The 144,179-nt window shown below is 41.5% G+C and overlaps 3 protein-coding genes and 2 long non-coding RNA genes across 14 annotated transcripts; 3 read left to right on the top strand and 2 right to left on the bottom strand.

The window, feature by feature from the left end:
- The first annotated feature begins 2,019 nt into the window (after window positions 1-2,019).
- On the top strand, window positions 2,020-3,875 carry LOC139551115 (uncharacterized). The gene is made up of 2 exons (XR_011670204.1): window positions 2,020-2,279; window positions 3,314-3,875. It is a non-coding gene; the product is annotated as an uncharacterized lncRNA (long non-coding RNA).
- Window positions 3,876-44,556: 40,681 nt separating this feature from the next.
- Window positions 44,557-60,613, bottom strand: LOC139565480 (transcription factor AP-2 gamma-like). Of its 5 annotated transcripts, none has more exons than XM_071385883.1 (8): window positions 60,518-60,613; window positions 56,226-56,675; window positions 55,971-56,022; window positions 54,240-54,323; window positions 53,015-53,237; window positions 48,994-49,112; window positions 47,408-47,549; window positions 44,557-46,432 (listed from the first exon to the last, which is right to left on the bottom strand). In XM_071385883.1, the coding sequence occupies exons 1-8, from the start codon at window positions 60,545-60,547 to the stop codon at window positions 46,138-46,140; spliced, it is 1,395 nt and encodes a 464-aa protein (XP_071241984.1). In that variant the 5' UTR covers window positions 60,548-60,613; the 3' UTR covers window positions 44,557-46,137. The 5 variants fall into 5 exon arrangements, with proteins under 5 accessions (XP_071241984.1, XP_071241965.1, XP_071241976.1 ...); XM_071385864.1 differs by lacking the exon at window positions 60,518-60,613 and adding an exon at window positions 57,857-58,118; XM_071385875.1 differs by lacking the exon at window positions 60,518-60,613 and adding an exon at window positions 57,857-58,047 and having other exon boundaries at window positions 54,252-54,323.
- A 1,548-nt stretch (window positions 60,614-62,161) lies between these two features.
- LOC139565463 (replication termination factor 2-like) lies at window positions 62,162-103,081 on the bottom strand. Of its 2 annotated transcripts, none has more exons than XM_071385842.1 (9): window positions 102,874-103,081; window positions 101,373-101,467; window positions 100,980-101,073; window positions 100,748-100,887; window positions 96,724-96,802; window positions 72,874-72,987; window positions 71,866-71,920; window positions 63,664-63,741; window positions 62,162-63,142 (listed from the first exon to the last, which is right to left on the bottom strand). In XM_071385842.1, exons 1-9 carry the CDS (start codon window positions 102,940-102,942, stop codon window positions 62,952-62,954), a joined length of 915 nt encoding a protein of 304 aa, XP_071241943.1. In that variant the 5' UTR covers window positions 102,943-103,081; the 3' UTR covers window positions 62,162-62,951. The 2 variants fall into 2 exon arrangements, with proteins under 2 accessions (XP_071241943.1, XP_071241934.1); XM_071385833.1 differs by having other exon boundaries at window positions 62,162-63,145; window positions 102,874-103,064.
- On the top strand, window positions 83,845-119,891 carry LOC139565443 (beta-1,3-galactosyl-O-glycosyl-glycoprotein beta-1,6-N-acetylglucosaminyltransferase 7-like). 4 transcript variants are annotated; one of them, XM_071385821.1, is made up of 5 exons: window positions 83,845-84,577; window positions 85,953-86,983; window positions 88,426-88,521; window positions 118,981-119,052; window positions 119,233-119,891. In XM_071385821.1, exons 2-5 carry the CDS (start codon window positions 86,017-86,019, stop codon window positions 119,241-119,243), a joined length of 1,146 nt encoding a protein of 381 aa, XP_071241922.1. In that variant the 5' UTR covers window positions 83,845-84,577; window positions 85,953-86,016; the 3' UTR covers window positions 119,244-119,891. The 4 variants fall into 4 exon arrangements, with proteins under 4 accessions (XP_071241922.1, XP_071241897.1, XP_071241906.1 ...); XM_071385796.1 differs by lacking the exons at window positions 118,981-119,052; window positions 119,233-119,891 and adding an exon at window positions 92,027-93,854 and having other exon boundaries at window positions 83,851-84,577; XM_071385805.1 differs by lacking the exons at window positions 83,845-84,577; window positions 118,981-119,052; window positions 119,233-119,891 and adding exons at window positions 84,619-85,388; window positions 92,027-93,854.
- LOC139565474 (uncharacterized) lies at window positions 101,697-111,428 on the top strand. 2 transcript variants are annotated; one of them, XR_011672910.1, is made up of 4 exons: window positions 101,697-102,398; window positions 103,055-103,135; window positions 105,543-105,591; window positions 106,038-111,428. It is a non-coding gene; the product is annotated as an uncharacterized lncRNA (long non-coding RNA). The 2 variants fall into 2 exon arrangements; XR_011672909.1 differs by having other exon boundaries at window positions 105,543-105,855.
- Window positions 119,892-144,179: the final 24,288 nt, after the last annotated feature.

Below are 144,179 nucleotides of genomic sequence, written 5' to 3'. Positions count from 1 at the left end.
CTGTTGTTCTGGGATTGACTTGCACTTTTCGCACCAAAGTACGTTCATCTCTAGGAAACAGAACGTGTCTCATTCCTGAGCGGTATGGCGGCTGCGTTGTCCCATGGTGTTTATACTTGCGTACTATTGTTTGTACAGATGAACGTGGTACCTGGATTTGAACCAGAGGAAATTGCTCCCAAGGATGAACCAGACTTGTGGAAGTAAATCTTTTTTGCTGAGGTCTTGGCTGATTTCTTTTGATTTTTCCATGATATCATGCAAAGAGGCACTGAGTGTGAAGGTAGGCCTTGACATACATCCACAGGTACACCTCCAATTGACTCAAATGATGTCAATTAGCCTATCAGAAGCTTCTAAAGCCATGACATCATTTTCTGGAATTTTTCAAGCTGTTTAAAGGCACAGTCAAATTAGTGTATGTAAACTTCTGACCCACTGGAATTGTGATACAGTGAATTATAAATGAAATAATCTGTCTGTAAACAATTGTTGGAAAAATGACTTGTGTCATGCACAAAGTAGATGTCCTAACCGACTTGCCAAAACTATAGTTTTTTAACAAGAAATGTGTGGAGTGGTTGATGAACGAGTTTTAATGAGTCCAACCTAAGTGTATGTAAACTTCCGACTTCAACTGTATATACAAAAAAACATAATGGGGATTGGAAATGATGCAGACAATTACATTGATGAAAGCTACAACATATCTGTAATATTAAAGCTGATCTACCGCCCCTCAAAACAATTCTAAAATAATACAAATTTAAAAAACTAATGCTCTCTCAATATACACATTATTTTCTGACAAGCAAGCACTTTGATATGGTCATTTTCACACTTTCATAAATTCATAGAATGTTTGGGAATGACATTTGGCAAAATTCCATAGCAAGTGGGAAAGCCACCGTGCGTTTGGACAATTAATAAACACTATAGTAAATAAAGCCTAATAAAAACATCTGTCTTGTCCAGGACCGGAGTCTATGCAGACCGGTGTGCCATAGCCAATCAGAGCTAGAGTAGACTTATATGCAAATAAGCCATTTGCCACATAGGCCTGCCATCATTGACTTAGAACTGGACTGTGTGTTTACAGGCAGTAGCAACAGTGCAACTTTAGATCATTAGAACGATTTCGCCAATGCCACAAAATAGACTTTAATGTAATTCTGCTAATATGTTAATACCACAGGAGTCCTCTTACATATTGGAACTTCACAATCAAACAACCATGAAAAGGTAGTCTCTCTCTCCCTCAGTTGCCTATGCACATCAACAAAATCAACAAATATTGGTAGTCAGAGAGAGATGAGCTAAAATCTAATAATGGAAATTTTGATAAACCCTCTCAAACTTTTGCATAGATAAACAATGGGGAATAGTAGTCTGCTCGTCCTTCTGCAGCTTGCCTGCCAATGAATGCTCATCCCAACCCACGTTTTGACAGCTGAATGGGAACTTGCCTGCCTGCCCGCCCGTTTGATCGATACTAAATATATTTGATTGTCTCCAAACAAACTAAGAGATATGCTAACTGTGGATGACAGTCTTTTAAGTTCAGCATGTTCAGCACAGCTAGCTAGCAAAGCGATTCACATTTCTTGCTAGCTAACCAAATGACACCTGCATCTCTAGCTGTAGCCACAGAAAAATGATATGAGGGGAAAAACTCAGTCACTCAGCCACTCCTCCAATGACATGACATCCTCCCGGCAACTAGCTAGCTAGCTAACGTTAGACTCCATGCTTTTAGATTGATAAATAAATAGCTAGCTACATAAATAGATACACTAGCCCAGGCGTGTCAAACTCCTAATCAAAAAGGATTTAATATCTCCAAATAACTCAAACATATCTACAGGGTGTTGTAACATTTAAACTTAAAACATGTTTTTCATTTTTTTACACTGCATGGATCACCGGTGTGGTTGAATGCAACATTGCTGTATGGTGCACTCAAAATGTATTGAGTGCACCATACGGCCAACAGCTGGCAGTAAAGTGGCATGACAAACGAGACATCCATGTCCTCTCTACTGTCCATACAGCAACCATGTCGGCCACAGGGAAGGTGGACCACCTGACGGGAGAGAGAAAAATCAAACCAGACTGTGTGCTTGACTATAACCTTAAAATGGGGGCAGTGGATAAGGCGGACATGATAAACAGCTTTGTGGAATGCACTTGGAAAACGACCAAGTGGTATAAGAAGATATTTTTCCATCTGATCGACACTGCTGCCCTCAACGGCTACATAGTTCACCGCCAACTAACAGGTGAGATGATTACTGAACAAGGTATTTTTTGTAAATGGACATACAGTTCACATACTAATCACATACAGAAACTACTATAACGTAATAAGGCACTTACTTTGATAGAAATGCAGACATTTCCAAAGTTATTATTAGTAATGAAAACAACAATGACTGCGATGCGGGCAACAGACGGAAAATGTGAACACGTGTGTGCAGATCCTGTTCTGACGGGAGATGTGCAAATGTCTGCAGACTTGAACTGCACAAACAATTGGAAAGTGCTCATGGAATTTTGTCCGGGTCAGAAATGTCTAAAAAATGTATTGTCCGCTAAAGTAAAAATGACTAATTTTATGTGAATGAATGAGGAGGCGGAACACACCTCAATTCAAACTGTTCTTAGAAAATAAAAACTTGTTACAAAATAATTTGAAATTGACAAGTTGGAAACAGCCTATAAATAAAAACAGGCTGCGTGCCTTGGTTTGAGGGCAGCACGGATTTACATTTACATTTAAGTCATTTAGCTGACGCTCTTATCCAGAGCGACTTACAAATTGGACCATTCATCCTGGTCCCCCCGTGGGGAATGAACCCACAACCCTGGCGTTGCAAGCGCCATGCTCTACCAACTGAGCCACACGGGACCACGGATTAAATGTACTGTTGCGTAACAATCACATTCTGGAATGAAGAGAACATTCTAACATCGCGTGCATAAAAAAACTCACTCTGGGGATATTTGGAACTCATGTATGAAAAGGTTAATAAACAAATTAGGCACATTTGGGCAGTCTTGATACCAATTTTTTAACAGAAATACAATGGTTCATTGGATCAGTCTAAAACTTGGCACATACACTGTTGCCATCTAGTGGCCAAAATCTAAATTTCAGCTGGGCTGAAATAATACATTATGGCCTTTCTCTTGCATTTCAAAGATGACGGTACAAAAAAAATATAAAAGAACAGTTGTTTTTTTCTTTGTATTATATTTAACTATACCTTGTCACCTAAAACCCTCACGCATCATCAAACTACCTGCCCTCCAGGACACCTACATCACCCGATATCACAGGAAGGCCAAAAAGATCATCAAGGACAACAATCACCCGAGCCACTGCCTGTTCACCCCGCTACCATCCAGAAGGCGAGGTCAGTACAGGTGCATCAAAGCTGGGACCAAAAGACTGAAAAACAGCTTATATCTCAAGGCCGTCAGACTGTTAAATTATCACAGAGGCTGCTGCCTACATACAGACTTGAAATCATTGGCCACTTTAATAAATGGATCACTAGTCACTTTAATAATGCCACTTAAATAATGTTTACATATCTTGCATTACTCATCTCATGTATATGCTGTATTTTATACCATCTATTGCATCTTGCCTCGCTGTCATTGCTCATTCATATATTTGTATGTATATATTCTTATTCCTTTACTTAGATTTGTGTGTATTAGGTAGTTGTTGTGGAGCTGTTAGATATTGCTGCACTGTCAGAACTAGAAGCACAAGCACTTCGCTACACTCACAATAACATCTGCAAACCATGTGTATGTGACCAATAAAATTTGATTTGTATTTTAATACATATCAGAGACTCAAACCATCTGCCTCCTGTGTCTGCATCTGGGTCTCAACCTATGGCGGTGTACACATTGTTGTATTACATCATGGAGCAAGAAAAGTATATTTTAATAATGGAGCATTTTCTAAATTCAAACTGCAACTGGATACGGACATTTTATGTGATTCCTGTTTCCCCGAATCGAGGACGAAGACGGCATCGCTAAGGTTGGTCGAAAATTCTCTGTGCTACACCAAACAGTACCTATCTTGTAACTCCCAGTGATGGATACCAAGAATCTTTGATTAAATCACAATCTGGTGTAACAATCTGTAGGTAAGACAACTGGTTGTCATGATGAAACAGTAAGAAACTTCAGTACGTTCAGGGAATACTTGTAAAGCTTTGTGAGGAGTGTTGTCATGACCAAACTGCCATTCAGGTCCTTGTGAGTCATCTGCTTGAAATCCAGCAAGATGTCTAATCCCTCAAGAGGGATACAGCTCACAGGAGTTCTGCTACAAAGACATGCAGGCAAAGGAATTCTACATTTAGAATCCACTCTAGGAAGAAGCCCAGGCACAACATGGTATTGTTTGTAAGACAAAACTATATAATTGTACTCTACTGTACAGTTTGATCTGTGCCAGCATAATATCAACATTAGGGTAGACTAGTTGAACATGCATACATGTGCACAGGTGCAGAGATTACATTTACAACAATATCTAACCTAATAGAAATAAATATGGCATAACCCTCAACCTTTTCACAGTGACCAGAACTAACAATTGTACGTAGGTAGGTAGGCAGACAGGATCTACCTACAGCCATGTCTATCAGGCATGCTTAGGCAAATATTTTTTATAGTAAAACCAGCTTCAGTTTTAGAGATTTACAACAGTAAATTGGTGAATTATTGTTTCTCCTCACTGTTTGCAAGTAAACTTAGCAGGTTAGCTGAAGCCGGATATGGAATACTTGTTATTTACATCTGTTGGAATCATATCATGCATCATGCCTATAATTTTGTGAGATTGAAATGCATCCACAGTCATAATAATAACCAATTTCAACACTTGTCAATTATGATACATAGCAAGGTCGTAGAATTACACTGAAAACAAATATAAACGCAACTAATCAAATCTAATGTTATTTGTCACATGCGCTGAATACAACAGGTGTAGACCTTACCGTGAAATGCTTACTTAGAAGCACTTAACCAACAATGCAGTTCAAGAAATAGAGTTAAAATATTTACTAAAGAAACTAAAGTTAAAATGAATTTCTAAATTCAATCAAAAAGTAACACAATAAATGTACTATAATGAGGCTATACACAGGGGATACCGGTACCGAGTCAATGTGCGGGAGTACAGGCTAGTCGAAGTAATTTGTAAAGTGACTATTTATAGATAATAAACAGAGAGTAGCAGCAGTGTAAAAACAAATGGGAGGGGGGTGGGGGGGTGGTCAATGTAAATAGACCGGGTGGCCATTTTATTTGTTGTTCAGCAGTCTAATGACTTGGGGGTAGAAGCTGTTAAGGAGCCTTTTGGTCCGAGACTTGGCGCTCCAGTACCGCTTGCCTTGCAGTAGCAGAGGGAACAGTCTATGACTTGGGAGACTGGGCCTTCCTCTCACACCGCCTAGTATATAGGTCCTGGATGGTTGGAAGCTTGGCTCCAGTGATGTACTGGGTCGTACGCACTACCTACTGTAGCGCCTTGCGGTCAGATGCCGAGCAGTTGCCATACCGGGCTGTGATGCAACCGGTCAGTATGCTGTCGATGGTGCAGTTGTAGAACTTTTTGAGGATCTGGGGACCCATGCCAAATCTTTTAAGTCTCTTGAGGGGGGAAAGGTCTTGTCGTACCCTCTTAATGACTGTGTTGGTGTGCTTGTACCATGATAGTTTGTTGGTGATGTGGACACCGAAGAACTTGAAGTTCTCGACCCGCTCCACACAGTCCACGATCAGCTCCTTTGTCTTGCTCACATTGGTGGAGAGGTTGTTGTCCTGGCACTACAGTGCCAGGTCTCTGAACTCCTCCCTATAGGCTTTCTCATTATTGTCGGTGATCAGGCCTACCACTGTGAGTTGTGTTTGGCCACGCAGTAGTGGGTGAACAGAGATTACAGGAGGGGACTAAGCACGCACCCCTGAGGGGCCCCAGTGTTGAGGATCAGCGTGGCAGATGAGTTGTTGCCTACCCTTACCACCTGGGAGCAGCCCATCAGGAAGTCCAGGATCCAGTTGCAGAGTGTTTAGTCCCATGGTATTTAGCTTAGTGATGAGCTTTGTGGGCACTATGGTGTTGAACACTGAGCTGTAGTCAATGAATAGCATTCTCACATAGGTGTTCCTTTTGTCCAGGTGGGAAAGAGCAGTGTGGAGTGTGATTAAGATTGCGTCGTCTGTGGATCTGTTTGGGCAGTATGCAAATTAGAGTGGGTCTAGGGTTTCTGGGATGATGGTGTTTATGGTGTTTATGTGAGCCATGACTGACTTGCATGTGAGCCATGACAATGCAACAATTGTAAAGATATTACTGAATTACAGTTCATTAGGCCCTAATCTATGGATGAGATATAACTGGGAATACAGATATGCATCTGTTTATCACAGATACCTTAGTAGGGGCGTGGATCAGAAAACCAGTTAGTATCTGGTGTGACCACCATTTGCATCATGCAGCGTGACACATCTCTTTCGCATTCATTGTGGCCTGTGGAATGTTGTCCCATTCAATAGCTGTGCAACGTTGCTGGATATTGACGGGAAATGGAACACACTGTCGTACACATAGATCCAGAATATCCCAAACATGCTCAATCGGTGACATGTCTGGTGAGTAAGCAGCCCATGTAAGAACTGGGACATTTTCAGCTTTCAGGAATTGTGTACATATCCTTGCAAAATGGGGCCAAGCACTATCATTTTTTATTTACATTTTATGATGCAACTATGCAAGTCAGTTAAAAACAAATTCTTATTTACAATGACGGCCCGCCCCGGCCAATTGCCGGGCCAATTGTGCGCCGCCCTATGGGACTCCCAATCACGGCCGGATGTGATGAGGGACTGCAGTGACGCCTCTTGCGCTGAGATGCAGTGCCTTAGACCGCTGCGCCACTCGGGAGCCTAACCCTAACCCTAACATGAGGTGGAAGTCCTGGGTTACATTCTCTGGCAACAGCTCTGGTGGACAATCCTGCAGTCAGCATGCCAATTCCACGCTCCCTCAAAACTTGAGACATCTGTGGCATTATGTTGCGTGACAAAACTTTTCATTTTAGAGTGGCCTTTTATTGTCCCCAGCACAAGGTGCACCTGTGTAATGATCATGCTGGTTAATCAGCTTCTTGATATGCCACACCTGTCAGGTGAATGTATTATCTTGGCAAAGGAGAAATTCTCACTAACGGATGTAAACTAATTTGTGCAAAACATTTGAGAGGAATAAGCTTCATGTGCATATAAAACAATTCTGGGATCTTTTATTTCAGCTCATGAAACATGGGACCAATATTTTACATGTTGCGTTTATATTTTTGTTCAGTGTATTTACCGTTGCTGATGTTACAAACGCAAGGCGGGGTGCATGACAAGTTAGCAGGCGCCAGGCTAACTAACTAGCCAACTCCAGTCATGTGCTAACGTTTGCTAGTAAACATAGCTTTAGGTGGCTCGTTGTGGGTTGCTGTTTAGTAACCATATCTGCAACTAAAAAGAGAAGAGGTTTTACAATCGAGATAGAAAAGAACTCTGATTGTAAAACCTCTTCTATTTTTTTGTCATTAATATGGCTACCGGTAGTTGTTTAGCTAATTTAATACTTATGTAAATGTGATATTTCAGTTTTTTTTTATACATTTGCAAAAATGTGTAAATCTGTTTATCTTTGTCATTATGGGGTATTGTGTGTAGATTGATCAGGGAAAAAACATGTAACGTAAGAAAATGTGAAAAAAGTAAAGGGATCTGAACACTTTCCAAATGCACTGTATGTGTATATATTTGAATCTTTTTTACTTTCTTTACTTTTACACCCATGGGGAAGGGGTGGTATAGGGAGAGTTTTCTCTGTGGCTGGGAAGTGTGAAAGTGCCACGGTAAAATATGTCCCCAAATACAGATGGAAACTCAACTGTGATCCACTCCAACATGTCCTCTCTGTAACGGAGTGTCACACTGAATATAGTGATGAGGGAAAAATACATTTACACTGTAATAAGACAGTCGGGCAAGAAAGAATAGAAATGTATCGGTCCATCTCGAAAAGGAAAGACATTAATCTTGGGGATCTATATACAATGTCAGGCTTGTGTGTCTATTTCAGTGCTTCACAATCAAAACAATTCAAGCTGATTGTGGTCTTGTTTAGTGTGACAAGTGACCACCTAATATTCTAATTGCGGCGTACATGTATTATCTACCAGCCAAGATTAAACTCTAAAGCAGCATTGGCACAAGGAGCTGTCACAAGCCATGTAGACTGCCGTTTCAGGTCCAAGTGTGCACATCAACACATATACTGTAGTTCACGTGTCCATGTAGACCCATGTGAAAGAAATAGCATGTGGCATGCCATGAATGTACACACCACTGAATAGGTGGCCTGTGCATCTGACTGTGTGTGTTCCACGGAGTGTAAGAGAGAGAAAGTCAGTGCCTGCTCTGGTGTTGTGTGTGTCCCTCTTTCCTTCCGCGCCGACATCTAAGAGAAGGCGAAGAGTGTCAAAAGGGATTTGGCCGGGATGGGGCCGCACGGCACGCTGCCATTCACATTGAATCAGACACACGGCGAGCCACATTCAGCCTCCGGGAACACCCAGCACCCTCTCTACTAGTAGAACCCCCTGCCTCACCTCCACCACTCCCCATCTGCCCCCCTTTTTCTGCCTTAGAGCCCCATTGAACACAGGGTCTCCACACCCAGCCCCCAGTCACCCCCATTCCACAATCTGCCCACACACACACGTTGGTGCACACACACACGTCCTCTTCCATTTATCGCCCATTCGTCCCTGGCACCCACCACTCTCTTTCTCTCTCTTTGAGAATCCTCTCCAGTCATACTGACCCCCCCCCCTTCCCTCGACCCCTCTCTCTTTTTCTTCTCCTCCCCTCCTCTGTGTTTCAGAGAAAAGAGCTAAGGGCAAGATTAGTGGTTGGCTGCCTCTTTGCGTTACCAGCTAAAATAAATATTCCCAGAATGACTCCTATTGCCCGGAGGATGTTTATGAGTGTACATGCTGTTCCATACACACAAACACACACACACATACCCATATTCACACACACACACATACCCATATTCACACACACACATACACATACACACACAAATTCACACATGAGCATGCATGCACACACGCGCACACATACATACACATGCACGCACACATTTCCGCCACACACAGTGTGAGACAGTAGACAGAGCAGAGGGAGATCACCTACACTCATCTTGTCCCCGTAAACCCTTTACCTCATCATCACCTGTGATATCACTGAGCTCTGTCCTACAATGGCATGGCAGCTAGAAGAAAGGTGCCAACCACTGACGGATGGTAGAGAAGGATGGAAAATTATGAACGAATGGTCACTGTAAAGTTAATATTGGTTAACAAATATACAGTACCAGTCAAAAGTTTGGACGCACCTTTTGATTCAAGTTTATTTTTTATTTTTTTTGCTACATTGTAGAATAATAGTGAAGAGATCAACACTATGAAATAACGCATATGGAATCATGTAATAACCAAAAAAAGTGTTAAACAAATCAAAATAGCCACCCTTTGCCTTCATGACAGCGTTGCACACTCCTGGCTTTCTCTCAACCAGCTTCACCTGGAATGCTTTTCCAACAGTGTTGAAGGAGTTCCCACATATGCTGAGCACTTGTTGGCTGCTTTTCCTTCACTCTGCGGTCCAACTCATCCCAAACCATCTTAATTGGGTTGAGGTCGGGTGATTGTGGAGGCCAGGTGTCGTTGAAATTTCAGTACTGAGAGAGACTTTGTCATGTCTTAAAATAATCAGCTTTATTTCATATCGACTAATTATTGCAATAATGAAACCGTTGGGTTTGACTGTTGGACTGAGCTGCCTAACTGAAAATGAACAAACAGATATTATACAGTAGTTGAAGTCGGAAGTTTACATACACCTAAGCCAAATACATTTAAACTCAGTGTTTCACCATTCCTGACATTTAATCCAAGTAAACATTTCCTGTCTTAGGTCAGTTAGGATCACCACTTTATTTTAAGATTGTGACATGTCAGAATAATAGTAGAGAGAATTATTTATTTCAGCTTTAATTTCTTTCATCACATACCCAGTGGGTCAGAAGTTTACATACACTCACTTTGTATTTGGTAGCATTGCCTATACATTGCTTAACTTAGGTCAAACATTTCAGGGAACCTTCCACAAGCTTCCCACAATAAGTTGGGTGAATTTTGGCTCATTCGTCCTGACAGAGCTGGTGTAACTGAGTCAGGTTTGTAGGCCTCCTTGCTCGCACACGTTTTTTCAGTTCTGCCCACACATTTTCTATAGGTTTGAGGTCAGGGCTTTGTGATGGCCACTCCAATACCTTGACTTTGTTGTCCTTAAGCCAGCTTCAATATATCCACATAATTTTCCTGCCTCATGATGCCATCTATTTTGTGAAGTGCACCAGTCCCTCCTACAGCAAAGCACCCCCACAACATGATGCTGCCACCCCCGTGGTTGGGATGGTGTTCTTTGCCTTGCAAGCCTGCCCCTTTTTCCTACAAACATAATGATGGTCATTATGGCCAAACAGTTCTATTTTTGTTTCATCAGACCAGAGGACATTTCTCCAAAAAGTATGATATTTGTCCCCATGTCCAGTTGCAAACCGTAGTCTGGCTTTTTTATGGTGGCTTTGGACTAGTGGCATCTTCCTTGCTGAGCTGCCTTTCAGGTTATGTCGATATAGGACTCGTTTTACAATGGAATTAGATACTTTTGTACCTGTTTCCTCCAGCATCTTCACAAGGTCCTTTGCTGTTGTTCTGTGATTGATTCGCTTTTTTCGCACCAAAGTACGTTCATCTCTAGGAGACAGAACGCGTCTCCTTCCTGATCGTTATGACGGTTGCGTGGTCCCATGGTTTTTATACTTGCGTACTATTGTTTTGTACAGATGAACGTGGTACCTTCAGGCATTTGGAAATTGCTCCCAAGGATGAACCAGACTTGTGGAGGTCTCCACATTTTTTGCTGAGGTCTTGGATGATTTCTTTTGATTTTCCCATGATGTCAAGCAAAGTGGCACTGAGTTTGAAGGTAGGCCTTGAAATACATCCACAGGTACACCTCCAATTGACTCAAAGGATGTCGATTAGCCTATCAGAAGCTTCTAAAGCCATCACATCATTTTCTGGATTTTGTCCAAGCTGTTTAAAGGCACAGTCAACTTAGTGTATGTAAACTTCTGACCCACTGCAATTGTGATATAGTGAATTATAAGTGAAATAATCTGTCTGTAAACAATTGTTGGAAAAATTACTTGTGTCATGCACCAAGTAGATGTCCTAATTGACTTGCCAAACCTATAGTTTGTTAGAGTGGAAACCATTTCTTTACAGAAATTAAACAGAACAGAAATGTCCAACTATTTGTTAACTATTAATACCAAACAAATCAGGTAAATATGTCAAGAAATTTGTGGAGTGGTTGAAAAATGAGTTTTTATATCTCCAACCTGTGTATGTAAACTTCCGACTTAAACTGTATATAGGACCAAAAAATGCTTAGTCAGGCTGGTTCCAACGTTCCCATATGCCGCCTTTGTCCATCTCCTGGTTATCTGCATGGGATGTTGTTATCTTTCCAACCCGGCTTAGTTTCCCAGATGCCAGAGTGATGAGATAATGAGGCATTGTTCTAAACTCTTCCAGGCTATCTCTATCTCGGGTCACACACATCACATCTTCCCTATGGAATGCCAGCTTTAGGTTTTTATCACCACGTCATTGTCAGCTCAAGCTATCTCTAGCAAAACTCATTTCTTGACCATACGCCCAGACTAACTGCAGGAAGCTAGAGTGGAAACCATCCCTTTACAGAAACACAGAATTAAACAGAAATGTCCTACTATTTGTTAACTATTAATATCAAACAAATCAGGTAAATATGTCATTTTTCTATCACACAGGTCATCTGATGCAGCACTACATCACTCTCCTCCTTGGTCAAATAGCCCTTACACAGCCTGGAGGTGTGTTGGGTCATTGTCCCGTTGAAAAACAACAGTCCCTCTAAGCGCTAACCAGATGGGATGGCGTATTGCTGCAGAATGCTGTGCTAGCCATGCTGGTTGTGTGCTTTGAATTCTAAATGAATCACTGACAATGTCACCAGCAAAGCATCCCAACCCCATCACAACTCCTCCATGCTTCACGGTGGGAAATACACATGAGGAGATGATTAGTTTACCTACTCTGCGTCTCACAAAGACACAGTGGTTGGAACCAAAAATCTCAAATTTGTACTCATCAGACCAAAGGACAGATTTCCACCGGTCTAATGTCAATTACTCGTGTTTCTTGGCCCAAGCAACTCTCTTCTTATTATTGGTATCCTTCAGTAGTGGTTTCTTTTCAGCAATTCGACCATGAAGGCCTGATTCATGAAGTCTCTTCTGAACAGTTGATGTTGAGGTGTGTCTGTTACTCGAACTCTGTGAAGCATTTATTTGGGCTGCAATTTCTGACGCTGGTAACTTAAATTAACTTATCCTCTGCAGCGGAGGTAACTCTGGGCCTTCCTTTCCTCTGGCAGTCCTCATGAGAGTCAGTTTCATCATAGCGCTTGATGGTTTTTGCAACTGCACTTGAAGAAACTTTCAAAGTTCTTGAAATTATGTGTATTGACTGACCTTCATATCCTAAAGTAATGATGGACTGTCGATATCTCTTTGCTTATTTGAGCTGTTGCAATAATATGGACTTGGTATTTAACCAAATAGGATTATCTTCTGTATACCACCCCTACCCTGTCACAACACCACTGATTGGCTCAAATGCATTTTGAATTGTTTAACACTTTTTTGGTTACTACAGTACATGATTCCATATGTGTTCTTTCATAGTTTTAATTTCTTCACTATTATTCTACAATGTAGAAAATATTAAAAATAAAGAAAAACCCTGTAATGAGTAGGTGTATCCAAACTTTTGACTGGTATTGTATACAGTAATCCCTCGTTTATCGCGGGGGTTACGTTCCGAAAATGACCCGCGATAAGTGAAATCCGCGAAATAGAAAACTTTTTTTTTTTTTACAATTAGCAACTATTACATGTATACAAATACAGTGACTCACGTGTAGGCCGTTTCGTCGACATTATGGGTTTAGGAGATGTTCGAAATTACAAGATAATTTGGCCAACTTAATGTAAATTTGCCAAGCTGTTTTATGTACGTACACATAACTGCACGAGACGACAAAATGATAGCACAATTCGTAGCATGTTTTGATACAAGAAGCGGGAGTGAGTTTTTAGCGAATCAGAATGCAGAGCACAATGCACCAAAAAAAAAAAAAAAATGCATTATGAAAATCCGCGAAATAGCGAATCCGCGATAAGTGAACCGCGAAGTGGCGAGGGATCACTGTATATTAAAATAATAGCACAAAATAAAAAAGTTACTAAACTAACTAACAGCATCACAAAGATCGTAGGGAAATACAGTATAAGCATAAGTTACCCTCTCGTCTGATGATCGGTAACACAACCCTGTATAATGTCAAGCATATTGGGTAACACTTTATTTGTTTAGTCCATCTGTAGATGCTCTACAGACTATCAGTAACATTTCAACTAACTATCTACTAACCCTAGCTATAACCTTATCCTAAGCCTAAACTTAACCCTTAACCTAGTCCTAACCTAACCCTTATTCTAAATCTAACCCTAACCGTAACCTTAGCGAGTAGAAACCTTCGTAACCTTTTGTTTGTTGATAGTATGACCATCTGTAGAGCATTGTTTAGATAATAAAGCATTTTACCTTTCCATTGTGTTCACGATGGAGGCTTGGTTGATTTCCATGTTTTAAGTATACTTTTTATCAAGATGATTGACGAGACCATAACCTAATGAGACCATGTTGTTATAACTTCCCCAGGCAGCTGCTGCATATGTACAGAAAGAGGAAACCCCCGCTAGGGTTTCAACTGTGGCACAGACACTAAATATTCCACCTTTAACAACAAACACTACCACCTCATGCTTCTGTGACAGCTGTCGACTGGCCGACTTCCGAGCACACTTACCTAGGATTGGAAGTCAGAAGACATGAGCACCAAGTATGTGTTCCACGTCCATCCAGTTTGTTGGCTACGTCCTAAAGGTTGTGTCCCAAATGGCACCCTTTTCCTTACATATTCTAACTCTTTTAGGCAGAGCACTATGGGCCCTGGTCAAAAGTAGTGCACATAATAGGGAATTGGGTGCGATTTGGGATGTGGAGGACTGTGTTTCCAGTGCATTAGTTACCTATTGATTTGTGTTTCTTCTCTTTGCGTTGACGCGTTTACTGTATGTCCTCTTTAGAAGTGAAGTGTAGAGGTTATAGAAGGGAAGTACCTAGGCTGTAGCTCAGTGACCTGTGACCAGCAGATATGGCATTTTGTGAGGTCAGCATTCCTAACAGACCTGGGTTCAAATACTATTTGAAATCATGTCACATGCTTCCGCTGGGTTTGATTGAGTTTGCACGTTTCAATGGAACCAATAGAACAGTACCAAAAGTGCAAATCCTGTCCACCCGGCACTCCAGGCAGGCTCAAGGAAACGTGCAAAGTACTTGAAAGATTTGAAATAGTATTTGAACTGTTTTTGTGAGGTCAGCATTTCTACAGCGCTAATTATTTGGTCAACTAAGTAGTTCTGACATTGACTACACCTCTTAAAGTATGTAAAAGAAGAGTAGAGAGAAGCATGTGCAATTTTCACTTTATTATTTGTCTCCCTCGATGTTGTTGTAGTGCCTGTCTTCTCCGAAGAATTACTCACCGTACTTTAGTAGACTTGCTTGGTGTGGTGCAATTGTTTGAACATGTCAGAACAGGATGGTTGTTTACAGGCTGCACATTTTTCCTTCTCATTGGATCCCTGTTAACTGGCCTGCTATGGGAGGGAGGTGCAGCTGTGAGGTGACTTGTATGTATATGTATGTGTATATACACTGAGTATACCAAACATTAGGAACACCTTCCTAATATTGAGTTACAATCCCACCCACCCTCTACAAGACGTCGAAAGTGTTCCAATGCTTCCCACAGTTGTGTCAAGCTGGTTGTATGTCCTTTGGGTGGCGGACCATTCTTGATACACACGGGAAACTGTTGAGCATGAAAAACCCAACAGCGTTGCAGTTCTTGACACAAACCTACTACCCTACCCCGTTCAAAGGCACTTAAATATTTTTGGGGGCCCATTCACCCTCTGAATGGCACACATATGCAACCCATGTCTCAATTGTCTCAAGGCTATAACATCTTTCCTTAACCTCTCTCCTCCCCTTCATCTACACGGATTGAAGTGGATTTAACAAGTGACATCAATAAGGGATCATAGCTTTCACCTGGATTTACCGGTTCAGTTTATGTCATGGAAAGAGCAGGTGCCCTTAATGTTTTGTACACTCAGTGTATAGTGTGTACAGTATATGTGTATTTGCAGAGGGGTCCGAAATTATTGACACCCTTGATGAAGATGAGCAATAATGACTGCAGAAAATAAATAATTCAAATACTGAGCTCTACTGTATTTATGCAAAAGAAATGAGGGAATTATTTACAGTTTATTTCTATTGGGCACAACATAATCTGAAACACAACCACAACAAACTGCAAATGCATCCACCAAGTTTGGAGAGTTTAATTAAATTTCACCTTTATTTAACCAGGTAGGCCAGTTGAGAACAAGTTCTCCTTTACAACTGCGACCTGGCCAAGATTAAGCAAAGCAGTGCGACAAAAACAACAGCACAGTTTCACATAAACAAACGTACAGTCAATAACACAATCGAAAAATCTATGTACAGTGTGTGCAAATGTAGAAGAGGAGGAAGGTAAGGCAATAAATAGGCCATAGCGGCGAAATAATTACAATTTAGCATTAACACTAGAGTGATAGCCGTACAGATATAAGACTCCAGCTTCAGTGATTTTTGCAATTCAGTTTTACGAGGGTATGTTTGGCAGCATGAGTGAAGGAGGCTTTGTTGCGCAATAGGAAGCCGATTCTAGATTTCATTTTGGATTGGAGATGCTTAATCACAAGCTTCTGAGTCACAAGCTTGATGTAGTCATTGCATGGTAGGAATATGGGACCAAATACAACATTTATGACTACTTTAATTCTAAGAATTTTTAAGGGTATCAATTTTGTCCCGTGGCTTTTTGAGAAAATATATACTACTTGTTAAACAAAATGTCTTTCTCTGAGCAATTGTATTAGTATAATATAATTTCCACAAAATCTTTTGCATACAACATATCTCAGCATTTGAATTATTTATTTTATCAAGGGTGTCTAATGTAATTGTCCTCTTACTCAGTTGTGCACCGGAGCCTCCCACTCCTCTTTCTATTCTGGTTAGGGCCAGTTTGCGCTGTTCTGTGAAGGGAGTAGTACACAGTGTTGTATGAGACTTTCAGTTTCTTGGCAATTTCTCACATGGAATAGCCTTCATTTCTTTGTTTCTGGCCATTTTGAGCCTGTAATCGAACCCACAAATGCTGATGCTCCAGATACTCAACTAATCTAAAGAAGGACAGTTTTATTGCTTCTTTAATCAAAACAACAGTTTTCAGCTGTGCTAACATAATTGCAAAAGGGTTTTCTAATGATCAATTAGCCTTTTAAAATAATAAACTTGGATTAGCTAACACAACGTGCTGTTGGAACACAGGAGTGATTGCTGCTGATAATGGGCCTCTGTACGCCTTTTAGATATTCCATTTAAAATCAGCCGTTTCCAGCTACAATAGTCATTTACAACATTAACAATGTCTACACTGTATTTCTGATCAATTTGATGCTATTTTAAATGGACAAAAAAATGCTTTTCTTTCAAAAACAGGGACATTTCTAAGTGACCCCAAACTTTTGAACGGTAGTGTATATGTAAAGGTTTTAGCTCAGTGTGTTAAACAGTCTTGTGGTGCACCAGAAGCCCAGGTTAGAAACCCCATTCAGTCAACATATATGTACATAGGCCTAATTAATGTGCTATATACAGTATGCAGGGTTGGGGAGTAACGGATGGTTACAAAAAATGGTAACTGTAATCCGTTACATTACCAGCTAAAATATTGTAATCAGATTACAGATACTTTTGAAAAACTAGATGATTCCTTCGAGGATTACTTTTAAATTCAGCAAGGATGTTTAAGGAAAATAATCTTTGACACTTCTCGGTTTTGTCAATGACATTCAAATCAGCATTGGGAAAAAAATGCAAATTTAAGTTTGTTCCACCTGAGCGAGTCTGACCATAAATCAGAGACCAATAGGATGACACACCAAATGTGTTTGATGGATCGCGGGAAAAGAGCAGGACTAGGCTTTTAAATAAGCTACAGTCCAAGCTATGTCTTCCAATGGTGTGACTGCTGTCGGCAGTATCAAATAAATATCACACCAATATCAAATAAATATTACAAATAATTTACAAGTAATAGCTATCCTTCAATTTACTGTCATTGGTGTTAAAATGTATAAAAACCACCACTTTGAAAAAATGCAACATCCTTGCCAAATTTTTGGAATGGTTTTGAAAAGCACATGGTGAGTTGCACTCTCTCGTCATATGTTAACAATTTGATGATTAACTTGGTCATTTCATGCGAGGACTTCTTATGGCTGGGGGCAGTATTGAGTAGCTTGGATGAATAAGGTGCCCAGAGGTGCCCAGAGTAAACGGCCTGCTACTCAGTCCCAGTTGCTAATATATGCATAGTATTAGTAGATTTGGATGGAAAACACTCAGAAGTTTCTAAAAGTGTTTGAATGATGTCTGTGAGTATAACAGAACTCATATGGCAGGCAAACCCCTGAGAAAAAATCCAACCAGGAAGCGGGAAATCTGAGGTTGGTCGTTTTTCAACTCATTCCCTATTGACGATACAGTGGGATATGGGTCATGTTGCACTTCCTAAGGCTTCCACTAGATGTCAACAGTCTATAGAACCTTGTTTGATGCCTCTACTGTGAAGTGGGGCCTAATGAGAGGGGAATGAGTCAGAGGTCTGGCAGAATGCTTTGAGCTCGTGACGCTCGTTCACGTGAGAGCGAGCTCTGTTCCATTTGCTTTTCTGAAGACAAAGGAATTCTCCGGTTGGAACATTATTGAAGATTTATGTTAAAAACATCCTAAAGATTGATTCTGTACATCGTTTGACATGTTTCTATGGACTGTAACAGACCTTTTTGACATTTCGTCTGCTCCTAGTGAACGCGCTTCGTGACTTTGGATTTGTTTACAAAACGCGCTAACAAAAGTAGCTATTTGGACATAAATGATGGACATTATCGAACAAAACAAACATTTATTGTGGAACTGGGATTCCTGGAAGTGCATTCTGATGAAGATCATCAAAGGTAAGTGAATATTTATCATGTTATTTCTGACTTCTGTTGACTGCACAATATGGCGAATATCTTCTTGGCTGGTTTGGGCTCTGAGCGCCGTACTCAGATTATTGCATGGTTTGCTTTGTCCGTAAAGCTTTTTTGAAATCTGACACAGCGGTTGCATTAAGGAGAAGTGGATCTAAAATTCCATGTATAACACTTGTATCTTTGATCAACGTTTATTATGAGTATTTCTGGAAATTGATGTGGCTCTCTGCAAAATCACTGGATGTTTTTGGAACTACTGAACATAACGCGCCAATGTATACTGAGATTCTTTTATATAAATATGAACTTTACCGAACAAAACATACATGTATTGTGTAACATGAAGTCCTATGAGTGTCATCTGATGAAGATCATCAAAGGTTAGTGATTCATTTTATCTCCATTTCTGCTTTTTGTGAATCCTGTCTTTGGCTGGAAAAATGGCTGTGTTTTTCTGTGACCTAACATAATCGTTTGTGGTGTTTTCGCTGTAAAGCCTTTTTGAAATCGAACACTGCGGTGGGATTAACAACAATATTACCTTTAAAATGGTATAAGATACTTGTATGTTTGAGGAATTTTAATTATGAGATTTCTGTTGTTTGAATTTGGCCCTGCACTTTCACTGGCTGTTGTCATATCGATCCCGTTAGCGGGATCTCAGCCATAATAAGTTATTAAGATGTGTCACTGGTGTTGTAATATAGTTTATACTAAGGGAAAGGAAATTGGTTTATATTATTGATGAAATTTCATGATTAAGTCATTTATTTATAATTTAAGAAGTGTGGTTTGAGCTACAGTGGCTGCCATCTTAGATATGCCATCTTGTCTGCAGATTTGTCACGATTAACGCCAGTGACAATCAATAACACCACAAACTTTGTCCTCAACGTAATGTTTTATAAAACCTTCACTATTATATAAAAAATACTTCTTAGCATGTTATTATTGTTTCAATATTGTAATCACATATCACTTGCAAGTATGCTTCAGAGATCTAGTCAGTTCACTTCTGGGAGGGTCACACGAGCAAGTGACGCTCCACATGTGGAGGAGCACCTGACTGTGTGAAAGTGGCAGATGTGAACTGGCTGCTAGTGAAGAAGCCGTCAGTAGCTAGAAAGCAATGGAGATTATCTCAGAGATGATAAGAGATGGACGCGACACAATAACATGGCAAAGACAAACATATCTGAAGTAAAAGTGAAGAACAATACTAGAATAATAATGTTTTACTGCATACAAAATGTTCATATCAGTGTGATTAGGAAAACAGTTTAAGTTTATGTTCAATGTTAGTGTTTCTAATGTTCTAGTGGACATGTTTAAAATGTTTGTATGACAATTTTGTGTTATGAAAGACACATTTTAGTCAATAAGCTTCATCTTTTGGTCTTAATCTTTGACCAATAACCCAAATTTTTATTGTTCATATTAAATCAACCCATTTTATGAAATCTGAAATTATTTGTAATTAAAAATATGACTAATAAATTGATAACATTTGTTAGAAATAATCTTATGTTTGTCATTGGTTTCACATTGTGTCACTGGTGTTACATTGCGTCACTGGCATTACTGTACTCGGCGCATGTGATTAATAAAATTTGATATGGTTTGATTTGTATGGCATATTGCAGTTGCCCAATTTAATTGAATATGGATTTTGTATCTACCTAACTGTTGCTACATTCATTAGTAAACATTTTAAGGATATAATCTTTCAATTCTGGTGACTCAACTTCAATTATTTCTAATGTTACAAAAAATAACAATAGTATAAATGGAAAAATGTCAGACAATAGAACTTTACACGTACATGTTGAAAGTAAATTATTACTATTTCCAAACTATTTCTTAGTATTATCATTAACCTTTTCTTTCTTTGATTATATATGCAAATTAAAGACTGAAATTACATTCTAGAAAGCCTGAATTGTCATCTAAAATATAGGTAACACCAGTGACAAAAAAGGCAGCACAAGCATTTTTTTACGTAATGTAGTAAAATATATATATATATGTTAAGCTGTCATTTATGTTGATTTATAATGTTAAGGGGTTAACTATTATCTGACTATAAGTTTTGATAAAAAAAAAATGTAAATGGGTAAAAGTTGGCTGTTCAAAAAGCCACCATTTTCATAGAATGACCCACATAGTGCATGGATGTGAATCACACTGCTGCTCTCTCATTTAGCTATTTGCGCCTTACGGATTGTGGTTGTTGTGGATAGCTGTTCACAAATCTAATTCTCTATTTGAACCCAATAATGGTTGAATTCAAGAAATTTAAGCTGCCTATCAATCATGGTTTTTGAAACCAGTCGTTAGCCAGTGAAAAATGCGCTCTAGCAACAGCTGCATTGTGCGGATCCCAGCCTATGGAATAAAAGTGGGGCTTTTATTGCTCAATCTAATTCATGCTGAATTTTAAAAAATCCATAGGCCTAATGGACACATGCTCAAACTCGCAGAATGTTGAAATCATTGCATCATTGTAACATACATTTTTGTCTTCTTCTAATGCCTCTTAAGGGGAAAGTAATCTAAAAGTAACTGAATGTAATCAGATTACGTTACTGAGTTCGGGTAATCCAAAAGCTACGTTACTGATTACAATTTTGGACATAACTAGTAACTGTAACGGATTACACTTAGAAAGCAACCCTGACAGTATATTACATTGCATAACAGAGGAATTGATTAAACATCTGTGCGTGTGTTTGTGTGTGTGTGCATACATGCTTGCGTGTGTACATACATGCTTGCGTGTGTGCATACATGCTTGCGTGTGTGCATGCCTGGGTGTGGCAGGTCAATAACAATGTCCATATGGCGTTGCAATACATCATAAGACTTATTTGTGTTATGATACACAATGAGGTGATTAATGCTAAACTTCCACAATGTATACTGAACAAAATATAAATGCAACATGCAACGTGGGCCTGGGAGAGCATAGGCCCCTACACGGGAGCCAGGCCGATCCACTGGGGAGCCAGGCCCAGCCAATCAGAATGAGTTTTTCCCTACAAAAGGGCTTTATTAAAGACAGAAATACACCTGAGCACCCCCTTCCCCCCTCTGGCGATCCCGCAGGTAAATAAGCCAGATGCAGAGGTCCTGGGCTGGCGTGGTTACACGTCGTCTGCGGTTGTGAGGCCGGTTGAATGTACTGCCAAATTCTCTAAAACGACTTTGGAAGTGACTTATGGTAGAGAAATGAACATTCAATTCTTTGGCAACAACTCTGGTGGAAATTCCTGCAGTCAGCATGCCAATTGCACCCTCCCTCAACTTGAGATATCTGTGGCATTGTGTTATGTGAAAAAAATTGCACATTTTAGAGTGGCCTTTTATTGTCCCCAGCACAAGGTGCACCTGCGTAATGATCATGCTGTTTGATCAGCTTCTTGATATGCCACACCTGTCAGGTGGATGGATTATCTTGACAAAGGATAAAATGCTCACTAACAGGGATGTAAACAAATTTGTGCACAAAATTTGAGAGAAATAATATTTTTGTGCGTATGGAAAATTTCTGGGATCTTTTATTTCAGCTCATGAAACATGGGACCAGCACTTTACATGTTGCGTTTATATTTTTGTTCAGTATAATTTGGTTCAAACTCCCTCATGCCACATCAACAACTTTTTCAATAAACCAAGACTGATAACGTGACATGGCATCATTCGGCATCTGTATGATTTATGTTATCGTTATATAATAAAATTTCCCCATAGCACAACACATCTTTATGTTGACAATGGTGTTGGAAACTGTCCGATACCCAGCCCTCACATCTGCTGTTCAATGACAAATACCATAGCCATCTGACACCACAGCAGAAAACAGACAGTTAAGCAAAACAAAACAGGCACATACACACATTCATGAACATACACAACTTACAATAGCTACGCTGATGTCTTGTGAGAATGAGATCTATTTCATGTTTGCAATATTAACTGGGTACAATGAAATCAGCTCTGGGCAAGCTGTGTGCTGTTTAGAACCTAAAAGCGTTATTCTGCTTTGAAGAACCCTTTCGGGGTCCAGGTAGAACCATTTTATGTTCCATCTAGAACCCTTTCCACAGAGGGGTTCAACATGGAACCAAAAATGGTTCTACGTGGAACCAAAAAGGGTGTTTACCAGGAACCAAAAAGGGTTCTCCTATGGGGAATCCCCATAGCACACTTTTTTTCTAAGAGTGTATCAATGTTATGAGCCAGTGATCAAATGATATGCAATGCCATTGTTTTCAGCAGAAATACTCATCACTTTATTGCCAGGATTGAGTTATGAGAAACGAATAGATCATGCCGAAATAAAACCTTTAACCTGTTTGTTGTCCCTGCATATACAATGGCAAGAAAAAGTATGTGAACCCTTTGGAATTATCTAGATTTCTGTGTAAGTCAGTCATGAAATTTGATCTGATCTTCATCTTAGTCACAATAATAGACAAACACAGTGTGCTTAAACTAATAACACACAAATTATTGTATTGTCTATATTGAATACATAATTTAAACATTCACAGTGTAGGTTGGGAAAAGTATGTGAACCCCTAGGCTAATCACTTCTCCAAAATTGGAGTCAGGAGTCAGCTAACCTGGAGTGCAATCAGTGAGACGAGATTGGAGACGTTGGTTTGAGCTGCCTTGCCCTATAAAAAACACTCACAAACTTTGAGTTTGCTATTCACAAGAAGCATTGTCTGATGTGAACCATGCCTCAACAAAAGAGATCTCAGAAGACCTAAGATTAAGAATTGTTAACTTGAATGAAGCTGGATCGGTTACAAAAGTATCTCTAAAATCCTCATCATCAAACTGTCGATAAATGGAGAAAGTTCAGCACTGTTGCTACTCTCCCTAGCAGTGGCCGTTCTGCAAAGATGACTGCAAGAGCACAGCGCATAATGCTCAGTGAGGTTAAGAATCCTAGAGTATCAGCTAAAGACTTACAGATCTCTGGAACATGCTAACGTCTCTGACGAGTCTACGATATGTAATCCACTAAACAAGAAGGGTGTTCATGGGAGGACACCACAGAAGAAGCCACTGCTGTCCAAAAAAAACTTTGCTGCACGTCTGAAGTTTGCAAAAGTGCACCTGGATGTTCCACAGCGCTACTGGAAAAATATTCTGTGGACAGATGAAACTACAATTGAGTTGTTTGGAAGGAACACACAACACTTATGTGTGGAGAAAAAAAGGCACAACACACCAACATCAAAACCTCATCCCAACTGTAAAGTATGGTGGAGGGAGCATCATGGTTTGGGGCTGCTTTGCTGCCTCAGGGAGTGGCCTAGTCAGAGTCCTGACCTCAACCCGGTTTAAAATGCTGTGGCATGACCTCGAGAGCGGTTCACACCAGACACCCTAATAATATTGCTGAACTGAAACAGTTTTGTAAAGATGAATGGTCCAAAATTTCTCCTGACCTTTGTGCAGGTCTGATCCGCAACTACAGAAAACGTTTGGTTGAGTTTACTGCTGCCAAAGGAGGGTCAACCAGTTATTAAATCCAAGGGTTCACATACTTTTTCCACCCTACACTGTGTACACCGTGTGTTCAATAAAGACATGAAAACGTATAGTTGTTAGTTTAAGCAGAATATGTTTGTCTATTGTTGTGACTTAGATGAAGATCAGATCAAATTTTATGCAAAAATCCAGGTAATTCCAAAGGGTTCACATACTTTTTCTTGCCACTGTACTATTGCAAACTAGTTTAATATGGCACATATACTGTACAGTAGAGTGCTTTGACGCTGATAATGAAGCATTTCGCTACACACGCAATAACATCTGCTCAACACGTGCATGTGACCAATAAAATTAGATTAGATTTTGATATTTACACTGTAAGTAAGCTGCAGTCAGACCACAGCTTACTCACACAATACTGTGTGTAGCATATCTCATTGTGAAAACATGCTGAGATAAGACGTTTATCAGCCTCATGTTTCTACCATCTGGGATCTATCTACAGCTACTGTATCTCTCTATCCTCCGCTACCCTGCCTCTCTCTCTCTTTCTCCTCTTCGTCTTCCTGTCAGTCCCTCTCTTTCTCTCTGTGCCCTCCCTCGCTATTTCTCTCATGCTCTATATATTTTTTTTGTGATGGGCGTCAGCAGAACTGTTGTCTGTGGTAGTCACGCTTGTTTAGACTCTTTTTAACCCAGGACAGACAGGTGCATGGCGGCATGCTCTATCTCAGACATATGCAAGCACACACACACGCGCACACACTCATTCGAGCAACTACACACATATGCACTTACGCACAAACACACAGACATATGAAAGCACACACACACACAGCCCGCAGAGAAAGGGAGATTTCTGACCCTTCATTTTTTCTCAGTTATGACATTTCAGGTCATCAAAGTGTAACATGCTGTTCATATCTAGCCATTGATGTGAAGTCTCCTCTCCCTCCCTCTCTTTCTCTTTCTCTCCCACTTTTCCAGATTTTTTTTGCTTTCTCTCTCACACATGTTTGAATATTCAAAGGTATTGAAAACCTACTGCTTGGATTAATGAGAGCCGGTCTACCACAATTTGTTGCAGCCAATTTAATGCCCTGCACATTACAACATACCCAGTTAGCACATAATGTTCTGAGAACCATATGTTTCTTTGAGCATGGTGAGAGCCTGGTTGTCCTATGGTTATTTTGCATACAACCTTCCCACAACTTTCTGGGAATGGTGCAGGATAGTTGCTTGGCTTTGGAACATTCTCAGTACATTTAAGGAACTTGACAAAAAACTTTATTTTCTTGGTATTTCATTACTTTAACAGAACGTTTCCTAAACGTTTAAACATGGTTACATTTAATGTCAATTTTAGTTATATTAACATTCTCCAACTGGTTTGACATTGGAAATGTTCTCAAATAGTTCAGAAATGTTAACATACAATGTTATTCTGTGAGAATTTCAGTACTTCAGCATAACGTTTCCTCCAGGTTTCCTCATGGTCCTATTTAAAGTAATATTTTCCACAAAAATCACAAGATAACTTGTTTAACGTTCAGAGAATGTTCTAAAAATGTTATTTAAACATATATATTCCATTCTCAGAATCAACAAAACTCTCTCTAAGTGAGTCTCTAAGTGTGTTCAGGTGTGTTGACCGCGCCCACTAATTGGCCATACCTGATCTTAAAACCAACTAAACGTAACTAAATGGAATCGAAAATGGAATCTACGTAATCCCCAAAAGTAAATACAGGAGTTATCACGGGAGGGCCACAAACAATAACTAGTAATGCTGCATACTCAAAGAAAGGTTCAAATATCACCTTTCTGGTAAAAAATAATAATAAATTGCAGAGGTGTAGTCACTTTTGAGGACACAAGCTCAACTACACAGTACAAATATGATAAAAATATGAAAATGTAATATTTTAAATGATGTATTTCGTATTCAACAAAACTGTATGAATAAGGTTTGAAATGACTTACATTATATGCTTTATAAATATAGTATAATCAAATTATACAATGACTAACTATAAGATTTCACCTTCCTTATAACTGTAAAATACATATGCACACAGAGAAAATGTGCATATTTTATAAAGGTCTCTCTTGATCAAAACGTCTGCCCCCATTGCTGTAAACATCTCACCAAGCTCAAGCTTGGCTTCCTGAACTTGTTAGGAACTTGCCTTTCGTCTCATATCAATCTTGTCCATCTATAACAAACAGAAAGTGTTTTTTGTTTAAAATCTATTAAATACTTTAGATGAACGGCTATAAAACGATCTCTGAATGTGCTACAGTGATGAAACCACTCTCTCCTGCTGTGTTATGATATAAGGATAGCAGGCATGTGCTTTGTCAGTGGCTGTGACATAGCCAGAAGTTGATGAACAGTCGGAAGAGGTAATGAAATGATAGGAGGGATATCCCAGTTGCAAGTGGTTTCAGATTTCCGATCCACACAGGCTCCAAAAATATACTACTCTGTCAGTGGGAACCAGGGCTTTCAATTTACGGTGTCCACAGATTGATTTATAAGCAAAAATGTCAGTCGAAACCGGTACGAGAACCACACAGGTCCCCTACACAAGGGACTTTTCCTTTGAAATGGTGTCTCAAATCAAATCAAATCAAATGTTATTCGACACATGAGCCGAATACAACAGGTCACCCTACAGTGAAATTACTGTCGTGTCTTTGACTAGGCCAGATTAATTGCTATGACATGCTATTCTATAAAATAATTTCTCCGTAATTAATATTACCTGATTGAACTAATCATGTAAATGTTAATTAGCTAGAGAGGGACACCACGAAATAATATTTATAGAGCTGTTATCTTTCGAATAAACTCTTGAAGATTTAGTAATATTTTACTAAATAGCAGTCACATTAATCGTCATTTTATTCAGTCTCATCTGAAAGTTGTAAGTCCTTTGTTATCTGCAAGAATCCTGGCTAACAAGTTGAATCAGCAATACAAAATTGGGTTTAATTATTTATTTACTAAATACCTAACTAATCACACAGAAACACACATACACAATTAAATCATAACTTGATCACACATTACGTCATACAGAAAAACGTCCCTAGCGGGCGGAATAGATATGACAGCTTGTTACACAAAGAAAAGGGGCGGGATTTTAGTGAAAGAGCGGGAGACTGGAACATAGGCTAAGCTGTGCTATCGTAAATACAGTATCTTATGCATTCTAAATTACCGCCCATTTGAAAAGGAAAATGCAATAAATATTTACTCTGAGCTGCGCTTCAGTAGGTTGGTGGTAGATGGACCGTGTCGCCAACCCGAGTCCTCTGTCCTTTGGAGAATGTCTCTGGTAGTCACGGGATACGTTGTAGTAACGTTGTGTGTAGTAGACGGGATACTCGGACTGTCCTTCCTAACCTGCGTTTGTAGCAGCTGTTGCCAACTCAACGGCTAGGAGATATCACTTCTGTAGTGAACACGAGTTCAAAGTTCATACCATTCACAATCAAAGTCCATGCTGAGGTTGGCCTAGTTCTGTAGTTATTGTCTGAACCATTCTGACACAGGACCGTCATCCTGGTGTACCCGAAACAGGAAGTTATATTCTTGTCAATGGATTTATATAGTGGAGGGAGAGGGGTGTGTCTGAAAAGTTTCTAACCCATGCCTCTTCACAGGGGCGGGCCACTGTGAGCAGAGGAAAACTTCTGAAAGCACAGATCTCTCATTTGGAAGCTAAAATTACATTTCACCTCTTCACAAATAATGTCATATTCAAACATTTCAATTAAACAACAATTCCATGTGAATCCGATACCTCTGACGTTTAGACTTTCTACAGTAGAGTTTATGTCATTCTATCATTGATGAGAATGTGTCAGAGGGCAACCGAACTGACATAATATACCTTAAGTTATGGCTGCAGCCCGTCGCCGGTACACCTATGACAACATCCAGCTCAAGTGCAGGGCGCGAAATTCAAAATCTATTTTTTTTCAATATTTAACTTTCACACATTAACAAGTCCAATACAGCATTTGAAAGATAAACATCTTGTCAATCCAGCCAACATGTCCGATTTTTTAAATGTTTTACAGAGAAAACACCACATATATTTATGTTAGCTCACCACCAAATAAAAAAGGAGGACAGACATTTTTCACAGCACAAGTAGGATGCAAGTAGCATGCACAAGCCAACCTAACTAACCTAGAACCAACCTAAATAACCTAGAAAAAACTACCTCAGATGACAGTCCTATAACATGTTACACAATAAATCTATGTTTTGTTCAAAAAATTTGCATATTTTAGCTATAAATCAGTTTTACATTACTGCTACCATCATAGCTACAGTCAGAAATCGCACGGGAGTAGCCAGAGAAAATACAGACACCAACGTCAACTACTAATTACACATCATAAAACATTTCAGAACAATATATGGTGGATAGCTAATGAAAGAGAAAGATCTTGTGAATAGAGCCAATATTTCCGATTTTTCAAGTGTTTTACAGCGAAAACACAATATATCGTCATATTAGCTTACTACAATAGCTAACATCACAACAGCATTGGCTCAAGGCAAACGGTAGCATAGCACAGTTCGACAGATATATATGAAATAGCATCCCAAATTGGGTCCTTATCTTTGTTGATCTTCCATCAGAATGTTCTCCAAGGGGTCCTTTGTTCAGAACCGACTTTATTTGGATCCATAACGAACGATTTCCCTCAGAATTAGCAAGCACACTGGCCGTGCGTTGCTAACCTCTCGATCTTGAACCAATTCTTGCGACGCATCACCTCTAAAGTCCAGAATAAATTTCAATAATATAATTAAACTATATTGAAAAAACATACTTTAGGATGATATTGTGACATGTATCAAGTAAAATCGAAGCCAGAGAACATATTCACCTTTAACGAGGGCTTTCCAGGAGCCGAGCCCAGGTCCAACTTCGCGCCCAGGAAAATAAATAAATGGCGCTCCTGTCACTCCAAGAGGTTGTGTTCAATCCCAGGACGAGATAATCAAGTCATTTCTGCTCTCACTTCCGCATGACACCCAGAGGAAGGCGTATGACGTGTTTCTACAGTCCTAAGTGACATGCCCTTTTATAGACAAGCTCTTGAAGAGCGACATCGATTTTGGAAATCTCACTTCCGGATAGGAAATGGGCTGTAAAAATAGTTCTGTTCAACTTAGAGAAATAATTAAAACGGTTTTAGAAACTAGAGACTGTTTTCTATCCAATAGTAATAATAATATGCATATTGTAAGAGCAAAAATTGATTAAGAGGCCGTTTGAAAATTGGCACATATTTTCCAGTTTTTCAATACGCCCCCTGCAGCCATAACAAGTTAAGTACCACCGCATATGTTCAGTTGGTCGGATTACCAGAATATAGTTAATTTCCCCCCCACTTTCTGATGTCCCCAGAATCTCTATGTTAACCAAGGGGTTTTCTTATGTCACATCAGTAGGGAAGGGGAACGGGGGAGGGGGGGAAAGAGGTATTTATGACTGTCATAAACCTACCCCCACTGCCAACGTCATGACATTACTTACGAGCCCCTAACCAACAATGCAGTTAAAAAATATATGGATAAGAACAAGAGATAAAAGTAACAAGTAAGCAGCAGTAAAATAACAATAGCAAGACTATATACAGGGGGGTACCAATACAGAGTCAATGTACGGGTGCACCGGTTAGTTGAGGTAGTATGTACATGTAGGTAGAGTAATTAAAGTGACTATGCATAGATGACAATGCCGAGCAGTTTCCATACTAGGTGCAGCTGTAGAACCTTTTGAGGATCTGGGGACCCATGTCAAATCTTTTCAGTCTTCTGAGGGGGAATAGATTTTGTCGTGCCCTCTTCACGAGTGTCTTGGTGTGCTTGGACCATATTAGTTTCTTGTTAATGTGGACGCCAAGGAACTTGAAGCTCTCAACCTGCTCCACCGCAGCCCCATCGATGAGAATGGGGGCGTGCTCGGTCCTCTTTTTCCTGTAGTCCACAATCATCTCCTTTGTCTTAATCACGTTGAGGGAGAGGTTGTTATCCTGACACCACACGGCCAGGCCTCTGACCTCCTCCCTATAGGCTGTCTCATCGTTGTCGGTGATCAGGCCTACCCCTGTTGTGTCATTGGAAAATGTAATGATGGTGTTGGAGTCGTGCCTGGCAGTGCAGTCATGAGTAAACAGAGAGTACAGAAGGGGACTGAGCATGCACCCCTGAGGGGCCCCTGTGTTGAGGATCAGTGTGGCTGATGTGTTGTTACCTACCCTTACCACCTGGGGGCAGCCGTCAGGAAGTCCAGGATCCAGTTGCAGAGGGAGTTGTTTAGTCCCAGGGTCCTTAGCTTATTGATGAGCTATGAGGGCACTATGGTGTTGAATGCTGAGCTGTAGTCAAGTAATAGCATTCTCACATAGGTGTTCCTTTTGGCCAGGTGGGGAAGGGCAGTGTGGAGTGCAATAGAGATTGCATCATCTGTGGATCTGTTGGGGCAGTATACAAATTGGAGTGGGTCTAGGGATTCTGGGATGATGGTGTTGATGTGAGCCATGAACAGCCTTTCAAAGAACTTCATGGCTACAGACGTGATTGCTATGGGTCGGTAGTCATTTAGGCAGGTTACCTTAATGTTCTTGGGCACAGGCACTATGGTGGTCTGCTTAAAACATGTTGGAACTACAGACTCGGACAGGGAGAGGTTGAAAATGTCAGTGAAGACACTTGCCAGTTGGTCAGTGCATGCTCGCAGTACGCGTCCTGGTAATCCGTCTGGCCCTACGGCATTGTGAATGTTGACCTGTTTAAATGTCTCACTCACATCGGCTGCGGAGAGGGTGAGCACACAGTCTTCCGGAACAGCTGGTGCGCTCATGCCTCTTTCAGTGTTATTTTCCTCGAAGCGAACATAGAAGTAGTTTAGCTCGTCTCGTTGGCTCGTGTCACTGGGCAGATCTCGGCTGTGCTTCCCTATCTAGTCTGTAAGGGTTGTCATGCCCTGCCGCATCCGACAAACATCCGAGCCGGTGTAGTATGATTCGATCTTAGCCCTGTATTGATGCTTTGCCTGTTTGATAGTTCGTCGGAAGGCATAGCGGGATTTCTTATAAGCTTCATGGTTAGAATCCTTGAAAGCGGCAGCTCTAGCCTTTAGCTCAGTGTGGATGCTGCCTGTAATCCATGGCTTCTGGTTGAGGTATGTTCGTACGGTCACTGTGAGTACGACGTCATCGATGCAATTATTGATGACGCCAATGACTGATGTGGTGTACTCCTCAATGCCATCTGTGCTAGCAAAACAGTCCTATAGCTTAGCGTCTGCTTCATCTGACCACTTTTTTATTGATCTAGTCACTGGTGCTTCCTGCTTTAATTTTTGCTTGTAAGTAGGAATCAGGAGGATAGAATTATGGTCATATTTGCCAAATGGAGGGCGAGGGAGCACTTTCTATGCGTCTCTATGTGTGGAGTATAGGTGGTCCAGAGTTATTTTTCCTCTGGTTACACATTTAACATGCTGATTTAAATTTGGAAAAGCAGATTTAAGTTTCCCTGCATTAAAGTCTCCGGCTACTAGGAGTGCCTCTGGGTGAGTGTTTTCTTGTTTGTTTATGGTGGAATTCAGCTCATTCAATGCTGTCTTAGTGCCAGCCTCTGACTGTGGTGGTATGTAAACAGCTACGAAGAATACAGATCAAAACTCTCTCGGTAGGTAGTGTGGTCTACAGCTTATCGTGAGATACTCTACCTCAGGCGAGCAAAAGCTCGAGACTTCCTTAGATATCGTGCACCAGCTGTTGTTAACAAAAATACATAGTCCGCCGCCCCTTGTCTTACCAGAAGCCGCTGTTCTATCCTGCCGGTACATCGTATAACCAGCCAGCTGTATGTTGATATTGTCGTTGTTCAGCCACGACTCCATGAAGCATAAGATGTTACAGTTTTTAATGTCCCGTTGGTAGTTTCATCTTCCGCGTAACTCATCTATTTTATTCTCCAAAGATTGCACGTTTGCTAGCAGAATGGAGGGAAGTGGTTGTTTATTCGATCGCCTACGAATTCTCAGAAGGCAGCCCGCCCTTCGGCCCCTCTTTCTCCGCCTCTTCTTCACGCATATCACGGGGATTGGGGCCTGTTTCCAAGGAAGCAGTATATCCTTCGCGTCGGGGAAGTCGTGAAAGGATAAAAGGATTCTGCTAGTCCGTGGTGAGTAATCGCAGTCCTGATGTCTAGAAGTTTTTTTCGGTCATAAAAGACGGTAGCGGCAACATTATGTACAAAATAAGTTAAAAAATTGTTACAAACAACGCAAATAAATGAACCAGAAAACACAATCGGCTGTGGGCACGTAAAACATCTGCCTTCTTCTCCTGCGCCATCTTAATTTCTCTGTTTGAATAGACAAAAATGAACAGATTTGTATGAGTTCAAAAAACATGGCATGCTAGCGCCATCCTGGTGGCGCAGTGGACTAATTCCTTGGATAGAGAACAGAATATCATAGGTTGTAGTCTCACGGATGCCGTGCCGCAATAAAAAATATGTGTTTGCATGAATAATGCCTAAGCATATTAATTTCCATATGTGCTATCTGTGCTTAGAGTTATTAGAAGTCTGTTCCCACAACATTATTTATACTGAACAAAAAAGATGTTACCAGAACGTTAATTATACTGAACAAAGATATAAACACAACATGTAAAGTGCTGGTCCCATGTTTTATGGGCTGAAATAAAATATCCCAGAAATTTGCCTTACGCACAAAAAGCTTATATCTCTCAAATTGTTTGCACAAATTTGTTTACCTCCCTGTTAGTGAGCATTTCTACTTTGCCAAGAAAACCCATCCACCTGACAGGTATGGCATATAAAGAAGCTGATTAAACAGAATGATCATTAAATAGGTGTACCTTGTGCTGGGGACAATAAAAGGCCACTCTAAAATGTGCAGTTTTGTCACACAACACAATGCCACAGATGTCTTAAGTTTTGAGGGAGCATGCAATTGGCATGCTGACTGCAGGAATGTCCACCAGAGCTGTTGCCTTTCATGACTGATGTTCATTTCTCTACCATAAGCTGCCTCCAATGTCGTTTTAAAGAACTCTGGCCTCACAACTGCAGACCATGTGTATGGCGGTGTGTGGCCAAGCAGTTTGCTGATGTCAACATTGTAAACAGAGTGCCCTATGGTGGCGGTGAGGTTATGGTATGGGCAGGCATAATCTACAGACAAGAACACTACTGCATTTTATCAATGACAATTTGAATGCACAGAGATACCGTGGACAAGAACTTGAGGTCCTTTGTCGTCCCATTTATCCGCCACCATCACTTCATGTTTCAGAATGATAATGCACGGCCCCATGTTGCAAGGATCTGTACACAATTCCTGGAAGCTGAAAATGTCCCAGTTCTTCCACGGCCTGCATACTCAGCATTTATGTCACCCATTGAGCATGTTAGGGATGCTCTGGATTGACGTGTACGACTGCGGGTTCCAGTTCCCGCCAATATCCAGCAGCTTCGCACAGCCATTGAAGAAGAGTGGGATAACATTCCACAGTCCACAATCAACAGCCTGATCAACTCTACGCGAAGGAGATGTGTCGCACTGCATGAAGCAAATGGTGGTCACACCAGATACTGACTGGTTTTCTGATGCACTTTCCCTACCTTTTTTAAAGATATCTGTGACCACAGATGCATATCTGTTTTTCCAGTCATGTGAAATACATAGATTAGGGCCTAATGAATTATTTAAATTGACTGATTTCCTTATATGAAATGTAACTTAGTCCAATTTTTTATATTGATGCCTGTTGCCTTTATATTTATGTTCAGTATATATCACTTAGCTTTTACTGAGCTTTAAGAGTTGGACATGTTGTGTGCATGAACTAGAAGGACTTTAGATGTGAATTAATGGAATGATGGGTAGAGCACATCCCAATTCAGGTAGAGAGACTAGCAAGGCTTTTCTTCCTCTGTCCCCTGTTGCTTAAAGAGGGGGTAGCCGATTTGACAAGGCGGCATTGACACTTTTCATCACCACCTTCCCTCTTTAGGCAGAAATCTGTACCCTGGCCGGATGCCAGAGTATACTGTAAACACGAGTCTTTCTCCAACGCCATAATGCTCAACAGGCCTAGGACACTGGCTGTGGTTGCTATGGCACATGGGTGTTGTAAGGTGTGAGGGAGGTATGTGGATGGAGAAGGAAGCCCACTTTTTCTAAGGCAATTTTGCTGTCAGATCACGCCCCTATGGTTTTTAATAAGTGGGCATGCTGGTGAGTATGGGATCTGCTATGAAATAATATTGTCACCAATTGATTTATCAATGTGTACGTACAGTGGGGAGAACAAGTATTTGATACACTGCCGATTTTGCAGATTTTCCTACTTAAAAAGCATGTAGAGGTCTGTAATTTTTATCATAGGTACACTTCAACTGTGAGAGACGGAATCTAAAACAAAAATCCCGAAAATCACATTGTATGATTTTTAAGTAATTAATTAGCATTTTATTGCATGACATAAGTATTTGATACATCAGAAAAGCAGAACTTAATATTTGGTACAGAATCCTTTGTTTGCAATTACAGAGATCATACGTTTCCTGTAGTTCTTGACCAGGTTTGCACACACTGCAGCAGGGATTTTGGCCCACTCCTCCATACAGACCTTCTCCAGATCCTTCAGGTTTCGGGGCTGTCGCTGGGCAATACGGACTTTCAGCTCCCTCCAAAGATTTTCTATTGGGTTCAGGTCTGGAGACTGGCTAGGCCACTCCAGGACCTTGAGATACTTCTTACAGAGCCACTCCTTAGTTGCCCTGGCTGTGTGTTTCGGGTCGTTGTCATGCTGGAAGACCCAGCCACGACCCATCATCAATGCTCTTACTGAGGGAAGGAGGTTGTTGGCTAAGATCTCGCAATACATGGCCCCATCCATCCTCCCCTCAATACGGTGCAGTCGTCCTGTCCCCTTTGCAGAAAAGCATCCCCAAAGAATGATGTTTCCACCTCCATGCTTCACGGTTGGGATGGTGTTCTTGGGGTTGTACTCATCCTTCTTCTTCCTCCAAACACGGCGAGTGGAGTTTAGACCAAAAAGCTCTATTTTTGAATCATCAGACCACATGACCTTCTCCCATTCCTCCTCTGGATCATCCAGATGGTCATTGGCAAACTTCAGACGGGCCTGGACATGCGCCTGCTTGAGCAGGGGGACCTTGTGTGCGCTGCAGGATTTTAATCCATGACGGCGTAGTGTGTTACTAATGGTTTTCTTTGAGACTGTGGTCCCAGCTCTCTTCAGGTCATTGACCAGGTCCTGCCGTGTAGTTCTGGGCTGATCCCTCACCTTCCTCATGATCATTGATGCCCCACGAGGTGAGATCTTGCATGGAGCCCCAGACCGAGGGTGATTGACCATCATCTTGAACTTCTTCTATTTTCTTCTATTTTCTAATAATTGCGCCAACAGTTGTTGCCTTCTCACCAAGCTGCTTGCCTATTGTCTTGTAGCCCATCCCAGCCTTGTGCAGGTCTACAATTTTATCCCTGATGTCCTTACACAGCTCTCTGGTCTTGGCCATTGTGGAGAGGTTGGAGTCTGTTTGATTGAGTGTGTGGACAGGTGTCTTTTATACAGGTAACGAGTTCAAACAGGTGCAGTTAATACAGGTAATGAGTGGAGAACAGGAGGGCTTCTTAAAGAAAAACTAACAGGTCTGTGAGAGCTGGAATTCTTACTGGTTGGTAGGTGATCAAATACTTATGTCATGCAATAAAATGCAAATTAATTACTTAAAAATCATACAATGTGATTTTCTGGATTTTTGTTTTAGATTCCGTCTCTCACAGTTGAAGTGTACCTATGATAAAAATTACAGACCTCTACATGCTTTGTAAGTAGGAAAACCTGCAAAATCGGCAGTGTATCAAATACTTGTTCTCCCCACTGTATATATAGCACCAATCTGTCGGGTAGCTTCCTCCAACAATGTATCATAAATCAATTGTTGACCTGAGACTAAAACATTTTGCTAATGCATTTCTTTTGAGAAATCCAATGTCAATCACATACATCCCTCTTATTGCTCTAAGAAATGATCCTAACTGATTGAAATTTATTTTCTCTTTTGGTGTTGTCTAACTTGTCTAGTCCTCAAGGGATTGTCATACAGTACATTTAAAGGACACTAATTGTCAGCCATGGCCCTTCCCTGGATATAGTGTTCTCTCTCAACTCATCTTTTTCCCCTTGATCCTGCACATTGCAAACAAGTCTGGACAGCTTGTATCTCATCTCCGCTGAATAAACACATGCAGGAAATTAATGTGGTTTCCAGTGATTCACTCCATACTGGAAGGATTTACTGTCAAAGAAAGCACAGCTTTGGTCTCACATGTTTACTATTGTCTCTAACTTGAGCAGATACACATCTCATTTTGATTATTTACATAAATATCTCAAGCTTCCGACTTATTACTAGCTTTCTAACTTTCAGTACATTTCTGATATACATTTCTGCTTATATCTCACCGTCATGATTAACTTCCCTCAATTTCCCAGAACTGCTTGCTTGGTTAAAATGACAGTATGTGCCCTCCCTGTATGCTGTTTTCATGTGTTTCTCCCTTGGTCTGCTATCTTTCTTAGTCAAAAGTCAAAAGACCTGGGGGCATCTGCTTTAACCATGTGAGACAGCTGGTTATTGACTGTCTGTGGGAGTAATGAGTTTTACCTTTAGCTGAACCATAAAGGCTTGTGCCTGCTTACTGGCATTCCTGCTCCTCTCCACCAATCACCCCCTTTCACTCCACCCCCCCCCCCCTTCCTCACTATCCATCCCTCCCCCCCAAGGACAGTTATTTTCCACACTTCTAACTATGCCACAGCAACAACGACCAACACAAACAATCAAACAACACATCTCACCCAGTTTAAAAATATATATTTTAAGACCTATTACTGGTAGTAGTAATCACATGAATTGCATGGTATTACTGTTCAGGACCTTCAAGAGTCACAACAATGTTGAAGTAAATTCTATCTACTGTACATGTGTATTAGCATATTGATAACCAATGTATTTTTTTTATTTTTTAAACTGTACATATCCTGATGACTTCCTTACAAGGGTCAACCAGTGCACGATGTGTCATCAAGGCTAAAGTTTGAAACAGAGAAAAAAATATTCAGTATGGGCTGTTTTCCCTTTAAATGCATGACTAAAAGATGACAGTTAAGATAATGTCCCTTGAAGTGTGGGCATGATGTAGTGGCCCACTACATCTAGAGGTATGACAGTGTATAACCTACACATGACACCTTCAAATACCATGCACATAAATTTGAGTCATGACGTTCAATCCAGTCTTGTGATTTTTTACCTAGCATTGATTACTTGAACTACACTTTGTTACAATAAGTGGATTTGCATTATGTGTTGATACTTGTCAGTGATGTATTAGACAGTCTAAAGATTGCTAGAGACGGACTGGTTATAGGGCAGTTCTGGCAGTGCAAAATTGGTTGGTCCATCTTTTGCCCAGTGGGCCGGTCCAAATTGGGGGTTATGAGCAGAATAACCCTAATTTGTTTTATAATGGTGGCCTCAAGGGGAAAAAATGGGCCAGTGTAGGAGCCCCAAATGGGCCAGTATGTGTTCGAAATGCCTGGGCCATTTTCTGGTCCCATTCTGTCCCTGAAGATTTCTCATCTCATGTGTTCACTCTTATAGTCACAAACATTACCATACTTTGAAACGAAGTAGGGAGGTTCACTGTCTCGCTGTTCATTTGAAGGCATGATTGATGGTAAACAGTTGTTCATTTGAAGGCTGTATGTACTTTGTTTCATTGGTCATTTGTTTTCTGCTACAACATTTGCTTCAACACAACGTGCTCTTGGTGATATTTAAACGTTTTATTGCATTGGAAATATCTATACTATAACCAAACAATTAATGTATGCTTTATGTGCTGTGTGTGTCAGTAGGCCATTACAAGGATCAGATTTTGTCCAAATCCCTCTCTCACCTGCTTACTGTGTTTCAGTTATGTGGGAAAAGTTACTTTTTTTGCTGTTACCTAGGGTAGTTTTCCATAATTGATCTGTATTTTCCACTTTTGCAATAACAGTATCTACAATAACATTTCATAACGTGCTTCGTTTTGGCTATTTTTGAGTTGTAGGCCTATTCCTTAACGATGCAATCCACAGTAAGGGAAACAGCACTACTGTCTGCCCCACAGCCACAGTTATTTGTTTTTGTTTTGTTGGCAAAGTGGAGGTGAGGAGCGTTGCCCAACGTGGTAAAAAAAAAGATTCTGCGCTTCTATCACACATGCAATGATGTCTAAGGGGAAAATGATGTTTGCTGTTTGCAGTAACTTCTTTGATGTTGTAATATCGCAAACGGACGTGGCAGTTTCACCATTAAGGATTCTAGCTTTAAAATCTTAGCTTTTCGAAAATGGTTGCAATTCTATTGGCCAGAATTCTTAAGTTTACAGTACGTGAGTGTCATGCACTGATTAGCAGTTGGCATCACCAAGCCTTCCCATGATGCACTGGGCAGGGCTGGGCTGGCTAACAGGTGGCTCGTGGGTGACTCCGATCCCTCTCCCCTACAGAGTCCTCCCACCCAATGCTAATTGCTAACGCATTGCAATAGCATTAGGATTCCGCTAACAATCATTAGCACAATAGGCTTGGGAATCAGCCATGTGATCGATAATGAGAAAGAGACAGATAGAGAGAGAGATAGAGCTAGGGGAGAGAAGTGGAAGGGAGAAATCAATAATACCTTCATAATCCATAAGGGCTATAATCCATTGAATATGAGGACAATACTGGAAAAATGTCAAAGTCCAATACTAATAGGATTAGACGTTTCAACTCCATTGCTGTAAATGCTGTGTTTGTTCAGCCATTTGGGCCGCACAGTATCAAGTCTGTACATGTAGGCCTGTTTGTTGACTAAACAGCTTGTTCCAATTACTGTTGTTGTTCGGTGCTAGATAGGTGGACAAGGTATGTTTGTTAGGGAGACGACAGATGCTTTTCATTTGGCTAGAGATTTGGTGTCGGCCATCTTGTAATTGATCTGTTTTTCTGTTGTGTTAAATAGAGAGACGGAGGAAGTGGAGGCCATAGCAAAGTGGGGGAAATCTTATCCTTGATAAAAGTGACCTCTATCATAAGAACCGGAGTCCCAGTTCCTAGTTCCAGTTAGTTGGCAGTTCAGAGAAGAGGAAAGAATCCTTATTGTGGTTCTTAGCGGAGGTAGCTAGCAGAGCTAGTTCCCTGAGAAACCTAAACATCTGTTGTCTGTGAGGGGAGGCGAGGGATAGAGGGGTGGCTGTGGACCCGGCGACACTGCAGCCTGCACTGCAGTCTAATTGGTAGGATGTGTGAGGAGGAGAAGGAGGGGTGTTTGGGTGGGCGGCCGAGGAGGAAGAGGGACAGGCCACCACATTCCCACAGAATGAGTCCAAAATAAAAGAACAAAAAGCAGAGAAGAGGAGTGATTTATGCAGTGAGTGCACCCTCCTCCCTGCCCCTTCCCCACTTCCCTGGGTCTATACACCCCCCCCCTCCCCCTAGCTAAACCTATCTTCATCTGTAATTTAGATTCATTTCTTCCATATTTTCTCCCCCGTATTAGTTGTTTACCATTCCCCGTTGTTGTTTGATGTTCTCGTTATTTAATTCACCTCCCCCTCCTCTAAAATCAAGTTCCAGGTTAGACCCTTTTTTCGTGTCCCCCTGATCTGTATTGATTTTTTGTCTTGTACCCATTTTCAAGGTACAATGAGTGATATTCTAAATGAGGAAATAAGGAACGGCTGTAGTTGATAGGGATGTGACATGGCACGTTTTCAACCTTGCACTATTAAGTGGTTTCAGTGGCCAGGAGTTTCAGTACCGATTAGAGCAACTGCAAATTACTCTTAATGAGGAGCAGATTTGAATGGTGGTTATGTTGTGTCTGTTAGGAAAGGGCAAGAAGGAAGTAGATAAAAGAAGTGATGAGTTGCTGTGGAACTGATTCATTGACATTTTGTTATGGAGTCAAGCATACATGAACACATTCCCACTGAGGTGCTGGTAACTGAACCCATTTCTTTCAATCAAGACAGGATAATATGCCAAAAGAATGACTCACACAACTTGGGTAACAATTTAGGATTCTTGTCTTCTTTGAAGCCAGTGAGTGTCTCACGATCTGTCCTCCTCCATTTTGAACCACAATGTCATTCTTCTTCAGCTGTGTTTTAGGGAGGACTACACCTGAAACGATGTATTGCCACCCACTACTGGATGCGTGAAATAAAAAAAGGGGGAAAGTCTAAATGGAAAAGGGAAATAAACTCACGTTTAATCCACTCAAACATCTGAAAACAAAATACAAAACTAAAAACAACGACCCTTAGTCCTTCAGAATACACTCAGAGCCCTACTCAGATCTGGTGACCTAAGAGGACAGAGCTGCTGCTCTGGTCAGTAGACCATGCAGCTCCTCACCGGTTACATCCTTCATTCCCAAGAAACGTTCAGCTGCAGATGCGATGACATCGATCTTTCTGTAGTTCTTATTTGATTCAGTGCAGTTTATTCCTATAGCAATAAATGCCCAAAAATGTATTTTCTTCACGAGAAGGGTATCTGGATCCTGCACTGGAGTGCGGTGTATCCACGGCAACAGAACCACTAGAACATCCTTTAACTTTACTCGCTGTCTCTGCATAGGAGACGCGCTGGAGCTCTTATCCTAGCCATCTCTGCCTCCTTCACCCTTACAGGACATTCAGAGAGCTCATGTACATGATTCCCACCACAATTGCAACATTCCACATCATCATCTTCTGCAGCAAAATAATTACTCAAGTCACACTCTTTGCAAACACTTGACACATGTCAAAATTATTTGCAGTTGAAACACTGCAGTAACCTGGGGACAAATGCCCTCTCAGGGTAACCCACATATCCCATCTTGACAAATGTAGGGAGCGATATCAAAAAACACTAACGCAGACGTACTCTCTATCTTCTTTCCATTGAACATACGCATCAATCGTCGACCCCCAACTACCCCAGGAATTTTCATCTTGATCTTCAGCCCCAACTTCCACAGACACTCCAGAAATCACGCCCTGGATTGGTGCACTGCTCCGAAAATCGAAAGCAGTCTCCTCTTTCTCCTTGATTCTGGTGAGGCGCAACACACACTCCTTTTGTTCTGCCGACACACAAAAAATAAACAAAATTCCACTTCTGGTCACCCTCACTGGTCACCCTCACAGATTGGCAGCATCAAACGGATCTCCCAGGTACTGTACATCTTCTTATCCTGAAACTGCACTCCTACTAAAACTGCACTTCCTGACGGGCCATCCTCAGGTGGCAAGAGTAGGCAACAACACGTCTGCCACGCTGATCCTTAACACTGGGGCCCCTCAGGGGTGTGTACTTAGTCCCTCCTGTATTCTCTGTTCACCCACGACTGCGTGGCCAAACACGACTCCAACACCATCGTTAAGGTTGCTGACGACACAGATCACCGAAAAGGATGAGACAGCCTATAGGTAGGAGGTCAGAGAACTGGCAGTGTGGTGCCAGGACAACAACCTCTCCCTCAATGTGAGCAAGACAAAGGAGCTGATCGTGGACTACAGGAAAAGGAGGGCCGAACAGGCCCCCATTAACATCAACAGGGCTGTAGTGGAGCGGGTCGAGAGCTTCAAGTTCCTTGGTGTCCACATCACCAACAAACTATCATGGTCCAAACATACCAAGACAGTCGTGAAGAGGGCACGACAAAACCTTTTCCCCCTCAGGAGACTAAATAGATTTGGCATGGGTCCTCAGATCCTCAAAAAGTTTTACAGCTGGACCATCGAGAGCATCCTGACTGGTTGCATCACCGCCTGGTATGGCAACTGCTTGGCATCTGACCGTAATGCGCTACAGAGGGTAGTGCGAACAGCCCAGAACATCACTGGGGCCAAGCTTCCTACCATCCAGGACCTATATAATAGGCGGTGTCAAAGGAAAGCCCATAAAATTGTCAGAGACTCCAGTCACCCAAGTTATAGACTGTTTCCTCTGCTACCGCACGGCAAGCAGTACCAGAGCACCAAGTCTAGGACCAAAAGGCTCCTCAACAGCTTCTACCCCCAAGCCATAGGGCTGCTGAACAATTTATAATATCGCCATCGGACCATTTACATTGACCCCCCCTTCTTTTTTACACTGCTGCTACTCGCTGTTGTTTGTTACCTATGCATAGTCACTTCGCCCCCACCTACATGTACAGATTACCTCAACTAGCCTGTACCCCCGCATACTGACTCGGTACCGGTGCCCCCTGTATATAGCCTTGTTATTGTTATTCATATGGTTTTACTTTTTATTATTACTTTTTATTTTAGTCCACTTGGTAAATATTTTCTTCTTCTTGAACTGCACTGTTGGTTAAGGGCTTGTAAGTAAGCATTTAACAGTAAAGTCTGCAATTGTTGTCTTCGGCGCAAGTGACAAATAAAGTTTGATTTGATTTGATTTACTACAAAACTGTGAAGAAGTTGTGCCATGAGCAGTAGGCATACTAGACAGCCTTTTAACTGCGATTTTAGCTCTCTTAATCCGTCATTTAGCGACTGTAGTCTATCCAGTATTCTCATCAGCTTCATTCTCACTCATCTTTGCCAACACCATCAGTTTCAAACTCGGTATCGGCTTCCGCCATTTTCTGAAAATTCAACCACCCACACCGCTATCCGGGATCCTTGGAACATACAAATCTTGCATAGCTGGCCACCACCGTGTCATGTGACTTCTCGCGACCTATATAGAAAGGTCATCGAGTCACAGCTTACATAAAATATGATTATGGCTCGATGATTTGAACATTTACAACTAGCTTTGGGCACATTATATTTGGGAGAAGACGCATATTAGATTCAGGTACAGGTACGTGTAACAGGTCCAAACCTGCTTCACATATAAACCATGCTATGTTGATTTGAAAATGAGTGAGTGGGTGCGTCACTTTAACCATAGAGGGATAAAATATGGCCAATGCAAATGAATATCTAGTTGTGATGAATGGGGGCAAATGACAGGGGGGGAAAAAATTTCAAATGTTCCATGAGAGAAAAAAACCTCTTTGGACTGTTCATCAGCAGTCACAAATACAGGATCATTCAGCCTTCATTGAATAGTGTACATGTCGTAAAGGAGTGAAACCTGTCATTAAAAACCTGGAAGGCAAAGAATGTTCATGGTAATTCAGAACCCACAGCCATCTCAAACATCATAACATTCTGAGCATGTGACCCACGAAACTCCAACATCCACTGAGGGCGGCATTCAAAAGAGCAAACAGTTACCTACTGCAGCTAATAACTAGCTTGCGGCTAAAGCGTACAACAAAAAGCAACGCCTGGCAGTAGAAAAACAGTAACACTAGTTTGAGAGAGGAAAGAAAAGAAAGAACCTCTGATCAATGCCACTGAGGCAAGGAAATGTTGCCGCAATCGTGCTAGCTTGGTCATCAAAGACAATTGAAGCAGTTCCCCCTGTCTCAGCTTTCAACCCCTCTGGAGAAGAACATGTATAAATGTAACTGAAGGCGGTTACAGACAACTGCTAGAGAGTGCTAAGCCATAGCGAGACTGACAGGTCAAACAGGTTCTAAGGGAGAGGCCGCTACTTGTTGGGCTGCTAGGCATGACATGAGTCACACAGCTTCTATTTATCCAACTGGGCACTTTGTTACACTCCAAACAACACTGTAAGACACAGGGTAGTAAAATAGGTCTGCTAAAAGTATATCAGTGGTAACACATTTCAATGAGGCATGGGATAGCCTAGATAGGAGGTATGTTGTATGCTTCCTACATGTGTGTCACTTAAGTAAGACATACTCTGAAATCCCCTTGTAGTCTGAGTCAAGTGTCTAAGATGCATAATGGTAGGACACATTTAGTTTAAAATGGGGGCAGGGATTTGTGTTGTGAGAGTTTCTGTGATCCATGTCAACAAAGACTTGCCATATGATTCAGTGGGGATGGGTAAGTGATGATTAAGCGGCCTTTGCTCAAGAGTCAACACATTGAGCACCATAGCCCTGTAGTTTTTTCTCGCCGATCAAAATCGTCTCCTACTGTGAAACGTCCAACATACTCGTACATTTGTCAGTGTGTTATATGCTAAAGTAGAGATCAGCTTTAATTGGGCAACACACAAAAACACCTGTTCCCAAGATGGGCATATAAATGTAAAAAGGAGAACAAAAAAATACAAATCTAAAAAAAATCTTTAGGGAGACAAACAAGTATGTGTGTTGTGCACCAAATGGTTAACTGAGTGAAAACATAAACTAGAAATGTTTTGCTCTCGCATGATGCCTTTTTGTACCATCCTCATGCACCAAGCAACATTGCTTATTTGTGTAGCTAAGTTACTACACATAATGATGCCCATTGTTCCCATTTTCTTAAACCATTTATTAATAGGAAAATCTTCACGCAAATGACTTGCCCATAATTTATGAAACACACAACTGAAACTGTTTTGCCTGTTGTACATTGCTGCTTTGTGTACATGCGTGAGTGCATTCGTGCGTGTGTGTGTGTGCGTGTGTTTGGATTGCAAGAGAGGGAAAGAGAGGGAGAGAACCCACTGCCTCAGATCTCATCAAATGTCTATGCAAGGCAAAACTCTTGCCCAAATGGGAGAATATCAACACAGTTGTTACACACAAGGTTGACTTTTTATAATCTTTCCTATAGCTTTGAAACAGCTTTACACATATTCAAAAAGCATGTCATACCAACTGCCTAACCTCTACTCTATAAAAACCCATTTATACAACTTTAACGCATTATAAAAAGTTAAACCACACACACCACAATGATACCATTATTTACATATCCCATTTAAATTACAACATAAATTAGAAAATATTTACATTCAAGGTAAAGATAACAGGGGAAATCCTCTGTTTGCAGTTCATTGTCTAATTAAAAACACTATTTTTCAAAAGAAATATATACATCTGGCATACACAGACACACACTCGCACAACATAACACATACACTCTTGCTGGTGTTCTGGTTAAAAGAGAAACAATTTAGATGAAAATGGCAGATTATGATTGGATACAGTTAACATCAACATGGAATAGTTTGTACTGAAGGTGAGGGATATTGAATCTGGTCGGGGACTGATTCCTTTTACATTTGCAAACTGTAAAAATACTAAAGTAACCAATGGGCAATATAAGTACTTAAAGACAGGATTAAAAGTAACAAAGACCCCATTGCTGTGGCTTTTGTCACAACCCACAAGTAACCATCCGTCATCGAACAATGAATGTCTGCCATTGCAAATCATCTTTAAGGTTTCTGGGGAATGTAGACAAACAAAGAAACAGGCTCCTTTTTTTTTTTTTACCAGACCTACCAAAGAAACTCCCATGAACAAAGCACAATAACACCGTACCCATTGAAGTCGTTATGAAAATTTAAGCATCAAAGAAAACAAGAATGAAGTGGATTTTCTTATCTCCTATTAAAAAAAATGGCCTTTGGTAAGTCCAATGGGAACTGGGCACCGCGGAAGAGACAGAGGAAATCAGAGGATTTGTCTCCAGACAGAAGAGGAGGGAAAATAGCTGAAAATAATTTACAACCACAGTTACCCATCTTGAAAATATGTCCTATAGGCAAACAAAGTCTGTTTTCTGTTCCTTTCCCCATGTCAACAGCGTCTAGGCCCTTTGGCTGGAAGCAGCTTATGCACCTACTATTACAGTAGGCACCAAGGTAGGTTGATCTCACATTGAAACCAGCCAATGGTAGTAACAACGCAAAAGCAGTGACAAGTCTTTTGAAAAACTCTACTCGTAAAAGAGCACAGGCCATAAGCACAGGAAATTGTCAAGTCAACTGTGTAAAAACACAAATGATCTAGAATCGGAATCATATCGGCAATTTCGCTACTAAATAGGACGTCAAAGTAGTCCAAAGGGGAAAGGGGGGGCTATACAGTCCAATGTGGGAGCATTTCCTCATTTCCTGTGCTTTTCCATTTTGTCGGAGGCTTTGCTACCGTTGTCGGAGGAACCCTGCGTTTCGCTGCCAGAGCTCAGGTACATTTTGTCCACCTGTTTGAGGGCCTCGTTTAGGTAGTTCTGGAGGGAGGTCATGGCGGCGCAGATGGCGGGCGAGCCGAATCCGTGGGTGATGAGGCTGAAGTGGGTCAGGCAGCTCTGGATTCCCTGATCGAGGATGGGTGCCGGCCGCGAGTTTCCCAGTGGCGAGCGATCCTGAGTCAGCAGGTCGGTGAACTCCTTACAGATTTGCCTTTTAAAAAGAAAACGATTACAGAAATTAGATAAAGGTAAAGAAATGTACATGACCCAGACATAGACTATTGGATTTATGTAGGTATAAGGTGAGGAACTTGTCTGCTTTAAAGACCAAAATTGAATAAAGAAAATTGTGATAAATAAAATTATACCAGTTTAATTTAAGGACCAAAAGATTTACAGCTGCACCATACAGTTTGCAAAATAGTTGGGAGATTTTCCATGACACATGGTCTATGAACTGATACACAAAAGGACATTGAATCCAAAAACGACGTTGGAATCAAAACTTTGTTTTCAAATTAAATTATTATACAAAATTCTTGCAACCAATAGACTGCAGATTTTGCTGCAAAGAGACAGAATCATTAGATCACTTTTTTCGGTACTGCCCATGTGTAGCTATTTTTTGGTCACAGGTTCAGGAATGGCTGAAAAATGTACTTGGAGCTAACTCTGCAAATAGAACTGCTGGGTGATTTGAAAAGTCATAGTCAATCAATAATATAATAATACTCTTAGCAAAGGTGTTTATCTTTCATTTAAAATCCTGTAGAAACGATGAGAATCGAAAGGTTCAGAATTTTTGTGAAACATCACAGCACAGTGGAAAAATATATGGCCCACACACACACACAAAAAAAAAAATGAAAAAAAAGATGACAGAAATTAGATAAAGGAAACGGAATGTACATGACCCAGACATGGACTATTGGATTTATGTCTGGGTGACAATTATCCACTTATATGTGTATACTGTTTCATGTACACACTACGAAATTGGGAGGTCTTAAAAGTAGTGAAGACATCAAGATGTTTTATAAATCAAGAGCAGCTTGAAAACTATTTGAAAAAGATTTTAACCGAGTCCAAAACGTCACATATGTTCAAAACTTGCAGTGTACATCCCTTAATTTGGAGGAGAGAGAGAGAGAGAGAGAGAGAGAGAGAGAGAGAGAGAGAGACTCACTTGGCAGCAAGGAGCATGTTCTTGCGGGAGTTGACCTCATTGCGTTCCACATGTGGTCGACCCAGGTAATCAGCGATGGCCTTTGCCGGAAACTCTGCCTCACATACGTAGCCAAAATCCCTTGCCAAGTGAAGGGCTTCACCTATAAAGACAAACACACAAGTGTTGCACACGCATAAAACACACAAACAAACACACACACAAAATACAAAAAACGTATCTAAGAGACAAGTGTGAATGTGGTCTTGCTGACATCCCACATCCCACAGGGGCACTATTATGTAGAAAGGGGAACATTGAAGTGGTGCAACGTAAATAATCAGTTGCGCTCAGTCTCTTGGCTCGGGGGAAGCTGTGCCAATGAGATGAATATATCCCATCTTCAGGGGTGACTTCCTGCATGGTCTTTAATGGGCTTATGTGGCTAACTGCACCCGGGCGGCCTGTAGCACCAAACAGAGGCACTTAATTGATAGACACACAGATCACTTGGGGAATGTAGCTATTCAGAAACATTAGGCTTTAAGGTCAGTTAACCCCCCTGGCAAGTCAAACACGTTATAACAAGCCTTAATTCAGACTTTGAAGGTCTCTAAATAACACTGGCCCCGAGTCATTCTCCTGCACCGAACTGTCACTCCATTTATAGTGAGTAGAGTTTATATGGGGGGAAAAAATGAAATTACACGTGGCTTCGGGCGGCTAGGCGCACAGCTATGCGTCATTGCTTAGACATTGTCTAGCCGAGGTATGACTGACGAAAGCGTCAAAGACGGGATTTAATGAAAAAGTAGACCGAGGTGACTATCCTGCCTAAAAACAATGATCTAAAACAAGAAAAATCTTCATGAAATACTTCGCCCTGAAAATGATTTGAGGAGATGGGTATTTTACATCTTTCAAGAGTTTGTGTGATTTGAAAGACAGAAAGGTTACAAGCTACATGTTTCTTTGTCCTTTGGTCGCATGTGCTGTATTAGATAATGCCACAGCCGTAATAGACAGGGTTGGACTCCGTGAAGTTGTGTTTCGGGGCTATTCTCTTACTCTACTGGTCTTGGCCAGCTGCTTGGTAACCTCAAAATGTCACCAAGGCAGTCAGGGTGGATAATGTCAAAGTTTCCTTGATTTTCAAAGGCAGTTAAATGTAGTGAAAGACAAAATCAAACATCCGCTAGGTCACTGCCATTTTGACCAAAAATGAGGAAATGACAAGACAAAGACCAGCCACAGCTACTATTGAAGCCAAGTTCCAGTAAGTTTTATACAGCCAATATTATAATAATACAGGTAATCATGTCACAGTAACGGAATCGCAGAGTTTAGGTTCACCATATAAATATAATGAATAGATGGTACAACACCAGTGGATGTGGTAAAAACAAAATGACCATCTCTGATGGGATGACTACAAAGACACATCTCTGTATATGTGCAACAATTAATTCAATTGGCTCTCCATTTTGGACGAGCCAACTTGTTCAAGGAGTAAAGATGGAGACGAATTCTATGCATTGTATTTCTATGATGTCATATATGTTTTTGGCTCATTCACCACAGTTTTAAAGACGAAGAGGGCAGCATACCTTCTACCAGTGCAGTTAGCAGGGTGACATTAGCAGCCTTCCTCCTTCCAGCGGGCAGGTTGAGCCCAATCTTGTCCAACTTCTCTCTCAATGACCGGCCACCATTTTTAGACTTGGCTCTGTTGGAAAAATAAGGACAAATACAGTTAGTGTCATCATCGTTACTTGACAAATGTCTGCTTTCATATGAACAGGGCCACATTGGGGTCATATAAAGTGAAGAAATGTCTGAATTCATAACGGTCATACAGTCCCTCTAACTAAAGAATATAGCATATTCCATTCCATAGGCTATTTGTCATTAAATGTTTTTCCTACGAATCGAAAAGTAAGCATCAACAAGTGATGTTGTAAGGGCTGTCACCCAAACTTCAGACTTCCTACCACTTTGAGAAAACCTAGCAGCAAAAGTCTCCCCCATCCCCGAAGGAGACCTCATCATTCACTTTTGAAAACAAATAAATCAAATGAAAAAGAGCCTCCGATACACATCCTAACCTAAAACAAAAATGCACTATGACACAAATAAAATTTTATTGGTCACATACACATGGTTAGCAGATGTTCTTGCGAGTGTAGCAAAATGCTTGTGCTTCTAGTTCCGACAGTGCAGCAATATCTAACAACTTCCCAACAACTACCTAATACACACAAATCTAAGTAAAGGAATGGAGTAAGAATATATACATATAAATACATGGATGAGCAATGACAGAGTGGCATAGGCAAGATGCAATATATGGTATAAAATACAGTATATACATATGAGATGAGTGATGCAAGATATGTAAACATTATTAAAGTGGCATTATTAAAGTGACTAGTGATCCATTTATTAAAAGTGGCCAAAGATTTCAAGTCTGTATGTAGGCAGTGTGTTAGTGATGGCTGTTTAACAGTCTGATGGCCTTGAGATAGAAGCTGTTTTTCAGTCTCTCGGTCCCAGCTTTGATGCACCTGTACTGACCTCGCCTTCTGGATGGTAGCGGGGTGAACAGGCAGTTGCTCGGGTGGTTGCTGTCCTTGACGGGTGGTTGCCATACCAGGCAGTGATACAGCCTGACAGGATGCTCTCAATAGTGCATCTGTAAAAGTTTGTGAGGGTTTTAGGTGACAAGCCAAATTTCTTCAGCCTCCTGAGGCGTTGCTCCACCTTCTTCACCACACTGTCTGTGTAGGTGGACAATTTAAGTTTGTCCGTGATGTGTACGCCGAGGAACTTAAAACTTTCCACCTTCTCCACTGCTGTCCCGTCAATATGGATAGGGGGTTGCTCCCTCTGCTGTTTCCTGAAGTCCACGATCATCTCCTTTGTTTTGTTGACGTTGAGTGAGAGGTTGTTTTTCTGACACCACACTCCAAGTGCCCTCACCTCCTCCCTGTAGGCTGTCTCATCGTTGTTGGTAATCAAGCCTACTACTGTTGTGTTGTCTGCAAACTTGAGGATTGAGTTGGAGGTGTGCATGGCCACGCAGTCATGAGTGAACAGGGAGTACAGGAGGGGGCTAAACACGCGCCCTTGTGGGGCCCCAGTGTTGAGGATCAGCGAAGTGGAGATGTTGTTTCCTACCTTCACCACCTGGGGGCGGCCCGTCAGGAAGTCCAGGACCCAATTGCACAGGGTGGGGTTGAGACCCAGGGCCTCAAGCTTAATGATGAGCTTGGAGGGTACTATGGTGTTGAATGCTGAGCTGTAGTCAATGAACAGCATTCTTACATAGGTATTCTTCTTGTCCAGATGGGACAGGGCTGTGTGCAGTGTGATGGCGATTGCATTGTCTGTGGATCTATTGGAACGGTAAGCAAATTGAAGTGGGTCTGATGTCCTTGACTAGTCTCTCAAAGCACTTCATGACGACAGAAGTGAGTTCTAAGGGGCGATAGTTATTTAGTTACCTTTGCCTTCTTTGGTACAGGAACAATGGTGGCTATCTTGAAGCATGTGGGGACAGCAGACTGGGATAGGGAGACATTGTATATGTCCGTAAACACACCAGCCAGCTAGTCTGCGCATGCTCTGAGGACGTGGCTAGGGATGCCGTCTAGGCCGGCAGCCTTGCGAGGGTAAACACGTTTAAATGTCTCACTCACGTCGGCCACAGAGAAGGATAGCCCACAGTCCATGGTAGCGGGCCGGAACGGTGGCACTGTATTATCCTCAAAGCGGGTAAAGAAGGTGTTTAGTTTGTCTGGAAGCAAGATGTCGGTGTCCGTGACGTGGCTGGTTTTCCTTTTGTAGTCCGTGATTGGTCTGTAGACCCTGCCACATACGTTTAGTGTCTGAGCCATTGAATTGTGACTCCACTTTGTCCCTATACAGACATTTCGCTTGTTTGATTGCCTTGCGGAGGGAATAACTACACTGTTGGATTCGGAAATATTCCAGTCAAATTATGCTTCTCCCGCCCTAAGAACATAGAAGGGAAATCACACACACTCACACACACACTAAAATTCCCCACTCGCTGTAGCCAATTCAGTTTTCCACATGACTGAGTGGCAGGCTTCGCTCCGTCCGTGGCGGGTGAGAGAGACAGTGTCTTTGGGGAGGCGTGTGTGTGACTGCCCCGCTCCCTCCACACCGTCGCCTATCGCTTCATGACCTAGTTAACAGTGCCTCAGATTGTGTGTGTGTGTGTGTGTGTGTGTGTGTGTGTGTGTGTGTGTGTGTGTGTGTGTGTGTGTGTGTGTGTGTGTGTGTGTGTGTGTGTGTGTGTGTGTGTGTGTGTGTGTGTGTGTGGCTTTAATGCGTGTGGCACTGGCGGGGATCACATGGAAGTAAAAAACTTCCATTCCCAGCAAAGATAGGCAGGAGCGAACCCCTAGTCCCTCAACAGACTGCCTGCTGATATATGGGGCACAAGGTCAACTGCTCAGCAGCAATTAAAACAGCCCTATAGCCCCCCCACATAGACACACACCCACACACAAACATACTCTATCTATCATACTGGTGCTAACTACTCTGATGTAACATATCCCCAAAGCGAAGTATCCGGAATTGCAGAGCACGTACAAAGGTAGTCACGGTGCTTCCACACAAGCAATGAAGAGGAACAGCAACACATCTGCTTTCAGAGAACCACTAAACTTTCCTAAATTAGTGTCTGACCATGAACCAGGTATGAACTTTTCACAGTATAGACCTACACTCTTTTATAAAAAGGTTCCAAAAGGGTTCTTCGGCTGTCCCCATTGGCGGACCCTTTTTGGTTCTAGGTAAAACCGTTTTAGGTTCCAGGTAGAACCAAAACAGTTCTACTTGGAACCAAAAGGGTTCTACCTGGAACCCACAAGGGTTCTTCAAAGGCTTCTCCAATGGGGGCAGCCGAAGAACCCTTTTAGGTTCTAGATAGCAACTTTTTTGCTAAGAGTGTACAACTGAATATAGACCGACAATCTTTCACTCGTTTAGTATCCAGCAACCGGAAGTAGCTCACTAACAATAGCTGTAAAACAGGAGCAACATCAGAGTAAACTGAGAAATGTATTGTATGCACATCTCGCTGTGATCTCCTAACTACATCACATCAGCTGTATCACAATCACTGATCCTTTGAGCTGCTGTGAACCATATTTTAACGGACTAGATGTTGGCCATTGTTCACAATTACACCCGCTGGGGGCGGCAGCGTAGCCTAGTGGTTAGAGCGTTGGACTAGTAACCGAAAGGTTGCAAGATCGAATCCCCGAGCTGACAAGGTACAAAATCTGTCGTTCTGCCCCTGAACAAGGCAGTGAACCCACTGTTCCCCGGTAGGCCGTCATTGTAAATAAGAATTTGTTCTTAACTGACTTGCTTAGTTAAATAAAGGAGAAAAAAAAACGTCAACACCTGCCAGCATTAGGATGCAGTTATAATGCATTTGTTTATTTAAACCTTGAGGCTAAAACTAAAAACTTAAAGCCGACAGGTATAGCTTATTATGATGATGTTATAATGCTTTGCGATACATGTTTAACGCCCCTTATAATGTCTTAGAACCATCTCACAATGGATTGACATTGTGCGAATACTGACCTGCGTAGGACTCCCCCCAGCAAGGAGGCGTTGAGGCATTCGGGAGGGGACAGACGCCGCTGCACCTCAGCCACAGTCACCTTGTACTTGGAGGTGGAGCTGAGAAGCGAGAGGCGTCCGGGCACTGAGCAGAACACCTCGGTGGGGTTGGACACCATGCCTAGCAGGGACTCCTTCTGGAAGGGCAGGCCCAGTGAGTTGCTCTTGGGGAGAGACATGGGGCCTGGGGAAGGGGTGTGGAGAGAGAGGAGTGGTTAGTATGAGTGTAGGTTAATATAGATGTGAAGAGAAATGATAATGAGAGTAGGATTAGTAAAAGTAAGCGTAAAAGTTGGAGTATCAAGGTAAATGTATCTGTATTGTCCCATTGGGAATTTTGGTTGGCAGCGAGGACAGACGGACATTAGACAACATTATTGGACTTTCTGGAGGTTGTGCTACATTGTAAAAATGTTCTTGGAGAAGAGACTGTTTCTTTGAGAAATTCAGGTTGAGACTGTCTGAAAGTTGTAAATCTTATCCACACTGTTTGTAACCTCCAAACACTGCAGCTTGGATTCTAACTTTAACATGCTTTTCCTTATAATAAACTATGAAATTTAACACCATCATAATGATTTGTAAAAAAAATCAGGGTGACTGACCTGTTACACGTAAACAACAAACATGTTTACTTTGTGGAAGCCAAAATGTAGACCATAAGTAGCCATTAACTAGATAACGATAATTCCTGCGGTGTCACAGCTAAAAGTCCCCTCATTCCTACCACCCACTGACATGACATCCACACACATACACAACTGCTCCATACTTCTTCACAGAGGGAAGATTGCAATTGCATACTCCTCACCTCCTCTCTCCTTCTCAAAACCCATTGGATGAGAAAGCCAGAGTATCCTCCCCTCTGACCTTCTCCTCCAATGGGTTTTGAGAAGGAGACAAGGAGAGAGAAGGTGAGGAGTATGCAATTGAAAACTTCCCAATGAATCCCTTCTCCCTGCCTTGCCTATCTGAAGAATTATATACAGAAACAGGGCCTATATTGGACGGCCATTTTGGATTAAACGTTCAAGGGTCTGTAGCTACTTCTAATTGAGTGACTAAAAATAACCTCATCTAAAGACTTGTCCAACTGGCAAACTAGGTGGCCATTTTGGGTCAAAGGTTCAAGGGTCAAACTAAACAAGTCACACCCAGACAAACATACAAAGTACACTACATATACCTTCGTCCTCACCAGCAAGAATTCCCCCCTCATAATAAGTCCTCTGTAAGCGATCAAAGTTCCTGCCCCCTCGTAGTCCTAGTACTGAGAGAAGAATCACAAAAGGGGGGCAAAATTATGATTTAGAGCTCATCTATTGGATAAACAGCTAAGAGGGAAGTTTTGCTTTCACCGTTTACAATCATGTACAGTAGGCTGTAGGCTGTAGGCTAACCACAGTCTGCCCTTGAGTGTAAGACCAATAAATTGAGCCATTGCACAACAACTATTTTTTTATCGTACAACTTGTTACCTCCTTAAAACTGTATGTTTGATCAGATTATCGTATTGATTCAAATCTGAAAATCAATAATGTCCACCAATGTAATGTGTGTCTCAAATCAAAAATGCCTGCAATTGAGAAAAATATATATGGTATGCAAAACGAGGCATTAGGAGCATTTAGGTAGCTTTAACACAAATGGTTATAGCTGGATTAAATAAAATATTCAAGCTTTCTACTGCCTAGATGGCCATCAAAATCTTTTGTCTAAAAACATAAATAAGTACTTGAGCATGCACATTAGGCTATTCTATATCATGTTAACTATACATTTGTTCACATGCTTCCTCCTGTGGAGCAAGCAGTTTAGCATTATACATGTAGGCTTTACTACAGAAAAGACAGCGTCAACTACTCTTTACCATTCTTGCCAATGTCATTCACACTACTAACTGTAGTCACCCACCATACCACAACAATGTTATCTATCATTACAGTTCTTGAACCTACATGTCTACAGTGATGTTGTTTTAACAAACCATACATCTAGAATACATTTACTACTAATATGATCAATCCAATATCTACATGAATCTATAAATTCATTGAGTTACAAAGGTGGTGCAGAATTTCAAATCAATGCACAACATGACCTTCTTCTGAGTCAAAGACTGTTGAAGGAAGGCGTAATAGATAACACTCTGAATCCTCCTCATTCAAAACATTTCATGCCCCAACAAATGACTGATTTGCAAGTAGGACACCACACCCCAGCTAAAGCTGGTTTTGCAGAACGTCAGCCAGCGAGTCTTGAGAAGAGCAATCCATTGGACTGCTTTTAACTGGAATTCAAAAGGAGTCGAATGCACCAGCTTAGACCTCTAAAGACCCCTCCCTCCCTCTCTTTCTCTCTCCCTCTCTCTCCCCAGTAAATGCAGGATTTCAAGGATTGCACAATGTCCTCACAGTTACATCTTGTCAGCTAGAGCCTGCTATTTTGAAAAGGTTCTTTTTCTGGTGCTCTATTCAAACGACCTCAGCACGAGAACACACAGAGGATCAAACTGGGCTTAGTTAAGTGCACCTCATGACTACGGGGATTATCAATGTATGTACGAACAAGTACAACGAAAAGCATTTCCCATTCCGATTTTTTATAATCAAATGCGAAGACATCACTGTACAAATAATTGCAAAATATTTGTTGAAGAAGATTTTTCCAGGTATGTACTTAGTAACAAGCAATCTCAGGGATGGAGTTAATGGAAATAGCACTCAATGTTTCTCTATTGCATCCGTGTTACCTGTTGCACACGCAGTGCCTTATACACCAAGCATGTCTATCTCACAAACCAGTAAGTGTATTGTCTTGAAGTGGTAAAAGCATTTTTACCATTTCATCAATTAGTTTGATCAATTAGTTAATATACAGTAGGAAAGTGGCTATGTGGAAAGTAAAATAAACTCACCTTTTTTGATGACCGTCTGATCTGCCATTATAATACTGTGATCATCTACATGCTGAAAAAAAAACAAGTTTCATGTAAGTGATGTTATAGTCATTCTTACAAGGGAGTTCATTATGAAATATGCCATTTCCATTCCGTCCATTACATGAAACCATAATAAAACCGTGCCTTTGTTGCATGCCTATATATTTTTGTTTTCGATGTCATGCTTCTTTCAATTTAAGTCAGCAACAAAATCACAATGAAATCACTCACTTGAACATCATCCAGGCCATGGCCCATTTCGTGCAGTCCTATATTATCACCAATGACGGATGACTCAATGCTATGAGCGTGAGGCGGTAGCAGTTCCGGCCGCCGGAAACCTTCTCTCCTCAAGGCGGACGAGCCGCCTTCCAGGCCCAGAATCTGACTAGCGAGTCCGCTTCGCGAATGAGGTCCTTCTTGACCCTGTCTCCCCGGCCATGATTGTTGCTGGTTCGACGACTGGTGTATGGAGTTGATGTTGAAAGGGTCGCCGAGGTGCGAGTAGGGGTCACTGGACTGGGGGTATGATATAGGCTGGTAGGGAGGTGGAAAATATGGGGGTTGGAAGTCTGAGTTGGCCGAGTGGGAGAGAGACGGCGACGGGCTGTAAAGGTGCTGGCTCACTGCGGGGAGGTGAGGTAACCGGGGGTTCCCATTGCTACTCCCGTCGTGCCTTTCCTGGGGACAGAGAGACTTACGTTAAGGTTGACAATGATATTAAGATAAATTATAAAATGTTGTGCCCTTTGTCAATCAACCAAATTCATAGTGAATCAACAATCGTCGACAAAATTAGAAATAACAACTGTGTTGATAGCTAGGCCTGACATCGAGATGTATTTTTCACCATCGTTTAGGAAGGCATGGTCTGTATAGTGAAATGTTTTACACATTCATGCCTAGGCTCACATTTAGTGGGCGAAATAAGGCCATTTTTTTTATTTTATTGCAGTACTCAATTTCTGGAGGTCAGACTATTTTTCAGGAAAAAAATAGGCAATACATGGTTTTAGTATTCAAAGTAGCCTAATAATGCATATTTTGTTAAACTGAAAAACTTTCTGATAGTTTATGCAATCTGTGGACTATTGAGGTATTGTTGTCACCATGGTCAACTTTCATTAGACAGACAGGAGGGAACTATTTTACTACCCACGTGGGCCTATAATAATAATAATAATAACAACAATAATAATTTTGTCATTTTAATTATTTACAATAACCTGATTTAGGCTTAGCTCAGAGAAATAAGCCTAAATAAATCAAAAAGCTTTCCACTTTCATTAAAATCCCACTCATGTAACAATTTTTCTTTACTATACAATCCATATAGACTAATCTAAAAGTTATTTACTGAAATCAAAACTACATGGCGTCAGTCGCCAATGCATTAGTGGAGGAGATTCTGCGGATAGTCAAAGCCCATCGAGATTAGCCTATAGACATCTAATAATGTTGCATATTTAGAAACATATTGACAATGCAAAGAAACCAGAAAACCAAACATGGATGCCCTAATGCACTTGAAATTGCATTTAAGATGAATTCCATAAAAGCAAATAGTGACAACGAAAATAGCATATACCGACCACTGATCTGTCTTATTCTAAATGCTGTATCATTTAAAAATGTTCCATCAAAATCATTTTCATTCTGTAAAACTTTTATCGAGTCTGCCTAAAAGCTATTGTCGCGCAAAAAATATCCATAAAATTGGCTACCAATTTTAGATGCGATGGTGTGATGGAGCGCATGAGGGCCACAACCTTTTCATAAAATGTTTTTTTCATAAATCCTAGCCTTGTTGAAACGCAGGCCTAATGCCGTGCGGTTTGTCTATGTGTATAGCTAGAATTTACCTCGCAGTCGTCCTCGTACTTCACGTTATCTGCTAGTTTCCACAGCATAGTTTCTGACAGGCAAAATGTTACACCAAGAAGGTTGACCAGGTAAATTGGTGGTTTTCTACGAGTTAATCCAGATAGGAAATGAAGTAATACTGTACTTCCTAGAAATCATGAATCAACTTCTTCAACTCGAGAGGAGGGCGGCGGTTCCTTGAAGCGCACTGACGTTTGAGCGTGATTCGGGCGGCTATCAACGTAGGTCTCAACAGCAACTGAATGAAAACGGTTGTCAAGCAAGATCCCTTTCCATCCCAACGACTCAGTAAGCAGTTCTTCAGTGATTATGGGAAGACGCGCTGAATAAGAAACTTGACTCCCTCTGACGGACAAAGTGATGATGTTCAAACCTTTTCTCCTTACTGAACCCGCTTGGAAGCATGTGTACTAAATTTGCATAGGTTAGATATTTTTAGGGGGCGTGCTTTTGTCATGATGTCATCTTGAATATGGCAAAATAAAAGTTTGCTGATTGGTTGTTATCTGTTATTATTGGAGCCAATCATATTGCTGTCCGTCTGCAGTTGCTCGCATGACACAAATATTATAGGATTAGGCCTATATTTCCGATAACCTTACTATAGCTTAATTAATTAAATAATAATAATAATAACTGGCCTACTTTATTATTATTCTCTTATTATTGGTAATTGTGGCTGAATAACTAAATGTATTAATATTATAGTTGGAAAACTTGCTTTAAAAAATGATAACAATTATAGCCTATGAATGTAATCGAGAAAATCTATATATTTGTTTGCCATGTTAAGCAATACGATAATCAATGCAATGAGCACATTTGCAAAACAATAGCCTATACGAAAGTCAATGTAAAACATTATGCGCGTATCCTTCAATGCGATCCACGCCAATAACATTGCAGCGCTGTCAAAATGTTGTTACTTTTCTCACTTTTTATTGACTCCATAAAATCATTCGATTAGACCAGGCGTTGGGTTCACTGGCAAAGCGCACCACCCATTCCTTGCCAACAGTCTGAAAAACGAATTAGCATATTTCGCTTCAAGGCGCTCATATCAAATATTGCGATTTCCATGCCAAACTTAATTGTTTAAATAATTTATGCATAGTTACATTACGGAGCTTCACGTTATAGTTTGGTGCCTTCACAAACCTCAAAGACCCAAGGCTTAAAAACATCTTTCTTCTCGAAACCACTAAGCACCAGGGATCTCAAACGAAAAAGTTTAATTAACATTTATGGTGGAGCACTGCAATATCCAAAATAAAGGTTCCCTTTGATGTGTTGATATGCATTACTTCAAGCAAGCAAAAGGAAGTGTTTTGAAGACAATAGGCCTAAACTTATGCTTGAGCTTTTCTTTTAATTGTTAAGTTTCCAATATTATTGTGAAATATAATGAGTCCTAGAGCCAGGCTACAGCAGTAACTTAATGGTGTGAATAATTTTCTGTCTGATAATCATTTATATGCATGGGAGAACAATACAGGTGTCTACATTTATCATCAAAGTTTTTGGGAATGCGATTCTATGCCTGTTGCGCGCATGTGGTCATCGTCTCTGGGAAACAATTAAAATTGGGTAACGAAGATCAACTCATCCATGAACGATGCGGTGGCTGTAAGCTGCGTGTGTTTTTTCTGTGCGAGATGTGATATAAACCAGAAATGAATGCTCACTAATTAATTAAGGCGTCTTTACATCGCCGTTGTACAGAGTAAAAGAGGTTAGACACGCAAGAGGAACCTTGCCATTGCGTTGTGAACAGTAAAAAAAATATTTAAAAAATAAACATTTCAATGACTATCATGTCAAGGCCAATTCGTTTAAACAAGGACTATTGACAGAATAGACACTTGTAAAGTAAATCGTTATCCATTAAAGCAATTAGCAACACGTTAGGCGTCACATGGGCCAAGTGGTTTAACGTGAAGAAGAAATGCGCTAATATTATCTGTCACACTGAAGAAGCTAGCTCGTGTAGGCTTTTATAGCCTGTGCAACTAAGACATTCAGAGACAAATGATCAATTTTGAAGCACATGCGCAATCTCAAAGTAGCCTAACTGAAATTAGTTTTATAGTATTTTATTATTGAACCATTTATCTAGTGTAGTCTATAATAGTATATGTTATTATATGGAGCAGATTTGGTCTACTGAGTATTGTGAAAACCAGGATACATAAGTTATCAGAAAACCAGTTGCCAATATGAACTATGAATCTTAGTCGCCGTTGGTCACGTATTTTTGTATGGTGACGAGGTGTATGGCAATTCAGGGCTATACTATTTATCTTCTGCAGGATTTCAAATTCCTAAATTGTGAGCACTCGAGCACCACCTTATTTCAATGGATCGACGTTATATGGTCTATTTTCACGTTGTGACATCGGCTGATGTAAAAGGGGCTTTATAAATACATTTGATTGATATTATCACAACTATTGTCTTTAATAATGAATTCAAATAGCATATTTAGCAGCCACTATCAAATACCGCGGAGTAGCCTATTCCAAAGGTCCTAAAAAACTATAACCTACAATTAATGTGCTGACTTAGGTCGAAAGATAGACAATGAATAACCCTTTAATGTTTTCAAATAACACAATAAAGCAAAACATGCATTCGCTTACCCGCCAGTCTAGCCTCTCCAGTAAAGACATCTGCAAGGAACGTAGTATAATTCCAGTGATGTGGCTACGAATGAGTGAATTCGCAAGTGGTCTGTATTGTTGATTTCACCTGGTTTTCTTGGAATGCGCATGCGCCCTGCATGGTAATACACCTGAGTGAAGGCCTATGCAAATTCCAGTTGTAAGCTACTCTGATGCTGTTAGACTTTTCTACGTCTCTCTGAAATTGTATTGCTGTTGAATCTACACATTGCAGAGTAAAATCTTACTTATGAAAGTGTATCTTCATCGAATAAATAATTTTGTAAACCATGTGAGGAGCTGTCAAAATAGGCTTAGGCCTATTCATTTTCGTTTCTTTCCTTTTCGATCAACTACAGCTCAATTTTCTTATACAATTTATTGTGGGGATTCTTTGAGCCTATACCACTGGACTAATCTAATCCCGTCCCATATACACATCACATTTATTGTTTAGACTATCGTAAACGTGTGTAGGGTTGATAGATTCATATATATATCCTGAAATTGTCGCAATTTGAAAGCCAAATGCCAGAGGATAAGAATAGCCTATAGCGAAATACCTGTCAACTAAACTACTTACTTAGGCCTACTACAACACATTGACGCATTCCAATTTTTGTTCAATGAACGGTTGAAGGCTAACAAAAATGCATGGCCTGGTTTTCCTTTAAAGTTTCATTAAAATTGATGGTGAATCACAATACAATTTTTCATACAACGACTAATCATATGCCTATATTGTTTGTATTTATTTTTGCACAATTGCGTTGAAAGAAAATATTTTTCTCTTGACTGTCAATGTATAAGCTATGTACTGTGAAAATGTTATGTGAATGAAATCATGAGAATAAATGCATGGTCACCCTATTTGATTCAGTTTAATCCATCTTTGAGGACTACATGAAGAAGATGGTTATATGTAAAATGCCTAATAATTAAGAAAATACAAGATTCCTTTTTCTTTTTTTTACAAGGGCATGGGATTTTGTAAGAATGAGAATTGAAGCTCAGAGTATGTAGACAGGCCTATAGGGAATAGGCTACATCAAATTGAAACGTTGAGGGAGTTTCCTCATAGTCTTTCATCGAAAGAGTAGGCCTACACACATACTGTATTTCATTAATTTACTTGCATGAGAAACAGAATTCCCCAATGCGACTTTTTCCAGTGGTCATATCCTAAATTAGTATAATCTAGTTATCCGCAGAGTAGAGTTCCACTACTCTAAGTAGAATCTAAGGCAAAGTTACAACTCTGCTGCCATCTTGTGACAGGAATTATTAAAGCCTTGACACCTTCGTGTGACTTAAATTACACATTTGCTCTTTTGGGTTCATTTACACTTTCATGGTCGTGTACTAAAAGTAGGCTACTATAATTGAAACCCAAATATACCTTAAATCCTATAAACCCACCCTTAAACCTGAAAAACACCTGCAGTGTCATGAAAAGGTGAGGTATAGTAGTTACAATAAATACAGTAAAAAAAGCAGTAGTTTGGCGATACACCCAAAATAAAAATTGAAAGGGACAACAAAGAAATCCCGTATTGAGTCGGCCTAATGCACATTCACTTGTACACACTACTATAATATGTTGTGCAATATAAAAATAATGCATTTTTTAAGTAAAAGGACTTCTTTATTTTGACATTGTTTGGGTTTAACAAACATAAGCGGGGAAAAAATACATCAAAGGTAACTATTTAAATAAAAATGAAATATGCACATGTGAATAAAACAATCTTTTTTTCCCTCCCATCTATATTTTGACAGGTGGTGGGTGACAAGCTATTTGGAGGAAACATTAAAATTGAGTATAGACATAAGTAATGAGCTTAAGTTTACATAAGTAATGAGCTTATGGAAAGCATGTTTTGAATGAACACTAAACTCACTATTCCACATCCTATACAAAAAAAGATAAACTAGGCCCTTGTGATATAATTTCAAAACATGTATGTCATATTGCATAGCAAACCATAATGACTTGCCAAATCTACATCATCCATAGATATAATACAGCCATTCCTAGAAAAAGGAGCATTAATAGTGCATACTATAGGCTATTGATTCATTAGCCTGAGCCAAGAATAGCTATAAGAAAAATGTCAAATTCCTTAAGACTTTACTTGAAGGATACTGACATAGGCTTCATAACCCACATATTACACATTCATAAGCAGTAGCAAGTTGATATTGCCTTTGTCACAGAAATTTGAACTTTCAACTTGCGGTTGTTGACATAAGCAGTTATGAAATGCTCACGTGCTTCTTATGAATGTATTAAGTATGGGTTATGAATGTGTTATGAATAACCTTTTATAGATACCCTTCAAATACACAACCTGGTTGTGTGTTGCCTCCCATGACCACTTGGTGGTGATGGTAATTTGGGAGGTGAAGTCATTTAGAAATGGTAGGGGGTATGGGTGACCCAGTTGGACATCTGGTCTTTGGTGCGTTTGGCTGAACTGTGGCTGGTGAAGAGAGATTTGTAGGTCTCCGACTTCTCTTCCATGGTCTGGATGGACCTCTTGCTTCCGGTTGCCGCTGAGGGTGTAACCACCTTGGTGCTGGAAGAAGCAGGGGGTTCAGGGACTGCTAGCGGGAGAAGACAAAATTACCATTAATTGTGTAGGATAAAATAAAATATCATTTTTTGGTGCCAAATGGAAATTGGTCATGTGCCAATTTCTCAATCATCTCAACCCCCCCAAATACACACACACACACTTTAAGGGTTTAGTGCCTTCCTCAATATTACAATGACAGTTATAACGTTAGAAACATCATGCTGCTGAGTTATGAACTGTAAGGAGAGGTTATAGTGTCTGAAAGGCAATACCTAGCGTTAGTGCAATTGCTAACTAGAATTAGCGCAATGACTGGCAGTCTATAGTAACTGGTAGCATGCTAGTACATACCATAGACTTCCAGTCATTGAGTTAATGCTAGTTAGCATTGGCTGGTGAAACTACCTCTAAGTTCCTTCCTGCAGAGACATATAAATGGTATCCATGAGCTCATCTGACTCTGGGGAAGTATATAAAGGGCCTCAAAATCCTCAAGTATCTCTTTAATGTGTTTGTATCCCTCCTAGTAAAATAAACCACAAATACCTGGCTGGCTGTTGTCTCCACCATTTTGTGTTGAAGTTTGGCCCTCTGAAGAAACAGTTTCAGTGGACTCTGGATTTTCTATATAGGAACAAAAGAGATGAATGGTAACAAGAAATACATAGAACGTTTCAACAAACATCTATAACACACTGGCATTTTGGGGAGAAAAACAGAATGTTTCCGAAACATTTCATGAAGCTCCTGTCTATGTCTGAAAAGAGAGGTACAATCTTTGACAATAGTGTGAATATGATGAATACATTGAACATTATGTATGTTCCAAAAGCTAATCAAAGTAGGCTGGAGTGGGTGTTTAACCATTACAAAAAAAAAATTGACCTGACGAACATCTATCTACCTCAGATCAAGACATTTTCTCATTGAAGCTATAGGTTAGCTTGAGAGCAAAATTTAAGTGACAATGCCCGATAAGCCGGTGTTTGGAGGGTGGTAACTTGTGGAACGGACATTGGCTGGAATGCGGTTTTAACCAATAACCGGTTTTAACCGGTTTTAACCAATAAGTCGTCAGGATTATTCCCATCCATTGCATAAAGGCTAACATGGACCTTCTGTTTCTAACCACTATGTGCCAACACTATGTGCTCAAAGCGCATTCCAGCTGATGTCTATTCCACAAGTTACCATGCCCATTTACACTGTTCCAGCCATGCAATTTATAAACTTGATGTCCACTATAAAAATAATCTAGACATTATCTTATTTCTTTTAGACTAACATTTCGTTGTCAACAGCAGAGATTTGCATAAACCTTGCTGTCTGTCTCTCCGAACATTTGCAACATTGTTTCAATATTAAAATTAGAACGCCAGCTGTCCCATAGTAATGAGTCGGGATAAGACAGACAGGCAGCTTTTCTCAGCCAGTTGAAATCATGAATCAGTATCATTTTTATGGATATATACAAAGACATTTTAATAGAAAACAGGTCACACAAAACGAAGTGCAGCTAGTTTGCGGTCTTTCCAGCTCCAGTTTGAAATTGTGTTAGCTGTGTTGTTGGCTAGCTTCTCTGAACAACAGTGTCCTTAAGAAAGAGCATATTTTGTGCGCAGGGGGGAAAATCGCACATCGTTAGCTCATTGTTATGGATGTACAGCGCAGTCGGAAAGTATTCAGACCCCTTGACTGTTTCCACATTTTGTTTGATTAAATAATTGTTTTTCCTCATCAATCTACACTTAATACCCCATAATGACAAAGCCAAAACCGGTTTAGAAATTATAGCACATTTCTTAAAAAACAAAAATACCTTATTTACATAAGTATTCAGACCCTTTGCTATAAGACTCGAATTGAGCTCAGGTGCATCCTGTTTCCAATGATCATCTTTGATGTTTCTACAACTTCATTGGAGTCCACCTGTGGTAAATTCAATTGATTGGGCATGATTTTGAAAAGGCACACACCTGTCTATATAAGGTCCCACAGTTGAAAGTGCATGTCAGCACAAAAACCAAGCCATGAGGTTGAAGGAATTGTCCGTAGAGCTCCGAGACAGGATTGTGTCGAAGCACAGATCTGGGGAAGGGTACCAACACATTTCTGCAGCATTGAATGTCCCCAAGAACACAATGGCCTCCATCATTCTTAAACGGAACAGGTTTGGAACCACCAAGACCAAGAACCTGATGTTCACACTGACAGAACTCCAGAGTTCCTCTGTGGTGATGGGAGAACCTTCCGGAAGGACAACCATCTCTGCAGCACTCCACCAATCATAGTAGCCAGACGGATGCCACTCCTCAGTAAAAGGCACATGACAGCCCGCTTGGAGTATGCCAAGAGGCACCTAAAAGACTGACTATGATAAAGAAGATTCTCTGGTCTGATGAAGCCAAGATTGAACTCTTTGGCCTGAATGCCAGGCGTCACTGGAGGAGGAAACCTGGCACCATCCCTACGGTGAAGCATGGTGGTGGCAGCTTCATGCTGTGGGGATGTTTTTCAGCGCAAGGGACTGGGAGACTAGTCAGGATTGAGGAAAAGATGAATGGAGCAAAGTACAGAGAGATCCTTGATGAAAACCTGCTCCAGAGCGCTCAGAACCCCAGACTGGAGCGAAGGTTCACCTCCCAACAGGACAACAACCCTTAGCACACAGCCAAGACAGCGCAGGAGTTATTTTTTTATTTATTTAACCAGGTAGGCTAGTTGAGAACAAGTTCTCATTTGCAACTGCGACCTGGCCAAGATAAAGCAAAGCAGTTCGACACATACAACAACAGAGTTACACATGGAATAAACAAACATACAATCAATAATACAGTAGAAAAGTCTATATACAGCATGTGCAAATGAGGTAGGATAAGGGAGGTAAAGGCAATAAATAGGCCACGGTGGCGAAGTAATTACAATTAAACACTGGAATGGTAGAATGTGCAGAAGATGAATGTGCAAGTAGAGATACTGGGGTGCAAAGGAGCAAAATAAATAAATACAGTATGGGTATGAGGTAGATTGGATGGGCTATTTACAGATTGGCTATGTACAGATGCAGTGATCTGTGAGCTGCTCTGACAGCTGGTGTTTAAAGCTAGTGAGGGAGGTGAGAGTCTCCAGCTTCAGTGATTTTTGCAGTTCGTTCCAGTCATTGGCCACAGAGAACTGGAAGGAGAGGCGGACAAAGGAAGAATTGGCTTTGGGGGGGAGGACCAGTGAGATATACCTGTTGGAGCGCGTGCTACGGGTGGGTGCTGCTATGGTGACCAGTGAGCTGAGGTAAGGCGGCGCTTTACCTAGCAGAGACTTGTAGATGACCTGGAGCCAGTGGGTTTGGCGACGAGTATGAAGCGAGGGCCAGCCAACGAGAGCGTACAGGTCGCAGTGGTGGGTAGTATATGGGGCTTTGGTGACAAATCGGATGGCACTGTGATAGACTGCATCCAATTTGTTGAGTAGAATGTTGGAGGCTATTTTGTAAATGACATTGCCGAAGTCGAGGATCGGTAGGATGGTCAGTTTTACGAGGGTATGTTTGGCAGCATGAGTGAAGGATGCTTTGTTGCGAAATAGGAAGCCGATTCTAGATTAAATTTTAGTTTGGAGATGTTTTATATGAGTCTGGAAGGAGAGTTTACAGTCTAACCAGACACCTAGGTATTTTGTAGTTGTCCACACATTCTAAGTCAGAACCGTCCAGAGTAGTGATGCTGGACGGGCGGGCAGGTGCGGGCAGCGATCGGTTGAAGAGCATGCATTTAGTTTTACTTGCATTTAAGAGCAGTTGGAGGCCACGGAAGGAGTGTTGTATGGTATTGAAGCTTGTCAAGAGGTTAGTTAACCCAGTGTCCAAAGGGCCAGAGATAAACAGAATGGTGTCGTCTGCGTAGAGGTGGATCAAAGAATCACCAGCAGCAAGAGCGACATCATTGATATATACAGAGAAAAGAGTCGGCCCGAGAATTGAACCCTGTGGCACCCCCATAGAGACTGCCAATGGTCCGTACAACAGGCCCTCCGATTTGACACACAGAACTATCTGAGAAGTAGTTGGTGGATCAGGCGAGGCAATCATTTGAGAAACCAAGGCTGTTGATTCTGCCAAAAAGAATGTTGTGATTGACAGAGTCGAAAACCTTAGCCAGGTCGATGAATACGGCTGCACAGTAATGTCTCTTATCGATGGCGGTTATGATATCGTTTAGGACCTTGAGCGTGGCTGAGGTGCACCCATGACCAGCTCTGAAACCAGATTGCATAGCGGAGAAGGTACGGTGGGATTCGAAATGGTTGGGAATCTGTTTGTTAACTTGGCTTTCGAAGACCTTAGTAAGGCAGGGTAGAATACGGGTCTAGAGTGTCTCCCCCTTTGAAGAGGGGGATGACCGCCACAGCTATCCAATCTATGGGAATCTCAGACGATACGAACAATTGCCAGATATTTTTAGAAAGAGAGGGCCCAGATTGTCTAGCCCGGCTGATTTGTAGGGGACCAGATTTTGCAGCTCTTTCAGAACATTTGGGTTTGGGTGAAGGAGAAGTGGGGGTGGCTTGGGCGAATTTCTGTGGGGGGGTGGAGGGCTGTTGATTGGGGTAGGGGTAGCCAGGTGGAAAGCATGGCCAGCCGTAGAAAAATGCTTATTGAAATTCTCAATTATAGTGGATTTATCGGTGGTGACAGTGTTTCCTAGCCTCACTGCAGTGGGCAGCTGGGAGGTGGTGCTCTTATTCTCCATGGACTTTACAGTGTCCCAGAACTTTTTTGAGTTTGTGCTACAGGACGCACATTTCTGGTTGAAAAAGCTAGCCTTAGCTTTCCTAACTGCCTGTGTATATTTGTTCCTAACTTCCCTGAAAAGTTGCATATCACGGGGGCTGTTCGATGCTAATGCAGAACGCCACAGGATGTTTTTGTGCTGGTCAAGGGCAGTCAGGTCTGGAGAGAACCAAGGGCTATATCTGTTCCTGGTTCTACATTTTTTGAACGAGGCATGCTTATTTAAGATGGTGAGGAAGACACTTAAAGAATAAACAGGCATCCTCTACTGACAGGATGAGGTCAATATCCTTCTAGGATACCCGGGCCAGGTCGATTAGAAAGGCCTGCTCGCTGAAGTGTTTTAGTGAGCGTTTGACAGTGATGAGGGGTGGTCGTTTGACCGTAGACCCATTACGGATGCAGGCAATGAGGCAGCGATTGTTGAGATCTTGGTTAGGATGATATCTATGAGGGTGCCCGTGTTTACGGATTTGGGGTTGTACATGGTGGGTTCATTGATCATTTGTGTGAGATATAGAGCATCAGCTTAGATTGTAATGGCCGGGGTGTTAAGCATGTCACAGTTTAGGTCACCTAGCAGCACGAGCTCTGAAGATAGATGGGGCAATCAATTCACATATGGTGTCCAGAGCACAGTTGGGGGCAGAGGGTGGTCTATAGCAAGCGGCAATGGTGAGAGACTTGTTTCTGGAAAGGTGGATTGTTAAAAGTAGAAGCTCGAACTGCAGGCTCTCTCTGCAGTAGATTAAAACACTGCCCCCTTTGGCAGTTCTATCTTGTCGGAAAATGTTATAGTTAGGGATGGAATTTTCAGGGTTTTTGGTGGTCTTCCTAAGCCAGGATTCAGACACGGCTAGGACATCCGGGTTGGCAGAGTGTGCTAAAGCAGTGAATAAAACAAACTTAGAGAGGAGGCTTCTAATGTTAACATGCATGACACCAAGGCTTTTACGTTTACAGAAGTAAACAAATGAGAGCACCTGGGGAGTAGGAGTGGAGCTAGGCACTGCAGGCCCTGGATTAACCTCCATCACCAGAGGAACAGAGGAGGAGTAGGATAAGGGTATGGCTAAAGGCTAATCAGGACTGGTCATCTAGTGCGTTCAGAGCAGAGTAAAAGGAACAGGTTTCTGGGCACGATAGAATAGATTCAAGGCATAATGTACAGACAGAGGTATGTGATTACATTGGAGGTAAAACTAAGCATTAAGTAATGATGAGAGAGATATTGTCTCTAGCGACGTTTAAACCAGGTGATGTCACCGAATATGTGGGAGGTGGAACTAAATGGTAGGTTAAGGCATAATGAGCAGGGCTAGAGGCTCTACAGTGAAATAAGACAATAATCACTAACCAGGACAGTAATGGACAAGGCATATTGATATTAAGGAGAGGCATGCGTAGCCGAGTGATCATAGGGGTCCAGTGAGTGGTTGGGCTGGCTGGAGACACGGCGATTCAGACAGCTAGCAGGCCATGGCTAGCAAGCTAGCAGAAGGGCCTTAGAGGGATGTCACGACGGAGGAAAGTCTGTTTTAGCCTCCGCGTGCGGTGACGTTGATAGACCAGTCGTGATGGATTAGTAGGGTTCCGAGTAGCAGTGGGTCCATGTCCAAATTGGCAAAATAGGTATAGTGGCCTGAGAAATTGGCCAATGGATCTATACAGCTAACAGTCCAATATGCTCTAGACAGCTAGTGGATGGGCAATCAGGGGACGTCGCTATGTAGAGGCCAGTTGAGTACCCCCTCGAGCAGATTACGTCGTAGTCCAGTCGCGAAGGATCGGCGGGGTTCCGTGCCCCGTACCGGCAGTAGAAGGGGTCCGGGTATTGTAGCCCAGGAGTGGCTGATGGGCCTCTTTAGCTAGCCGGGAGAAAGGGCCTAGCATGGGCTAGCTACAGGCTAATTGGTGCTTGCTCCATGACCGACGTTAGCCAGCAGTCACTCGGATAGCAGCTGGCTAGCTGCGATGATCCAGATGAAAATATCCAGAGCTTGCGGTAGAAAATAGGTCCGGTATGCTCTGGTTTGAGTCGCGTTGTACAAACTGGCGAGAGCTTTCCGAGCTAATGGTTAGCTGATGACCGCTAGCAGTGATTAGCTGACTACTAGCTAGTAGCTAGTGAGCTGGCTAGCTTCTGTTGGGGGATTCCAGATTCGAGGTGAATAAAAATACGTTAGAGGAAAAAAAAGATCCTCACCACATTGGGTGAGGCGGGTTGCAGGAGAGTGTTTTGAAGTTGAGTTTTAGAAGAAGAAAAAAAGATATGCGAAGAAAAATATATAAAAAAGGTATATACACATGGGACACGACGTCTGACTGCTACGCCATCTTGGATTTAAACAAGTGTGTGGCTTCGGGCCAAGTGTCTGAATGTCCTTGAGTGGCCCAGCCAGAAACCGGGCTTGAACATCTCTGTAGAGGCCTGAAAATAGCTGTGCAACGACCCTCCCCATCCAACCTGACAGAGCTTGAGCGGCTCTGCAGAGAAGACTGTAGGGAAACTCCCCAAATACAGGTGTGCAGCTTGTAGCGTCATACCCAAGAAGACTCGAGGCTGTAATCGCTGCCAAAGGTGCTTCAACAAAGTACTGAGTAAAGGGTCTGAATACTTATGTAAATGTTATTCCAGTTTGCAAATATTTCTAAATGCTTTGTCATTATGGGGGTATTGTGTATAGATTGATGAGGGGGAAAAAACAATTTAATCCATTTTAGAATAAGGCTGTAAGGTAACAAAATGTAGGAAAAGTCAAGGTGTCGAAGAACTTTCCGAATACACTGTATTTAAATAGATATCACTTCAAAACAGCTTAAACAAACGCAAATGCAGCTACTTTGCTGTTATTCTGGCTGCAATGTTTGACATTACTTTAAGTTAGCTGTAGTTGGCTAGCTAGCAAGCATGGGATAAGAATGTTGCCAGCCAGTATGGCATTGGAACATTTAGAACGAACAACTTGGTTGCGTCCATAGATGCAGAACAAAAAGACAATGACTGGGTTGCGTCTCTGGAACTCGAACCGATAGAATGAACGTCCAGCCGGTTTGGGTAGCAACCCTAGATTTGTGTCGGGACTATGTATTGTGGAAGGATTAAATAGTATGAAAAAAAATTCATCAAAATAACATTTATGAAAATATGTAAATCATTATTTGAATATGTTGGTAACCCGGTGTATGAAAGCGATAATGCCCTCGAAGCAGGTGTTTGGAGGATATATTGTCCTGGTTTGCCGGCACTCTACAATATATCCTCCAAACACCAGCTTCTCGGGCATTATCAAATAAATAACTAACCAATAAGGAACAAACCTATACACATACATACAGACTAAGCAATACAGAACGGCACCCTATTGCCTATATTGTGCTCTAATTTTGACCAGAGCTGTATGGGCCCTGGTCAAAATAAGTGCAATACATAGGCAATAGGGTGCCATTTGTAACATAACCCAAGTCAACATAATACAATGTAATGTGTTCTATCACACAACCAAAAGCAGCCAAAACAAATAAGAGCAATTGGTGTTTGAGCAACTAATAAGGTCAAGCTTTGCATGGTTACTTTGCTAGCTCATGTCATTGGCCGTTGTGGACAATATTTTCCATCACTATGTAGATCTCTGTCAGACATAACCTTAGATGACTGAAGATTGATGTGATTGGCATGTTATGCTTTTTTAAATGGTATTTACACCTGTGTTTCCCATAGATTTCAATTGAAATTGAGAAAACAATTTGTCAGGAGCGCTACACAGGTATCCCAAAAATGTTAATCAATTCCATTGAAAGTCCAAATTATTTTAAGTGGGTGGCAACTGAGCTAGGCGGGGGGCAATATCAATATAGAAAAGCAAAACGAATTAATTCTGCAAACTGGTTGCACCAATTTCTGCCTGTGTGTATATAAAACCAAAATATGATATTTGTCAAGAATCATTGTCACTTCCTACCTTTTGAATCAGATGGCTTGGCAACAGTCTCAGCAACTTTGTTCTTCTTTGATTTCTACAAAAAAAAAGATAAAAAAAGATAAATAGCTCGGTTTCCATCCAATCTGCATCAAACAATATGGACATTTTCCCACCAGAGACTTGTTTCCATCAAACTGACCTTTTGCGGATAAAAGGCTCTGCATGATGACAAAGTGCACATAAAAATAACTTTTGTTGCTAAATTCCCATGCACCGAATGAAAAATACAAGTTAAATGGGTTTCCATCGCATTTTCAACTCTACTGATGGTTTAGTCACAAAAACTTGTTTAGAGAATGTGCCCACTCTGGTCTTGGCATATGCGCTCTAGCCAACAGCTCGCAGATACAGTGCTGGTAGGCTACCTACATTATGAGATTATTATGGATAAGAGTGATATTATTTGTATTTGTCAAACGGCAGTCAAGCATGGATCATAATGTCACCAGAATAAGACCCTGGATATTTATTGGAAAGGAGCATCAAGCGCATCACCTTGCACATTCACCACCATGTGAAGTTATTGATAAAAATGTAAAAAAGTTATCTGTAGCCTAATAAACTGCACGCTTTCCCAAACCGTAGTGGGAGGACCACACAACATATCGCCACGTGACTCCAAGTTCACATTAATATGATTGTTATATCAATATTTGCGAATAAAGTCGTTTCCACCGCCATTTCTCGCACAATTCATTTTTACCGACACAAAAAGATTCCACCGTGTCGAACGAACGAATTGTCTGTTGGCATTTATACAATTGTACCGGCATTTCATGTTTCCATCAGCCCATTACTTTTTTTATGCATCATGTAATTAATCCGCATGAAATGGTTGGATGGAAACGTGGTTAATGTTACAGTAAATTCCAGGTAACTGACATTCAGGTAAGGGGAGAACCTTTACTTCCACTTACAGTAAGTACAATTTTCATTGACATCAATGCAGGTCTACATTTTTTATTAGAAAACTCTACGAATGTGTACCTTTGTTGCCTTGGCCTTGGCCCTCTTCTCCTCCATTTTCTCCCTCAGTTTATCCACCTCTTCCTTGGTCCCGTTGAGGACGACAAGGCTTTCGTCTTTGAACGGGTCGCCACACTGCAACCAAGAGAAGGTTTAGTTAAGCCCCAACATTCTTATACATTATTTTCATGACATATGTTATGCTTTTGAGTATCTTATTTAAATCCATTAGTTTAACATTACGGGGATGGTTTATGAAAGGAAAACACATGTAGGGATTCTAAACTCCCATACGGGTATGCCGTCTTGTATTTTATTCGCAATGTTCAATGCAAATATAGAACATATAAACATGTATTTTGTGTACTTTAGAGCCACAACAACAAGGACATGAAGCAAGAAGGTGATGGGGGGGAATAGTTACATATCGGGATATTATTCTTGACAATATACCGTATAGTATTATTTTGACAATATCGCAATATTATTTTTGCGCTAGTTGTCTGTACCTGCACCAAAACTTCTGTATTTTTCCTTCATAGCTTGTTCTCCATCTACTTTTTAAATAGGGAGCTTTTATTTCCATGACTGATCAAAACTAATTTTCTCATGGCTCTCTCTTGTCCCTCTGCAGCAGACATATAGTGAGCATTATATTTGGACCATGGAATCTCAAAATCACAGCATTGAATCGCAATACAAATAGCATTCTGAAAATCGCAATACATAATCGTATCGGCACCTAAATATCATGATAATATTGTATCGTGAGGTGACTGGCAATTCCCAGCCCTAGTAAATAATACTTTCCAAATCTCAATGGAACATAGTTACTTACAAATCACAAAACAATAAATAACCTAAGCCTAGTACTAAGATAGTGGTGGCCAAATATATTGGCACCCCTGTACCTTTCTTAAATAATTCCCCATTTCAGAACCATTTTTTAAATACAATGTTTGCCTAATTAAGCTAACTAAAACAAAATGGCACCCAGGAACTAATACATGAGAAGGAAACAAAGAAAAGTGCCTTTCTTGTACCCATTAAAGAGCTTCTTCTTTGGCCCACTCGAGTGGTGCCTTCCACTAACTGCTGTTTTCACATCTCGCCATAGGTTTGATGGAATTCAGATTTGGAGTCGTCGCTGGACACTCCAGAACAGTTCAGTGTTTACTCTTGAACTGTTCCTGGATGCTTTTTGATGTGTGTTTGGGTTGTTGTCCTGCTGGAACACCCACAACCTTCAACATAGACCCATTTTTGGTTCTGCAATGTTGACAATCCAATAACGTGTGGAGACTAGGGCTGTGGTTTTCACAAAATTAGTTAATTAACATAATTAACATACATATTTAGCATCTCCTGGCTTCCACACCTCCTAAATCCATTATTTATTTTAGACAAGTCTAAAGAAGCATGAAGAAAATGTCATCTACAGTGGGGAGAACAAGTATTTGATACACTGCCGATTTTGCAGGTTTTACTACTTACAACGCATGTAGAGGTCTGTCATTTTTATCATAGGTACACTTCAACTGTGAGAGACGGAATCTAAAACAAAAATCCAGAAAATCACATTGTATGATTTTTAAGTAATTCATTTGCATTTTATTGCATGACATAAGTATTTGATACATCAGAAAAGCAGAACTTAATATTTGGTACAGAAACCTTTGTTTGCAATTACAGAGATCATACGTTTCCTGTAGTTCTTGACCAGGTTTGCACACACTGCAGCAGGGATTTTGGCCCACTCCTCCATCCAGACCTTCTCCAGATCCTTCAGGTTTCGGGGCTGTCGCTGGGCAATACGGACTTTCAGCTCCCTCCAAAGATTTTCTATTGGGTTCAGGTCTGGAGACTGGCTAGGCCACTCCAGGACCTTGAGATGCTTCTTACGGAGCCACTCCTTAGTTGCCCTGGCTGTGTGTTTCGGGTCGTTGTCATGCTGGAAGACCCAGCCACGACCCATCTTCAATGCTCTTACTGAGGGAAGGAGGTTGTTGGCCAAGATCTCGCGATACATGGCCCCATCCATCCTCCCCTCAATACGGTGCAGTCGTCCTGTCCCCTTTGCAGAAAAGCATCCCCAAAGAATGATGTTTCCACCTCCATGCTTCACGGTTGGGATGGTATTCTTGGGGTTGTACTCATCCTTCTTCTTCCTCCAAACACGGCGAGTGGAGTTTAGACCAAAAAGCTCTATTTTTGTCTCATCAGACCACATGACCTTCTCCCATTCCTCCTCTGGATCATCCAGATGGTCATTGGCAAACTTCAGACGGGCCTGGACATGCGCTGGCTTGAACAGGGGGACCTTGCGTGCGCTGCAGGATTTTAATCCATGACGGCGTAGTGTGTTACTAATGGTTTTCTTTGAGACCGTGGTCCCAGCTCTCTTCAGGTCATTGACCAGGTCCTGCCGTGTAGTTCTGGGCTGATCCCTCACCTTCCTCATGATCATTGATGCCCCACGAGGTGAAATCTTGCATGGAGCCCCAGACCGAGGGTGATTGACCGGCATCTTGAACTTCTTCCATTTTCTAATAATTGCGCCAACAGTTGGTGCCTTCTCACCAAGCTGCTTGCCTATTGTCCTGTAGCCCATCCCAGCCTTGTGCAGGTCTACAATTTTATCCCTGATGTCCTTACACAGCTCTCTGGTCTTGGCCATTGTGGAGAGGTTGGAGTCTGTTTGATTGAGTGTGTGGACAGGTGTCTTTTATACAGGTAACGAGTTCAAACAGGTGCAGTTAATACAGGTAATGAGTGGAGAACAGGAGGGCTTCTTAAAGAAAAACTAACAGGTCTGTGAGAGCCGGAATTCTTACTGGTTGGTAGGTGATCAAATACTTATGTCATGCAATAAAATGCAAATTAATTACTTAAAAATCATACAATGTGATTTTCTGGATTTTTGTTTTAGATTCCGTCTCTCACAGTTGAAGTGTACCTATGATAAAAATTACAGACCTCTACATGCTTTGTAAGTAGGAAAACCTGCAAAATCGGCAGTGTATCAAATACTTGTTCTCCCCACTGTATTTCAGAAGAAAATAATAGCATACTTATGTAGCATGTCCTTATGTTAGGTCCTGATGTGGATATGCCAAATGGCTATGGGCTGCACTAGTTAATTTAGCAGACAAGATTTACTTATTATTCCGTGTGATTTTTTTATAGTATGAAGAATACAATTGAACAAAGCTGAATAAAATGTGTGCCTCGACACAATCCTGTCTCGGAGCGCTAAGGACAATTCCTTCGTCCTCATGGCTTGGTTTTTGCTCCGACATGCACTGTCAGCTGTGGGACCTTATATAGACAGGTGTGTGCCTTTCCAAATCATGTCCAATCAATTGCATTTGCAACAGGTGGAATCCAATCAAGTTTTAGAAACATCTCAAGGATGATCAATGGAAACAGGATGCAGCTAAACTCAATTTTGAGTAACATAGCAAAGGGTCTGAATACTTTTGTAAATAAGGTATTCCTGTTTTTAATTTAACACATTCACAAACATGTCTAAGAACCTGTTTTTGCTTTGTCATTATGGGGTATACTTTCCAAATGCACTGTATGCGGTTTCACGCAGTGTGCACGCAAATAGTTGTAGAAAATAAATATGCAGTATGACTATCACATATTCGGTACTTGGTATTTTATTAGGATCCCCATTAGCTGTTGCAAAGGCAGCAGCTACTCTTCCTGGGGTCCACACAAAACATGAAACATAATACAGAACATCAAAAGACAAGCACAGCTCAAGGACAGAACTACATCGATGTATTTTAAAAAGGCACACCTAGCCTACATATCAATGCACACACACAAACTCACAAATCTAGGTCAAATAGGGGAGAGTCGTTGTGCCGCGAGGTGTTTATCTGTGTTTTGAAACCAGGTTTGCTGTTTATTTGAGCAATATGAGATGGAAGGAAGTTCCATGCAATAAGGACTATGTAATACGTACGGTTTCTTGAATTTGTTCTGGATTTGGGGACTGTGAAAAGACCCCTGGTGGTATGTCTGGTGGGATAAGTGTGTGTGTGTCAGAGCTGTGTGTAAGTTAACTATGCAAACAATTTGGGATTTTCAACACATTGATTCTTATATAAATAAGTGATGCAGTCAGTCTCTCCTCAACTCTAAGCCAAGAGAGACTGGCATGCATAGTATTTACATCAGCCCTCTGATTACAATTAAGAGCAAAACGTGCTGCTCTGTTCGGGGCCAGCTGCAGCTTAACGAGGTCTTTCCTTGCAATAATCAAGATTAGACAAAATAATCAAGATTAGACAAAACTAGAGCCTACAGAACTTGCTTTTTGGAGTGTTATGTCAAAAAAGCAGAGCATCTCTTTATTACGGCTAGACCTCTCCCCATCTTCACAACCATTGAATCTATACGTTTTGACCATGACAGTTTACAATCTAAGGTAACTCCATGTAATCTAGTCTCCTCAACTTGTTCAACAGCCACACCATCCATTACCAGACCCAGCTGAGGTTTAGCACTTAAGGAATGATTTGTACCAAATACAATGCTCTTAGTTTTAGAGATGTTCAGGACCAGTTTATTACTGGCCACCCATTCCAAAACAGACTGCAACTCTTTGTTAACTTATTTGGGACTGGGGGGCAGTATTGAGTAGCTTGGATGAATAAGGTGCCCAACTCATCGCCTATCGATTATACAGTGAGATATTGGTCATATTGCACTTCCTAGGGCTTCCACTAGATGTCAACAGTCTTTAGAACCTTGTTTCAGGCTTCTACTGTGAAGGGGGAGAGAGAATGAGAGCTGTTTCAAACAGAGGTCTGGCAGAGTGCCATAAGCTCAGTCTCGCGCACGCACGTGAGAGTTAGCTGCATTCCATTGCATTTCTAAAGACAAAGGAATTCTCCGGTTGAAACATTATTGAAGATTTATGTTAAAAACATCCTAAAAATTGATTCTATACATCGTTTGACATGTTTCTACGAACTGTAACGGAACTTTTTGACTTTTCGTTTGGACCTAGTGCTCGTGCCACATGAATTTGGATTTCTGAACTAAACGCGCAAACAAAAAGGAGGTATTTGGACATAAATGGACTTTATCGAACAAAACAAACATTTATTGTGGAACTGGGATACCTGGGAGTGCATTCTGATGCAGATCATCAAAGGTAAGTGAATATTTATAATGCTATTTCTGACTTCTGTTGACTCCACAACATGGCGGGTACCTGTATGGCTTGTCTTTGTCTGCGCGCCGTACTCAGATTATTGCATGCTGCACTTTCACTGGCTGTTGTCATATCGATCCCGTTAGCATGATTTCAGCCATAAGAAGTTAAGGGTTTCAGTGACTTCATTAGCTGTGGTTGCTGATGCGTATATGGTTGAATCATCAGCAAACATGGACACACATGCTTTGTTAAATGCCAGTGGCAGGTCATTGGTAAAAATAGAAAAGAGTAGAGGGCCTAGAGAGCTGCCCTGTGGTACACCACACTTTACATGTTTGACATTAGAGAAGCTTCCATTAAAGAAAACCCTTTGAGTTCTATTAGATAGATAGCTCTGAATCCACGACATGGCAGAAGTTGAAAAGCCATAGCACATACTTTTTTTCAACAACAGGTTATGGTCAATAATATCAAAGGCCGCACTGAAATCTATCAGTACAGCTCCCACAATCTTCTTATTATCAATTTCTTTCAACCAATCAGTAATTTGTTGAGTGCCCTTCTCTATAAGCATGCTGAAGGTTTGTTGTTAATTTGTTTACAGTGAAATAGCATTGTATTTGGTCAAACAATTTTTTCCAACAGTTTGCTAAGAAATGGCAGCAAGCTTATAGGTCTGCTGTTAGAACTAGTAAAAGCCGCTTTACCACTCTTGGGTAGTAGAATTACTTTGGCTTCCCTCCAGGCCCGAGGACAAAGACTTTCCTCTAGGCTCAGATTAAAAATATGACAGATAGGAGTGGCTATCGAGTCAGCTACCATCCTCAGTAGCTTTCCATCTAAGTTGTCAATGCCAGGAGGTTTGTCATTATTGATCCAAAAAAAATCCACCTCTCCCACACTAACTTTACAAAATTCACACTTGTACTGCTTTTCTTTCACTATTTGTTTTTTTTATGCATTAATACAATTGCTCACTGTTTGTTGGGGGGGTTTCCTGCCTAAGTTTGCCAATGAAATAATCATTAAAATAATTGGCATCTTCAAATGGTTTTGTGATGAATAAGCCATCTGACTCGATGAAAGATGGGAGTTGAATTTGTCTTTGTCCATAATTTAATTTAAAGTACTCCAAAGTTATTTTCCATCATTCTTTATATCATTGATTTTGGATTCATAATAAAGTTTATTTACCTTTTTGTTGAGATTAGTCACATAATTTCTCAATTTGCAGAAAGTAAACCAGTCAGATGTGCAGCCAGACTTATTAGCCACTCCTTTTGCCCCATCTCTTTCAAACATAGTTTTTCAATTCCTCATCAATCCATGGAGCCAACTTCTTATGGCTGCATCCCGCTACCGGGATCGATATGACAGCAGCCAGATAAAGTGCAGGGCGCCAAATTCAAAAAACAGAAATCTCATAATTAGAATTCCTCAAAACATACATGTGTCTTATATCATTTTACAGGTATTCTTGTTGTTAATCCCACCAAAGTGTCCGATTTCAAATATGCTTTTCAGCGAAAGCACTACAAACGATTATGTTAGGTCACCATCAAACCACAAGAAGCACAGCCATTTTTCCAGCGAAAGATAGCAGTCAGAAAAAGCGATAAAATGAATCACTAACCTTTGATTATCTTCCTCAGATGACACTCATAGGACTTCATGTTACACAATACATGCATGTTTTGTTTGATAAAGTTGATATTTATATTTTTAAAAATCGGAGTTTCCATTGGCGCGTTACATTCACTAGTTCCAAAAACATCCAGTGATAGTGCATAGCCACTTCGTTTCAACAGAAATACTCATCATAAATGTAGATGATAATACAAGTTATACACATGGAATTATAGATATACCTCTCCTTAATGCAACTGCTGTGTCAGATTTCAAAAAGAAATTACAGAAAAATTACGGCTATTATTCTGAGACGGAGCTCAGAACAATAGCCAAATTAGCCGCCATGTTGGACTCAACAGAAACCAAAAAATACATGATAAATGTTTCCTTAGCTTTGATGAACTTCATCAGAATGCAGTCCTAGGAATCCCAGGTCCACAATAAATGCTTGATTTGTTCGATAATGTCCGTTATTTATGTCCAATTAGCTACTTTGGTTCGCGCCTTCGGTAAACAATTCCAAAGTCAGAAAGCGCCTCAACTATAACGTGACGAAATGTCCAAAAGTTCCGTAACAGTCAGTAGAAACATGTCAAACGATGTACTGAATCAATCTTTAGAATGTTGTTAACATACATCTTGAATAACGTTCCAACCGGAAAATTAAATTGACTTCAGAAGAGCGATGGAACGGACGTCCTACTCATGTGAAGGCGCATGGTGAATGCGTGATCAGCCCGTGGAAGTGATTACTCATTCCTGTCTCCTTCGGCACCCCTTCACATTAGAGTTATCAGACAAAGTTCTGTTGACTGTTGACATCTAGTGGAAGCCGTAGGAAGTGAAAACTCATCTATATCTCGCTGTCATTTCAATTGAGAGCATGGTTGAAAATCTATCAGCCTCAGAAAATCCAAACAACCTTAAGTTCCACTTCCTTTTGCCTGCCATATGAGTTCTGTTATACTCACAGACATAATTCAAACAGTTTTAGAAACTTCAGAGTGTTTTCTATCCAATACGAATAATAATATGCATATATTAGCAACTGGGACTAAGGAGCAGGCCATTTAATATGGGCACCTCTGTGCACCTTTCATCCAAGCTACTCAATACTGCCCCTGCAGCCTTCTCTAATGTGAAGGGGGGCCGAAGGATACAGGAATTAGTCACCACTGCCACGAGCTGACCATGCTTTGACCACGCGCGTTCACGTGATAGGCAGCTTTGTTCCATCGCTCAACTGAAATCAATGTAATTCTCCGGTTGGAACGTTATTCAAGATGTTTGTTAACAACATTCTTAAGATTGATTCAATACATCGTTTGACATGTTTCTACTGACTGTTATGGAACTTTTGGACATTTCGTCACGTTATAGTGGACGTGCTTTGTGACTTTGGAATTGTTTACCAAACGCGCTAACCAAAGTAGCTAATTGACATAAATAACGGACATTATCGAACAAATCAAGCATTTATTGTGGACCTGGTATTCCTGGGAATGCATTCTGATGAATATCATCAAAGGAAACATTTATCATGTATTTTCTGGTTTCTGTTGACTCCAACATGGCGGCTAATTTTACTAATGTTCTGAGCTCCGTCTCAGATTATTGCATGGATTGCTTTTTCCGCAAAGTTTTTTTGAAATCTGACACAGCGGTTGCATTAAGGAGAGGTATATCTATAATTCCATGTGTATAACTTGTATTATCATCTACATTTATGATGAGTATTTCTGTTGAAACGATGTGGCTATACACTATCACTGGATATTTTTGGAACTAGTGAATGTAACGCGCCAATGTAAACTCAGATTTTTTTATATAAATATTAACTTTTTCAAACAAAACATGCATGTATTGTGTAACATGAAGTCCTATGAGTGTCATCTGATGAAGATCAAAGGTTAGTGATTAATTTTAGCTATATTTCTGCTTTTTGTGAAAGCTATCTTTCGCTGGAAAAATGGCTGTGCTTATTGTGGTTTGGTGTGACCTAACATAATAATTTGTAGTGCTTTCGCTGAAAAGCATATTTGAAATCGGACACTTTGGTGGGATTAACAACAAGATTACCTTTAAAATGATATAAGACACATGTATGTTTGAGGAATGTTAATTATGAGATTTCTGCTTTTTGAATTTGGCGCCCTGTACTTTCACTGGCTGTTGTCATATCGATCCCGTTAGCGGGATTGCAGCCATATGAAGTTAAGAACAAAGTGTGATCGATACATGTGGATGATCTTGTTCCTGTATTGTTTGTAAACACCCTGGTAGGTTGAATAATAACCTGAACCAGATTACAGGCACAAGTTACAGTAAGAAGCTTCCTCTTGAGGGGACAGCTTGATGGAAACCAGTCAATATTCAGGTCCCCAAGAAAGTAGACCTCTGTTTGTCACATGCATTTCACACATTATTTAGATACTGACTGTTAGCACTTGGTGGCCTATAGTAATACACCAAAAGAAAAGGCTTTAGATGTGCCAAGTGAACCTGCAACCATAACACTTGACATAAGATCTTCTTTAAGCATTACAGGGATATGGCTCTGAATATATACAGCATCACCTCCCCCATAAGCATTTCTGTCTCTTCTATACTTATTGCTACTGATGTATCATCAAATGAATTATCGAAGTAAGTCTCAGAATTTCCTAATATATGAATGTCATGATGTTAGCAAGTTATTGATTTCATTAACCTTATTTCTAAAGGCAACATATATTAATATGGGCTATTTTCAGCTCTTTCCTGGGTAGCTTATCAGAGATAGACATAATACTGAAAAGAGCAGACAAAGCAAGAGAAAAAAATACATTCAGCAGTCCATTAATCAATTGGTGTGTGTGTGTGTGTGTCTGTGTGCTGCGGAGTTGAGGCTACAAACCATATGATTAGCTCTCTCATCCATTCCACGCTTCTGGGAGGGAGGGTGGACAATGAGCCTGTCATAGCGGATGTACGCAATGTCCCCGCGCATTGTCAGTCATGTGGGCACGCTCTACCTCAATCTTCCTGTGGTCCATCTTCAATTTCTCAGAGATCATTTCCCTCACTTAATCCTCAGACTCTGTCCAGGTCTCATGTGGAGATTCTGCAATTCCGTCCACAACTATGTCGTTCCGCTTTGATTGTCCCTCGAGATAGTCTGATTTATCTGTCATTGTTATCATGAATTCACACACAGAACTGATGTCCTCTCTCAATGACTTACAGATTGCTGTCATCTTGCCATTCTCTTGTTTCAACTCATCGAGCTGAACCTGGGAGAAATGCAAACTGTTCTTCAGGTCCTGGAAATCTCTGGTCAGGTAGTCTATTCTTTTATTGGTAAAATCCACGAGAATTTGTACAAAACACTTGAAGCCATTTTCTTGTTGATGTAACAACTGCTTGTAGGTCTCTTTTTGTTGTTTAAAAGATCCTTCATGTGTGATAGAGAGACACCACTGTCCTCAACGGTACTCCCGCCGGCTTTGGTCTTTGTCATGATAGCTAGCAACGTATGTTACGCTGTTACTCCTCGCAGTTCCAGACAGGGCAGGTCACAGGGAAGATTGAAAACAACAGCAGGGATCTAGACAGCCACAAACCCGGAAAAATCCACGGTCCCAGCCACAATGGCTAAGCTCGTCGCGGGCTGCGTTCAAGAAAACCTCGCTAGCTTGATATGCAGCTAGCTAGCAGCTAGGCTAGCTGCGACGCCAAATAGCTCCTCAGACCCATCCTTGGTCAGCAGGATCACTGGGAAGAGATAAGCAGTCCCAGAAACTGATGCCAACTGCTACAAACTTTCCAAACAAAAACGGAGCTCTTCCTCATTACGCGTTCAACCGAAGTGGGGAGGCCATTAAATTGTGGAATAATGGAAGAAAAAATTACTATTCTACTCAAATCAACAGCTTCTGTTGTGTTCTTTCCCTCTTTCATAAAAACAAAAAAAGAGACCTGTGCATTACTACTGAATGTTTATTTTCATTAATGAGTGACAAATGCTCACGTGCACACTCATGTACACATGCACACACTGATAACATCACACTCGGCCACACAAAGACAAAAGCCCACCAGCAGGGGGGACCTATTGTGTCCTGGTGTCAGCTCAATGTGACCTCTGGCCATGTGGCCAACAATAACTAATCTCAGTCGCTGACCAGGCAGCAAACAAAACACTGGCTGAGGCTGTCGCAGCCTCTGGCGGCACTGTACTCTGCACAGCACTAAACCAGCCACAGCAGCAGAACCATCTGAGAACTCTCCCAGGAGAGAGGGAGCAAGAGAGGCAGAGAGAGATGAGTCGAGGATAAGACACATAATCCATGCTGCGACTGCTGCAAATCTGACATTGGAAGGAAGATTGGGGTTGCTTAGCTTTTTTTGTGTTAAATCTAAAATTGGGAAAGAAGAGAGAGAGCAATAGCGATATGGTGTGAGAGATGAAGAGAGAAAAGAAATTAAGCGAGGTAGTTGAAGATCATTTTAAAGGTGGTAGGAGGTTGCCAGTGCTTCTATATGGGTGTGTGTGTGCGCCAAATGAGAGAGAATCCGCCCGTTACCAGGCAGGGCCGGCCCTCATCTCAGGTGGGATGCAGTGGGAGCGCCTCAGCCACAGACGTGAGGGTAAGAAATGACACACACGCAGGCACACACACACGCTCAAAACAGAGACGGATGCGGAGTACAATGACTTGCGAGCCACCCACCGACCTGAGACAACCACAACAAAAGCAACGCACAGCAAACTGCAGCAGCAACAGCTCCACCAGCCCATCCCTTGACAACCCATGGCTCCAGCTCCCTGCGTGCGCCAGGCTTGACTCCCTGTTGGTTCCGGCTCGCCATTTTTTGGCCAGGCGCTTAATATTTAACCTATTCTTCAGCGAAAGGACCCCGGGCTCAACTGCAATTAAGGTAACTGGATAGCCTTATCCTCTTTGCTCTGAATCAAAATGTTGCTGAGGGTAGTATGCTATGATGCGTGTGGTATTAAACATTCCCACAATGAGCTTTCAATTACAAATGCCTAAGAGTGATGGAATATCTGGTTAATTACTCAATCCATTAACAGGTGATAAAATAAAAGCATGGCTCCATGAGAACTAGCAGTGTTTAATCCAACTAATAATGGCAACAGGTGGTTCACATTTAATTTTTTTAATCTTGCACACTGGATGATACACTGCTATCCACACGTAGTTTGCTTAGTTTCTAAATAAACAACGCCAGTTGACGGTTTCATTTCTTGTGAAAAAGTCTCCCATTAACAATAAATCAAAGGCAGTTTGTCATAAGCAAACAAGACAGCTCTCTCAGAATCAGTAAGCCAAGAATGAGATAAATCCCTGGGGGTTCTATTCAACTTTATCCGTCTGTTGACATAATTACTGCAGAGACCAATCTTGTTTGTTTTTTCCTTTATGTCACAATGGCCTGTGTAGTTGATGTGAGAGACCCTTGGGATTTCATTACATATTTGCATAACAAGCCCAATGTCCAAATCTCTTCAACGGGCTGCCACTGATTATCGGGTTCTAGCAAGTCTCTGGTGAATACGTCTCTCTAGTGTGCTATCAGGCAACTGCAGAGGGTGTTATAAGAGCAAAAGTTATCCCTTTTCTACTGAATTCTTATTGATTCTCCACCAGTGGTAGTGCAGTGAATGAGCGAAGCAGTGTAGCTCACTTCTTACAAAATATAATCAATCGGTTAGCAGGAACAACAGGTAGACCTACTTTGATTTACAAGTGATTAAGAAAATGTATGACGGTAATTATGGCTATGTGATCCTATTTAGATCCAGGGTATTGTGTATCTAGGAGCTAGAGCATTTCCATATTTCGAAACCTGTATACTGCAAAAATACAAACCTTGTTTGCATGGCTAGGTTCAACATTCAAATGTGCATATCTATTCTGATGTCTATGAGTCTGTCTCTTGCATTGCTTAATGATTCACTTCTTAAATTTCCTGAGCCAGCTTCCTCAGTCCATCTAGCAGCATTATCTATGCATTTCCTCTCTACTCACTTGTATCATGTCTCATCTGTTGAGATCGGATTAATAAGCACTCCATAAAAAGCTACTCATCTTTGCTGTGTGCTGGGTCGTTAAACACCTCTAGAAAGAATCCTTGTATGAATTGCAATGAGGAAACAGATTCGTCTTTGACTGTAAAACATTGCAAATAATTGTGGTTATTTTTCAATAATCTTCCATAAAAAGTATGGAAGGGTATGAGTCTTTAAAATACTTTTAAATGTCTCAAGTCTGGCTTTGTCATTTTACAGTACAGCCTAACCCTGGTCCTTTGCTGCCGGTGGTTGCGTGGTGTCCGTCCAGTGCTGGACTATTATGCTCCAGCTGGAAGGCGCAAAGTGCAGTTTCCTGTTCTGCCTGGGAATATGCATGCTCATCTGCTCGGTCATCTACCTGAGGGCCATGGCTGGCACAGATCCCCAGGGTCAGAGTGGGCCCCAGGGCTGCAGGCCATTCTCTAAGTACTGCCAAGCTTTCATCCCCAGCACCAAGGGCTCGCCAGCATGGCAACGCCGTGACTGCCAGGTGGAGAGCTATCTTCTGGGTATGGGAAGTCGGGGTGGGGACCAGGACTGCTCCCGCCTGGTGAGGGAGCTTCACTTCATCACCCGCCCGCTGAGCCGGGAGGAGGAAGACTACCCTCTGGCCTTCATCCTCACTGTCCACAAGGAGCTGGAGCTGTTGGTGCGCCTGCTGCGGGCCATCTACACGCCGCAGAATGTCTACTGTGTCCACGTGGACGCCAAGGCTCCGCGGGAGTACAGGGAAGCCGTGGAAAGCCTTGTGGGCTGCTTCCCCAATGTGTTCCTGGCCAGCCACAGCGAGATGGTGACCTACGCCGGCTTCTCACGGCTGCAGGCCGACATCAACTGCATGAGGGACCTGGCGGCATCACCTGTGCCCTGGAGGAAGGTGCTCAACCTGTGCGGCCAGGACTTCCCTGTAAAGAGCAACCTGGAGCTGGTGCGCTACATGCAGAGCAAGGAGTGGAGGGACAGGAACATGACCCCGGGCATCAAGCAGCCTGCGGCTATGAGGCACCGGACTCAGCTGCAGTACAGGGAGGTCAGGGGCTCCCACGTGGCCCCCAAGCGCGGAGGCCCAAAGAAAGGTGCTCCGCCCCACAGGCTTCAGATTTACTTTGGTACAGCCTACTACGCACTAACCAGGACCTTTGTGGAGTTTGTACTGAGGAGTCACGTGTCCAGAGACCTGCTAGAGTGGTCCAAAGACGCATTCAGCCCAGATGAGCACTACTGGGTGACGCTCAATCACATTAAAGGTAAAGTACAAGTTTACAAACAGCACATAAAAAGCAACTTGTAATCTCTAACACAATTGGTTCTGAGCTTATATAAATGCATAGGGACATTTCTAACTGTTAAATCCATGAGGAAAACAGATAAGACATCTACAATCTTTTCATGAGTGCATAGCTATGCCACGCACAACCTTTCCAATTTGAAATGTATCCAAAAGCAAAAACCTAGGAGACGAAATAGCTATGCTTAGTCGATAAATCCTGGTGGCCTAGGAACTGAGTTCATGAAAGGCTGACTTACAGTACATTTATTTGGGGTGTTCAAAGATTACTTCTAGCCTTGAAACTTAAAAGGAATGGGTTCAACATGCCCACTCGGTTTGAAGTAAAGTAAACCAGCGTAGCTCAATGACATGTATTTTATGAAACCCTTTTTACATCAGCAGTTGTCAAAGTGCTTCACAGATAACCAGCCTAAAACCCCAAAAGAGAAAGAAATGCAGAAGCACAGTGGCTAGGAAAAATAAGTCAATAAATATTCCACCCCTTTGTTATGGCAAGCCTAAATACATTCAGGAGTACAAGTTTGCTTATCAACACAATACATTGCATGGACTTACTCTGTTTGCAATAATAGTATATAATAGGACTTTTGAATGACTACCTCGTCTCTGTACCCCACGCATACAAATATCTGTAAGGTCCCACAGTCGAGCAATTCATTTCAAAACACAGATTCAACAACCCTCCGCTTGTAATCGTTAAGGATTATTGGTTTTTCATGATAAAAAAAACAAGAATGGAGCTAAGTACAGGCAAAATCCTACAGGAAAACCTGGTTCAGTCTGCATTCCACCAGACACTAGGAGATGAATTCACCTTTCATCAGGACAAGAACCTAACACACAAGGCCAAATCTACACTGGCGTTGCTTACCAGAGTGTTCTTACCAGAGTGGCCGAGTAACATTTTTTGACTTAAACCCACTTGAGAATCTATGTCTAGACCTGAAAATGGCTTCGCAATGATCAACAACCAATTTGATAAGCTTGAATTTTGAAAATAATAAATGGGCAGTCCAGTTGTAGTCCAGGTTTGGAAAGCTCTTAGAGACTTACAGCTGTAAACGCTGCCAAAGGTGCTTCTACAAAGTATTGACTTACGTAAATGAGATATTTCTGTATTTCAAAAAAATTCTAAATACATGTTTTCACTTTGTCATTCTGGGATATTGTGTGTAGTGTGTCATTCTGGGATATAGATGATATTGTGTGTAGTGTAGATTGTGTGAAGATGGGTGAGAGGAAAAAAATGTAATCTATTTTGAATTCAGGGTGTAACAACGGAATGTGGAATAAGTCAAGGGGTATGACTATTTTGAAGGCTCTGCAAGTGACACGTGAGAGGCTATAATGGAACGTGAGAATGAGATTATCTGTTTTGGATCGATTATCTGCTCCTAGAAGCGCCAGGGAGTCATGTAGGAGGCGGCTGGGGTGGCGAGATCCGGACAATCAAATGGAGGGACCAAGAGGGGACTGTACACAATGGATGCAAAGGTACAACAACTCCCTTTCCCAGTCAAAGTCAGTTTCTACTCTCGATCTCACTTGTCTAGGGCAAGTTTTGCTCCTTGATTCCAGATTAGTCTTCTGATTAGGAAGCAAACTGTTTACACAAATCAAAATTGTATGTCACATGCGCCGAATACAACAGGTACTTACTGAAAAGCCCTTAACCAACAATGGTTAAGAAAATATTAACCAAATAAACAAAAGTTTAAAAAAAGCAACAACAAAAAATAACAGAGGCTATATACAGGGGGTACCGGTACCGAGTCAAGGTGCAGGGGTACAGGTTAGTCGAGGTAACTGAGGTAATATGTACACTAGAAGACAAGTACATTAGAGTGTTTAGTTTGAGAAACAGAAACTTCAAGTCCTCAACTGGCAGCTTCATTAAAAAGTACCCGCAAAACACCAGTCTCAACGTCAACAGTGAAGAGTCGACTCCGCGATGCTGGCCTTCTAGGCAGAGTTGCAAAGAAAAAAACATATCTCAGACTATCCAATAAAAAGAAAAGATGGGCAAAAGAACAGACACTGGACAGAGGAACTCTAACACTCTAATGTACTTGTCCTCTTGCTCAGTTGTGCACCAGGGCATCCCACTCTTTCAATTCTGGTTATAGCCAGTCTGCGCTGTTCTGTGAAGGGAGTAGTACACCGCTTTGTACGAGATCTTCAGTTTCTTGGCAATTTCTCGCATGGAATAGCCTTCATTTCTCAGAACAAGAATAGACTGATGAGTTTCAGAAGAAAGGTCTTTGTTTCTGGCCATTTTGAGCCTGTAATCGAACCCACAAATGCTGATGCTCCAGATACTCAACTAGTCTAAAGAATTAGGCTAATTGACATCATTTGAGTCAAATGGAGGTGTACCTGTAGATGTATTTCAAGACCTACCTTCAAACTCAGTGCCTCTTTGCTTGACATCATGGGAAAATCAAAAAAAGTCATCCGTTCACCTACTCTGCGTCTCAAAGATATGGCGGTTGGAACCAAAAATCGCAAATTTGGACTCATCAGACCAAAAGACAGATTTCCACCTGTTTAATGTCCACTGCTCATGTTTGTTGGCCCAAGCAAGTCACTTCTTCTTGGTGTCCTTTAGTAGTGGTTTCTTTGCAGGAATTCAACCATAAAGGCCTGATTCACGCAGTCCTCTCTGAACGGTTGATGTTCAGATGTGTCTGTTACTTGAACTCGGTGAAGCATTTATTTGGGCTGCAATCTGAGGTGCAGTTAATTGCAGATTTGAGGCTGGTAACTCGAATGAACTTATCCTCTGCAGTAGAGGTAACTCTGGGACTTCCTTTCCTGTGGTAGTCCTCATGAGAGCCAGTTTCATCAAAGCGCTTGATGGGTTTTGCAACTGAACCTGAAGAAACTTTCATAGTTCTTCATTTTCCGGATTGCTTGACCTTCATGACTTAAAGTCATGACGGACTGTGGTTTCTCTTTGCTTATTTGAGTTGTTCTTGCCATAATATGGACTTGGTCTTTTACCAAATAGGCCGATCTTCTGTATACCACCCCTACCTTGTCCCAACCTAACTGATTGGCTCAAATGCATTAAGAAGGAAAGAAATTCCACAAATTAACAAGGCACACCAGTTAATTGAAATGCATTCCAGGTGACTACCTCATGAAGCTGGTTGAGAGAATGCCAAGTGTGCGAAGCTGTCATCAAGGCAAAGGGTGGCTACTTTGAAGAACCTCAAATATATTTTGATTTGATTAACACTTTTTTGGTTACTACATGATTCCAAGTGTGTTATTTCATAGTTGATGTCTTCACTATTATTCAACAATGTAGAAAACAGTAAAAATAAAGAAAAACCCTGGAATTAGTTGGTGTTCAAACTGTTGACTGGTACTGTTCATAAGTTATTTTCCAAGAGATGGCTAACAAAAGCAAGCGCTCTGCAAAAAATAAAAACAGTTCCACTCACCAGATGATCATTTGAAACGTAACTTCTTGTTGAAAGTTATTCATGAAAAGGGAGACGCTAACAAATTAGCAACAACATCCTCTTTGATAAGACCTACTGCAGCCGCTGCAAACTAGACGACAACAAAAGCTAGCTAGACAGTGGGGAAACTACTGCTTGCTATTGTGCACTGACCTGTTGGCCTTCGAGAAGGCAGAAGTTTCCATACGTTTTTGTAAAAATGGTCCCACCATTAAGTCAAAATGTTATTGGTTGATTCCACTCAAATGTTACCCTTATACAGTTGAATGGCAGATGCCTTTATCTAGCTTCTGCTGGCCTAGCCAATGGCTGACTTACTTAGATTTATCTCCCCAGAGACCAGCAAAGAAAAATCCTGGTTGGATATTTTTTTATTTTCAGTGTTAACCCTTTCCAACAAAAACAGAAGAGATTAAAATCAGAACATAGTTGAAAATATAATTATAATAATTATTTTATAAATCCTTAGCCCTTCTCTGAAGGTGTAAAGGCCAATTGTTCCCCACTGTGTTCGGATTAGTAATAATTTGTAGAGTGGCTCTATTTTCCCTCAGCGTGCATTTTTTCACTATTCTGAATGTCTAAAGAATCCATATGTTGTTCTGAAATATGAACACAGAAATACTGGACATTTTGAACTCTTATTATGGTGGTGATTTGACAAAATTACAATCATGGTCTTGAATTGGACTCACATTGTTCTGTCCTCGGTTTTGATTCAGTCTCAGACCCCTTGTCCCCCTCCCGGTCACGGTCTTGACTCGATTTTCTACGGTCTTGGTCTTGAATTGGTCTCGCTGTAGTTGGTGTGGTCTACAGCTTATCATGAGGTACTCTACCTCAGGCGAGCAAAACCTTGAGACTTCCTTAATACAAAAAATGTCGCACCAGCTGTTATTGACAAATAAACAGACCACCACTCATCTTACCGGAGGTAGCTGTTCTGTCTTGTCGATGCACGGAAAACCCAGCCAACTGTATATTATCCATGTTGTCGTTCAGCCACGACTCGGTGAAACAATATATTACAGTTTAATGTCCCTTTAGTACGATAGTCTCAAATGGAGCTCATCCAGTTTATTCTCCAGTGACTGCACGTTGGCCAATAAGACAAATGGTAGAGGCGGGTTACCCAGTCGCTGACTAATTCTCACAAGGCACCCGGATCTGCGGCCTCTGTATCTCCATCTCCTCTTCATGCGAATGACGGTGATTTGGACCTGGTCCGGGAGCAGCAGTAAATCCTTTGCGTCAGACGGATTCCAGAAAAAAAGTATTTGTCCAGTTCGGGATGAGTAATCACTGTTCTGATATCCAGAATCTCTTTTCAGTCATAAGAGACGGTAGCAGATACATTATGTACCAAAAAAGTTACAATGCGGAAAAAATAAAATTGCGCAATTGGTTAGGAGCCCGTAAAACGGCAGCCATCCCCTCCGGCACCATCGTTTGAGCAACAGCAGTTGATAGAATTTGATACTGAGCTGAATCTCATTTTTATGTCCCTTCTGCTGCACGTCTTTCCGCAGGCCGCTATGTTAGGGACATCTGCATCTATGGTCTGGAGGATTTGCAGTGGATCATCGACAGAAACAGCATGTTTGCCAACAAGTTCGAGAGCAAGGCCTTCCCAGAAGCTTTGGACTGCCTGGAGCAGTGGCACAGAGACAAGGTCCTGCAGCAAGCCATGGTTCCCATCCAGTCATGGTGGCAACTTGCCACGCAAGGCAATGCCACCTCTCTTTTCAATGCCACGGTAGGACTTTGACGAGGCTGTGGGGTTCTTCCTGACCAAAATGGATGTAGTTCTCCAATACTTGTTGGTTATTGTATCACTTCAGAGGGCTGTACTAAAGTGTGCTGCAAGTGCCTTGATGCATTTCTGTTGGTGCGTTTAGTTCAAATCTCAAGAAAGTCACTGCATGGACACGCAATCAAAAGCTAAATGACAATTATCTAACATTCTTCTCCATTCGTAGGAAACTGTTTGCGAGGTGAGCAGGGAAGACTTGTTATTGACATATCTCAGTTGTCCTGAAATGCTTTGTGGTAAATTTAGGCTCTGTGTATCATTAAGAGGCACAGTGGCTGAGAGGATGACGCAACCATAATCACTAAGGAATTCACAAGTCTCCCCCCACGTCAAACAAGGACCTTTACTGACCTGTGGTGCACTTTGACAACAGAACCGCATAGGCCACTGTACCAAAGACATTTGTCAACCTTTACAGGCAGAAACAGACAGCTCTGTAGACATTGTTGCTTAGATGTGTTGTAACAACTGGCCACTGTACCTAAGGAATTCGGCAAACCTTTACAAGGGAGAGCAAAACACAGCTCTCTGGACATGGCTGCTTAGATGTGTGGTAACTTGAATATTGCCATTTCAAATTATTTTTTACACTCAATTACATGTTAAGAATAATCCATTTAAAAGTAAACTATTAATACTGTGCGATTGCCTATTGCAAATAAAGTAGCACTCATTTTATGACAGCTTTACATATGTTTGTCTGTGATTGTTATGTTGTAAATGTGAACATTTTAAGGTAACTTCAGATAACTGACGTTTTTTCTTGTACTGTACCCAATGATTTATGAAAACTTGCTTGACGGGTCAATGTCCTCATTGTGGTTTCACAGTCTTGTTTAATATATTATGTACACACTTTATTAGAATACTTATGAAATACACATTGTTATATTTGGTAACATATGCTTGTTTTCCTTATACTCCAATCCCATTCGAAGAGGGTGAAAATTAAAAACACTGACAAAAGCTCTGACGAAGGCCCTGAGGCTGATACGTAAAGCTTAATAAAAAGCAGTAAAAAGGTGTGATTGTTAAAAGGTAAAAATGTTGCGTGTGCTAATCTTGACCCGTTAACATTGTTTCCTATTTGTTTTGCAAATAATACAAAAATAGGTTACACATTATTTAAAGTTACATTAAAAAAATGTCCCACTGTTCTTTGATAATTTCAACTACTGCTAAACGATACCCTCTGAGCTTAGTACTGGCAAAGTACAACCGTATAATAGGGCAAATAGGCCTAAACATTTGCACTGACATTAAATATTGTTACATTGTGTATGTTGTCAATTTAAGAGAACAGGGTCCAATAAATGTGAATTAGGTTGAGGCAGGCAGTTAAGGTGTTCAACTGCCACTTTGACATCAAACCATATTTCAATTGACTTCAAAAAATGTAACATTAAGGGCTTGAAAGTGGAAATTGTACATCATGCACATTTTTACCCAAAACATATTTGTTGTTTGTTCACTGTAAAGGAAGTTTAGCTATTCACTGAAATTCCCAAATGCTTTGAATATATTAAACATTTGTTATAAATTCACTTGGTCTTAACTTAGCTTGATCTTTGCAAAAGGGTTGTTGATACAAATTGCACAATCACATGCAGTGCAAATGGACAAGGCACTTTGATCTGTTCCCCTTTGAGAGTTAGCAAGGAAAATTCCCACAAGTGGACAACCACAACAATGCTGCTCTCACGCTCTGATGGAGTCGGAAAGGTGACCTGCTGGGCTGCTCGCTCTCCCGATTCCACAGTAGTCCTGAAAACTCTACGTTAGCCAACAGTGACTAGGGTCTGGTTTCAATAAATGGACTCTTTTGGCATAGAGGAACTACACCACTGCCTACGTCACTACTTTATCCGCTCGAATAAAATACAAAATAGTAGCTAGCAAGATGGAGATCAGAGGCAGTGATGTAGCTCCTCTCTGCCCCACAAAAATAAAAGAGTCCATCATTGAAATCAGACCCTAGTCAATGTGTGGCCTAGGGTCAGGTTTTTGCAACTACCACAGCACCACATGGTTTCCAATCATCTGGCAGCTTCCTCATTTAGCCTGGCTCAGGTTCCGGTCAGCTGGCTGATGGGATTGGGAATAACGACAGGCACAGGGCTGGGGGGGTTATCTGGTTTCCATGACACCGAGGAGAGCTTTTACTGTCATAAAGTTACAGCACATCGATTTATCGGAGGCGATCTGCTGTTTCTCAATAGGATTTCCTGTGTATTGTGTGTCCTACTTTACCTATCACATTCTTACCTTAAATAGAGCATGTAATCAATACAAATGTGAGAACACAGTGCGGCAGGCATGGTGAATGGGGCACCATGGTACTTTTCTATGTGCAAGCTGGCAAACAGATACAGTAGCTCCAACATTTTATTTGCTTTCCTTTGCTAAACCACACATACTGTATAGTTTCGTAATTTCAAAACAAGGAAATTTGAATCTCCATATCAAGGCAAATCATTGATGCAATAAGAACAGAAATGGACCTGTGGCCAACTCCAAGGAACACAAAGTAACCAAACATGTCAAAAACAGCAGACCGGAGGGTTAATCATTCACATGTGAGCACAAACAGCTAACTGGTTCACAGTTAGCACCACCTCTATGTACCTGTCTGACAACTGTGCAGGGACACGCCGTCCTAAAGGTTGATTAATCTACAGTAGAAGACACAAACAGCACCACCCTCCATTTGAAAACTCTCCCTACTGTCAAAATACAGATGACTGACTATAACAGCAGGTTTTGTGTAACAAAGAAAAATGTGTGGACAGTGTAGTAACTGATTGAATAAGAGGGTAGGTTTGCATACAGAACATTCCAATATCTTATTTTAGTACACACTGAAGGCTTGGACTGAAACACCTGTGAAAAAGCTTTTTCCCCTGCTGCTAGTAGGGGGAAAAAAAGATATTGGAGTCTATCTACTTTGTGAGAGCCTACCCTCTTATTGGTTTTACGCACCAACCAAAAAGAGTTAACCATGTAGATGTAGAGCACAGCTTGTTGAATAGATGTGGTGAATGTTTTACAGTGCATTCGGAAAGTACATTTTTTACAAGTACAAGTATTCAGGCCTCTATTCTAAAATGGACTAAATACATTTTTTCTCTCAATCTACACACAATACCCCACAATGACAAAGCAAAAAAAAAAGACATTTTTGCAAATATATATAAGAAAAAACGTATTTACAAAATTATTCAGATCCTTTGCTATGAGACTCGAAATTGAGCTCAGGTGATTCCTGTTTCCATTGATCATCCTTGAGATGTTTCTACAACTTGATTGGAGTCCAGCTGTGGTATTCAATTGATTGGACATGATTTGGAAAAGGCACACACCTGTCAATATAAGGTCCCACAGTTGACAGTGTATGTCAAGAGCAAAAACCAACCCAATAGGTCGTAGGAATTGTCTGTAGAGTGCCCGGCCAAACTGAGCAATCGGGGGAGAAGGGCCTTGGTCAAGGAGGTGACCAAGAACTGGGAACGTTCCAGAAGGACAACCATCTCTGCAGCACTCCACTAATCAGGCCTTTATGATAAAGTGGCCAGACGCAAGCCACTCCTCAGTAAAAGGCACATGACAACCTGCTTGAAGTTTGCCAAAAGGCACCTAAAGGACTCTCAGATCATGAGAAACAAGATTCTCTGGTCTGACAAAACCAAGATTGAACTCTTTGGCCTGAATGCCAAGAGTCACTTCTGGAGGAAACCTAGCATCATCCCTACGGAGAAGCATGGTGGTGGCAGCATCATGCTGTGGGAATGTTCTTCAGAGGCAGGGGCTGGGAGACTAGTCATGATCGAGGGAAAGATGAACGGAGCAAAGTACAGAGAGATCCTTGATGAAAACCTGCTGCAGAGTGCTCAGGACCACAAACTGGGGCGAAGGTTCACCTTCCAACAGGACAATGACCCTAAGCACACAGCAAAGCCAACACAGGAGAGGCTTCGGGACAAGTCTCAATGTCATTGAGTGGCCCAGCCAGAGCCCAGACTTGAACCTGATCAAACATCTCTGGAGAGACCTGGAAATAACTGTGCAGTGACACTCCCCATTAAACCTGACAGAGCTTGAGAGGATCTGCCAAGAAGAATGGGAGAAACTCCCCAAATATAGGTGTGCCAAGCTTGTAGCATCATACCCAAGAAGACGAGGCTGTAATTGCTGTCAAAGTTACTTCAACAAAGTACTGAGTAAAGGGTCTGAATACTTATGTAAATGTGATAGTTTTTTAAAATTTAAAAACCTGTTTTTGCTTTGTCATTATGGTGTAAATTGATAAAGGGAAAAAACTGTCAATTTTAGAATAAGGCTGTAACGTAACAAAATGTGGAAAAAGTCAAAGAGTCTGAATACTTTCCGAACGCACTGTTCTACCTTGTGTCCTACCTTGTGGCAGATCTCAGTCTTGACTTCTTTCAGGGCCCGGTCTGAAAACACACAGCCACAGGTCTGCAGGAAACAGAACCTGAGAGAAACAAGATGACATAAGGTTTAGGGTTAAGGTTGTGATGCAACACGTCTATTGTAAGGAAAAATATAGTGCTACCATCAATACATGAAAAAAACCCTGCCATAGGAATTACCACCCTCTTTTATCACAACTTTTGTATTTTGCAATGGTGATATTTTAGCAAATTGGGATTGGACAGGGGATCATTATCAAGCCAAGCTGCCACTGTGGTTCATAGGCTGCGTTAACACAGGCAGCCCAATTCTAATATTATGCCCAATTCTTGGCAAAAGAGCTGATCTGATTGGTCAAAAGACCAATTAGTGAAAAAAAGATCAGAATTGCCTGTGTAAATGCAGCCATAGTGATATTGTAGTCAAATGGGATCTGGTGACAGAAAAACCCCACCCCTTCAAATGAGTGGATTTGGCCATTTCATCCACACCCGTTGCTGACAGCTGTATAAAACTGAGCACACAGCCATGCAATCTCCATAGAGAAACATTGGCAGTAGAAGCCTAAGCTCACTAGGCGCAATGCCAAGCTTCGGCTAGAGTGGTGTAAAGCTTGCCACCATTGGACTCTGCAGCGGTGGAAATGCGTTCTCTGGAGTGATGAATCACGCTTCACCATCTGGCAGTCCGACCAACTAATCTGGGTTTGGTGGATGCCAGGAGAACGCTACCTGCCCCAATGTATAGTGCCAACTGTAAAGTTTGGTGGAAGAGGAATAATGGTCTGGGGCTGTTTTTCATGGTTTGGGTTAGGCCCCTTAGTTCCAGTGAAGGGAAATCTTAACGCTTCAGCATACAATGACATTCTCAACGATTCTGTGCTTCCTACTTTGTGGCAACAGTTTGGGGGAGGCCTTTTCCTGTTTCAACATGACAATGTCCCTGGGCACATAGAGAGGTCCATACAGAAATATTTTTTCAAGATTGGTGTGGAAAAACTTGACTGGCCTGCACAGAGCCCTGACCTCCACCCCATCGAACACCAAACACCTTTGGGATGAATTGGGACGCCGACTGCGAGCCAGGCCTAATCGCCCAACATCAGTGTCTGACCTCACTAATGGTCTTGTGGCTGAATGAAAGTAAGTCCCCACAGCAATTCTCAGAAGAGTGGAGGCTGTTATAGCAGCAAAGGCGGGACTAACTCCATTTTAATGCCCATGATTATAAAATTAAATGTTCGACAAGCAGGTGTCCACATGCATTACATGACATAAAATGTAACTACCCCTACTACTCCAGTATCCCTGCACTCTGTAAATATGGTATTGGCACTGACCCTGTATATAGCTTACTTACTCATTCGTGTTTTTGTTCTACTTTACTTTATAGTACTACGGATATTGATTACTGCATTGTTGGAAAAGAGCTTGCAAGAAAAGCATTTCACTGTACTTGTGCACAATACTTGAAACTAGTTAACAGACCAATAAGAGAGTTCCAAACCTCTCTGCCAATAAGAACTTGTTTTCATTTCGCCCCTCCCCACCTAGACCACTCTCAGACAGCCCTAGTCAAATTATTGCTTGAGAAATTGCTATTTTCTAAGAAGCTTTTTGTTTATTTTTGACAATTTTAATTGAAAACAATTACAGTAAGATTCTTAAATTATTGCCCAGAAATGATTTAAATAGAGATACATTTTTTTTTTAAAGTCTGCATTGGACTTAAAAATATTTTTAAAAATGGGGCAATGCACAAATAGTGTAGTGGCTCACATCATCACTCAGAATCTCATCTCTATAGTTTAGCACTGAGGCCTACTGCACATACCCTGGTCCCAGATCGGTTTGTGACGGAGTTAAAAAAGTATAGCACAGACAGGCTGGCACTCAGGCTGTAGGTTAATGCACTGTAGGTTAATGCCGAGGTGAGTAAAACATTTAAACGTGTTAACCCTCGCAAGGCTGCAGGCCAAGACGGCATTCCCAGCCGCGTCCTCAGAGCATGCGCAGACCAGCTGGCTGGTGTGTTTACAGACATATTCAATCAATCCTTATCCCAGTCTGCTGTTCCCACATGCTTCAAGAGGGCCACCATTGTTCCTGTTCCCAAGAAAGCTAAGGTAACTGAGCTAAACGACTACCGCCCCGTAGCACTCACTTCCGTCATCATGAAGTGCTTTGAGAGACTAGTCAAGGACCATATCACCTCCACCCTACCGGACACCCTAGACCCACTCCAATTTGCTTACCGACCCAATAGGTCCACAGACGACGCAATCGCAACCACACTGCACACTGCCCTAACCCATCTGGACAAGAGGAATACCTATGTGAGAATGCTGTTCATCGACTACAGCTCAGCATTTAACACCATAGTACCCTCCAAACTCGTCATCAAGCTCGAGACCCTGGGTCTCGACCCCGCCCTGTGCAACTGGGTCCTGGACTTCCTGACGGGCCGCCCCCAGGTGGTGAGGGTAGGTAACAACATCTCCACCCCGCTGATCCTCAACACTGGGGCCCCACAAGGGTGCGTTCTGAGCCCTCTCCTGTACTCCCTGTTCACCCACGACTGTGTGGCCATGCACGCCTCCAACTCAATCATCAAGTTTGCGGATGACACTACAGTGGTAGGCTTGATTACCAACAACGACGAGACGGCCTACAGGGAGGAGGTGAGGGCCCTCGGAGTGTGGTGTCAGGAAAATAACCTCACACTCAACGTCAACAAAACAAAGGAGATGATTGTGGACTTCAGGAAACAGCAGAGGGAGCACCCCCCTATCCATATCGACGGGTCAGTAGTGGAGAAGGTGGAAAGTTTTAAGTTCCTCGGTGTACACATCACGGACAAACTGAATTGGTCCACCCACACAAACAGCGTTGTGAAGAAGGCGCAGCAGCGCCTCTTCAACCTCAGGAGGCTGAAGAAATTCGGCTTGTCACCAAAAGCACTCACAAACTTCTACAGATGCACAATCGAGAGCATCCTGTCGGGCTGTATCACCACCTGGTAGGGCAACTGCTCCGCCCACAACCGTAAGGCTCTCCAGAGGGTAGTGAGGTCTGCAGAACGCATCACCGGGGGCAAACTACCTGCCCTCCAGGACACCTACACCACCCGATGTCACAGGAAGGCCATAAAGATCATCAAGGACAACAACCACCCAAGCCACTGCCTGTTCACCCCGCTATCATCCAGAAGGCGAGGTCAGTACAGGTGCATCAAAGCAGGGACCGAGAGACTGAAAAACAGCTTCTATCTCAAGGCCATCAGACTGTTAAACAGCCACCACTAACATTTAGTGGCCGCTGCCAACATACTGACTCAACTCCAGCCACTTTAATAATGGGAATTGATGGAAATTATGTAAAAATGTACCACTAGCCACTTTAAACAATGCCACTTAATATAATGTTTACATACCCTACATTACTCATCTCATATGTATATGTATATACTGTATCCTATATCATCTACTGCATCTTGCCATCTTTATGGAATACATGTATCACTAGCCACTTTAAACTATGCCACTATGTTTACATACCCTACAGTACTCATCTCATATGTATATACTGTACTCTATACCATCTACTGCATCTTGCCTATGCCGTTCTGTACCATCACTCATTCATATATCTTTATGTACATATTCTTTATCCCTTTACACTTGTGTGTATAAGGTAGTAGTTGTGGAATTGTTAGGTTAGATTACTTGTTGGTTATTACTGCATTGTCGGAACTAGAAGCACAAGCATTTCGCTACACTCGCATTAACATCTGCTAACCATGTGTATGTGACAAATAAAATTTGATTTGATTTGATTCAGTGCCAGAACTCAGCAAAATGCAGACATTGTGAGATGACACTTCCGGGTCAAAATGCCCCACTCTACGCTTGTCATTGAAAGACATTGATAAGATGTCGAGACATTGACGAGATGCTTGTATATAGAGTCATATTCATTAGTGCACACCATAGCAACACACACCGTACCTATGTTTGCCATTCATCTCCAGGCCCACCACAGGACAGATGAACATGGCACAGTGCATGTCCTCATAGCGGTCCCCTTTGATGTTCCTCCTCTCGCCCTCCCAGGCTGGGTTGTCAGTCAGGTTCAGCTCCTTTATATCCTGTGGAATGACACACACACACACACCTTTGATTCACTTTACATAATGCAATGATATGTGGCCTCAGCTGAAATCATGGAAAATTACCATACCTTAATGCCACGAAGGTGTGATACAACCTCGCTGTTGGGTCTATCTGCAGATTTATCCAGAAGGTACTCAATCACAGCATCTTTGTTATAGAGTCTGTAAGCAAAAATAGCATTTTGATTACGAAATCCATGTGTGATAGAAGTATCTAAAAACAGCCTATACCTAAGCTACTAATATTCAGCGCCATTTAATTCTTAACTGCACCCAATCAACAAGCAGCACTTTCTTCCTGATTTTCATATTATTAAAATGCAGATTATATCCAGTTATCTAATAGGGACACCTAGGAGACTGATAATGCCAACACTAAATATTGTAGATTGCTAGATACAAAAAGGTGTCATACAATATGACTAGTTCACAACAACAAACTGATTTTAAAATGTCCTCACCTTCCCAGATCACAAGCAACAATAGGGCGCCGGAGTTTCTCTGTACTGAGAGCACAGTACTTCCACCGGGCAGCAAGCTCTGCATTTTTGTCAACCTGTAGTGCAGAAAGATTTACACGTTCAATTTAGCTCCTGCCCACTGCACTGTTCAGTTGCATTTGGTTATATCTGAAATACTTTGCTTGCAAGAATAGTGATAGAGATGGAACAGCCATGGTGCAACTCGGTTATTGACTACCACCTGTGCTCTGTGATTGACTACCACGTTAACTACCATCTGTGCCATAAAGCTCCTTGTTAGCGAGCCCAATAATGGACTAACAGAATCTATTGTTATAGTCCAAGAACCTTACATGTTCTGTTTATGGTTCTAGAAACATAAATCACGTTTCTAACACACATCACACAGACACTAGCAAAGACTTACAGGAAGGCATACACCATAATACGTTTCTGATTGACAGGGTGAGAGCTTTGTCATTTTTTTGTGGGACTGAAAAAAATGCCTCAAATGTAAAAACTAAAAATATATTAACCGGTCCCCATGGGTGGGTATAATTTGTGGAACGTTCCAACAGGAATCTGTTCCAAAAACGTCGTAAACAAAGAAGCCAACAAACAACGCATACAAAGTAGCATGATCAATTCACCTAGCTGACTAGCTGCCGAACAGGCATCAACTTACCACGTAGTTTATTCTTAATGTTTGTCCATTGGCTAACCAGAGTGAGGACAGACATTTTTCGGAATAAACGTGGTGAGTGAAAAACTCAACAAAATTGCCTACTCCCTCTCTACCTGGTATCTTATTCTGCCGCTATACAACTTGTATGCGTTGTTTGTTGGCAACCTTGTTAGTTACGAAGTTTTTGGAACAGATTCATGTTGGAACGTAACAAATTATATCCACCCCTCCCCATGCTTTTAAGATGCTAATTAACACAGGCAGCTAGCTAGTCCACGCCGTGTGTTGCGTAAAAAAGCGCTGAAATATGGCCGTGTGGGAACCCTAACCCTATATAAAAGGTGTGTGGTAATTTAACATTTAGTTTTTTTGAAAACTATTTCTCTGATATGAAAGGTAGCTACGTTGCTTATGTTTCCAAAAACGTACCACAAGTGATGTGTGTTCACGTTTAGAGCAAGCGTCGGTCTTCTTACAAAACATCTTCGGTCAGACTATACCATCGTCAATAGGCGCAAAAGCAGTTAGAACTAACGTTAGATGAGTGTGAACATGGCGTTTTAACAAGCTAACGTTACCTAAATGTATACATTTCATTTATCTAACATTAGTTCAGTTTGGGCGGACATCTTCCCTGATTTAAAAAAAAAACGGTCGCTAGCGAAGCCAGTTAGTTAGCTTAAGATGTAAACACCCGTTAGCAAATAAAAAAATTAAAACGTGTTTGAAAGAAGGTTAGCTAAAGTGCAGGCTAACTCGTTTATTTTACGCCTGCTACGTTAGGTTAAAGCTAGTTAACGTTATACCACTACATACCTTCTCAACTTTCTTTGGACCTTTTACCAACTCATGCCTTTTAGGAATAGTTCCACCATCACATCCCATTTTGACAAATAGCACAAAAGTAATTTCTTGGACTGGTCTGAAGGAGAAAAACCGAATAGGCTGGTTGTAAACAAACGTGTAATATATTCTTCTTCGTTTGTATTTCCGGCAGACTAGACGCTGTGTTGCATATTGCTGCCTTTCGCAGGTCGGAGTGCGAATTGCACACTTTGGTCACAAGGAAAATGGGAAGGTACATCTTTTTTTTTTTACATTGCACAACCATCTAAACCAGGGGTGTCAAACATACGGCCCGCGGGCCGGAACCGGCCCCCAAGGAGGTTCGATCAGGCCCGCAGGATAATTTGAAAGTGGAAAAAATGCATAAAAGACATGGAATTAATATTTTTAATTCGCTGCAATTCATGGATTATCCGCTAAGGGGCGCACTCTTTCCATCAGAGTAGAAGACAAGCCGCATCACTGAGACAGACTGAAAACAGCAGACGGTATCAATGCGCCATCTGCTGCTTGTTACGACGTTGTTAATACCTTGGTCTCTACCTCTCCGCTACACCCTCATTAGCAAAAATGTCGTTATCCAAACGGAGAAAAGTAGATAAGGAGTGTAGAATTTTCAAAGAAAAATGGACCACGTCCTATTTATTTACAGAGATGCACGGAAAACCTTCGTGCTTGGTGTGTTTGCAACAAGTTTCGGTATTGAAGGAATATAATATTCGACGCCACTACGAGACTCATCACAGCGAAAAATATGACGGCTTGCAAGGACAACTGAGAAGAGATAAGATTAACGAATTGCTGGCGGGTCTGAGGAAACAGCAGTCAACAGCAGTCAAATGAGATTCTGAAAGTGACAGCTAGTCAGGACATGACACCTGGTGTTGATGCACTTGTACAGGCCAAAAGATGCCAAGTTTCAGGAACAAATACAAGTCCAGACTAGACTAACACCTTTAAAATGCTGCCTTAGATACTGTTTGCATTGAAAGAATACAGCTCTGTGAAGATGAATCCTTACTGTGGTGATTTAAAAAAATGTGCACTTTAATGTTAGTCAGCAGCTTCAAAACAAAAGTTGTGTGATGGAATTCTACTGTTCATACAACTCCATAAATTTTCAGTATGTATTGTATGTGTATGTATGTTTCATGTATGAAGTTTACAGATTTACAGGACAGGCGAACACTTTCTTCATTACACATTTAAAATCACTCTCCTTAGTTTGTAAGGTGTACGCAGGGATTACATTTAGATTTTATATGCGTATGTGTAAGTGGTTTAAAAATTCCTTTCTTTAAAAGTCTCATTTAATCTTAAAGTGCATTACTATATTTTTCAGTACCAATTAAAGTTTTGTGCCTTTGTACAATCAGTGGGATCAGTTGCAATGCATATTTGTGAATGATAAAAGTAAATTGCACATTTGTCTAAGGAAATATGAGGTGTTTCATGAAATGTTTTGTAAAAGGATAGTTCATTAAATTTCAATATTTTCCTAATGTTCTTGTGCTTCTTTACACCAAAACAAAGGAAAGACATGATATTTTGGTTATTTATAGCAGAGTATGGTATAATTTTAATGGTCCGGCCCACTTGACATCTCCCTAGGCCGTATGTGGCCCACGATGCGAAATGAGTTTGACACCCCTGACTAAACCCACCACCCCATCCCACTACTTTGGCCCTAAATGATCCAACACCAGGCCATCGGCATGGGAGGATGGAACCCAATCTCTCAAAACTTCCTGTATACCTTCTGCACTAAAATCTCTCACACCCAAATATTTATTTCTACTGCTGCAACTGCCACACCTATTTTCTGTGATTTCCAGTGCAGTTGATCACCATGACTTTAAACTGGTGAAGGCTCCTCAGAGGAGGAAGGGGAGGACCATCCTCAGTGAATTTCAAAAATAAAAAGTCAAACATTTAAAAGTGATCCTTTTTTGAAAAAACTGAACTAAATATAATCACGTCACCAAATAATTGATTAAAACACACTATTTTGCAAAGAAGGTCTACAGTAGCCTCAACAGCACTCTGTAGGGTAGCACCATGGTGTAGCCGGAGGACAGCTAGCTTCCGTCCTCTTCTAGGTACATTGGCTAGAAATACAAAACCTAGGAGGCTCATGGTTCTCACACCCTTCCAAATACAGTGGCTTTAAGTCATACCACAGATTCTCAATTGGATTGAGGTCTGGGCTTTGACTAGGTCATTCCAAGACATTTAAATGTTTCCCCTTAAACCTCTCAAGTGTTGCTTTAGCAGTATGCTTAGGGTCATTGTCCTGCTGGAAGGTGAACCTCCGTCCCAGTCTCAAATCTCTTGAAGACCGAAACAGGTTTCCCTCAAGAATTTCCCTATATTTAGCCCCATCCATCATTCCTTCAATTCTGACCAGTTTCCCAGTCCCTGCCGATAAAAAACATCCCCACAGCAGGATGCTGCCACCACCATGCAGGTGTTCTCGGGGTGATGAGAGGTGTTGGGTTTGCGCCAGACATAGCATTTTCCTTGATGGCCAAAAAGCAACATTTTAGTCTCATCTGACCAGAGTACCTTCTCCCATATGTTTGGGGAGTCTCCCACATGCCTGTTGACAAACACCAAACGCGTTTGCTTATTTTTTTCAGGAATCTTATAGCTTGGATGGAAGGCTGGAGGAGGGAACAAAGGGAAGGGGTACAGAAGCACATGATCATCTGATGATTTATCACTCCAGTGTTAATCTGCTAATTTGTAATTATTCGATTTATTGCCTACCTCATGCCTTTTGCACACATTGTATATAGATTCTCTTTTTTTTTCTACCATGTTATTGACTTGTTTATTGTTTACTCCATGTGTAACTCTGTGTTGTCTGTTCACACTGCTATGCTTTATCTTGGCCAGGTCGCAGTTGCAAATGAGAACTTGTTCTCAACTAGCCTACCTGGTTAAATAAAGGTAAAATAAATAAAAAATAAAAAAAATATAGCCTGCTGACTAAAACATTTAAATAGACAGCAAAACAGAGGCTCTCTCTCAGATTGCTGAGGGGCAACATAGTCAATGTACTTGGTAGGCTAAGTCTTATTTAGTGAAGACCTTAGGTAAGGGTTAATCATGATTCATCTCTGTCTTTACAGTTCCTGAAACATCAATGACCTGATGCATGGCCTCTACAGCAGTGCTTGGCCACCCACTCAGTTACCAGTGACATTCTGCCACATTCCAAGAAAAGGAGACAGCAGAACCACCCTCCTTAAATCCATAGTCATTAACCACATTTCCATCCACAGTTTTTAAGCAAGTCATACTTCCACTACGACTAGGGAAAGCATGCAGTTTATTAGGCTATTGATGAAATAAAATATGATGAACTTCACAGGGTGGTGAAAGAGCTAGATGCTCCTTTCCAAAAAATATTGAGTGTCTTATTCTGGTGACATGATGATTGACAATTGAATGCTGTTTGACAAATACAAATACTCTCACTCTTATCCATAATAATCTCATCATGTAGACCAGTGGTCACCAACCTATCTATCTTCTGGTCGATCTCCAATCCATTCCTAGTCGATCGCCAAACATTTCTGTAAAAAACCCAACGATAAAGCCTTGCATTCCTATTTTTTTGTTCGGTTCACGCCATTGACGGTAGCTGTACTTGATTCAGCAGCCCTAGGGCCGGGAAGGCAAAGTGTTTCCAATTTAAACCATTTCATGTCTGAACTTCAGGTAGAACTTCGTCTACCCCGCAGGCCCAGAGAGCAAATCAAGTGCACCGAAAGGTCTACCGCTGGCCAATCAGATAGCTCAGATCACCGTGTCTGCAGTTTCCTCGCGCCATAGACAGTAAAAAAAGAATCCTCGAATGCACACAAGTTGATAATGTGAGATTTCAAAACTTTTAAAACCATAACTAGAGAGACTAAACCAATACAGCAAAGAGCTATTGTTTTTATGAGTATGTTAATGTAAGTTGTTATTCAGCACTGTTAGAACTTTGTTCCACAGATTTATAAGCCATAAAATGCGAGTTTCGACAAGCTTGCGTTGTTATTACTTGCAGCTTGTGTCTTTTTAATATCGAGGAATATTTCACTTTCTCTGGCCCCATGTTCACTAGCACGCGGTGCCGCATGGTGAAACACCGCTTCCCATTCATTTTCAATGGAAGGAAAGAGGTGAGAAGCGGAGAGGGCGGGGGACCTTTGGGCTGCGCAAAGGTGGCGTGGGACGCGGCATGTTCACTAGCAATCGGTAATTGCCGCATGTCACTTAGGCCGCCCATTGTGACTCGCTTGTGGGCGTGCTGGCAGCATATAGCAGCACGTTCGATTGTGAATCAAGAAATCAGCATAGCAAGTTTGTATTTTATCTTTATTTAACTAGGCAAGTCAGTTAAGAACAAATTCCTATTTACAATGACGGCCTACCAAAAGGCTGTTTGGTAGGCAAAATGGACGAGCGCGCGAAGACGCAGCAGGAGGGAAACTGCTACAGATGTGGTGGACGCAACTACTGAGCAAATGAGTGCAGGTTCACAGGAGAAAAGTGTCACAACTGTAGTAAAATGGGGCACATAAGAGGGCCTGCAGAATTACAGTCGCAGACAAAACGAGCACGCAGGCTCCTTAAACTACTCAAGGGGGGAGAGAGACATTCAAAAAGGATGAATGAGGATGTGTTTACTATTCACAATATGGACACTACCATTACTAAGGTACCTCCGCTTAGACAGTATTTAACTGTACATGGATGTGAAGTGAAATATGAGATAGATACTGGCTGTAGTGTAACAATAATGTTACAGTTCGAGTATGCTAGGCTAGGAAAGAAAGCAAAGGTTTCAGAGCTAGGTACATGTTTTATCAGTCTGAAAACATATACAGGACAGAAAGTGGACATTGTAGAATCAGCTAATGTGAAAGTTGAATACAAAGGAATAGTCAAAGAGCTACCAGTTGTAGTTGTAGCTGGGTCAGGACCAAACCTGCTGGGGCGAGGGTAGATCACCATGTTGGATGTGGACTGGCATATCATGAACAAGATGCATGACAGCAAAGATGCTCTACAGGAAGTGTTAAAGAAACACGAGGAAGTGTTCAAGGATGAGTTGGGTACATTGAAAGGATTCACAGCAAAGATACATGAATCAAGTGATGCCACACCTCGTTTCTTCAAACCAAGGACAATACCGTTTGCAATGAAAACTAAGAGGCTGGGTTAGATCATTGCCAGGACAACAAAATCATGGAACCAGTGAAGTTCTCAGACTGGGCAGCACCGTTAGTCCCAGTGTTAAAACCAGACGGTACAGTGAGATTGTGTGGTGACTATAAAGTAACGGTAAACAGATTGTCATCAATAGAATAATACCCCATTCTTAAAATGGAGGACATGTTCATGTCCTTAGCTGGAGGAGAAAAATTCAGCAAACTAGACATGAGTCATGCTTACCAGCAGATTGTGCTAGATGAAGATTCAAAGAAATATGTCACAGTGAACACACACAAGGGACTATTCACCTATGCCAGATTACCTTTTGGCGTCAGCTCCAGTCCCGCTATCTTCCAGCGCACTATGGAGGAGACTCTACAGGGGATTACCCAGTGTGCAGTGTGTCTCAATGATATTCACCTGATAGGAAGAAATAATCAGGACCACCTCCGAACACTGGACAGAGTGTTACAGCGACTGGAGGAGGCTGGGCTACGTTTGAAATGGAGTAAGTGCAGCTTCATGGAGAAGGAAGTGACATTCCTAGGAAACAGGGTGGACGCTACTGGACGGCATCCAGTGCCAGAGAAAGTCAAGGCGGTGCAGGATGCACCAATGCCTACCACAGTCACAGAACTGAAATCGTATCTGGGCCTATTAAACTACTATAATAGTTTCCTACCGAATCTGTTGACACTATTGGCTCCTATGCACAAGCTGCTGAGGAAGGACGAGCCATGGTGTTGGGGATCAGAACAACAAAAGGCCTTCAAAATGTCAAAAGAACTGTTGCAGTCGAGCAGAGTGTTAGTGCATTATGATGAAGGAAAATAACTGATACTTTCCTGTGATGCCTCGCCCTACGGGGTAGGGGCGGTAGAGTCTCATCGCATGCCAGATGGGGGGGGAGAAGCCAATAGGGTTTGTATCATGCACTGTCTCACCTGCAGAGAAGAACTATTCACAACTTGATAAGGAGGGGTTAGCTATCATATTCAGGGTGCAGAAGTTTCATAAGTATCTATATGGGAGAAAGTTTGAAATCTGTACAGACTATAAGCCTCTTATCAGTCTGTTGAATGAAATAAAAGCAGTGCCACAGATGGCGTCTCCTAGAGTAAAGAGATGGGCAGTAACACTACGAGCATATGAGAACGTTACTACTTCCAGAGCAGGCAAGGACAATGGTAATGCAGATGCCCTCAGCCGCCTCCCTCTCCCAGAGTGTCCAAGCAGTCCGCCTCCAGAGGAACGAGTGCGGATGTTGGACCAGGAGAACAGCCTACTGTTGACCTCCCAGCAAATACAGAGCTGGACAGCGAAAGATCCAGTCCTGTCGAGGGTCCGTGAGTACACACTGAGGAGGTGGCCAGATCATAATGTGGGACCCGAGTTTGCTCCATACAAATAGAGACAGCACGACCTCAGTGTCCAGGACGGCTGTGTGCTGTGGGGAGCCCGTGTCATCATTCCAGAGAGAGGACACACACCGATGATGGAGCAGCTACATCAGAGTCATCCCGGCATGACCCGAATGAAAGGCTTGGCCAGGAGCTACATGTGGTGGCTTAATATGGACTGACATTGAAGGAAGGTAAAGTCATGCACCACATCTCAAGAGCAAAGGAAAGCACTTGCTAGCGTACCACTCCATCCATGGGAGTGGCCCAGTAAGCCTTGGAGAAGGCTACACATAGACTATGCAGGCCCTTTCATAGGGAAGATGTTTTTGGTGATTGTAGACGCTCACTCAAAATGGCTGGATGTATATCCAGTGAGCTCAGCTACATTTGCTGCTACCGTGGAGTGCCTCAGGAACAGTTTCAGTATTCATGGCATTCCAGAGATGATTGTTTCAGACAAAACTCAGTGATTTGTGTGTGAGAACAGTAAAGAGTTCATGACAAAGAATGGAATCACACACGTCACTTCGGCACCACACCATCCTGCGCCGAATGGCTTGGCAGAGAGAGCTGTTCAGACGTTCAAAGAGCTAATGAAAAAGAGTGCAGGCGACTCGTTGGAGACAAAACTGAGTAGAGCGTTGTTTAGCTATCGTGTCACGCCACAGTCAACCACCGGACGTTCACTGGTTGAGATGATGATGGGGATGAAGTTGAGGTGTAGACTCTGTGTACTGTATACCAAGAACTTTGGGTATGGACCTAAATGGATACCTGGCCTGGTTCAAGAAATCACATGACAAGTGTCGTAAACTGTGCTAGTGATGGATGGTAGAGGAGTACGTAGGCATGTTGATCAGCTGTTCAGCAGACAGGAAACAGATTATGCAGAGCCAGTGACAGACAACAGAGACGAGGACAGCAGACAGGAACAGGACTATGCAGAGCCAATGACATGCAACAGAGCTCAGTCCAGCAGGCGAGGAGTTACCACAGGACACAGGTATTCCACGGCCACCAACGGACAATGCACTTATTAAGGAAACCAACAAAGGTTCACCTAGAGGGGAATTGCGACGCTCACAAAGAGTTAGGAAAGTAAAGGAGATATTTGTTTCTCATGGGCTAGAATGCGCCCTTATCTCCTTTAGGAAGTAAGGGAGTCTACCCTTGCTTCCAATAAACAAAAGTGAAAAGACAATGCAAACATTGAATCAGTTGTTCAGTTGATATAAGAAACACACTGTAAGGTTATGTTATTGATGCTAAGTGAAGAGATTACTTACCAGTTACAATGATAATGGTAACTATTATTGTTGTTGGAATACTCCTACAGTAGGTGTTAAATCTGAAAATGTTAAACTAACCAAGAGTTAGTTCAGATTTATGGGGGGAGGAGTGTTATAGAGTGATACATTATGCTGGCTCATCTAACCAATAGGCGGCGCTATCACTGGTCCTAGATTGGTAACTGTTCTGTGAGCAATAGAGATAGTTGAGTATTGGTCTCCATGATAGATAGTGATGTAAATCAGTTCCTAATAAAGGACAAGTAAAGATTACATCCTGTGTCCTCCAATGATATGTTGGTCTATTCAGGATACTACAATAATAGTAACATAATATTCAGTGCAGTGTAATTTGAGTGTAATGAAGTCTCTTTCTTGTGAGGTTTTCTGTCCTCATATAAAGAGAGCTTTGAAATCCTGTCTACAGATGAAGAGGTCCCAATTAAGAGCAGTGGTTCTCAGTCCTGGTCCTGGGGACTCAGAGGTGCACATTTTGTTTTTGCCTTAGCACTGCACAGCTGATTCAAATGATCAACTCATCATCAAGCTTCAAGTGGTACTTACAGTGGGGAGAACAAGTATTTGATACACTGCCGATTTTGCAGGTTTTCCTACTTACAAAGCATGTAGAGGTCTGTAATTTTTATCATAGGTACACTTCAACTATGAGAGACGGAATCTAAAAAAAATCCCGAAAATCACATTGTATGATTTTTAAGTAATTAATTTGCATTTTATTGCATGACATAAGTATTTGATCACCTACCAACCAGTAAGAATTCCGGCTCTCACAGACCTGTTAGTTTTTCTTTAAGAAGCCCTCCTGTTCTCCACTCATTACCTGTATTAACTGCACCTGTTTGAACTCGTTACCTGTATAAAAGACACCTGTCCACACACTCAATCAAACAGATTCCAACCTCTCCACAATGGCCAAGACCAGAGAGCTGTGTAAGGACATCAGGGATAAAATTGTAGACCTGCACAAGGCTGGGATGGGCTACAGGACAATAGGCAAGCAGCTTGGTGAGAAGGAAACAACTGTTGGCGCAATTATTAGAAAATGGAAGAAGTTCAAGATGACGGTCAATCACCCTCGGTCTGGGGCTCCGTGCAAGATTTAAAATCATACAATGTGATTTTCTGGATTTTTGTTTTAGATTCCGTCTCTCACAGTTGAAGTGTACCTATGATAAAAATTACAGACCTCTACATGCTTTGTAAGTAGGAAAACCTGCAAAATCGGCAGTGTATCAAATTTTTATTTTTTTATTTTATTTCACCTTTATTTAACCAGGTAGGCTAGTTGAGAACAAGTTCTCATTTGCAACTGCGACCTGGCCAAGATAAAGCATAGCAGTGTGAACAGACAACACAGAGTTACACATGGAGTAAACAATAAACAAGTCAATAACATGGTAGAAAAAAAGAGAATCTATATACAATGTGTGCAAAAGGCATGAGGTAGGCAATAAATCGAATAATTACAATTTAGCAGATTAACACTGGAGTGATAAATCATCAGATGATCATGTGCAAGAAGAGATACTGGTGTGCAAAAGAGCAGAAAAGTAAATAAATAAAAGCAGTATGGGGGGTGAGGTAGGTAAATTGGGTGGGTAGTTTACAGATGGACTATGTACAGCTGCAGCGATCGGTTAGCTGCTCGGATAGCAGATTTTTAAAGTTGTTGAGGGAGATAAAAGTCTCCAACTTCAGAGATTTTTGCAATTCGTTCCAGTCGCAGGCAGCAGAGAACTGGAAGGAAAGGCGTCCAAATGAGGTTTTGGCTTTAGGGATGATCAGTGAGATACACCTGCTGGAGCGCGTGCTGCGGGTGGGTGTAGCCATCGTGACCAGTGAACTGAGATAAGGCGGCACTTTACCTAGCATAGCCTTGTAGATGACCTGGAGCCAGTGGGTCTGACGACGAACATGTAGCGAGGGCCAGCCGACTAGGGCATACAGGTCGCAGTGGTGGGTCGTATAAGGTGCTTTAGTAACAAAACGAATGGCACTGTGATAAACTGCATCCAGTTTGCTGAGTAGAGTATTGGAAGCTATTTTGTAGATGACATCGCCGAAGTCGAGGATCGGTAGGATAGTCAGTTTTACTAGGGTAAGTTTGGCGGCGTGAGTGAAGGAGGCTTTGTTGCGGAATAGAAAGCCGATTCTTGATTTGATTTTGGATTGGAGATGTTTGATATGAGTCTGGAAGGAGAGTTTGCAGTCTAGCCAGACACCTAGGTACTTATAGATGTCCACATATTCTAGGTCGGAACCGTCCAGGGTGGTGATGCTAGTCGGGCGTGCGGGTGCAGGCAGCGAACGGTTGAAAAGCATGCATTTGGTTTTACTAGCGTTTAAGAGCAGTTGGAGGCCACGGAAGGAGTGTTGTATGGCATTGAAGCTCGTTTGGAGGTTAGATAGCACAGTGTCCAAGGAAGGGCCGGAAGTATATAGAATGGTGTCGTCTGCGTAGAGGTGGATCAGGGAATCGCCCGCAGCAAGAGCAACATCATTGATGTATACAGAGAAAAGAGTCGGCCCGAGAATTGAACCCTGTGGTACCCCCATAGAGACTGCCAGAGGACCGGACAACATGCCCTCCGATTTGACACACTGAACTCTGTCTGCAAAGTAGTTGGTGAACCAGGCAAGGCAGTCATTAGAAAAACCGAGGCTACTGAGTCTGCCGATAAGAATATGGTGATTGACAGAGTCGAAAGCCTTGGCCAGGTCGATGAAGACGGCTGCACAGTAATGTCTTTTATCGATGGCGGTTATGACATCGTTTAGTACCTTGAGCGTGGCTGAGGTGCACCCGTGACCGGCTCGGAAACCGGATTGCACAGCGGAGAAGGTACGGTGGGATTCGAGATGGTCAGTGATCTGTTTGTTGACTTGGCTTTCGAAGACCTTAGATAGGCAGGGCAGGATGGATATAGGTCTGTAACAGTTTGGGTCCAGGGTGTCTCCCCCTTTGAAGAGGGGGATGACCGCGGCAGCTTTCCAATCCTTGGGGATCTCAGATGATACGAAGGAGAGGTTGAACAGGCTGGTAATAGGGGGTGCGACAATGGCGGCGGACAGTTTCAGAAATAGGGGGTCCAGATTGTCAAGCCCAGCTGATTTGTATGGGTCCAGGTTTTCCAGCTCTTTCAGAACATCTGCTATCTGGATTTGGGTAAAGGAGAAGCTGGGGAGGCTTGGGCGAGTAGCAGCGGGGGGGGCGGGGCTGTTGGCCAAGGTTGGAGTCGCCAGGAGGAAGGCATGGCCAGCCATTGAGAAATGCTTGTTGAAGCCTTCGATTATCACGGATTTATCGGTGGTGACCGTGTTACCTAGCCTCAGTGCAGTGGGCAGCTGGGAGGAGGTGCTCTTGTTCTCCATGGACTTTACAGTATCCCAGAACTTTTTGGAGTTAGAGCTACAGGATGCAAATTTCTGCTTGAAAAAGCTGGCCTTTGCTTTTCTGACTGACTGCGTGTATTGGTTCCTGACTTCCCTGAACAGTTGCATATCGCGGGGGCTCTTCGATGCTATTGCAGTTCGCCACAGGATGTTTTTGTGCTGGTCGAGGGCAGTCAGGTCTGGAGTGAACCAAGGGCTATATCTGTTCTTGGTTCTGCATTTTTTGAACGGAGCATGCTTGTCTAATATGGTGAGGAAGTAACTTTTAAAGAATGACCAGGCATCCTCAACTGACGGGATGAGGTCAATATCCTTCCAGGGTACCCGGGCCAGGTCGATTAGAAAGGCCTGCTCGCAGAAGTGTTTTAGGGAGCGTTTGACAGTGATGAGGGGTGGTCGTTTGACCGCGGACCCGTGGCGGATACAGGCAATGAGGCAGTGATCGCTGAGATCTTGATTGAAGACAGCAGAGGTGTATTTGGAGGGCAGGTTGGTCAGGATAATGTCTATTAGGGTGCCCATGTTTACGGATTTAGGGTTGTACCTGGTGGGTTCCTTGATGATTTGTGTGAGATTGAGGGCATCAAGCTTGGATTGTAGGACTGCCGGGGTGTTAAGCATATCCCAGTTTAGGTCACCTAACAGAACAAACTCTGAAGCTAGATGGGGAGCGATCAATTCACAGATGGTGTCCAGGGCACAGCTGGGAGCTGAGGGGGGTCGGTAGCAGGCGGCAACAGTGAGAGACTTATTTCTGGAGAGATTAATTTTTAAAATTAGAAGTTCGAACTGTTTGGGCATAGACCTGGAAAGTATGACAGAACTTTGCAGGCTATCTCTGCAGTAGATTGCAACTCCTCCCCCTTTGGCAGTTCTATCTTGACGGAAAGTGTTATAGTTGGGTATGGAAATCCCAGAATTTTTGGTGGCCTTCCTAAGCCAGGATTCGGACACGGCAAGGACATCAGGGTTGGCAGAGTGTGCTAAAGCGGTGAGTAAGGCAAACTTAGGGAGGAGGCTTCTGATGTTGACATGCATGAGGCCAAGGCTTTTTCGATCACAGAAGTCAACAAATGAGGGTGACTGGGGACATGCAGGGCCTGGGTTTACCTCCACATCACCCGAGGAACAGAGGAGTAGTAGGATGAGGGTGCGGCTAAAGGCTATCAAAACTGGTCGCCTAGAGCGTTGGGGACAAAGAATAAAAGGAGCAGATTTATGGGCGTGGTAGAATAGATTCTGGGCATAATGTGCAGACAGGGGTATGGTGGGGCGCGGGTACAGCGGAGGCAAGCCCAGGCACTGGGTGATGATAAGAGAGGTTGTATCTCTGGACATGCTGGTCTCAATGGGTGAGGTCACCGCATGTGTGGGGGGTGGGACAAAGGAGGTATCAGAGGTACGGAGAGTGGAACTACAGGGTCCATTGCAAACCAAAACAATGATAATGATAACTAGCCTGAACAACAGTATGCAAGGCATATTGATATTTGAGAGAGACATACAATAAGGCATAAAGTGGTCCCGTGTGGCTCAGTTGGTAGAGCATGGCGCTTGCAACGCCAGGGTTGTGGGTTCATTCCCCACGGGGGGACCAGGATGAATATGTATGAACTTTCCAATTTGTAAGTCGCTCTGGATAAGAGCGTCTGCTAAATGACTTAAATGTAAATGTAAATAAAGTGATTGCAGGTCTTGATTGGGAGAGCTAGCTAAAACAACAGGTAAGATAACAGCAGCAATAACAGGGTGCTAGTCTAACACAGCAACAACAGGTAAAAATGGCGACGACTAGGCAGAGAGGGTCGGATTAACTACACACAGATCCTGAGTTAACTTCTTGCAACTATAGGGGGTGCTGTTCCGCATTAGCATATTTGTGTCTCCAAATTAAACTGCCTCGTGCTAAATTCTTGATCGTACAATATGCATATTATTGTTATTATTGGATAGAAAACACCTTCTAGTTTCTATAGAAGTTGGAATTTTGTCTCTGAGTGGTACAGAACAATTTCTACAGCACTTTTCATGACAGGGTTCAGATTTCAGAAATTTTTACCTCTGATCTGGAGTCTGTTTATAAGGCGACAGTGAATGCTATGAAGAAACCGACACTGCCTACGTCTTCCTCTGGGTGTCTGTACGTCATCACGTTTTCAATGAAATCGATGGGACGTTCACAGCCATTATAAAAGACCAAAATGTACAGAGACCCCCCTTTCTCAACGTGCGCCTGAAGCGTGAAGGACATCGGACCTGCCTCGTTCCAAATCGTTTTCTAACCAGCAATATTTCTCCGGTCATGTTTTCAGTCGTTATAGTTGTTAAAAACATCATAATGTAGTTAATTTGAACCGTTTTATAGCAATTTATATCCGTTTAGTGCGATTTTGAGGAATTTCTTTGTCGTGCCCTTTTTAGCTTTGGAAACGTTTCGGGGTGTCGGTCGTTGGTGGTGGACATTTCGAAGGACAGAGGACATCTATCGACCAAAAGACGTTTATAACATAGAAAGGATACATTGCCCAAGAATATGATGGAAGAACAGCTCAAAGTAAGCAATATTTAATATGATAAACCGTGTTTCTGTCGAAATATTTTAAACGCATATTTCGCCATTTTGTTTGGTATAGCTTCACCTGGCGAACCCTGTATTGAAAAGTAAGGATAATTTTAAAAATGTAAATCAGCGGTTGCATTAAGAAGTAATTTGTCTTTCGATTCCTGTCTACCCTGTATTTTTTAGTCAAGTATATGATTAGCTTTCAATTAAACTAGATCACTCTGATAGATGACGTCAGACATATTGAGGCTTGATTTCCTAGTATTTTTATTGTGTAACCACGGTTTTGTATGGCTAAATATGCACCTTTTCGAACAAACTGTATATGTATGTTGTAAAATGATGTTACAGGAGTGTCATCGGAAGAATTCTGAGAAGGTTAGTGAAAAAATTAATATCTTTTGGCGGTGATTACGTTATAGCGCTCTTTGGCTGGAATCGATGCTCTGGTAACGTTTGCACATGTAGTATGCTAACTTATCGATTTATTGTGTTTTCGCTGAAAAACGCTTAGAAAATCTGAAATATGGTCTGAAATCACAAGAACTGGGTCTTTCCATTGCTATGCTTTGTCTATTTTTATGAAATGTTTTATGATGAGTAAATTGGTCATACACGTTGCTCTATCTAGTAATTCTAGTGGATTTGTGATGGTCGGTGCAATTGTAAACTGTGATTTCTACCTGAAATATGCACTTTTTTCTAACAAAAACTATCCTATACCATGAATATGTTATCAGACTGTCATCTGATGGGTTTTTTTATAGGTTATTGGCTATCAATATCTTAGTTGAGCCGAATTGGTGATAGCACCTGAAGGAGTAAGAAACTGATGGAGTTAGAATAGTGGTGTATTTTGCTAACGTGTTTAGCTAATAGATTTACATATTTTGTCTTCCCTGTAAAACATTTTAAAAATCTGAAATGGTGGCTTTATTCACAAGATCTGTATCTTTCATCTGGTGTCTTGGACTTGTGATTTAATGATATTTAGATGCTACTATCTACTTGTGAAGCTATGCTAGCTATGCTAATCAGTGTGTGGGGGGGGTGGGGGGTGATCCCGGACCCGGGGTAGAGGCTCGTGAAAGGTTAAAGCACAGAGCCGACAGATAAAACACAAATAAACAGAATGGAGTACCGTGAATTAATGGACAGTCAAGCATGCATCAGCTATGGTGCATACTTGTTCTCCCCACTGTATGTATTCATTTGTGATGCTATCCTTGATATGATCCTGTTATTGTCACATGCTACCTGGTGATGTAAAAGTCTAATAATGACATTATCTTCCATATTCCTATATTCCTATATATTCCTATTACATACAGTTACCGTGTAGGACAATGCAAGGTTGGGTGACCAGGGCCATCTGGTACTGCCTCCTGGAGGAATTCAGGCGTGTGAAGGCTACCTATGTCCTGCATAACTTCATGAGGATGGACACGAGGACCAGGAGGGGATCTGCAGCTCGCCACCGTGTGCTAGAGGAGAAGTCTGCTGCTCTGCAGGATGTTTTAAAGTTGGGGTCCAACAACGCAGCAAGAGAGGCAATCCGTGTGTGGGAGATCTTCATCTCCTACTGTTCGAAGAGGGTGCTGTTCCCTGGCAACACCATAGACTATACAGTACTATGCACAACCAAAGGCTATTTTAAGAGCCATCCAATTTGCAATAAGAGTATTCTTCCATTTACTTAGCTGTCAACTGCAGATATTCAATTCCCAGTTTCCCTTCCTTTGATTTCTACTTCTCAGGTGAGGGTGCCGTTTAGGTAAGGGTGTGATGTCTGTACAAAAACAAAACAGGCCATTTTAAATCACCCATATTGAACAATATTTTTACAATTAGACACCCTATAACCCACACCTACACACTCATGTATCAATCTGATTGTGTTGTGCAGTAAGCAGGCTCAGGTGAATAACTGTGGCTCCTTCCACCTTCAAAGAATAGGCAAGAGGGCCAGCCAGACACTTAATTATTTCTATAACTATGCCATATTGTTTGTCCTTGTGTGTCTGTGCATGTTTTTCAATATAAAGTACTCTGCAGCCACTTAGTGTGGACGCCAGGTGAGGCCACACACACAGATTCCTGTTGAAGACTCTCTCTTTATTTTCTGTCTACCTTATTTTCTCAATAACAGTCTCTCTCCTTCACTTAATCCCTCTCCCCTTTTTCCTAAATCCTCTAGGTTATATCAGCTGTGTCGGTGAACCCCTCCCGCATCTGAACTGGCTACATAGAGGGCACAGAATGATCAGAGGTGAGAGGTGACTTGGCTGGGTCAACAGGAAGTATTATTAAAGAGATGCTTTACATTGAAATACAGATAGATGTAGTTGTCCCAGAGTTAATGATCCAAGGTCAGTTTTGCATTTCAACTCCTGATGATTATGATGACTGACAGTGTTAGAATAAAACACCATCTGTCTCTTGTCTGCAGATATGTTTTGATGTGAGAGAGGATGCCAACCCCCAGTCCCATCATCGCCACCTCACTCCCGACTGGGAGCCAAAGTCGGCCCAACATGAAATGAGTATGAAAATGTAATTCTGGTTGTTTAATGTTTTAGGGACTCCTAAAATAACCAGCAAACAAGGCTGTCGTCCTTTGAAACAGTGGATGTAAAGAATCTAGCGAGCAAAACCATTTACTACAAATTGAATGTAATTTACAATTTTGTAAGCTTGCCTTGATGATATTTGCCATGCAATGCAGATGAAGTAACGTAGACAGCTAACTATTTTATTGCTTATTGTGCGCAGTGGAGGATAAAAATACCTGTATGCCTATGGATGTGTAGCTAGCTATGTCGCCGATCTGTGTATGGACCATAACACGTTTGGTGTACACATCAGTTCAGAACCTAGCTATGAACCTCAGCTATCATAGCCAGTTGTATCAACTTCAAACAGTCTGAATGACATTAATGAAGCCTATGGATTGAGTGGAATAAAATATAACTGTGTGCCAAGGATTCAAGTCATATACACATGTAGTTATTACCATGCATGAGATCCCCACATTGTAGCCTGTACATGTAATATATTCACTGATTATGTACTCTACCTTGGCAAATAAAGGTGCAGTTCAGGTATGAATGTCTTTGAGCTCATTTTTCAGTCATATCCAATACCAGGAGTATCAAATTCCAGTCTTTGAATGATGCAGTGTCTGCATGTACAGTATGTATTACAAATATACACTTCAACAGAGTTTACCAATCTTGGTCCTGGGACATCAATGGCTACACAGTGTAACTATGCAATAGACTAGAAACATGATTTAACTAGTTAAAAGCTGATTTGTAATTCATATATACAGAAATATATATTTTTTTGAAATAGCACACTACACATCTTATGCATCATGTAAATATTGTAAAACCGGTTCATCTCAATATCTAATTTCCTTCATCTGTGCAGTGCTAAGATAACAAGAAAAATGGCATTCCTTTGAGGCCCCAGGACCAGGACTGAGAACCAGTGCTCTTCATTGGGACCTCTTCATATGTAGACAGGCTTTCATAGCTCTCTTTATCTGAGGACAGAAAACCTCACAAGAAACAGACGTCATTATACTCAAATTACACCACACTGAATATTATGTTACTATTATCTTCGTACTCACTTCTAGGGATTGGAACTACACAAGTACCTGCCCTATCCAGAATAGCCTACTCTCTCACTTTGACAGTTGGGGCTGCTATCCTTTCACCCTCCTCCATGGTTGTTAGCTAGCTACCTACAAATGCATTTGGAGTATGTTTTTTACATTGACGAATACATCAAGATAGCTAGCTAATATGAAGTTAGGTAGCTGGTGATATTTCATTCACTTAGCTATCTCTACAGTATGTAGGGTTGGCTAGATATAATTTAGCAGCTCATTTGAGTTAGCCTGCACTGTAGCTTGTTAGCTAATAATACAGCCCACATGCTGACCACATCGCAAAATTAATTTACACAAACAATCATTGCACCCACACCGCTCGCGAGCGTCTGCATGGCCAGGCGCTAAAATATAACCTGGTTCTATTTGTGACCCTCAACGTGCTGCAAGACCCATCTCCTCATTGTTTTTTGGAGCATATACCCACGTGCCATTTCCTTATTTGTTTTTAGGAGCATATACCCACGTGGGTGATTGAAAGATGATCTGAGGTACACACTCAGTTCATCTTTGTGATAATGCACTGTAAAGTTGGTTGCCAACCGCCTGCAAAGAAGAAAAAGAAGCCTGAAGGAAGGAGGAGAGATGACGAGAAATTAATTTGGTTTACCATGGATTAATTGTTGGAGTAGAGGACCTTGTTGAGACTCGGTCTCAACCTTTAAGTCTTTACTTAAGACTCATCTCTTCAGTAGGTCATATGATTGAGTGTAGTCTGGCCCAGGAGTGTGAAGGTGAACGGAAAGGCTCTGGAGCAACGAACCGCACTTGCTGTCTCTGCCTGGCCGGTTCCCCTCTCTCCACTGGGATTCTCTGCCTCTAACCCTATTACAGGGGCTGAGTCACTGGCTTACTGGTGCTCTTCCATGCCGTCCCTAGGAGGGGTGCGTCACTTGAGTGGGTTGAGTTGCTGACGTGGTCTTCCTGTCTGGGTTGGCGCCCCCCCTTGGGTTGTGCCGTGGCGGAGATCTTTGTGGGCTATACTCGGCCTTGTCTCAGGATGGTAAGTTGGTGGTTGAAGATATCCCTCTAGTGGTGTGGGGGCTGTGCTTTTGCAAAGTTCGTGGGGTTATATCCTGCCTGTTTGGCCCTGTCCGGGGGTATCATCGGATGGGGCCACAGTGTCTCCTGACCCCTCCTGTCTCAGCCTTCAGTATTGATGCTGCATTAGTTTATGTGTCGGGGGGCTAGGGTCAGTCTGTTATATCTGGACTATTTCTCCTGTCTTATCCGGTGTCCTGTGTGAATTTAAGTATGCTCTCTCTAATTCTCTCTTTCTCTCTCTCGGAGGACCTGAGCCCTAGGACCATGCCTCAGGACTACCTGGCATGATGACTCCTTGCTGTCCCCAGTCGACCTGGCCGTGCTGCTGCTACAGTTTCAACTGTTCTGCCTGCGGCTATGGAACCCTGACCTGTTCACCGGACGTGCTACCTGTCCCAGACCTGCTGTTTTCAACTCTCTAGAGACAGCAGGAGCGGTAGAGATACTCTCAATGATCGGCTATGAAAAGCCAACTGACATTTACTCCTGAGGTGCTGACTTGTTGCACCCTCGACAACTACTGTGATTATTATTATTTGACCATGCTGGTCATTTATGAACATCTTGGCCATGTTCTGTTATAATCTCCACCCGGCACATCCAGAAGAGGACTGGCCACCACTCATAGCCTGGTTCCTCTCTAGGTTTCTTCCTAGGTTTTGTTTTTTCTTATTTTAGCGCCCAAAAACGTAATACTTCCAAGGCAACTGTAATATGAATGCCATTGTAAAGCACAACTTCTTCCCTTTCCAACGAAATCAATGACGAGCCCTTCATGCTGCCCATCTCTGCATGTTTGAAGAAGGCAATGAGCTCCGTTGTGTCTTTTAAAAAATGGCGGGTGGGGAAGCGAATCCTACTGCGTGATAGGGAAAGGGGGAGATATGTCACGTGGGGAAACGACTTTTTCCACCTGATCTGTCCAACTTATCTCTAAAATGAAAATAAAACACTATAAAGAGTTTATATAATGTATCATTACAAACCGATTTGAAGGTTTGTGTCGAATTTGAATCAGGTTTTTAGAGCGGCGCTAAATTTATCTCCAGAAGTAAACAGTGGCTGTCGCGGCTTTTGAGAGTCATGATGGCTTGCAATGATGACGCAAAAAATGAATGCATTCAGTTGTACAATGACTAGGTATCCCCCCTCACCCTGTCCCTTTCTTGTTTTTAATCTGTGAGAGAAGCGCTACACCTGGTGGAGAGAGGCTGTACGACACTGTGCTGTACGGTACTGTACGGTACGTCATGACACGTCACAATTTAACGTACAGCGTCAGAGGGGTCAGTTTTTTCAACTTTTCGCCAATACTATCGGGCCATTACCATGTCAATCAACGCTTGGATAGAAACGTAGTTCACACCCCAGATTGATGCCAACACAGTCGCTACAGTCCCATTAGTTTTCATTGCAGCTTCGTTTGAATGCCACGGTTGCACAAATTTGTAGGGAATTGGGTTAGTCAACAGTAGCTAAATTGCCATAAATGTTTATGCTTTTTGACCTGTCCCCAAATTATTATAATTGGTTCAGAGTTTGTTTTGATACAAAAAGCTAATTATTATGCTCACTCAGCTGTGCCTCATAAGTAATACAACAAATTATCTATACCAGTATGATTATATACCTACAATTTTGAAATATAATTTCAAAATGTTCTGAGAAGAAAAACATTAGCAGGGCAATTCAAGCGTAGCCAATATGCACTTATAATGTATTGGGCCTATATCCTACTGCATAAACATCATTGCTACAGAACTGTTTTTAATTGGTTAATGTTGCATAGGCTTGTTTTTTAAGTCGTTTAAAACAAAATCTGAGTGTTACATCTCGATGTGCATTTTGACTCTGAAAGTGATCTTGACTCAGAAAATGTTGGTGACCACTGATGTAGTCTGCGAACATGCCAAGAACACATTAGGCACAGTTGCTATTTAATGCAAGTTGGAAATGAGATGGAAGCATATTGAACTTTACATTTTTATAAATGAACATTTCAGGGATTAAGTGCATTTTGTATGCACTATGTCATCACGCACTGATTTATATCCGCAAAAAGTCCATTTGGTGGAAACACCACTGGTGGGAAAATGTGCATATTTTCTTTATGCGGCTTCAACAGTATTTGCATGAAAATCTGTCACCAATTGTTTGAAAACCTAGCTATAGACAATAGGTTATGGATGCAAAATGTGATACTCTGATCTTAAGATTCCAACTAAGCAGTTTTGTAAGAGCTAGCTTTGTACTAGCTATGCTGAAGATCATTAACGTTTTTTCCCTGCATCAGGTCTCACTGACACTGAATTCCCTAAGAATTCCCTATTTAGCTGCCCATGATTGCCTGATGTTACACTCTAGGGATCGTGTTGACGCAGAATTCTGTGTTTTGTAAATGAAGATCTAAAATTCTATTTATTTCTAATTTCTGCTGTGCATCAGACTAAGTTTCTGCTTCAGTTGCACCTCCACTCAGATGAGAATTCACTAACGGGCATTCTATTTCTCCGGTACTTTTCATGGTGTAGCCTTCTTTTCTCTGGTAAAATGCAAGATTTAACGCCAAGCAAAACCTGAGGAAATGTAGCTGGATACAATCTTTCTATGACAAACATTAGACTTGTGATGGCCATACATACAGTGGCTTGCGAAAGTGTTCACCCCCTTGGCATTTTTCCTATTTTGTTACCTTACAACCTGGAATTAAAATAGATTTTTGGGGGGTTTGATTTACACAACATGCCTACCACTTTGAAGATACAAAATATGTTTATTTTGAAACAAAAAATAAGAAAACTTGAGTGCATAACTATTCAACCCCCCAAAGTCAAATACTTTGTAGAGTCACCTTTTGCAGCAATTACAGCTGCAAGTCTCTTGAAGTATGTCTCTATAAGCTTAGCACATCTAGCCACTGGGATTTCTTCCCATTCTTCAAGAAAAACTGCTCCAGCTCCTTCAAGTTGGATGGGTTCCGCTGGTGTACAGCAATCTTCAAGTCATACCACAGATTCTCAATTGGATTGAGGTCTGGGCTTTGACTAGGCCATTCCAAGACATTTAAATGTTTCCCCTTAAACCACTCAAGTGTTTCATTAGCAGTATGCTCAGGGTCATTGTCCTGCTGGAAGGTGAACCTCCGTCCCAGTCTCAAATCTCTGGAAGACTGAAACAGGTTTCCCTCAAGAATTTCCCTGTATTTAGCGCCATCCATCATTCCTTCAATTCTGACCAGATTCCCAGTCCCTGCCGATGAAAAACATCGAGAACATGGTGTTCTCGGGGTGATGAAAGGTGTTGGGTTTGCACCAGACATAGCGTTTTCCTTGATGGCCAAAAAGCTACATTTTAGTCTCATCTGACCAGAGTACCACCTTTCATATGTTTTGGGAGTCTCCCACATGCCTTTTGGCAAACACCAAACGTGTTTGCTTATATTTTTCTTAAGCAATGGCTTTTTTTTCGCCACTCTTCCATAAAACCCAGCTCTGTGGAGTGTACGGCTTAAAGTGGTCCTATGGACAGATACTCCAATCTCCGCTGTGGAGCTTTGCAGCTCCTTCAGGGTTATCGTTGGTCTCTTTGTTGCCTCTGATTAATGCCCTCCTTGCCTGGTCTGTGAGTTTTGGTGGGCGGCCCTCTCTTGGCAGGTTTGTTGTGGTGCCACATTCTTTCAATTTTTTTAATAATGGATTTAATGGTGCTCCGTGGGATGTTCAAAGTTTGGATATTTTTTTATAACCCAACCCTGATCTGTACTTCTCCACGACTTTGTCCCTGACCTGTTTGGAGAGCTCCTTAGTCTTCATAGTGCTGCTTACTTGGTGGTACCCCTTGCTTAGTGGTGTTGCAGACTCTGGGGCCTTTCAGAACAGGTGTATATATACTAAGATCATGTGACAGATCATGTGACACTTAGATTGTACACAGGTGGACTGTATTTAACTAATTATGTGACTTTTTAATGTAATTGGATGCATCAGACCTTATTTAGGAGTTCATAGCAAAGGGGGTGAATACATATGCACGCACCACTTTTCCGTTTTACATTTTTGGAAACAAGTAATGTTTTTCATTTCACTTAACCAATTTGGACTATTTTGTGTATGTCCATTACATGAAATCCAAATAAAATACATTTTAAATAACAGGTTGTAATGCAACAAAATAGGAAAAACGCCAAGGGGGATGAATACTTTTGCAAGACACTGTAACTTTTGAAAATATAATATTTTGTCTCTGTATTGCCTCTTTACACACACTCTAAAAATAAAAAGTTCCTTCAGCATAATATCAGGTTAAAAAATCTATACTCTGCCATCAGTTCGTTTTTGAACCTTTGTAGACTTAAGTAGTGCTTTGAAGAACCATTTTCAAAAGAGGGTTTGTTTTTCAACCAGCGGTGTGCTCTGGAGTAAAGGGTGCTCGTGCGTATAATTCAAATCGAGAATGTTGGTCAAAAGACAACTGGAAGCGCATGGATGGTAACTTGTAATGGATCGACGTGAAAGGTGAGTGAACTTTATTCGCTAGCTAAGATAATTAATCAAACTACTATCAAAAAACTAAGAAACAATATATAAATGTAATATTTTTTGTTGTTGTTCTCTTGTACTCTTCATTTTTCATCAGCTAGCCAAGCTGCATAGCCTGTAATGCTAGCTGGCAATTGTTGTATAAGTGTTGGTACGTTTAACTAACGTTAGCAGGCTAGCTAGTTAAAGTTACTGTAACCTTAGTTAACTTTAGCTAGCTAGATTCAATATTGAGACATTGTTGTCATGTGCGCTCGAGGGGGCCAGACGGCCCTTCATTACGCACACCCGTCACCATCATTATGCGCAGCTGCGCAATATTGGACTCACCTGGACTCCATTACTTTGTTGATTACCCCCTCTATATCTGTCTGCTCCTCAGTTTATTCCCTGTGTCAGCATTGATGTCGTTATTTTTCCCCTGTCCAGACGCTGTTCCTGTTCTGTTTCATGTCTGGTGTTTATTAAATGTTCTCCCTGTACCTGCTTCTCGTCTCCAGCGTCGATGCTCACACAATGGATTGCTATAAGGCCTGGTGAGGAGATCGATTCTCATGGGTTAGATGCAATACAGGGACCCAGAGGGAAGAGTGTCCATTCCACTCCGCCACTGGATTGCAGTTAGTGAAAATGGATTGATTTATTAACTTATTAAGCACAACACACTTTTGTTTTCACATTTTCATATGTGTTTCTTATTCTGATATGCACTGACCAGAACACTGACACTATATTTTTCCCCACAGAACACCAAATTGATTGAGAGACATTGATGTCATTGGACCCAAGAATGGAGGAGAAACTCGTTCCAATAATCAAAGTTCGAATCAAATTCACAGAATTAATGGAGAATCTAATGGCTGTAAATAGGTAAGTCAATGCATGATGTGTTCTCCATTGCCCTACTGTGCGCTCGAAGTGGAGATTGTGCAGTCGACTTTATGTGTACCTACGCTTGGTGAGTATAGTTATGTAGTATACTGATCTTAGCTCAATCTTAATGATATAAATTCTTCAATTATGAATCATAATCACTCTAGCCCTTCTCCCTTCTGTCCTCCATACTCTCCTCTATAATGTTGTCATAATCACTGCAGCTGATAGCAGAGCACATACTAAACTTTTACATTATGATAATCAACGCCATCAATCAATGTCATTTCTATTACAAACAGAATTATTAGTCTAAATGTAATGTTGTATGTTTCTTGTTTGCTTTAGGTACCCCACTACCCGGCAATACATGGATGTGTGAACAGCCCTCATTGAGAGATCAGACAGGGAAGGGATATGTAAAAATTCTTCAGTTTTCCTACTCACATTAATTCACACTAAAACTTTTTACACCATTGTGCCTACCCAGACCATCATGTGCTGGTTTGGATATGTTCTTCTCACATTGTTAAACTATCACATTTCCAGCCACATAACAAGACCATCTCTAGTCTGCTCCTCTGACCTCCGTCCCAATAATCCGTCATGACATTTCTCCTCTCCACATTTGATTTTTTATGGAGTGATAAATAATCAATACAAAACATGGCAGCCGCATGCTCACGTTGCACATGTACAAGAACTGCAGAAGAAGTTTAACTGCATACAAATAAAGGCCCATATTCAGTGTCAAAGTCAAAACGCTGATTGCCGGATCAGTTTGTAAGATCAGAAATAAGATTGTATGGACAAGTGGGGACATGATCCTAGATCAGCACTCTGAGGTGCTTTGTGAATACGGGACATTTTGCCTTTTTTTATAGACTTTGATCGTGTTTGATGCTGTATTTATTGAGACTGGTGAGGATTCCTTCAGTCAGGAGTTACATGTTGAAACGATACAGGTGGAGTTCCCAAAAAAAAGAGACCGAACATAAGTTCCCTACAAGACAAAATGAAAAGGACTGAAAAAGACAGATCTTTTTCAAAAACAAAGCACCAAGGACATCTTAAGAGATGGTCGCCTCGCTTCAGGTCCTTAGAAAACTATGCAGTTATTTGTTTTTTATGTATTATTTCCTACATTGTTAGCCCAGAAAATCTCAAATGTTATTACATACAGCCGGGAAGACCTATTGGATATAAAAGCGATGCCAACTTACCAACATTACGACCAGGAATACGTCTTTCCCGAAGCGGATCCTTTGTTCGGACCTCCACCCTGGACATGCGATCTTATCCCAGAGGCCGACCCAAAACAACCGGAGTGCCCTACTGGTCAGACTCAGAAGGCGAGCACACCATCCACCGCTTCCAAGTATATTACTCACCAATCTCCAATCTCTAGATAACAAGGTGGACGAAATTAGGGCACGAGTTGCCTTCCAGAGAGTCAGAGATTGTAACATTCTCTGTTTCACGGAAACATGGCTCACTCGGGATATGTTGTCAGAGTCGGTACAGCCACCCGGTTTCTTCATGCACCGCGCCGACAGAAACAAACATCTCTCTGGTAAGAAGAAGGGCGGGGGTGTATGCCTCATGATTAATGACTCATGGTGTAATCACAAAAACATACAGGAACTCAAGTCCTTTTGTTCACCTGACCTAGAATTCCTGACAATCAAATGCAGACCACATTATCTTCCAAGAGGATTCTCTTCGACTATAGTCACAGCCGTGTATATCCTCCCCAAGCAGATACCTCATCGGCCTTGAAAGAACGGCACTGGACTCTATGTAAACTGGAAACCATACATCCTGAGGTTGCATTTATTGTAGCTGGGGATTTTAACAAAGCTAACCTGAGAACAAGGCTTCTTAAATTCTATCAGCATATCGAATGCGCGACACGAGCTGGTAGCATTCTGGATCATTGCTACTCTAACTTCCGCGATGCATACAAAGCGCTCCCCCGCTCTGCCTTCGGCAAATCTGACCACGACTCTTTTGTTGCTCCCAGCCTATAGACAGAAACTAAAACAGAAACGCCCGTGCTCAGGTCTATACAATGCTGGTTTGACCAATCGGATTCAACGCTTCAAGATTGCTTCGATCACGTGGACTGGGATATGTTCCGGATAGGCTCAGAAAATAACATTGATGTATACGCTGACTCGATGAGCGAGTGCAATCGCCATCACAATGCACACTGCCCTATCCCATCTGGACAAGAGGAATACCTATGTAAGAATGTTGTTCATTGACTACAGCTCAGCATTTAACACCATAGTACCCTCCAAACTCGTCATTAAGCTCGAGACCCTAGGTCTCGACCCCGCCCTGTGCAACTGGGTTCTGGACTTTGACGGGCCACCCCCAGGGAGTGAAGGTAGGGAACAGCAACCCGCTGATCCTCAACACTTGGGCCCCACGAGGGTGCGTTCTCTGCCCTCTCCTCTACTCCCTGTTCACCCATGACTGCGTGGCCATGCACGCTTCCAACTCAATCATCAAGTTTGCAGACGACACTACAGTGGTAGGCGTGATTACCAACAACGACGAGACGGCCTACAGGGAGGTGAGGTCCCTCGGAGTGTGGTGTCAGGAAAATAACCTCTCACTCAATGTCAACAAAACAAAGGAGATGACCGTGGAATTCAGGAAACAGCAGAGGGAGCACCCCCGCATCCACATCGACGGGACAGTAGTGGAGAAGATGGAAAGTTAAGTTCCTCGGCGTACACATCACGGACAAACTGAAATGGTCCACCCACACAGACAGCGTGGTGAAGAAGTCGCAACAGCGCCTCTTCAACCTCAGGAGGCTGAAGAAATCTGGCTTGTCACCTAAAACACTCACAAACTTTTACAGATGCACAATCGTCAGGCTGTATCACCGCCTGGTACGGCAACTGCACGGCCCTCAACCGCAAGACTCTCCAGAGGGTGGTGCGGTCTGCACAACACATCACCGGGGGCAAACTACCTGCCCTCCAGGACACCTACAACACCCGATGTAACAGGAAGGCCAAAAAGATCATCAAGGACAACAACCACCCGAGCCACTGCCTGTTCACACCGCGATCATCCAGAAGGCGAGGTCAGTACAGGTGCATCAAAGCTGGGATCGAGAGACTGAAAAACAGCTTCTATCTCAAGGCCATCAGACTGTTAAACTGCCATCACTAACATAGAGGCTGCTGCCAACATACAGACTCAAATCTCTGGCCACTTAAATAAATGGACTTAATAAAGGTATCACTAGTCACTTTAAATAATGCCACTTTAATAATGTTTACATATCCTACATTACTCATCTCATATGTATATACTGTATTCTATACATCTACTGCATCTTGCTTATGCCGCATGGCCATCGCTCATCCATATATTTATATGTACATATTATTATTCATCCCTTTACATTTGTGTGTATAAGGTAGATGTTGTGAATTTGTTAGATTACTTGTTAGATATTACTGCATTGTCAGAACTAGAAGTACAAGCATTTCGCTACACTCGCATTAACATCTGCTAACCATGTGTATGTAACCAATAACATTTGATTTGATTTGATTCGAAGTGGACAAAAGGTCTGATAGAAAGAAATGGTAAAAAACACAACTAATGTAACATAGTCAAGTACTGTCATCTGAATTGAAGATATGTTGATGATGCATTATAAAGAAATTGACTTTCAGAATTTCTCCGAGGTGAGAAGCAAATTCGGTATGGATGTGGACAGAAACGTTCTGTCCGAATTTGGCACAGTTGCCAACACAATCATTGCAGAAACGGAGAGGAAGGGTATGGCTGTGGAGTTGCTGAATCTCTACAAGACTGCACTTCTTTCACACATGGAGGAGGCTCAAAGGGTATTTTTTAAATCAATGTTACTGCATGGAAATGTACCCTTAACAGAATGGATCTGTTCTGATTCTATTGATTCTAATCCAGCCTTTTTATTACACACCCTCCAATTTAAAGTCTGAAGATCACTGCAGCCATTTTACTCTTCCCTTACCCCTTCAAAGAATATCCAAGTGGGCTGTACATCACAGACAGGGTATGTATTTCCCAGCAGACAAATAAATAAATGCAAAGTTAGTAGTACTGTGTAAGGTGTACTGTGCTCAGTTGTTACTTTACTGTTTGAAATATGACTTAAGTATTTTATTTTTTATTTTTTTTTTACATCTTACAGTGTGTAAAGTTCCCATCACCTACCATAAGAATAGGGGGGAATCATTTTGCGGATGAGAGCCACATCCAACTCTTCCTGGATGTAGAGGTACATCTCCATGGGATTGGGAGTGGCAATGGGGGTCCATTTCCTTTTTAATATTGAGTATGCAGCATCAGTGAAAAGCACTATGCTGTTAATTCTGAAATGTAAATTCCCAACAAATGATGTACGAATGGCAAACGTTTTGCTGTAGAGAGGGATAAGGGAGACCAGAGATTTCTGTAATATCTGCAAGTGAGATTTGTGACTTTCAAAGTCAATAAAATGAATTTGTGACTTTACAAGTTTGCCACTCAATGTTATTTGTATTATTATTGTTCATATTATTATTATTAATAATAGAATACTGTAGTAACTTGACAAGGAATGCCCATACGCAATTCAATATTACTTTCCTTTACTTTAAACCTAATAAATAAAAGATGTACAGCCATGTACAAACGGTACAAGCTATACAGCCCACAAATCCTGTGGTAGAGTTGCATTGAACAGGCACAACTCTGGGTGATGACATCATCAAAGCGGAAAAGTCACGGTCAAGGCCAATGCCAAAAATAACCATAAACACATGAATAGTAATCATACTATACTGCAGGTAAGTACAATAACATATTCAATGTAATTATTTGTGTCCACACTATAACAAATATAAGACTATAACAAATACATTGGACATAAAAGGTTCCTACAGGAACCTTAACACCCTAAAATGTTATTTGTGGAACCTTTTTAAAAAGGTTCCTGGAAGCACCTGTAGGGGTTCTGCAGATGTTGCAATCTGAGGAACCCCTAAATGTGCCTCCAGGAACCTTTTCTTTTTACATACTTACATACTACATACTTTTTTGCATTTACCTTTCTTTTTTTAAAGACTGTCAAGCTGTCCTCAATTGGGGAACCTCTATCCGGGACAATGGCCTCAGGATTATGGAGCAGTGTTTTATAAATGGTTGTTTTGAATATTACAGCATTTAGGATTTAGCAAAACTTCACCATTTAAAGATAAGTAAAAAATTGTCATTAACCAGCTACTGTCTAATTTTGATATCTTCTTTCTTAAAATGTTTCAGATTGATGACCAATAAATGTATGTCCCAGTTCAATATGAAGGAACAGAGGAGCAAATATACCTTTTGTACCACTCGTTTGTGCTCCATTGAATTATGATACAATTACTGTATGCAGATTTAAAATGTAATTGGTAACTATGGAAACAAATAGAAGTGTAATTAACAATGTTTTCAATATCCAACTTTATCCTCTGAAATATAGTAGGTAATAAGCTGTAGTCAGGTGGTCATTACCAGGTTATGATGAGGTCTTAACTATTCCCAGTATATAATATAGCACATATAGGAGGTCACAATTATGACCAACCTTTCATATGGTGGTCAGAAAGATATGTAATATTCTGGTCAGTAATACCCTGACTACACCGTTCGCATCGCGTGCGCGTTGCAAAATAAATTTAGAAGTTATTTAATTATTGTACTCACACTGCTCGCTCACACGCGCCAACGAGTGTCTGCATTGCCAAGGGCTAAAATAGAAGTCAGCTCTATTTGTGACGCAGATCGCGCTGCAAGTCCTGCCTCTCCCATCTCCTCATTGGTTTATAGAAGCAGATACCCACGTGCCATCTCCTCATTGGTTATGCCCACGTGGGTGATTGAAAAAAAAACTGAGCTGTCGGTCGTGGTGGTAATACTATGAAAGTTTAGATGCCAATCGCCATATAAGTTCAAAGAAGAAAAAGCCTGGAAGGAGGAGATGACTAGAAACAATTCGGTTTACCGTTTTATGTGTGGATTAATTGTTGGAGTAGAGGACTTTGTGCATTTCAGGTAAAATAACAACTCAATGTTTATATCCCAGAACAAATTAGCTAACAACAGCAAGCTAGCTAAATAGGACAAATTAGCTAGCAAGTGCAAGCCTGGTCGGTCGACCTCTAATTTGGACATAAATGATGGACTTTATCGAACAAAACAAACATTTATTGTGGAACTGGGATTCCCGGGAGTGCATTCTGATGAAGATCATCAAAGGTAAGTGAATATTTATAATGCTATTTCTGACTTCTGTTAACTCCACAACATGGCGGGTATCTGTATGGCTTGTTTTGGTCTCTTAGCGCTGTACTCAGATTATTGCACGGTGTGCTTTTTCCATAAAGCTTTTTTGAAATCTGACACAGCGGTTGCATTAAGGAGAAGTGTATCAATAATTCCATGCATAACACTTGTATCTTTTATCAATGTTTATTATGAGTATTTCTGTAATTTGATGTGGCTCTTTGCAAAATCACCAGATGTTTTGGAAGCAAAACATTACTGAACATAACGCGCCAATGTAATCTGAGATTTTTGGATATAAATATGAACTTTATCGAACAAAACATACATGTATTGTGTAACATGAAGTCCTATGAGTGTCATCTGATAAAGATCATCAAAGGTTAGTGATTCATTTTATCTATATTTCTGCTATTTGTGACTCCTCTCTTTTGCTGGAAAAATGGCTGTGTTTTTCTGTGACTAGGTGCTGACCTAACATAATTGCATGGTATGCTTTCATCGTAAACCCTTTTTGAAATCGGACACTGTGGTGGGATTAACAACAAGTTTATTTTTAAAATGGTGTATAATACTTGTATGTTTGAGGAATTTTAATTATGAGATTTCTGTTTGAATTTGGCACCCTGCACTTTCACTGGCTGTTGTCATATCGATCCCGTTAACGGGATTTCAGCCGTAAGAAGTTAACTTAACATTGCAGCCCTTTGTCACATACAGAATATACTGTACATACATACAGAAGTGACCATGTTAAAAGAGGTGCTGAACTTTGACAACATAACCATCAGCCACTTAAACTGGTACAATATTTCCACTGATTGTTGCCAAAAATGCACAAAATGCAGTAATTTGTTGTTTTTTACCATACTTTCACTGCAATGTAAAATTACAGAAACGTTTTAACAATGTAGTAGCATTTCATGGCATAAAGGACAACATGGTGGAGAGGTATAGGACAGGATGGTTCTTCACAACCATCACACCAGTAAAGAGCTCTTCCTGATATGCAAAGAACCATTTGGTGAAAATGGTTACACAGGGCTGTTACTTGGACAGTATTACCGCCACACCGGCAGTCACAAGTCATGCCCGCAGTCAAATTCCATGTGACCGTTTAGTCACGGTAACTAGGCTTCTCCAAGCTCTGATGCTGCTGATTGTCATTAGTAGCCTACCAAACTTGCTAGCTGCCTGGTACTCAGCACTCTATTGTCCCTCTAATCACTCTAGATTTTCAATTACCTTTACGTTGATGTCAATCAAACACTTCTTGAGAGCCCATGAGCTCATGTTCTGGAATATTTCTATAGGCTATGCAATTATGTGAGGATACAGAGTTTTGATGGACTCTATTAAAAATAGGCAGGTCCCATCAGCTTTCTATAGGCTATGCCTACTTCGTTTATTATTCAACTTTCCTAATATTAAGCACATTGCTTGTTTTTACAACAGGAGTATATGAAAATGAACCATCGGAAAAGCATCCTCAATACGCTATTAAAGTGAATTGATGACATGTATTTTTTTCCCCTGCCCCTGTTTCGAGACAGGTGCATGAGAATGGTCCATTATACATAAATCAAAACAAATTTCAAACATATATTATTTAGTATATGTAAAGACAAGATTAAATCAAGAATAGTCTTATGGGTGACAATATTAGCCTATCACTTGTGAATGATGCCCAGCTTGTGTGCAGCGAGGCAAGAAACATGACTTTGGCGACTTTATCAAATCATAGTTGCACACCTCATGTAGCTTAGCCCATATGCCTATATGTTTTTATAAGGTTTGTATCACAACTAAAGTGTCTAAATAACTTCATAAAATTAAGCACATTAATCTGCTTTACAACCGGTGTAAAGCCTAACTGGCATACATAGGCAGCGCGTTTCAAGTTTGGTGAAGATCATTTTCACCATAGAAATGCACCTTTTATATTAAAGAATCACATGCATAATCATAAAAGTGGTCACTTTTAGAACAGTGTTTTCCCACTAATTGATTGCATTTTGGAACATTAGCGCTTAGAACCAACTGCCGTGTGTGCATTGCTGCGCATATAATGTGAAGAAATAGCCTAATAGTTTATCGACATTTTAAGCTAAACGTTCTGATCTGTTGCATCAGCCTCATTGCTTTTAAAAGTTTTTGTTGATGCTAGTAGTTGTATTAATTTGGGATCTATTGCATCCCACAACTGTCCCATAATATGTTTGGAATATTTATTTCTCGCACAGAAGGACAAGTTGACCAATATAATAGGTCAAGTTTTGTACTATGGGGGATAGTAGATTGACATAGGCTAGTGCTTTTGCTGTTCATTAGTCCTACTCATCTTGATGGCTGACAAAAAGTAAATGTGGACAGTTCTTCCGACATCTTCAATATGTGTCTCACAATTTGATAAGGACTTGCGCAGAGCTTGTAAAGAACATCCTCCAACGTGGGCATAATGTAATGTGAACGTCGCAGAGCCCGGTTGAGGTGCTTAGATCAATGCATATCCATAGCTTGTCTGGTTTCTTGACGATAACCATATTACTTATCCAGTCTGTAGGCTCGGTGACAGATATGATATGGCCATCTGCTTCATATTTGTCAAGCTGAGCCTTCATAGCTGCTTTCATGGCCACTGGTACATTGTGGGGTGCACACTGGACAGGCTGGATTGCTGCGTCCAACTCAAAGTGGACTTCGCCGGGAACTGACTCGACTGGTGTGTTGAAGACATCAAAGGTACTTGCTTAGGAGTGTCTCCCTGCTCAGGGGCCCAGCCTGGACTTTGTCTATAATGTTAAGATCAGCTGGGATGGTGAAGTTAATAAGCCCAAGGCGCTCACATTTAGAACCTGACAGTACTGGCTGTTGACTACCCTCAACTATTTCAAACTCAAGGGTGTGTTTCTGGCCACGTAAAACACACCGTCACAAACAGGCCAAAAGAGGTCATGAACTGGCCTGAATAAAGTTTCAGCTTGGTGCTACTCTGTGTGAGTTTGTCTCTGGGCGTGAGCCTCCTTTTGTCTTTAAGGCTCATAACGTTACATGTGGCCCCTGAATCTAGCTGGCATTGCTGTGGTTTATTATTAAGTAGCAGAGTGACAAACCACTTTTTTCCCTTTTGCACTCGCTAGCATACACATCATCTGTGCTGTTGTTCCCTTGTTTGTTTCAATGGAGTGCACTTTACCCTCCTTTCTCTTGCTTTTCATGCAGACCCTTGCGAAGTGATTAGCTGTACCACACGATTTGCATATTTTTCCATAGGCTGGGCAGTGTTCTTTTCCCCATCCATGAGAAATGCCACAATATCGGCACGTATTGGGGTTGTCTACTGCAGAGTTGGCTATAGTATTAGTATTAGCTCTGGCAAAAAAATGAATTTCTTTACTGGTTGCCTGAATGTAGCATTGACATTGTCCATATGTTTGTTGCCTTTCTAGCTCAATGGACCTTATCCGTATATCAGTAGGCTCTACTGCACGGCATGTCTCCACTGCCAAGACCAGCGTCAGGTCACGTTCTCTCAGCAAACGTCTGCGCGTGCCCTCATCAGTTATGTAAAGCACTATCTTATCAGTTCATCTCTGAAAGCACCATAGTCACATGTAGCTGCCTTTTCCGTTAGCCTAGTGACAAAGCTGTCAATTGACTCCCCGTCCTCCTGTTTACAACAACCGAAAACATAAGGCTCGTAGATAACGTTCTTTGCTGGCTTAAAGTAATGTTCAAGAGCATCAATAATAGCTGTTGCGTTACCTTGCTGAGTTGCTGTTAGGTTCAGGTTGTGTTTGTATACGTGTTGGCATTCAGTTCCCATTATAGTCCTCAAAGTGGCAGCCACTACCTCATCGTCATTTTCCAGAAGTCCCGTGGCTAGTGCATAGTCCTCCCATTCACCTCTAAACGTATCCCAGTTCGTACTCCAATCTCCGCTGAGCTTCATAACCGCGGGAGGGGGAATGTTCGCTGCCATGTCTAACCGGTGCTAACAACACTGAAGCTAGCTAGCAAACTCACTCTAGCTAAGGTCAATTCAGGCAACATTTTACTCATATAAGCATTTTTTTTGGAAAACCAGAACAGGTGACTCTAATTTGCGGAAAGCATGGTTAGTTATCCGGCTCTGACACCATGTTTGAATGTTAAATGACGAGACAGAGGCATTGATGCGAGTAACCAGTCTTGTTCAGTAGATTGGAAAACATCCGGGTATCTCAAGCACACCGGTAAAAACACTGGAGTTGCAGTAATTAACATTTACCAACAGATGGCATCACTGTGCCATCTTACAGCCATAACATTATTCCTGTTCTGATTTCAGATTTGAATAGCAGAGAAGTAGACTAAGATTTCATACTCTCTAATTTGTGTCTAAATTATTGAGAAGGTGGTGAAAATAGCTGATGTGTCAAAAGTTACATTGTTTACTAATTGTCTCGTTCTTAGAATGTGCTCCCTCAGTAGCCTCCATACCAGTCTTTTTAGCTAAAATTCCACTCCTTGCCACTCCTGTAATTTGCCCGAAAAGACTGGTCTTTTTCAACCTTCCAATACGAACATTCTATCATTAATGAGCTCCAGGAGATCATGGGATTTGATCCTGATTCGATAACCCTCATAGCTATCCTCCAGTCACAAAGGTTATGCAAATTTTTGAACTTTTTTTCGTCCACAGATCTCGTTGGTGTTCAGTTGTTATCAACCGCTTTTTGTTGTTCAGACAATAACCAGTCTGTCAAAAGTTGTTAGCTCATGTCTAAATTCTTAAACTAAATACATACTGCAATTCCAATCACAAAAAGTCTTAGCTTTGATTTTAAGCCTCAAAATACAACAGCTAAATGTTTGTTTTTGACTTTGTTATAATTCTAAATCTATTTTCGAGGCTCAACATGTTGTCATGGGAAAAAAAATATTATTTCCAACAACCAATGAGCAACTCCACTGAAAATCCAGCTACATATGGAACATATGAGATTGCCAAAAGACGAGTGAGTCTCTTTGGCAAATGACAGGACTGGAATGTTAGCTAAAAAGACTGGTACCCGTACTACTCCCCCAGTGCTATAATTATTAAGTTCTGAGTGAGTTAATTTAAACAGTGGTAAATTATCTTAGTAGAATACATTTCTGTTCTGATTTCAGATTTGAATATCAGAGAAATAGACTAAGATTCCATACTATCTCAGTGTTTGTCTAACTTGTTGGGACAGTGCTCAAAGTAGCTCATTTGTGTCAAAAGGTTTTTAATAATTAATAGAATATTGGAAGTCTGGGAGTTTTTAATAATGGGACTTTAATAATGGGACCTCAGAATGTTGAAGAAATCCCATGAAAGCGGATGATGTTTTTTAAGGTCATCACGAAGTTTAAAAAGTATAAATGTTATCAAAAAGTTGCATAATAGCAAGTTAATCCAGATCAGTCTCCACGTTGTAAAGTTTGAATGGCGTTTCTAGCTTAAACATTGTAAGAGAAATAGGGTGCTAAATAATAATAGGTCATTATTACAATATTTAAAGTGGGACTTTTGCTTTCAAAGTCCCATTAATTAGAATTCCATGTCTATGCAATAATGCAGGCTCACAATACCAACGCATCATCATCCTTCTCAGGTATTCACAGAATTCTCAAAATACGATTTGCTCAGCAATATTAATACTTATAATATATACTTATAATATCAATCTTCTTAAAAAATGCTAAAATTGAGAATTATTTGATATCAGGTGAGAGGAATTCAATAATTTTACAACATTCAACATTATAAAGGCGGAAATGTATTGATAAACTATTTTGACTCTTCTTTAGAGTTGGCCACCCGGCCAAACTGAGCAATTGGGGGAGAATGGCCTTGGTCAGGGAGGTGACCAAGAACCCGATGGTCACTCTGACAGAGCTCTAGAGTTCCTTTGTGGAGATGGGAGAACCTTTCAGAAGGACAACTATCTCAACAGCACTCAACAAATCAGGCCATTATGGGAGAGTGGCCAGACGGATGCCACACCTCAGTAAAAGGCACATGACAGCCAGCTTGGAGTTTGCCAAAAGGCACCGAAAGACTCTCAGACCATGAGAAACAAGATTCTCTGGTCTGATGAAAACAAAATTAAACTCTTTGGCCTGAATGCCAAGCGTCACGTCTGGAGGAAACCTGGCACCATCCCTATGGTGAAGCATGGTGGTGGCAGCATCATGCTGTGGGGATGTTTTTCAGCAGCAGGGACTGGGAGACTAGTTAGATGAACAGAGCAAAGTACAGAGAGATCATTGATGAAAACCTGCTACAAGGCGCTCAGGACCTCAGACTGGGGCGACGGTTCACCTACCAACAGGACAACGACCCAAGCACACAGCAAAGACATCGCAGGAGTAGCTTCGGGGCAAGTCTCTGAATATGCTTGTGGCCCAGCCAGAGCCCGAACTTGAACCCGATCGAACATCTCTCGAGAGACCTGAAAATAGCTGTGCAGCAACGCTCCCCATCCAACCTGACAGAGCTTGAGAGGATTTGGAGAGAAAAATGGGAGAAACTCCCCAAATACAGGTGTGCCAAGCTTGTAGCGTCATACCCAAGAAAACTTGAGGTTGTCATTGCTGCAAGAGGTGCTTCAACAAAGTACTGAGTAAAGGGTCTGAATACTTATGGAAATGTCATATTTCATATTTTTTTTAAATATAAATCAGCAACAAAAATCTAAAAGCCTATTTTTGCTTTGTCATTATGGGGTGTAGATTGATGAGGGGAAAAAACAATTTAATAAATGTTAGTATAAGGCTGTAACCTAACAACGTGGAAAAAGTCAAGGGGTCGGAATACTTTCCGAAGGCACCGTATGTACACTCAGCGGCCAGTTAATTAGGTACACCACCCCGTTCACAAAAATGGTTTGTTCCTACAGACAGTGAGTCATGTGGCCGTGGCTTGCTATATAAACAACTACCTCTTTCCCAACTGTATTTATTTATTTATTTATTTTGCTCCTTTGCACCCCATTATTTCTATCTCTACTTTGCACATTCTTCCACTGCAAATCAACCATTCCAGTGTTTTACTTGGTATATTGTATTTACTTCGCCACCATGGCCTTTTTTTGCCTTCACCTCCCTTATCTCACCTCACTTGCTCACATTGTATATAGACTTATTTTTCTACTGTATTATTGACTGTATGTTTGTTTTACTCCATGTGTAACTCTGTGTTGTTGTATGTGTCGAACTGCTTTGCTTTATCTTGGCCAGGTCGCAATTGTAAATGAGAACTTGTTCTCAACTTGCCTACCTGGTTAAATAAAGGTGAAATAAATAAATAAAAATGAAATAAAGCAGGCCGACATCCATCAAGGCATTCAGTTACTGTTCGATTGGGCAAAACGAGTGACCTAAGCGACATTGAGCGTGGTACGATCATCGTTGCCAGGTCCACCAGTTCCAGTATCTCAGAAACTGCCGTCCTCCTGTGCTTTTCACACACAACATTGTCTAGGGTTTGCCGAAAATGGTGCGACAAACAAAAACCATCCAGTCTGCGGCAGTCCTGTGTGCGAGAACAGCTTGTTAATGAGAGGTGGATGGAGAATGGCAAAAATTGTGCAAGCTAACAGGAGGGCCACAAATAGCACAATTCCACCAGAGAAACCAAACCGTGCCAGGCCGTGCTGGAACGAGCACGAACTAGAACAGCGACATTGTTGTGATCCTCGGTGACTGGTATTTTTTGGAAGGAGGAGGGAGACGCACTGGAGGAGTTAACCAGGAGTTTTGTGCCATCCTTTTCATTTTTGTTTGTGGGCAGCAATGGAGACTGAACAAGAGGAGACAGCTGAAAAGAGACAGAGAATTACACAACATACTGTAAGTTATCATGCAAGGAGAGGATCGCTACAGCCGGTTGAAAGAACAGCTTACGCATCGAAAGAAACATTGTTGTCTATCAGTCTTTGTCAATTGTTCAAAACTTATTTGGAATGAGGACAGCTATTACAGTTGCTTACAATAAGGTGCAGTCCTGCAATACGGTATTACTCTTGCAGTATGCTGTGTGTGATAGGCCCCTAGGATGTATGTACAATGCATCTATTTAGCTAGCTTGCTACATAATGTGTATCTGTCGTTGTGATAGATATACATTGTACATACCTAGGCCTACATCATACACACAGCATATTGCAAGCGTTATAGCTAACTGTCCTCATTCAATACTGCAAGAGTCATTTAGCAGCACATTCTTTTGAGAAACCCTTCCTGACCTAATCAGATGAAAAGTAGTCAACTATATGATCTCCACCTATGCTATGGTAAGTTGATATGTGTCCCATTGACAAATGAACACAATGTTTAATCAAATATTTTCTCTATTTTCTTTCTTTGTGATTTTCTCCCTCCTGTTACAGACACCCAACTCCACCATCACCATTTGGACAACAAAGTGTCTGGACCAAAAACTAGCATGACAGACCAAGCCTGGTCCATTAACTCATTGGTTCTCTCCCTTTTTTGGTTACTAATACATCTCACACAATTTTACCCGTGGGGATTATTAAAATACCAAATATATTTTCATTTTACCATTAGACATACATTATGTCCTTATACACTTTATCCCCTGTGAATACCCTACTACGCAATTCTATCTTCTATGTTCGACGAATGTATCCCTAATCGTTATTGCCTACATTTAAAACCAACACAAGTAAGCATGTTTAAGACGTTTATTGCTCCAATATCTGCAAAATGTACATTATTGTCATTGTTTAACAGTAAGCGATATTCAATTCACAGTAAATGAAAACCAGCTACACAATACTTTTGTTGTAGTACAAATTTAAGTGAACCAAAAAAAGTATTTTACATAAGAACTTGGTTTAGTGACATGTCTGCTGCTGGTGTCTGACGTCCTTTTATGGCTTGGCAAACTGTCCAAAAGCTATGAAGCGGTTGTTAAACGAGGCAGTCTGGGCCATTTCAACCACCCTGGCTGTCCTGTCTGCTACACTGGCTGCTGCCTCATTTTCAAGCATCTGATTGAGGTGCTGATCCTGCTGCTGACACTGGGCCTCAAGTGTTTCCATGAATGAGGCCTCAGCCTCCCTCCTGAAATTCAGATATTCGCTGGTTGTGCTCACAGTGTGTTTTCTCTTCCCTGTGAAAATATATAAGCAGAAGTAATGACATGTACAGTACATGAATGATAAGATACAGATGCCAAAGCATATCTGAGGGCAGCCAGTGTGAGTTAGGGTTGAATGGCGGGAACCAGGTTACCGAGATTTACCGCCCAAAACCACTCCCTTTTCCCGGTATAAATAACTGCGAGAAACCGGTAAATTATAATCAATTATTTATATGAACAGCATGGCATGAAATGGAACTGTTAAATGATATACAATGTCTAAATCTGGTTTCTCTACGGCCTCTGCATGATGAATCAACGCTCAGGGTAGGGACTGACAGCTCATTTCAGTATGGAGTGTATTTCACAATGCATAAGGACCTACAGTGTCATCTCATCATGGTAACTTTTTTTCTTGTGACAGGTAGGCCTACATTTTCTGCAGCATTTCCTATGCTACAGTAATATAAAGACCAAATGCTCTCTAATTTACCAATCTCCACCTTGTTTTGTAATTGTAAAGATTTTAATTTGTTTTAGTTGCAGCTGCATAGTTTTATAAACAGCCTAACACTCGAATATCGTTGCTTTAAATCAGTGCACGCACAATCACTCTCTCGTAGTCTTTCTCTCTCTCCATCACTCCATTCAAATCGCATCCAAAATAGAGAATCCTGTTCTAGATTGATATATAGCCCTATACAGTGCATTTGGAAAGTATTCAGACCCCTTGACTTTTTCCACATTTTGTTACATTACAGCCTTATTCTAAAATTGATTCAATTGTTTTTTTCCCTCATCAATCTACACGCAATACCAAATAATGACAAATGTATAAAAAAATTAAACACTGAAATATCACATTTACATAACTACTCAGACCCTTTACTTTGTTGTAGCACCTTTGGAAACAGCCTTGAATCTTCTTGGGTATGACGCTACAAGCTTGGCATACCTTTATTTGTGGAGTTACTCCCATTCTTCTCTTCAGATTCTCTCAAGCTCAGGTTGGAAGGGGAGCGTCGCTGCACAGCTATTTTCAGGTCTCTCCAAAGATGTTTGATCACGATCACGTCTGGGCTCTGGCTTGGCTACTCAAGGACATTCAGACTTGTCTTGAAGCCACTCCTGCGTTGTCTTGGCTGTGTGCTTAGGGTTGTTGTCCTGTTGGAAGGTGAACCTTCACCCCAGTCTGGTTCCTCTCTAGGTTTCTTCCTAGGTTCCTGCCTTTCTAGAGAGTTTTTCCTAGCCACCGTGCTTCTACATCTGCATTGCTTGCTGTTTGGGGTTTTAGGCTGGGTTTCTGTATAGCACTTTGTGACATCGGCTGATGTAAAAAGGGCTTTATAAATACATGATTGATTGAGATACTGAGTGCTCTGGAGCAGGTTTTCATCAAGGATCTCTCTGTACTTTGCTCCGTTCATATTTGCCTTGATCCTGACTACTCTCCCAGTCCCTGCTGCTGAAAAACATCCCCACAGCATGATGCTGCCACAACCATGCTTCACCGTAGGGATGGTATTGGCCAAGTAATTAGTAGTGCCTGGTTTCCTCCAGACGTGACACTTGGCATTCAGGCCGAAGAGTTCAAACTTGGTTTCATCAGATCAGAGAATCTTGTTTCTCATGGTCTGAGAGTCCTTTAGGTGCCTTTTGGCAAACTCCAAGCGGGCTGTCATGTGCCTTTTACTGACTAGTGGATTCCGTCTGGCCATTCTACCATAAAGGCCTGATTGGTGGAGTGCTGCAGAGATGGATGTCCTTCTGTAAGGTTCTCCCATCTCCACAGAGGAACTCTGGAGCTCTGTCAAAGT

This window comes from Salvelinus alpinus, chromosome 2 (assembly GCF_045679555.1).
Source record: "Salvelinus alpinus chromosome 2, SLU_Salpinus.1, whole genome shotgun sequence".
In the NCBI taxonomy this organism is placed as follows: domain Eukaryota; kingdom Metazoa; phylum Chordata; class Actinopteri; order Salmoniformes; family Salmonidae; genus Salvelinus; species Salvelinus alpinus.
This window is presented reverse-complemented; position numbering and strand designations above follow the sequence as displayed.

Excerpts from the sequence above, each read along its gene's own strand:
- LOC139565463 (XM_071385833.1), bottom strand. The coding sequence starts at position 102,942 with ATGGGATGTGATGGTGGAACTATTCCTAAAAGGCATGAGTTGGTAAAA. Across the intron at positions 101,074-101,372 it reads GTTGCTTGTGATCTGGGAAG|ACTCTATAACAAAGATGCTG; the intron begins GTGAGGACATTT and ends TTTTGCTTACAG. Across the intron at positions 71,921-72,873 it reads CCAAGGCCAAGGCAACAAAG|AAATCAAAGAAGAACAAAGT; the intron begins GTACACATTCGT and ends TTTTTTTTGTAG.
- LOC139565480 (XM_071385864.1), bottom strand. The coding sequence starts at position 57,904 with ATGCTGTGGAAACTAGCAGATAACGTGAAGTACGAGGACGACTGCGAG. Across the intron at positions 56,023-56,225 it reads ATGGCCTGGATGATGTTCAA|CATGTAGATGATCACAGTAT; the intron begins GTGAGTGATTTC and ends TTTTTTTTTCAG. Across the intron at positions 47,550-48,993 it reads GCTAACTGCACTGGTAGAAG|GTGAAGCCCTTCACTTGGCA; the intron begins GTATGCTGCCCT and ends TTGTCTTTATAG.
- LOC139565443 (XM_071385796.1), top strand. The coding sequence starts at position 86,017 with ATGCTCCAGCTGGAAGGCGCAAAGTGCAGTTTCCTGTTCTGCCTGGGA. Across the intron at positions 86,984-88,425 it reads GACGCTCAATCACATTAAAG|AAGCGCCAGGGAGTCATGTA; the intron begins GTAAAGTACAAG and ends ATCTGCTCCTAG. Across the intron at positions 88,522-92,026 it reads TGTACACAATGGATGCAAAG|GCCGCTATGTTAGGGACATC; the intron begins GTACAACAACTC and ends GTCTTTCCGCAG.